At 44.8% G+C, this 144,179-nt stretch overlaps 2 protein-coding genes across 4 annotated transcripts; both read right to left on the bottom strand.

Annotated features, from left to right (window-relative positions):
- Positions 1–35,172: 35,172 nt before the first annotated feature.
- Positions 35,173–75,983, bottom strand: LOC115148504 (neuronal vesicle trafficking-associated protein 2). Of its 2 annotated transcripts, none has more exons than XM_029690443.1 (5): positions 75,746–75,983; positions 75,197–75,363; positions 65,044–65,160; positions 36,883–36,993; positions 35,173–36,507 (listed from the first exon to the last, which is right to left on the bottom strand). In XM_029690443.1, exons 2-5 carry the CDS (start codon positions 75,323–75,325, stop codon positions 36,316–36,318), a joined length of 549 nt encoding a protein of 182 aa, XP_029546303.1. In that variant the 5' UTR covers positions 75,326–75,363; positions 75,746–75,983; the 3' UTR covers positions 35,173–36,315. The 2 variants fall into 2 exon arrangements, with proteins under 2 accessions (XP_029546303.1, XP_029546302.1); XM_029690442.1 differs by having other exon boundaries at positions 75,735–75,978.
- Positions 75,984–83,577: 7,594 nt separating this feature from the next.
- On the bottom strand, positions 83,578–108,798 carry cpeb4b (cytoplasmic polyadenylation element binding protein 4b). Of its 2 annotated transcripts, XM_029690440.1 has the most exons (10): positions 108,339–108,798; positions 106,353–107,507; positions 99,810–99,900; positions 93,718–93,741; positions 90,914–91,084; positions 90,147–90,236; positions 89,766–89,884; positions 89,377–89,491; positions 88,677–88,858; positions 83,578–87,590 (listed from the first exon to the last, which is right to left on the bottom strand). In XM_029690440.1, exons 2-10 carry the CDS (start codon positions 107,460–107,462, stop codon positions 87,363–87,365), a joined length of 2,130 nt encoding a protein of 709 aa, XP_029546300.1. In that variant the 5' UTR covers positions 107,463–107,507; positions 108,339–108,798; the 3' UTR covers positions 83,578–87,362. The 2 variants fall into 2 exon arrangements, with proteins under 2 accessions (XP_029546300.1, XP_029546301.1); XM_029690441.1 differs by lacking the exon at positions 93,718–93,741.
- Positions 108,799–144,179: the final 35,381 nt, after the last annotated feature.

Below are 144,179 nucleotides of genomic sequence, written 5' to 3'. Positions count from 1 at the left end.
AACATTTAGCAGACGCTCTTATCCAGAGCGACTTACAAATTGGTGCATTCACCTTAAGATATCCAGTGGAACAACCACTTTACAATAGTGCATCTAAATATTTCGGGGGGGGGGGGGGGGGGTAGAAGGATTACTTTATCCTATCCCAGGTATTCCTTCTGCCCACACATTTTCTATAGGATTGAGGTCAAGGCATTGTGATGGCCACTCCAATACCTTGACTTTGTTGTCCTTAAGTCATTTTGCAACAACTTTGGAAGTATGCTTGAGGTCATTGTCCATTTGGATGACCCATTTGCGACCAAGATTTAACTTCCTGACTGATGTCTTGAGATGTTGCTTCAATATATCCACATAATTTTCTATCCTCATGATGCCATCTATTTTGTGAAGTTTACCTGTCCCTCCTGCTGCAAAGCTTACTCACAACATGATGCTGCCACCCCCGTGCTTCACGGTTGGGATGGTATTCTTCGGCTTGCAAGCCTCACCCTTTTTCCTCCAAACATAACGATGGGCATTATGGCCAAACAGTTATATTTTTGTTTCATCAGACCAGAGGATATAGGACTCGTTTTACTGTGGATATAGATACTTTTGTACCTGTTTCCTCCAGAATCTTCACAAAGGCTGTTGTTCTGGGATTGATTTTCACTTTTTGCACCCAAGTACGTTCATCTCTAAGAGACAGAACACGTCTCCTTTCTGAGCGGTATGACGGCTGCATGGTCCCATGGTGTTTATACTTGCGTACTATTGTTGTACAGATGAACGTGGTACCTTCAGGCGTTTGGAATATGCTCCCAAGGATGAACTAGACTTATCGAGGTCTACAATTTTTGGCTGATTTCTTTCGATTTTCTCATGATGTCAAGCAAAGAGGCACTGAATTTGAAGTTAGGCCTTGAAATACATCCACAGGTAGACCTCCAATTGACTCAAATGATGTCAATTAACCTATCAGAAGCTTCTAAAGCCAAGACATCATTTTCTGGAATTTTCCAAGCCGTTTAAAGGCACACCCACTGAGATTGTGATACAGTGAATTATAAGTAAAATAATCTGTCTGTGAACAATTTTTGGAAAAATTACTTGTCATGCACAAAGTAGATGTCCTAACCGACTTGCCAAAACTATAGTTTGTTAACAAGAAATTTGTGGAGTGGTTGAAAAATGAGTTTTAATGACTCCAACCTAAGTGTATGTAAACTTGTGACTTCAACTTGTGGTGGATGAATCAGAATTAGTTGGGTAACATAGATAATTAACCTGTTGGGGCTAGGGGGCAGCATTGAGAATTTTGGAAAAAATATGTGTCCATTTTTAACTGCCTCCTACACCAACTCAGAAGCTAGAATATGCTAGAATATGCATATCATTGTTGGTTTGGATAGAAAACACCCTAAAGTTTCTAAAACTGTTTGAATGGTGTCTGTGAGTATAACAGAACTCCTATGGCAGGCAAAAATCTGAGAAGCTTTCATGCAGGAAGTGGCCTGTCTGACAAGGAGTCGTTCTTCTTGCCTCTGTTTATTGAAGAGTAAGGATCTTAGCTGTAACGTGACAATTCCTAGGGCTCCAATAGGCTCTCAGAACCCGGGAAAAACCTGAACGATGACGAGGCAGCCTCAGGCTGAAACATATTATCGCCTTTTCCAAGTGTCCCATTAGGTGACAATAGAACTAGGCGCGTGCGCGATTCGCCCCCGTGGAGTATTTTCATTCGGCTGTTTAGCTTATTGCAGATTCCCGGTCGGAATATTATCGCTTTTCTACGAGATAAATTGCATAAAAATTGATTTTAAACAGCGGTTGACATGCTTCGAAGTACGGTAATGGAATATTTAGAATTTTTTTGTCACGTTCTGCGCCATGCGCGAGACCGTGATTTAGCATTCTGATAGTGTCTAGAACGCAAGAACAAAACGTCGCTGATGGAACATAACGATGGATTATTTGGGACCAAACCTACATTTGTTATTGAAGTAGAAGTCCTGGGAGTGCATTCTGATGAAGAACAGGAAAGGTAAGATCATTTTTCTTATAGGAAATATGATTTTGGTGAAGGCTAATCTTGCCGGGTGTCTAAATAGCTAGCCCGTGATGGCTGGGCTATGTACTTAGAATATTGCAAAATGTGCTTTATCCGAAAAGCTATTTTAAAATCGGACATATCGAGTGCATAGAGGAGTAATGTATCTATAATTCTTAAAATAATTGTTATGCTTTTTGTGAACGTTTATCGTGAGTAATTTAGCAAACTGTTAGTAAATTCCCCGGAAGTTTGCGGGGGGTATGCTTTTTCTGAACGTCACATGCTAATGTAAAAAGCTGGTTTTTGATATAAATATGAACTTGATTGAACAGACATGCATGTATTGTATAACATAATGTCCTAGGTGTGTCATCTGATGAAGATCATAAAAGGTTAGTGCTGCATTTAGCTGTGGTTTGGGTTTTTGTGACATTATATGCTAGCTTGAAAAATGGGTGTCTGATTATTTCTGGCTGGGCACTCTCCTGACATAATCTAATGTTTTGCTTTCGTTGTAAAGCCTTTTTGAAATCGGACAGTGTGGTTAGATTAACGAGAGTCTTGTCTTTAAATAGCTGTAAAATAGTCATATGTTTGAGAAATTGAAGTAATAGTATTTCAAACATTTCAAAAATCGCGCCACTGGATTTCAGTGGCTGTTACGCAGGTGGGACGAATTCGTCCCACCTGCGCCAGAGAGGTTAAGATGTTTTATTTGCATAATATGCTTATGTGAGATACTTGTCATTAGAATGTATCCCTTTGGATAATGAATGTTGGCAGTTGTACTTTTCCCTTAGCTGGGGCTCTGTCACTTAGGGCCCAGAGAGGGGAGAGGTCAGGCTTGTCTTTCACATATCCCTGGTGCTATGTAGAATATCAGAAAGGGACGAGGACAGGATGGAACATTGTCTTCATATGTGAATGTATCTGCTAAACCATGTGAAGGGATGGCGTGATTAATGGGGAACCAATTACTTGTCTCCACAATGTCTGTGCGCAAGTCACTCCCTCCTTTGGCATTGGGGGAAGGTGTATGGCAGTGTCTGGAACCATTGGATGTCCTCTCTGATGTTGCACTTGTCTTGGGATAGTGTATGACCTAGAGACTCACTCCCCTCAGTGAGCTTCTCCAGGAGTGGAGTCAAGAGGGGGTTTACTTGAGATGGGAGTATCTAGAGTTGTCAATTGATTTATGCCATTGGATGAGATGGTGTTTTTGTGCTATGAAGTATCAGGAACGAGATTAGAACCTCGTCTTAGCGACCAAACTGAACGATAATTTATAGCGAATGCTATCTGGCTAAGGGATACTCCTTTCTCAATTATAAAGTCCCTTTGTGAACTGTTCCTAAGATCTGTGGTTCGTCATGTAGGTTGAGAGGGGTGTATCTTGGCTATAAAAGATCTTTGTACTTGTAACGCCCTGGCCATAGAGAGGGGTTTTTCTTGTTTTGTGTGTATAGTGTTCTTACGTTTATTAAAATTCAAAGATGAACACTAACTCCGCTGCACCTTGGTCTACTTCCACAGACAGCCGTTACAGAATCCCCCACCAAAAATGGACCAAGCAGCGGAGGAAGGAGAAGCACCAGGAGAGGGGAAATATGGACTTTGGAGGAGATGGAGAGGTGCGTTCAGGATTCCTGGAGATAGGAGGAATTGCTCGACGGAGGTGGACCGTGGGCTCAGGCTGGAGAGTTTCGCCGCTCGCAGTGGGAGATCGAGGTGGCGATAGCTGAGAGGCGCTGGTACGAAGCGAAGGAGCGCAACAGGCACGAGAGGCAGCCCCCAAAATGTTTTGGGGGGGGCACACGGGGAGTGTGGCGGAGCCAGGAAGGAATTCTGGGCCAACTCCCCGTGCTTACGGCAGGCAGCGCAGTACTGGTCAGGCACCGTGTTATGCGGTAGAGCGCACGGTGCCCCCAGTGCGCGTTGACAGAACGGAGCGCTGCATTCCAGCCCCCCGCAAGTGCCAAGCGAGTGCAGGCATCGAGCCAGGACGGATTGTGCCAGCTCAGCGCATCTGGTCTCCAGTGCGCCTTTTCGGTCCAGGTTATCCTGCACCAGCTCTGCGCACTGTGTCTCCAGGGCACTGGGAGGGTCCAGTTCGCCCAATGCCTGCGCTCCGCCCGTGCCGGGCCAAAGTGGGCATTCAGCCTGGAGTGTGGGTAAAGAGCCTACGTACCAGAACTCCAGTGCTCCCCCACAGCCCGGTTTATCCTGTGCCTCCTCCTCGGACCAGGCCTCCAGTGGGTCTCCCAATCCTGGTCAGTCCTGTGCCTCCTTCACGGACCAGGCCTCCAGTGGGTCTCCCCATCCTGGTCAAGCCTGTGCCTTCTCCACGGACCAGGCCTCCAGTGGGTCTCCCCATCCTGGTCAAGCCTGTGCCTCCTCCACGGACCAGGCCTCCAGTGGGTCTCCCCATCCTGGTCAGTCCGGTGCCGCCAGAGCTGCCCGCCAGTCCGGAGCCATCAGAGCCGCCCGCAGTACGGAGCCGCCAGTCCGGAGCCGCCAGAGCCGCCCGCCAGTCCGGAGCCGCCAGAGCCGCCCGCCTGTCCGGAGTCGCCAGAGCCGCCCGCCTGTCCGGAGCCGCCAGAGCCGCCCGCCTGTCCGGAGCCGCCAGAGCCGCCCGCCTGTCCGGAGCCGCCAGAGCCGCCCGCCAGCCTGGTGAGTCCTGTGCCTGCGCCCAGGGCCAGGCCTCCTTCATGTCTCCCCAGCCTGGTGAATCCTGGGCCAGAGCCGCCAGAGCCGCCCGCCAGCCCGGAGCCGCCGGAGCCGCCAGAGCCGCCCGCCAGCCTGGTGAGTCCTGTGCCTGCGCCCAGGGCCAGGCCTCCTTCATGTCTCCCCAGCCTGGTGAGTCCTGTGCCTGCGCCCAGGGCCAGGCCTCCTTCATGTCTCCCCAGCCTGGTGAATCCTGGGCCAGAACCGCTGGAGCCGCCCGCCAGCCCGGAGCCGCCAGGGTCGCCCGCCAGCCGGGCGCAGCCAGAGACGCCTGCCAGCCGGGCGCAGCCAGAATCGCCCGCCAGGTGGGCGCAGTCAGGGTCGCCCACCAGTCCTCCGGCGCGGCCAGGGGCGCCACCTAAGTGGGCGACGCCGAGGGTGGAGCGGAGGCCACGTCCCACACCTGAGCCGCCGCCATAAGAAGGCCCACCTGGACCCTCCCCTTCAGAGTCAGGTTTTGCGGCCGGAGTCCGCACCTTTGGGGGGGGTACTGTAACGCCCTGGCCATAGAGAGGGGTTTTTGTTCTTTATTTTGGTTAGGCCAGGGTGTTACATTGGGTGGGCGTTCTATGTTCATTTTTCTATGTTTTTGTATTTCTTTGTTTTGGGCCGTGTGTGGCTCCCAATCAGGCACAGCTGTTGTTCGTTGTTGCTGATTTGGAGTCACACATAAGGAGCCTGTTTTTCCTTTGGGTTTTGTGGGGGATTGTTTCTGTTTAGTGTTTTGCACCTGGCAGGACTGTTTGGCTGTCGGTTTTCTTGTTTTGTGTGTATAGTGTTCTTACGTTTATTAAAATTCAAAGATGAACACTAACTCCGCTGCACCTTGGTCTACTTCCACAGACAGCCGTTACAGTACTTTTGTGTTGACACTTTTCAATGGTTCATTAGAGATAGTGCATCATTGAAAGTCAAAGTGCTTTTGCAAAACTCTTATTATTAAAGATGTAGTTTAAGTATAACTCTGACTGGTGTGTGAAGTTTGTAACTCTCATTTGGTAATGCAGAAATTAGCCACCACAAACTGTATGGGGGGTTGGAATGATGCAGACAATTACATTGATGGAATCTACAATCTATCTGCACTGTTAAAACTGATCTACCCCTCAAAAAATAAATAATAATCTAAATAACCCTTTTTTTAAAGAGTGTCCCTCTGGAAGGCAATCAAACAGGCAAAACGTCAGTACAAAGGGAAAGCCAGCTACATTGCGGACACCGACATCTTGATCCCGGACAAGCTAAACACCATCTTCACCTGCTTTGAGGATAACACAGTGCCACCGACGCGGCCCGCACCCAAGGACTGTGGGATCTCATTCTCTGTGGCCGACGTGAGTAAGACATTTAAGCGTGTTAACCCTCGCAGGGCTGCCAGTCTAGACAGCATTCCTAGCCGCATCCTCAGAGCATGCTCAGACCAGCTGGCTGGAGTGTTTACGGACATACTCTCCCTATCCCGTCTGCTGTCCACACTTGCTTCAAGATCTCCACCATTTTTCCTGTACCCACGAAAGCAAAGGTAACTGAACTAAATTACTATTGCCCTGTAGCACTCACTTCTGTCATCATTAACCAGCTAGCAATGAGGAATTGGCCCAGAAGCGGTCCTCTTCCAGGGGGCCGGAACTGATTGAATCGGGTGTCGGACTCAGCCCGGAATCAAAATGAATGACTGCCAAGAATCGGCCCAAGTACATCAGGTCGTTTCCGTCTACCTGGAATTCAGTCGACTTTGCCGGCATCTTACCAGAATCTGCCCAGAAGGGCCTGATATTTTATGCATATAAATTATACCCATCCACCCCCCAAAAAATTGTGTTGGAGGAAACACCGTACATCTAGTGACCGTGTATGGCCTGGCCCGCCACAGTAGTCCCTACAGCGAGATGAACAAGGACATCCCAGCCGGCCAAACCCTCCCCTAACTCGGACAACGCTGGGTAAATTATGGATCGTCTCACGGGTCTCCCGGTCACGACGGGCACAGGTATCGAACCAGCATCTGTAGCAACGTAGTTTGCACTGCAATGTAGTGTCTTAGACCGCTGAGCCATTCGGGAGGCTCCATCCACAAAGTTCGTAATGCTTATCAATTGCCTTGCACAAAGTATCAAAATACAAAAAAACTATTTAAACAGGACTCGTAAAGAATTTATTTAAAATGTTAATTGTATTTTTTGATCATAGAAACAATGAGAAAATACAGAAAAATAAATAAATAATGAAATGGTAATTATATAAAGCAGCCGTGTAATCATCTGCCAGAGAGTAGCCCCAATCGGCCCGAGCCCCAAGTAATATGTTTGGGCCAGATAACTCACACCAGAATCGGCCAGAGACACAAGTAAAACATTTGGGCCAGATAACTCACACTGGAATCGGCCCGAGCTCAATACCCGCATCCTAGCCATACAGTGAGGGAAAAAAGTATTTGATCCCCTGCTGATTTTGTACGTTTGTCCACTGACAAAGAAATGATCAGTCTATAATTTTAATGGTAGGTTTATTTGAACAGTGAGCGACAGAATAACAACAAAAAAATCCTGAAAAACGCATGTCAAAAATGTTAGAAATGTATTTGCATTTTAAAGAGGGAAATAAGTATTTGACCCCCTCTCAATCAGAAAGATTTCTGGCTCCCAGGTGTCTTTTATACAGGTAACGAGCTGAGATTAGGAGCACACTCTTAAAGGGAGTGCTCCTAATCTCAGTTCGTTACCTGTATAAAAGACACCTGTCCACTGAAGCAATCAATCAGATTCCAAACTCTCCACCATGGCCAAGATCAAAGAGCTCTCCAAGGATGTCAGGGACAAGATTGTAGACCTACACAAGGCTGGAATGGGCTACAAGACCATCGCCAAGCAGCTTGGTGAGAAGGTGAGGATCTTGTCAAGGAGGATCTTGTCAAACAGTTGGTGCGATTATTCGCAAATGGAAGAAACACAAAAGAACTGTCAATCTCCCTCGGCCTGGGGCTCCATGCAAGATCTCACTTCGTGGAGTTGCAATGATCATGAGAACGGTGAGGAATCAGCCCAGAACTACACGGGAGGATCTTGTCAAGGATCTCAAGGCAGCTGGGACCATAGTCACCAAGAAAACAATCGCCGTGTTTGGAGGAGGAGGAATGCTGCCTATGACCCCAAGAACACCATCCCCACCGTCAAACATGGAGGTGGAAACATTATGCTTTGGGGGAGTTTTTCTGCTAAGGGGACAGGACAACTTCACCGCATCAAAGGGACGATGGACGGGGCCATGTACCGTCAAATCTTGGGTGAGAACATCCTTCCCTCAGCCAGGGCATTGAAAATGGGTCGTGGATGGGTATTCCAGCATGACAATGACCCAAAACACATGGCCAAGGCAACAAAGGAATGGCTCAAGAAGAAGCACATAAGGTCCTGGAGTGGCCTAGCCAGTCTCCAGACCTTAATCCCATAGAAAATCTGTGGAGGGAGCTGAAGGTTCGAGTTGCCAAACGTCAGCCTCGAAACCTTAATGACTTGGAGAAGATCTGCAAAGAGGAGTGGGACAAAATCCCTCCTGAGATGTGTGCAAACCTGGTGGCCAACTACAAGAAACGTCTGACCTCTGTGATTGCCAACAAGGGTTTTGCCACAAAGTACTAATTCATGTTTTGCAGAGGGGTCAAATACTTATTTCCCTCATTAAAATGCAAATCAATTTATAACATTTTTGACATGTGTTTGTCTGGATTTTTTTGTTGTTATTCTGTCTCTCACTGTTCAAATAAACCTACCATTAAAATTATAGACTGATCATTTCTTTGTCAGTGGGCAAACGTACAAAATCAGCAGGGGATCAAATACTTTTTTCCCTCACTGTAAGTAATACTGCCTAAGGCGGCCACATGACGTCAGCCGAGCGCCCCAACTCTCAGTCGGAATCGGCCTTGATCCACTGTGCTAGCTGGGCTAGTTAAGTTTCATATCACCTGAACCTTACCTGACACCCTAAACCCACCTCAATTTGCATACCACCCCAATAGATCCACAGATGATGCAATCGCCATCGCACTGCACACTGTCCTATCCCATATGGACAAGAGGAATACCTATGTAAGAATGCTATTCATTGACTATAGCTCAGCCTTCAACACCATAGTACATACCCTCCAATGTCCTCATTAAGCTTGGGGCACTGGGTCTGAACCCCGCTCTGTGCAACTGGGTCCTGGACTTCCTGACGGGTTGCCTGCAGGTGGTGAAGGTAGGAAACAACACCTCCACTACGCTGATCCTCGACACAGGGGCACCACAAGGGTGGGTGCTCAGCCCCTTCCTGTCCTCCTTGTTCACCCATGACTGCGTGACCACGCAATCCTCCAACTCACAACCTTTTACATCTTGTCGAGCTATATCACCGCCTGGTACTGCAACTGCACCGCCTGCAACAGCAGGGCTCTCCAGAGGGTGGTACAGTCTGCCCAACGCATCACAGGGGCACAATGCCTGCCCTCCAGGACACCTACAGCACCTGATGTCACAGGAAGGCCAAAAAGATCATCAAGGACATCATCCACCCGAGCCACATCCTGTTCACCCCACTATCATCCAGAAGGCAAGGTCAGTACAGGTGCATCAAAGCTGGGACCGAAAGAATGAAAAACAGCTTCTATCTCAAGGTCATCAGACTGTTAATTAGCCATCACTAGGCAGCTACCACCCGGTTACTCAGCCCTGTACCTTAGAGGCTGCTGCCGTATGTAAATATACATGGAATCACTGGTCACTTTAATAATAGAACACTAGTCACTTTGATAATGTTTACATACTCTTTAAAAAAGAATAGGAGACTCTAGGAGCTCAGGTGCAATAGTTGAATAACCTAATATCCAACATTTCGACAGACCAGCTTGGCAACATAGGCCTACATACATTTACAATGAATACCAAAATCACAATAATCACAAGAATGGCTTCAGATCAAAGTCTACGTTGAGACCAAGGGGAGCAAGGGTCTTTAAATTAAAGATCCAGGCAGCCTCTCATTTTAACAATAAATTGTAGATGGAGGGTGACATGTTTGATGCCGATATAACGTAGGGACGAAGTCAAGTGGTTCGTTTCCAAAAAGTTTGGCGCAACTGGGTATGTCGAGTTCCTGCACCTAATGGTGCTACGATGCTCCAAGATTCACACTTTTAATTTGCGCTTTGTTTTACCCACATAATCTTTATCACAAGGACAAGTTATAAGATAAATAACTGCCTTAGTGGAGCACGTGATAACAACTTTGATTGGGATCTGTTTCCCTGTTTTGGGGGATCTACATTTGTAAATGCCATTGCATTGAGCGCAGCCATTACGCTTGAAGTTTCCATCCGGTAGAGGCGCAAATAAACGTGCAGGGATATTTTGCGGAGGTAAATCAGAGTTTACCAATTGATATCTGATATTTCTACGACCAAGGGAAAACACATTACCGATAGTGTCATCGGATCTTAGAACGTGCCAATGTTTGTGAACGATTGCCTTAATTTGTTCAGAGCACTTTGAATAGCAGGCAGTTAGAATGCAAGAATGGTTCTTTTTGCGAGACTTTCCTTGAAAGAGATCAGGTCTGAGATCCTGTCTCAATTTGTTTAGAATTTCCTCAATGGCAGTATTAATCGGACCCTTTTTGTACCCCCTCTCCTTGAATTTTCTTTGCTTCTCAGACATATTTCTGTTGAAATCTGATTGTTTTTCTGCAAAATCTTTTGATTCGACAGAATTGGCTGAAGGGCAAACTGTTTTTCAAGGGGAGCAGGTGACTATCAGCCCTCAACAAACTGTTACGATTAATAGGTTTCCTGTAAAGATCAGTGTATAGAACATTATCCTCACACAAAATCATACTGTTTTACTCATTTCATATGTGTATACTGTATTCTTCTGTATTTTAGTCAATGCCACTGCAACATTGCTCGTCTTAATACAATGCCTTGCAAAAGTATTCATCCCCCTTGAAGTTTTTCCTATTATGTTGCATTACAACCTGTAATTGAAATTGACTTTTATTTGGATTTCATGTAATGGACATACACAAAATAGTCGAAATTGTATCAAAAAAGTGGTGCGTGCATATGTATTCCCCCCCTTTGCTATGAAGCCCCTAAATAAGATCTGGTGCAACCAATTACCTTCAGAAGTCATTTCATTAGTTAAATAAAGTCCACCTGTGTGCAATCTAAGTGTCACATGATCTCAATATACAGTTGAAGTCGGAAGTTTACGTACACTTAGGTTGGAGTCATTAAATCGTATTTTTCAACCACTCCACAAATTTCTTGTTAACAAACTATAGTTTTGTCAAGTCGGTTAGGACATCTACTTTGTGCATGACAAGTAATTTTTCCAACAATTGTTAACAGAGAGATTATTTCACTTATAATTCACTGTATCACAATTCCAGTTGGTCAGAAGTTTACATACACTAAGTTGACTGTGCCTTTAAACGGCTTTGGCAAATTCCAGAAAATAATGTCATGGCTTTAGAAGCTTTTGATAGGCTAATTGACATCATTTGAGTCAATTGGAGGTGTACCTGTGGATGTATTTCAAGGCCTACCTTCAAACTCAGTGCCTCTTTGCTTGACATCATGGGAAAATCAAAACAAATCAGCCAAGACCTCAGAAATAAAATGATAGACCTCCACAAGTCTGGTTCATCCTTTGGAGTAATTTCCAAATGCCTGAATGTACCACGTTTATCTGTACAAACAATAGTACGCAAGTATAAACACCATGGGACCACGCAGCCGTCATACTGCTCTAGAAGGAGACGCCTACTGTCTCCTAGAGATGAACGTACTTTGGTGCGAAAAGTGAAAATCAATCCCAGAACAACAGCAAAGGACCTTGTGAAGATGCTGGAGGAAAAAGGTACAAAAGTATCTATATCCACAGTAAAAGGAGTCCTATGTTGACATAACCTGAAAAGGCGCTCAGCAAGGAAGAAGTCAATAGCTGGAAGAGTTGCAGAGTTCATTGAAAATAATGCCATTGTTGATTAGATCCTTTTTTTTCATTAATTCTACTATTTTCTCTTGAACCATATGGCCTATCCACTAAAACACATGGACAATATGGACACATACTGCATATACAAAAAATGGATACTTATTTTATACTTTTATTATTTAATTCAAGTAAGCAATTTATTCAAGTATAAATTACCAAAGTTACCATACCATACAGCCATAGATTACCTGTTAATTACCAAAATTACAGAAGATTCCGGTAACTTTGGTAAATTACCGGTAGCTTTGCAACCCTACTTTGGACCCACAACTAGCATCTCTGCGTTGTATGAGTTTAAAAGTACAATTCTTCTGGTATTGATTTCTTCCTGCTACAGTGAGTCCCATGGTCCCATTCGGAGGAGACTGGGCATTTGGTGTCGTGTTAACAGTGTGGGACATTGTCTGCTGACTACTTTCCCCTTGGATGCACCCGTCCACCTCACGCACTGTCAGTCATGGCAGCTTCAAGATGAAGCGCCGGACAATGCGTTCCCTGTGTGTGTGTGTGTGTGTGTGTGTGTGTGTGTGTGTGTGTGTGTGTGTGTGTGTGTGTGTGTGTGTGTGTGTGTGTGTGTGTGTGTGTGTGTGTGTGTGTGTGTGTGTGTGTGTGTGTGTGTGTGTGTGTGTGTGTGTGTGTGTGTGTGTGTGCGCATGTCTATGTGTCTGCATGTGAGTGTGTCTGTGTCCTATCTACCTATCTCTATCTAGCCTACATATTTGTGGCTGTCAGTATATGTCCTGTGGTTGATGAAGCAGTCTAGTTATGCAGTGGGAAACAGATGGACAATTGATGGTGAGCAGGGAGAGAGTCACCCGTCCTTGACTATCTCAATCCATGAGCAAAGCAGCCCAGTCAGTCACTCATCTGACATGTTGGATCATACAGAAAGTGCATTTACTGTAGAATTGCACCAATCCTTCGAACATAGATCCTGTTTACATATGCAGTTCAGCTTATTACTTTACCTTATGCAGCATAAAAATCATGCATTTAATGTATACTCAAGTAATGCAGGATATTTTGCTCAAGAACATATAACAGTGTCCTTTGGGAGATTCGTCCACTCTTTAGTAGTGTTCTTCTCCGCTTTAGGCTAGAGGCTCAAAGGAACCAGTCAGTAAATGAGACAGTACGTTGAACTTGCTGTCAGAGGACTTCTTCTCTTTCAGAGGTTTTCTTGCTATTCAAATAAACCTGGAGCCTTTTTCCCCATTTAATCCTCCCAGAAAGTTATATTATTGCCATCTGGCAGTTAGCCTAGGAGTTACTAAGAGTGTTGGGCCAGTAAAAGAAAGGTTGCTGGTTCAAATTTCGGAGCTGATGAAGTGAACAATCTGTTAATGTGCCCTTGAGCACTCTGGATAAGAACATCTACTAAGAATGTAAAATATCCTCTGCTTTGGTGAGATCTCTCCTCTCCACTGTGATAAAAGCAAAGCAAGGTGAGAGATGGTTTTGTTAATGAGAATTGGCTATGATGGACTCCTGAGTGGCGCAGCGGTCTAAGGCACTGCATTTTAGTGCAAGAGGCATCACTGCAGTTCCTGGTTCGAATCCAGGCTGCATCACATCCAGCCACGATTGGGAGTCCCACAGGGCGGCGCGCAATCGGCCCAGCGTCGTCCGGGTTTGGCCGGGGTAGGCCGTCATTGTAAGTAAGAATGTGTTCTTTACTGACCTGCCTAGTTAAATTAAAAAATAATAATTTAAATGATGGCTACCGTTCATCCGAGAGGGGCCAGGCCTGTGAAGATAGTGGAACAGCCTCTGGGTCTGAGTGTGAAGAGGTTCAGCCTGAGTCAGGAGGACAAAGCTATTCGCCTGGTTAATGTTGCCTCTCCAAATGAGGTTTAATAGCCAGGCAGTGGCATGATCTGGTTGATAGGCCAGTGAATGAGGGCCCAATTAAAGCTTCATTAGTGTGAGGAATTGGAAAGAAGATTCCCCCTGGTAAGGGACAGAAATCTTACCACTAGCTTGACTTTCACTGTTTGCTTAGTCTCTCTGTTATTTGGTGATATAAGGGCAATTCCACGGTAGCAGAGTAATGCTGAGACTCTGATGTTTCACTTTAAAATGTTTGACAAAAGGATGACCTTTAACAATTTCTACAGAAAATTTTACAAAAACACATTTACTTGAAGAATCACTCAAATTTCAATCACGTTTATTTATAAAGTCCTTTTTACATCAGCAGTTGTCACAAAGTGCTTATACAGAAACCCAGCCTAAAACCCCAAAGAGCAAGCAATGCAGATGTAGAAGCACAGTGGCTAGGAAAAGCTCCCTAGAAAGGCAGGAACCTATGAAGAAACCTAGAGAGGAACCAGGCTCTGAGGGGTGGCCATTCCTCTTCTGGCTGTGCTTGTAGAGATTATAAGAGTACATGGCCATTAAGGCTAGATTGTTCAAACAATCATAGATGACCAGCAGGGTCAAATAATAATCACAGTGGTTATAGAGAGTCAGCACCTCAGGATTAAATGTCAGTTGGCTTTTCATAGTTGAGCATTCAGAGGTCGAGACAGCAGGTGTGGTAGAGAGAGATAGAGAGAAAGAGGGAGAGAGGGGGGTCGAAACAGCAGGTCCGGGGATAAGGTAGCAGGTCCGGTGAACAGGTCAGGGTTCAATAGCCGCAGGCAGAACAACAGAAAATGGATCAGCAGCACGACCAGGTGGACTGGAGACGGGGACAAACAAGAGTCACCAGGACAGGTATTCCTGAGGCATGGTCCAAGGGCTCAGGTCCTCCGGGAGGGTAGAGAGAGCGAGAGAGAGAGAGAGAGAGAGAGAGAGAGAGAGAATTAGAGGGAGCATACTTAAAATCACACAGCACACCAGCTAAGACAGGAGAATTACACCAGATAGGACAGACTGGCCCTAGCCCCCCCGGCACATAGACTATTGCAGCATAGATACTGGGGACTGAGACACAGGGGGTCGAGGGACACTGTGGCCCTGTCTAACGATACCCCCGGACAGGGCAAATCAGGCAGGATATAACCCCACCCACTATGCCAAAGCACAGAACCCACCAGAGGGATATCAACAGACCACCAACTTACTACCCTGAGACAAGGCGGAGTATAGCCTACGAAGATCTCCTCCACCACACGAGCCCAGTGCAGATGCAAAGTTTGGTAACAGAATTATGGCACCAACAGCACAAACCATCATTGTGTTACCAAACTTTGCATATGCACTGTTCTTCTTCAAGTAAATGTGTTTTGTAAATTGTTAAAAGTTGTCCTTGTGCATAGGGTTGTATAGTTTGTTTAACTTTTCAATCATTTTTGCTTTGTTTTAGATACAGTACATTTTAAAGTAAAAACTCTGAGTCTCAGCATCACTCTGTTACCATGGGAATTACCCATACATTCGATGGCTATCCTGTGACGGCTGACGTGTCCTGTCATAAGAATACAATTAATCAGAATGCAGTTTCTTAATCCACTGCTAAGTTTTATTTGCTTAGCATACCATTGTATATGATTTAGCCTGTGTTGGATACTCATTATTCAGAAGGCAACACTTAGTGTATTTTGCAGTATGTGTCATCTGCGTCTGCAGTCAGTGTGTCAGCATACTTGGAGTTATTTAATATGATTGACATGACCAGGGGATTATCCCATGACCCAGTTTCACTGTTAGCACTTAGTCTACTCTGTCTGTTTGCAATGAGATACATTGAAGTTGTTTTAACTGAATGTGCACGTACACTAAATGGAAATTAAGCTGGGGAATGAGCCATTCATTCAGTATGACCAAATTATGAATTACCACTATGAATATAGACTATTACTGGTAATTACATAACCCTTAGTTACCAACCTGAAAATAGCTAACTGAAACATTTGCTCCTTTTAATTCTGTTGAAAACAAAAATTTGCATAAAACTCACTTCCAATTAACAATACATTACAAGAAAGGTCCTATATAATGAACCGAGGTGTGTAATTTATATTTAGTTTCTGACAGAAGCAAAAAGTGTTGGCAGGCAGACATAAGCAGACAGGCAGGCAGGCAGACACTAGAGGGAATGGATGGAATCACCATTACAGGTTTGTGTTGCACTCAGGCTCTGCGCTTGGTAAAGTATGTTTCAGCCGTCAAGACAGGGATTTACATGACCTCGCCAGACACATTTTCTAAATAATTAAATGATTCTCCACGCTTTGAATATTGCATGTACCAAACTAAAGGGGGGTCCCCAAAGCACACCAGTGAAGAACTGTACAAAGCCTGCTTTAAATGCCTCAAAAGAAAACTAGGCCAAACCTAAATTACATACAACCCTTAGGCTTCCTCAGGGGACCCAACAAAGTCTCCATTAAGAGAGACCAGAAGACTGAAGGAGGACTCACAGGTCAGAAAACTCTGTGTCCACAATGACAAACAGACTATCATTCTGTTGTCCCATATCCTACTCTAACACCACTAAACGGTCTAAAAGATGGCGGTGTACTGTACTTTTGCCGTTAATCTTTACTTTGTTGGCACGGAATGTATCCACTATCATTTCTTATGATCGGCAAGAACCTTTGAACTTCAGTTCGGCAGTTACTAACCTCAATTACAGCTTCAACTTCGACTTCTACTCATCAGCCCTGGGCTCTTTGTGTACCTCCGACCCAATCTTTGGGCTACCCAAGAGGACATGCCAGCAAAAAAGAGGCAGGAGTATAAAAGAGGCAGGAGCACCGAGGCATGCCTGAGAGCCCCCGCCACCCCAGAGAACTGGGTGATCTTGCTCTCGAGGCTGACATGAGTAAGGCAGACATCTTCAGTAATTTTCAGGAGAGCGAGCATCCTGGTGAGACTAAGGCGAAGGGAAAACTAGCCCCACTTCCCTCCATTCTATGGGCCACTCTATTAGTAACTTGAGAATAAGATAAACAGGGGCAACAGTCCATTACAGATTACAAGGGAAGACCTAGCCGAGATCTTTCCAACAATGCCTCTCTACCAGACGAACTCAATGCATTTAATGCACTATTCTATGAGGAACAATTTTTATCTGGTCAACACTCGCAAGGCCGCTGTGAGACTAAGGCAAAGGGAAAACTGGCCCCACTTCCCTCCATTCTATGGGCAACTGTTAGTCACTTTATCATAAGATGAGTGACCTCTAATTGCGGATTTGCTATCAATGGGACTCTCTTAACTGCAATGTTCCCTGATTTCTGAAACAGGCTTTTGGAAAAGGTACCCCCCATGGCTATCCAACTCGAAGGATATTGGATTCAGGGAAATCCAGAGAGGCAGGAATATGTCTCTTCATCAACAACAAATGGTGTGCAGACTGTAACGCAGTAGAAGTCTCAACCTATTGTTTACCCATCTTGGAATACCTGACGGTCAAATGCGGACCCTTCTACCCTACCGAGAGATTTTTCATCTGTTATCAAGACTGCTGTATATATTCCACCTCAGGACACCAACAACAAGCTGGGATTTAACGAACTGGATGAGGCTATAAATAAGCAGGAAACCATGCATCTGGAGGCTGCTTTTTAAGGGCTCCCAAGTGGCGCAGCATTCTAAGGCACTGCATCTCAGTGCTAGAGGAGAGAATTTGTTCTTAACTGACTTGCCTAGTTAAATAAAGGTTAAATAAATAAAATAACATTTTCTTGTTGCCGGTGATTTTAATTCCGCATCACTAAGGCACGTGATACCCAACTACTATCAACACGTCTCCTTCACCACTTGGGGTGAACAGAAGCTCAAACAGGAAGTTTTGTTAGCCCTGACTGGAATTTGTTCCGGTACTCTGCCAATAGCATCGACGAGCAACCATGTTCGTCACCAGCTTAATGAGGAAATGCATCACTGACATTGTCCCCACAGTGAAGGTTCACTGCTTCCCCAATCAAAAGCCCTGAATTAACACCTACAGTACCAGTCAAAAGTTTGGACACACCTACTCATTCAATATTTTTATTATTTTCTACATTGTAGAATAATAGTGAAGACATCAAAACTAAGAAATAGCACATATGGAATCATGTAGTAACCAAAAAAGTGTTGAACAAATAAACATTCATTTTAGATTTCAGATTCTTCAAAGTAGCCACCCTTGGCCTTGATGACAGTTTTGCACACTCTTGGCATTCTCTCAACCAGCTTCACCTGGAATACTTTTCCAACAGTCTTGAAGGAGTTCCCACATATGCTGAGCATTTGTTGGCTGCTTTTTCTTCACTCTGCGTTCCAACTAATCGCAAACCATCTCAATTGGGTTGAGGTCAGGTGATTGTTGAGGCCAGGTCATCTGATGCAGCACTCCATCACTCTAAATCACCGACATTGTCACCAGCAAAGCACCCCCACACCATCACACCTCCTCCTCCATGATTCACGGTGGGAACCACACATGCAGAAATCATCCGTTCACCTACTATGCATCTAAAAAAGACACGGCAGTTGGAACAAAAAATCTGACATTTGGACTTATCATAACAAAGGACAGATTCCACCAGTCTAATGTCCATTACTTGTGTTTCTTGGCCCAAGCAAGTATCTTCCTCTTATTGGTGTCCTTTAGTAGTGGTTTCTTTGCAGCAATTCGACCATGAAGGCATGATTTCACGCAGTCTCCTCTGAACAGTTGACGTTGAGACGTGTCTGTTACTTGAACTCTGTGGAGCATTTATTTGGGCTGCAATTTCTAATGCACTTATCCTCTGCAGCAGAGGTAACTCTGGGTCTTCCATTCCAGTCCTCATGAGAGCCAGTTTCATCATAGCGCTTGATGATTTTTGCAACTGCACCTGAAGAAACTTTCAAAGTTCTTGAACTGTTCCGTATTGACTGACCTTCATGTCTTAAAGTAATGATGGACTGTCATTTCTCTTTGCTTATTTGAGCTGTTCTTGCCATAATATGGACTTGGTCTTTTACCAAAAAGGGATATCTTCTGTATACCACCGCTACCTTGTCACAACACAACTGATTGGAAAGAAGGAAAGAAATTCAACAAATGAACTTTAAATTAAATGCATTCCAGGTGACTACCTCATGAAGCTGGTTGAGAGAATGCCAAGAGTGTGCAAAACTGTCATCAAGGCAAAGGGTGGCTACTTTGAAGAATCTCAATCTCCAAAATAAAATATATTTTGATTTGTTTATTTGTTCAACACATTCTTGGTTACTACATGATTCCATATGTGTTATTTCATAGTTTTGATGTCTTCACTATTATTCTGCAATGTATAAAATAGTAAAAATAAAGAAAAACCCTTGAATGAGCAGGTGTGTCCAGACTTTTGACTGGTATTGTATGTATTTAAAATCTCTCTACGTATATATATTATATAATTCATGGATTGTTTTAAATGCTCATGAAATATGGTAAATACTTACTTCCTCACGTGGGACAATATGTGCTCTATCAGGTACAAATTGAGCTAATGCCAAAAGCAAAGTAATTCACTTGTAAATAAATAATCATAACAGTCATGGGAGCCTGTGCCAGATGACTACATTCAACAAGAGTCAAAGGACAGAGGGATATACTGGCTAGAACCTTCTCATTGTGGATCTGGTAGGACAAAAAGCATGGCCAATTATATTGTTTCCCCCCGATGTTGTTTATAAGGTTCTACTGTAGGTGAAAGGGCAACATGTTGTGTGGACAAAACAGCATACAACCGAGTGTATCCCAAAGCATGATCAAATGAATATGCCAGCTACAGTAATTCTGAGAAACATTGAGACATTCTTGTAGATTTCTTTGGGTCAAATTAATCAGTTAGCTCTCTACCTTTGATAAGCAGCTAGCTAACTGTAGCTAGCTGGTAACTTGCTAGCTAGTTAGCTCCCATGCCAATTTCAAGTCTTTCTAAGCTAATATCTAATGTCATACATTTTAAGTTAGCTAGCTATCCCCAGTTAGATAATGTGTTTTCACTTATTGCATGTGCATGCTTGTTTCGTTCTCCCTGGTGCACTTGTTCTTTCTTGAGCTGGATGCGCGTTCCAAATAGTTATCTGTTCAAAACAGTGGCAGCATGTGCAGGAGTGGTCATTCAGTTTTTGAAATGCAAAACTGAAATAGGTGTTTTTATGCTGTTGTTCAAATGCACAGATCACTTTATATATATATATTGTCAAAGAAACTACCGGTAGTTCGATAACTTGGCATCATATTTCTGTTATAATGTTTTGTTGACTCCAACCACTCCAACCACCTCACGTCCCAGGTATTCAGCCAATCAGCGGCCGCCGCTGAGCTTTTCAAATTGAATAAGGTACTGGCATTGACCTGTATATACTTGCACTCTCCTGTTTCTTCAACCTGTCACGTACTTCTTGTGTGTTTTTTACTATTCTATTTCCTATGATTATCTACCATGTATTATTGTTATTACTGAATTGTTTCGAAAGGGCTTTCAAGGTAAGAATTTCACTGTACTGTTTTACACCTGTTGTAGCTTGTGCATGTGGCAAAATTCGAAACTTGAAAATAGTAAAAAAAAAAAAAAAAAAGACTTAACCTCTCTGGCGCATGTGGGACGAACTCGTCCCACCTACGTAACAGCCACTGAAATCCAGTGGCGCGATTTTTGAATCGTTAGAAATACTATTACTTCAATTTCTCAAACATATGACTATTTTACAGCTATTTAACCTGTCTGGGCTAGGGGGCAGTATTGAGAATTTTGGAAAAATATGTTCCCATTTTTAACTGCCTCCTACACCAACTCAGAAGCTAGAATATGCATATTATTGTTCAGGTTTGGATAGAAAACACTCTGAATTTTCTAAAACTGTTTGAATGGTGTCTGTGAGTATAACAGAACTCCTATGGCAGGCAAAAACCTGACAAGGTTTCAAGCAGGAAGTACCCTGTCTGACAAGGAGTCGTGCATCTTGCATCTTTTTATTGAAAAGTAAGGATCTTAGCTGTAACGTGACAATTCCCAGGGCTCCAATAGGCTCTCAGAGCCCGCGAAATAACTGAAGGTTTACGAGGGAGCCTCAGGTTGAAACATATTATCGCCTTTTGTAAGTGGATGCTCCGAGGACCTTTGAATGATGCGCGTGCATGAGTCGCTTCTGAGGAGAAATTTTATTAGGCTGTTTAGGCTCAATGCATACTCCCGGTCGGAATATTATCACTTCTCTACGACATAAATGGCATAAAAATTGGTTTTAAACAGCGGTTGACATGCTTCGAAGTACGGTAATGGAATATTTAGACATTTTTGACACGCCAATGCGCCATGCGCAAAACCGGGAAGAAGCATTCTAGAACTCACGAACAAAACGTCGCTGTTTGGATATAACGATGGATTATTTGGGACCAAACCAACATTTGTTATTGAAGTAGAAGTCCTGGCAGTGTATTCTGACGAAGAACAAGCAAGGTAAGAACATTTTTCTTATAGGAAATGTGATTTTGGTGGATGCTGACCTGGGTGGGTATCTAAATAGCTAGCCCTGTAATGCCGGGCTATGTATTTAGATTATTGCAAAATGTGCTTCATCCGAAAAGCTATTTTAAAATCGGACATATCGAGTGCATAGAGGAGTAATGTATCTATAATTCTTAAAATAATTGTTATGCTTTTTGTGAACGTTTATCGTGAGTAATTTAGCAAACTGTTAGTAAATTCAACGGAAGTTTGCCGGGGGTTATGCGTTTTCTGAACGTCACATGCTAATGCAAAAAGCTGTTTTTTGATATAAATATGAACTTGATTGAACAGACATGCATGTATTGTATAACACAATGTCCTAGGTGTGTCATCTGATGAAGATCATCAAAGGTTAGTGCTGCATTTAGCTGTGGTTTGGGTTTATGTGACATGATATGCTAGCTTGAAAAATGGCTGTCTGATTTTTTCTGGCTGGGCACTCTGCTGACATAATCTAATGTTTTGCTTTCGTTGTAAAGCCTTTTTGAAATCGGACAGTGGGGTTAGATTAACGAGATTCTTGTCTTTAAATAGCTGTAAAATAGTCATATGTTTGAGAAATTGAAGTAATAGTATTTCTAACGATTCAAAAATCGCGCCACTGGAATATCAGTAGCTGTTACGTAGGTGGGACGAAATCGTCCCACATACCCCAGACAGGTTAAAGACAAGAATCTCGTTAATCTAACCACACTGTCCGATTTCAAAAAGGCTTTACAACGAAAGCAAAACATTAGATTATGTCAGCAGAGTGCCCAGCCAGAAATAATCAGACACCCATTTTTCAAGCTAGCATATCATGTCACATAAACCCAAACCACAGCTAAATGCAGCACTAACCTTTTATGATCTTCATCAGATGACACACCTAGGACATTGTGTTATACAATACATGCATGTCTGTTCAATCAAGTTCATATTTATATCAAAAAACAGCTTTTTACATTAGCATGTGACGTTCAGAAAAAGCATAACCCCCGCAAACTTCCGGGGAATTTACTAACAGTTTGCTAAATTACTCACGATAAACGTTCACAAAAAGCATAACAATTATTTTAAGAATTATAGATACATTACTCCTCTATGCACTCGATATGTCCGATTTTAAAATAGCTTTTCGGATGAAGCACATTTTGCAATAATCTAAGTACATAGCCCGGCATCACAGGGCTAGCTATTTAGACACCCACCCAGGTCAGCCTCCACCAAAATCACATTTCCTATAAGAAAAATGTTCTTACCTTGCTTGTTCTTCGTCAGAATACACTGCCAGGACTTCTACTTCAATAACAAATGTTGGTTTGGTCCCAAATAATCCATCGTTATATCCAAACAGCGACGTTTTGTTCGTGAGTTCTAGACACTATCAGAATGCTACATCACGGTCTCGCGCATGGCGCGTTGGCGTGACAAAAAATTTCTAAATATTCCATTACCGTACTTCGAAGCATGTCAACCGCTGTTTAAAACCAATTTTTATGCCATTTATCTCGTAGAAAAGCGATAATATTCCGACCGGGAATATGCAATCAGCCTAAACAGCCGAATTAAATTTCTCCTCAGGAGCGAATCGTGCACGCGCCTCATTCAAAGGTCCTCTGATCCGCCACTTACCAAAGGCGATAATGTGTTTCAGCCTGAGGCTGCCTCGTCAACCTTCAGGTATTTCCCGGGTTCTGAGAGCCTATCGGAGCCCTGGGAATTGTCACGTTACAGCTAAGATCCTTACTTTTCAATAAACAGATGCAAGACGCACGACTCCTTGTCAGACAGGGTACTTTCTGCATGAAACCTTGTCAGGTTTTTGCCTGCCATAGGAGTTCTGTTATACTCACAGACACCATTCAAACAGTTTTAGAAAATTCAGAGTGTTTTCTATCCAAACCTGAACAATAATATGCATATTCTAGCTTCTGAGTTGGTGTAGGAGGCAGTTAAAAATGGGCACATATTTTTTCCAAAATTCTCAATACTGCCCCCTAGCCCAAACAGGTTTTAAACAAGAGTCAATGGGAATCCAATTCTTGCTGTTTCAGAGACCAATTGTTCCCTGTTTTCTATTTTTCAGTAGATGGAATGAATTGATTTGTCCCAAATCAGTCCTTAAATAGAACAGAATAGAATCCTTGTTTGTGAATAGATCCCTGGTGACCTTTCCACACATTTGTCAGCTCAACAAATGAGGCTTCAACTTTAACTGCCTCACAGAGGTCAGGACTGTTAAAAGTGTCAAAACATTAGCTCTGTCTGGAGGGTGTGGGGGGGGGTGCGCATGTCTGTGTGTGTGTGTGTGTGTGTGTGTGTGTGTGTGTGTGTGTGTGTGTGTGTGTGTGTGTGTGTGTGTGTGTGTGTGTGTGTGTGTGTGTGTGTGTGTGTGTGTGTTTGTTTGTGCGTGTGTGTGTGTGCATGTCTGTGTTTCTGTGTGTGTGAGTGTGTGCATGTTATGTGTATGTGTTCTGTTTTGACCTTGTTTACTTAATGTCTCCCCTGGTGCTTGTGTCCCCCTGCCTGGGTGTCCAGCTGAGCTGCAGCCTTTCTCTGACAGCACGACAGCAGGTGGAGGAGATGAAGGTGTAGACACACAGTTTGCATCTCAAATGGCACCCTATTCCCTATGTAGTGCACTACTTTTGACCAGCTCCCACTGGTCAAAAGTAGTGTACTTTATAGGGAATAGGGTGAAATTTGGGAGACAACAACACAGATGGCTTACAGTGGGTAAGTCCTACACAACACTCCTCTAGCAATGCCTAAGAGCAGCATCCAATGTACCTGAATCATTGGCATCTCAGGCTGGAGCCACTCTGTCAAACATTGCAGTCTGACAATACACCTTGTTGTGATTACACCACCCACTTTTCATATTCAGCCTGAAATATTGAAATCTGGAAATGGTGCTCTATGCTCTCTAAGAACTCACCAAGAAATCCTGCAACAAGGAAAGTGTCTTTGAAAATGAAGTCTGTTCAATTAAAGATAAAGCAAATAAAAGAGAGAAGGAGGGAGAGGAAGGTGGGGGTACTATCGGCCAGCATTGAAAACAACCAATCAAAGCGTCAGTTTTAACATTGATGTTTTAAACATGGCTGTTTCGGTGAGAAAATAAATGGCTGTTCATTTCCACGTGTCAACAGTAATTCACGAGGGTGTCAGTCAGTGCCAAGGCTGCATAGACCTCTATTATCTCCTGTCCTGCTCTCTTCACAGATAGTAAAGACTGTCCACAAAGACAAAAGGTATGTCTTCTCTAACAGTGACTTGACTAGTGCAGGGTTTATTGGGTTTGATAAACCTGGACAGCCTAACAATTGAGGCTATTTTCAATTATGAAAATCCCCATTTAGGAATCAACCTTTGATAGAGGTAAATATTGGTTCAATATTAACAATCAACCCTCTCTTAATGACATAAGGCTTGCTTTGAGATGATGAATGAGAATCAAAGACCAATACTAATTGCAGTCAGGTAGTATCTACTACACAGTGCCTTCATAAAGTATTCATACCCCTTGACTTATTACACATTTTGTTGTGTTACAGCATTAATGTTACACCCATATTGTCACGTCCTGACCAGTAAAATGGGTTGTTTGTTATTATAGTTTGGTCAGGGCGTGGCAGGGGGTGTTTGTTTAGGGTGTTTTGGGGCTTTTTGGTTAATGTTCTATGTTAGCATATTTCTATGTTCGTTCTAGGTTTTCTATTTCTATGTCTAGTTTATTGGGTTGACCTTCAATTGGAGGCAGCTGTTCCTCGTTGCCTCTATTTGAAGGTTCTATTTAATAGGGGTGTGTTTTCATTGGGATTTGTGGGTAGTTGTTTCTCTGTATAGTCATTTTGTCCTGACGAGACTGTTTTTTCGTCGTTGTTTTGTTTAAGTGTTTTGTATCACGTTTCTTTATAAATAAAGAAGAAGATGAGCACTTACATTCCCGCTGCGTTTTGGTCCACTCCATACGACGAACGTGACACATATACACACATTACCCCATAATGACAAAGGGGAAACATGTTTTTAGCAATTTTTGTTAATTTATTAACAAATTAAATACAAAAATATCTCATTCACATAAGAATTCACACCCCTGAGTCAATACATGTTAGAATCACCTTTAGCAATGATTACAGTGAGTCTTTCTGGGTAAGTGTTTTGCACGCCTCGATTGTACAATATTTGGCCATTATTCCTTTCGAAATTCTTGAAGATCTGTCAAATTGTTTGTTGATCATTGCTAAATAACCATTTTCAAGTCTTGCCATCAATTTTCAAGAAACTGTAACTTGGACACTCAGGAACATTTCATGTCTTCTTGGTAAGCAACTCCAGTGTAGATTTGGCCTTGTGTTTTCGGTTATTGTCCTGCTGAAAGGTGAATTTGTCTCCCAGTGTTTGGTGGAAAGCAGACTGAACCAGGTTTTAATCTAGGATTTTGCCTGTGCTTAGCTCCATTCCATGTATTTTTTATCCTGAAAAACTCCCCAATCCTTATCGAATACAAGCATACCTATAACATGATGCAGCCAACACTATGCTTGAAAATATGGAGTGGTACTCAGTAATGTGTTGTGTTGGATTTGCCCCAATTATAACACATTTTTTGCAGTAATACTTTAGTGCCTTGTTGCAAACAGGATGCATGTTTTGGAATATTTTTTCTTTTGTATAGATTTCCTTCTTGTCAGTCTGTCAATTAGGTTAGTATTGTGGAGTAACTACAATGTTGTTTATCCATCCTGTTTTCTCCTATCACAGCAATTCAACTCTGTAGCTGTTTTAAAGTCACCATTGGCGGTGAAATCCCTGAGCGGTTTCCTTCCTCTCTGTCAACTGAGTTATGAAGGACGCCTGTATCTTTATAGTGACTGGGTGTATTGATTTACCATTCAAAGTGTCATAACTTCACCATGCTCAAAGGGATATTTAATGTCTGCTTGTTTTATTTTTACCCATCTACCAATAGGATCCCTTCTTTGCGAGACATTAGAAAACCTTTTTCTTTGTGGTTGAATCTGTGTTTGAAATCCACTGCTCGACTGAGAGACCTTACATATAATTATATCTGTGGGGTAGAGAGAGGAAGTATTCATTCAAAAATCATGTTAAACACTATTATTGCACACAATGACTCCATGCAACTTACAGTGACTTGTTAAGCAAATGTTTTCTCCTGAACTTATTTAGGCTTGCCATAACAAAAGGGTTGAGTATGTATTTACTCAAGACATTTCAGCTTTTCATTTTTTATTAATTTGTAAACATTTTCAACATTATGGGGTATTGTGTACAGGCCAGTGACAAAAAAACTACATTTAATCCATTTTAAATTCAGACTGTAACACATCAAAATGTGGATAAAGTCAAGGGGTGTGAATACTTTCTGATAGTGTATGTAAAGGAATGTGCTGTATCTTGCTTGTATTGTCCCTGGAGTTATTCAATCATCCTGTTTACTGACATTGTTCAATGTTTATGCAACAAATCTCTCCTGTTTCACGTTGCCTCTGCCCTATGAATATCTAATTGCATGTGTTTTCCCAGCTCCTAGTTGCGTTTTGATCTGAATCTTGACATTCAAGATGTGTCTGAGGTTTCCCGTTGTGAGCATATGGGGAGCAGAGAGCTCAGAGAAGAAGCGCTAATTAGAACAGTAGATATAATAACCCTGTCAGTCACTGACTCTCTGCAGAGACACAACACACTGCCTCCCTGTGAGGCAGCAATAACAAAGAACAGGTAAGGTATTACTGTACTGTATATCTGTACCTATAGTATATCCTTGTGATATGCATGGTATACAGTGGTGGAAACCCCCCCTTGACGCGCAGCTCCAGCTGCGCGCCGACACCGTCCTCGGGGACGACCCGGAGGGCGAGGCGAGGGCGATCCGGACAAAGACGATGGAACTCCTGCAGCATTGAAGGGTCCAACACGTCCTCGACCGGAACCCAGCACCTCTCCTCCGGACCGTACCCCTCCCACTCCACGAGATACTGAAGGCCCCTCACCCGGCGCCTCGAATCCAGTATGGCGCGAACGGAGTACGCCGGGGCCCCCCCGATGTCCAGAGGGGGCGGAGGAACCTCCCGCACCTCAGACTCCTGGAGCGGACCAGCCACCACCGGCCTGAGGAGAGACACATGGAACGAGGGGTTAATACGGTAATCGGGTGGAAGTTGTAACCTATAACAAACCTCGTTCACTCTCCACAGGACTTTAAATGGCCCCATCAACCGCGGACCCAGCTTCCGGCTGGGCAGGCGGGGGGGCAGGTTTCGGGTCGAGAGCCAGACCCGGCCTCACTGCGGTGGCGATCTGCGTTCTCCTTTTTGTGCGTCACGGCCTGCTGAAGGTGAACACAGACAGCCTCCCATGTCTCCTCCGCGCGCCTGTACCAATCGTCCACCGCAGGGACCTCGGTCTGACTCTGATGCCAAGGCACCAGAACCAGCTGGTGCCCCAGTACGCACTGGAAGGGAGAGAGGTTAGTGGAGGAGAGGCGAAGTGAGTTCTGTGCCATCTCAGCCCAAGGCACGAACACCGCCCACTCCCCCGGCCGGTCCTGGCAATAGGACCGCAGAAACCTGCCCACATCCTAGTTTACTCTCTCCACCTGCCCATTACTCTTGGGGTGAAACCCTGAAGTAAGGCTGATCAAGACCCCCAGACATTCCATGAATGCCTTCCAGACCCTAGATGTGAACTGGGGACCTCAATCAGACACTATATCCTCAGGCACCCTGTAGTGCCGGAAGACGTGCGTAAACAAGGCCTCCGCAGTCTGTAGGGCCGTAGGGATACCAGGCAGAGGGAGGAGACGACAGGACTTAGAGAAACAATCCACAACAACCAGGATCACGGTGTTACCCTGTGAGAGTGGAAGATCGGTCAGAAAATCCACCGACAGGTGCGACCAAGGCAGTTGTGGAACGGGTAAGGGGTGTAGCTTACCTCTGGGCAGGTGCCTAGGATCCTTACACTGGGCGCACACCGAGCAGGAGGAAACATAAACCCTCACGTCCTTAGCCAAGGTAGGCCACCAGTACCTCCCGCTCAAACAGCGCACTGTCTGACCAATCCCAGAATGACCAGAGGAGGGTGATGTGTTGGCCCAATAGATCAACCGGTCACGAACAGCAGACGGGATGTACAGACACCCAGCGGGACACTGGACGGGAGTGGGCTATGAACGTAACGCCTGCTCAATGTCAGTGTCCAGCTCCCACACTACCGGCGCCACCAGGCAGGAGGCGGGGAGTATGAGAGTGGGATCCATGGGCCGCTCCTCTGTGTCATACAGCCGGGACAATGCGCCTGCCTTCACGTTCTGGGAGCCTGGTCTGTAGGAAAGGGTAAACACAAAATGGGGGAAAAACATGGCCCACCTTGCCTGGCGAGGGTTCAATCTCCTCGCCGCCCAGATGTACTCCAGATTACGGTGGTCAGTCCAGATGAGAAAAAGGTGTCTAGCCCCCTCAAGCCAATGTCTCCACGCCTTCAAGGCCTTGATGACAGCCAACAGCTCCCGGTCCCCCACGCCATAGTTTCGCTCCGCCAGGCTGAGCTTCTTCGAGAAGAAGGCACAGGGGCGGGGCTTCGGTGGCGTACCCGAGCGCTGAGAGAGCACAGCTCCTATCCCAGCCTCGGACATGTCCACCTCCACTATGAACGCCAAAGAGGGATCCGGATGGGCCAGCACGGGAGCCGAGGTTAACAGAGCTCTCAGGTGACTAAAAGCCCTGTCTGCCTCAGCTGACCACTGCAAGCGTACCGGGCCCCCCTTCAGCAGTGAGGTAATGGGAGCCGCTACCTGACCAAATCCCTGGATAAACCTCCGGAAGTAGTTGGCAAACACTAAGAACCGCTGCACCTCCTTTACCGTGGTGGGAGTCGGCCAATTACGCACGGCTGAAATGCGGTCACTCTCCATCTCCACCCCTGAGGTGGAAATGCGATACCCTAGGAAGGAGACGGACTGCTGGAATAACAGGCATTTCTCAGCCTTGACGTACAGGTCATGCTCAAACAGGCGACCAAGCACCCTACGCACCAGGGACACATGCTCGGAGTATATCAGAATGTCATCAATATACAACACTACACCCTGACCGTGCAGGTCCCTGAAAATCTCGTCTACAAAGGCTTAGAAAACTGATAGCGCATTCATCAACCCGTTCATGATGACGAGGTACTCATAGTGCCCTGAGGTAGTACTGAAAGCCATCTTCCACTCGTCTCCCTCCCGGATACGCACCAGGTTGTAAGCGCTCCTGAGATCTAGTTTAACACTCCAAAATATACCGTAACCCTAAAGATCTTTATTTATTATCAATCACTGTGGCTATGAGCTGTAGCGGGTAACTATACCTCACAGTGATCTGGTTCAGACCCCAATAGTCAATACACAGGTGCAGACCTCCCTCCTTCTTCTTCACAAAAATGAAACTCGAGCCGGGTGAAGTGGAGGACCGAATGTACCCCTGACGCAGGGATTCGGAGACATACGGTGGAGACCTGGTCTGGACTTTCCACCGTAGTAGCACCAACGGAAACCCCTAAATACCTCCCCGAGCACTCTTGCGACCACCCCGTGAGAGCCCTCTGTGGCCAAGAAACAGTGGGGTCATGACAATCTAACCAGGGTAGGCCTAGCACCACGGGAAATGCAGGAGAGTCAATAAGGTAGAGACGAATTCTCTCCTTGTGACCCCCCTGCGTCACCATGCCCAGAGGAGCGGTGGCCTCCCTAATCAACCCTGACCCTAATGGTCGACTATCTAAGGTGTGAACGGGGAAGGGCACAGCCACAGGAACAATGGGGATCCCTAGACTATGGGCGAACAATCTGTCTATAAAATTCCCAGCCGTGCCTGAATCGATGAGTGCCTTATGCTGGGAATGAGGGGAAAATTCAGGAAAAGTGACATACACAAACATATGTGCAACAGAGGGCTCTGGGTGAGAATGGTGCCGGCTCACCTGGGGTGACGCCAGAGCGCCCTGCCTGCTGCCTCGATACCCAGAGAAACCAACCCGACACCGACCGGCAGTGTGACCTCTGCAGCCACAGATGGTGCACGAGCTGGAACCCCCTCCGGTCTCCCTGCACACCACCCCTCCCAGCTCCATGGGTATCGGAGAGGGGGTACGGGGGGATGGAACCAACAGGCCCCGATCTGAACGTCCGCGGGTAGCCAGCAGGTTATCCAGCCGGATGGACAGGTCCACCAGCTGGTCGAACGTGAGGGTGGTGTCTCTGCAGGCCAACTCCCGACGGACGTCCTCGCGCAGACTGCAGCGATAATGGTCGATCAGGGTCCTGCCGTTCCATCCCACGCCGGCAGCCAGGGTCCAAAACTCCAGGGCGAACGCCTGGGCGCTCCTCGTCCCCTGCCTCAGATGGAAGAGGCGTTCACCCGCCGCTCTACCCTCGGGCGGGTGGTCGAAGACTGCCTGGAAGTGGCGGGTGAACTCCTCAAACTGGTCCAATGCCGCATCTCCCTCTCTCCACACTGCGTTGGCCCACTCCAGGGCTTTCCCGGTGAGGCACAAGACGAGGGTGGACACCCTCTCACGGCCCGAAGGAGCCGGGTGGACGGTTGCCAGGTATAAGTCCAGCTGCAACAGGAACCCCTGGCAGTTCGCAGCCGTCCCATCATATTCCTGGGGAAGGGAGAGATGAATCCCACTGGGACCAAAAAAAGGTGGGGCGTGTAGTGGAGACCCGTGTAGTGGAGAACTCCCTGTCTCTCCCAGCGGTCCATTGTCTGGACAATGCGGTCCATGGCGGTGCCAAGATGGTGGAGCATTGCTGCGTGCTCCCGGACGCGCTCCTCCACCCCTGTAGCCGGGGTACCTGCTCCTGCTGACTCCATAAGTTTGGTCGGGAATTCTGTAAGGGGTGCGTACTGGCGGCAGAGACGTCAGGCGCAGGAGAGCAAAAAACTGTGTTTCCAACGGCGCAGTTTAATAATAAAAACCACCGAAAAACAGAACAATCCATAAATGGGTACAAAACACAACGCACACCAGACATAACGTGCACAAGCACTTACAATAAACAATTCTATACAAGGACATGGGGGAACAGAGGGTTGATGCAAAGAGTCAATATTTGCAGTGTTGACCCTTCTTTTTCAAGACCTCTGCAATCCGCCCTGGCATGCTGTCAATTAACTTCTGGGCCACATCCTGACAGATGGCAGCCTATTCTTGCATAATCAATGCTTGGAGTTTGTCAGAATTTGTGGGTTTTTGTTTGTCCACCCGCCTCTTGAGGATTGACAAGAAGTTCTCACTGGGATTCAGGTCTGGGGAGTTTCCTGGCCATTGACTCAAAATATCAATGTTTTGTTCCTCGAGCCACTTAGTTGTAATCACTGTTGCCTTATGGCAAGGTGCTCCATCATGCTGGAAAAGGCTTTGTTCGTCACCAAACTGTTCCTGGATGGTTGGGAGAAGTTGCTATCGGAGGATGTGTTGGTACCATTCTTTATTCATGGCTGTGTTCTTAGGCAAAATTGTGAGTGAGCCCACTCCCTTGGCTGAGAAGCAACCCCACACATGAATGGTCTCAGGATGCTTTACTGTTGGCATGACAGAGGACTGATGGTAGAGCTCACCTTGTCTTCTCCAGACAAGCTTTTTTCCCGGATGCCCCAAACAATCGGAAAGGGGATTCATCAGAGAAAATGACTTTACCCCAGTCCTCAGCAGTCCAATCCCTGTACCTTTTGCAGAATATCAGTCTGTCCCTGATGTTTTTCCTGGAGAGAAGTGGCTTCTTTGCTGCCCTTCCTGACACCAGGCCATCCTCCAAACGTCTTTGCCTCACTGTGCGTGCAGATGCACTCACACCTGCCTGCTGCCATTCCTGAGCAAGCTCTGTACTGTTGGTGCCCCGATCCCGCAGCTGAATCAATTTTAGGAGACAGTCCTGGCTCTTGCTAGACTTTCTTGGGTGCCCTGAAGCCTTCTTCACAACAATTGAACCGCTCTCCTTGAAGTTCTTGATGATCCAATTAACGGTTGAGTTAGGTGCAATCTTACTGGCAGCAATATCCTTGCTTGTGAAGCCCTTTTTGTGCAAAGCAATGATGACGGCACGTGTTTCCTTGCAGGTAACCATGATTGACAGAGGAAGAACAATGATTCCAAGCACCACCCTCGTTTTGAAGCTTCCAGTCTGTTATTCGAACTCAATCAGCATGACAGAGTGATCTCCAGCCTTGTCCTCGTCAACACTCACACCTGTGTTAGCGAGAGAATCACTGACATGATGTCAGCTGGTCCTTTTGTGGCAGGGCTGAAATGCAGTGGAAATGTTTTTGGGGGATTCAGTTCATTTGCATGGCAAAGAGGGACTATGCAATTAATTGAAATTAATCTGATCACTCTTCATAACATTCTGGAGTATATGCAAATTGCCATCATACAAACTGAGGCAGCAGACTTTGTGAAAAAGTATATTTGTGTCATTCTCGAAACTTTTGGCCATGACTGTACAGTCCACATTAGTACTAAAAAGCTGATTTACCATAATTCCATTGTAGTGTTATTTAGTTTTTAGAATTTTGAAGTAAATATAAATTCTGGCATATTTATGTGGTAAAAATTACTGCAATTTAAAGGGGCGGTACACCAAAATTTGAAATATAAGTAATTTTATTGACAAAAAGTGTTTCATCCATTGATCCTGAGAGACAATTACCAAACATATGGCTTAGTTTCTTTATTTACTTACCCCATAGTCAGCATTACCCCACAGTCGCCGCTAGTGACACAATGGGATTGGTAATACCTATGGCAGAATGATTCTACTGGCCAAATTCTCAAAGTCACTTAGGGCCCAATTCTGGGCCGAGTTAAGAGCACATAAATGGAACGTAATTCCCTTTTTATACACTTTTCTCTCTATGCCTATTCTGACCTTGAATTTAAGCAAATAAATGAAAGTGTGGTGGAGGTGTGTCTACAGATAGATTGTATTCTGACCTTGACTTAATTCCAACGCCTTTACGCGGGAGGAAACTATGAAGAAGGTCTAGCGCACGGTTTCCCAAACTCGGTCCTGGGGTTCCTCCTGGGTGCACGTTGTGGTTTTTGCCCTTGCACTACACAGCTGATTCAAATAATCAAAGCTTGATGATGTGTTGGTTATTTGAATCAGCTGTGTGGTGTTAGGGCAAACACCAAAATGTGGACCCAGGCTGGGGCCCCAGGACCGAGTTTGGGAAACCCTGGTCTAGAGAACCTATCGGTTCCAAGTGGAAAAAGCATCTACTTTATTTTTTCAGATATAAATAACACCATTCTCCATGCACTGTAATTTACAACTTGATGAAAGCTATTGATACGAGCTACGTAAATGAATAATCCATTTGGATGAGGGAATTGTAAATATAAAGGACATTTGTTTTAGATATATTTAACCTTATAATCGCTGGAGACAGATGAGAAACCAGACACATGGCAGCAAACTGAAGCATATTATTATATCAAAGGCCTTGGAATGGGCACTCCCTTAATGTCTTAATTATAGGCTACCCGACTTTCTCTGTATCCTATTTCTAACATGTTAAATATTAACCACTGTCAGTATCGACTGTCAGTAGGCCTAATAACAGCACAGATTCAAATGCCAATTTACTGTTCGTTACTTTCAGTTGGTATAGCCCACATGATCATTCCATTTAATTCCATTGTTTTGTTTAAATTCATTTGCTTCCTCTTTAAACACCGTCACGGCCATGTGGTTGTTGCCGAGGATCATTAGTAACAGTTGATAATATTTAAAAAAGACATGTAGGCTAATTAAATTGTTATGGAGTGGAGCGCAGACCAAGGCGTAACAGTTTAAATACGACACATGGTGCAATACTGGGCTGTGTCATCACACAGTTCGATGGTTAGTGCAGGCAATTGACACCCTATTCTCCCTATTATAATTGTACACTTATATATGTACACTAATCTTCCAACATTACCATGGGTTAAAGAACTGAAGTCCATATCGATACAGAAACAAAACACAATTATTCAGATTTATTAAGAGCAAGTTGATTGACAAAGTCATGAATAGTTGGAAGAATTTAATAAACCACTTTTGGGCTATGATTAAAAAAGCTCAGAGTGACCATAGGGTTCTTGGTCACCTCCCTGACCAAGGCCCTTCTCCCCCGATTTCTCAGTTTGGCCGGGAGGCCAGTTCTTGGAAGAGTCTTAGTGGTTCCAAACTTCTTCCATTTCAAAATGATGGAGGCCACTGTGTTCTTGGGGACCTTTTTTGGTACCCTTCCCCAGATCTATGGCTCTCCACAATCCTGTCTCTGAGTTCTATGGACTATTCCTTCGACCTCATGGCTTGGTTTTTGCTCTGACATGCACTGTCAACTGTGGGACCTTATATAGACAGGTATGTGCCTATCCAAATCATGTCCAATCAATTGAATTTACCACAGGTGGACTCCAATCAAGTTGTAGAAACATCTCAAGGATGATCAATGGAAACAGGATGCCCCTTAGCTCTCATAGCAAAGGGTCTGAATACTTATTTAAATGTGATATTTCAGTTTTTTATTTTTTTAACATTTCTAAAAACCTGTTTTTGCTTTGTCATTATGGGGTATTTTGTGTAGATTGATGAGGGAAGAAAAACAATTTAATCTATTTTAGAATACGGCTGTAACGTAACAAAAGGTGGAAAAAGTCAAGGGGTCTGAATACTTTCCGAATCACTTTTGCAAAAATATATAAAAACCTGTTTTTGCTCTCATTATGAGGTATTGTGTGTAGATTGATGAGAGGAAAAAAAAGTGAAACATTGACTTCAATTGAATCACGCTACAACGCTGATCTTCGGGCGCTACAGATTGAATCCAACCACTACTGTACAGATGTGGCCGAGGATAATGAAGAGATTTGAAGTCCGGAACTTTGAAAACAACAGGACAAATACTTTCTGTACAGGTCACAGCTTGCTTTATTTTTCCATTTCAAACCTATGGGATGCACACTGAGAAACTACTCCAGGCTTTGCTACATATCATCTACCAAAATCACAATAGTTCAAAAAGCGTTTTTGACGACATAAAAAAAAAATGGTAACGGAACTAAACCACACAGAGAAGCTTATCTAAAAATGTATCTAAAACATTGCAGAACCAAGAGTTTTAGCAAAGACAGTGATACGCACACTGTTCCCCATCATCTCCACGTCTTGGATATTTATCCCTCGCTAGGCCCACATATTCATGTTGTGTACAGTATCTGGACTGTTTTTCTAAAGCGAAACATAACTGGCAATAAGGCCATTTTTTCCCCCCCCGTTGAATTATTTTTTTAAACGTCATGAAACCTAGCTACAACAATGCACACAAAGAAACTAGCATGAATGCATTGGGCTTTATACAGCTTGCCTCAATGACGGAACTATGACATACAGTACCTTGAAAAGTGTTCAGTTATCAAACCGTCATGATAGAGAATACTTAGCTAGCTTTGCTCAGATAATTCAGGAAATCTATTTTATACTGGTGTTTATGTTCAACTTCCATCGACGTACAAATCGATACTCGCTTGGGAAAACCTTTTTTATAAGAATGTATTCCAGTATGATTATGCACAGAATGACATAGATAAGCCTGGACTTGAATCAGAAACATGTTCCTAGTGTTTATCATTACATGCCTTCCACTACACACAGTCATGACACTACAGGAGGCCAAGCGGATAACAGGCGCACACATCTGAAAAATGAAGTTTGACTCTGTTAGTAGCAGCTCAGAAAAACTGACTCTGAGTGGATTTCAACATTGACTCGTGCCTTTGTACAAACAGTTGTTTGATATCAAATACAAAACAGCAATAACAAGTTTAAAAAAAAATAGTGATGATAAATAATAAATACATTGAGGGATGAGACATGAAAAGAGAACAGAGACAGCCGGGAGAGAAGGGAGATTCGGATACGGGCAGGAAGGCGGGTGTGAGAGTACTCTGAGCCAAGCAAGACACTGGGGAGACAGACACTCCCTGTTAAAAGCTTGGAATGGAGACGGGCAGACGAGGTGGGGTTGGTGGGAGGGTTGGGCAGGCAGACTCAGTGCCCGTCTGTGTTGGGCGGCTTGGCATCGTGCGGGGCAGCGCCAGCAGGGAGCCAGGGAGAGACGGAGCGAGAGGTGGTCTGCTTGGCCATGCTGTAGTGGCTGATCACCGTATAGAAGCGCCCTCGGGAGTTGGCATCCTGAGCAGTGTAGTAGGCCTCCAGAGAGGCAGGGATGCACCGCTTATGCTGCAGGGGGGAGAGAGGGAGAGAGTGGGGAGGGTTCAATATCATACTCTCCTCATTTACACACTGTTGCACAGCACTAAGGGCTTTTTCTGCTAAAGAGTTGGGGTTTTTTCCTCTGGAGAGTGCAGTGGCTGTGTCTAAATGAGATTTACTTCAGCTAACATGCCTGTAGTCCACAGCAAAAACCTCTAAAGGTGACTCTGTACAGACAATTAACCAGTGTATTGTAACGCTCTGTCCCAAATAGCACCCTATTGCTTATGTAGTGCACTACTTTTGACCAGGGCATATATGGCTCTAGTCAAAAGGAATACACTATATAGGGAATAGGGTGCCATTTGTGACACACACTAAGACCCTCCAGGGCCCACTCACCTTGTATATGAATCCGTCTGGGCAGCTGTGGTCGTAGGTAAACGCCTTGTACACCACCAGGAACACTATGCAGGCCAGGAAGGCCAAGGCCAGGACTATGAGGATAGTGACCTGCGAATGAGAGATACACACCGTTCAATTTAATAGCTGCCGGCGAAGTCAGGTTTCCTGTCAAAGCGGAGATCTAAAACATGTTATTTAATAGATTCGATGGAGTTTGACACTATAGTATCGGTATATGTTCAAAAGAGCACGCAAACAACTACTACCATCATTTGTCTGGTGACAAGGTGAGAGAAAACAAGTCAATATGCAGGATATAACTCATCATCATTTGTCTCCAGAAATGCCATCTGAGTAGAGGTAGAACGTGTTCATTGCCTGCCATATTAAGCCCAGTGGAGACAAACAGATTCAATAAACACCTTCACTAATTACATTTTTCACAACCCAGCAGCCAAATTGGTCACAAAATGAAGTTGAGGCAGACAGACGCTGGAAAAAAATAGCTCCGTAACCACATTCCTAAAAAAGACAATCCAATATGTCAGAATACATTACTTTCAATAGAGTGATCCAAATAAGTACATCTATATAACTACTTGATGTAGAAATTTGGTGCTTCAAATGTGTATTTCCCTGGTAGACAAGATGATTTTATAGTGGGAGATTAACATATAACAGGACCGATTTTCTCTCTGTTCCTCCTGAATCTATGATTGGTTAATTAACATTATGCAAATGTAGGTAAAATGATAGCTGAGAGATGTTAGAATGGTTTTGCAATCTGATTACTTTAGAGAGGAGTGAAAGAACGTGTACACACGGCAACGCTCTAACATAATATAAATGTGGTGGCAGCACAGTAAAACTCTGGTTTAGTACAGTGTCAAATCAAGTGACCGAAGGGCTATTTTCATCCTCACTTCCACAATTAATCATAATGCACCATAAAACCATTTCCCTGTTTCCAATGGCCTCCCTCCATATCACCCATCACGCCATCTCGGCAGGGCGCTAGGCTAGGGGATTTACATGTAGCTAGCTGATTTGTAAAAAAGGGGAGCACAGAGGCTAAATGACTATTGACTTGGGTGTTAATGTGAGGACACATGTTTGGTTCTGTCAGAATGTTCATTAAATTACATTTGCTTATAACACACCCTAAACATGTGAAATGGCTGCTTAAAGGGTATTAGGGCTTTAACAGCAATTCTTTGGCAGTTATCCATATGACATATAAACACATTATTCCAGTACGGGAGTGTTTAAGCATTCAATTGATAGCTTTTAACCTAGATTTGAAGAGTATTGGTAATATTGACAGAAGCATGTGGTCTATTAATATTAATTATGAACTTTTTACATTATTCATAAACTCAATGAACCCTAAACCTCACAGGATTTGGTTTAATGCCATGACACTAATTTGACATCCATAGACATTGAATTTTCTTTATCTATCTATATGTCCATATCTACAGTACCAGTCAAAAGTTTGGACACACTTACTCATTCAAGGGTTTTCTTTATTTTTCACATTGCAGAATAATAGTGAAGACATCAAAACTATGAAATAACATATACGGAATTACGTAGTAACCAAAAAAAAGTGTTAAACAAATCAAAATATATTTTAGATTTAAGATTAGCCACCCTTTGCCTTGATGACAGATTCGCACAATCTTTGCATTCTCTCATCCAGCTTAATAAGGTAGTCACCTGGAATGCATGTCAATTAACATGAGGGCTTTGTTAAAAGTTCATTTGTGGAATGTCTTTCCTTCTTAATGCGTTTGAGCCAATCAGTTGTGTTGTGACAAGGTAGGGGTGGTATACAGAAGATAGCCCTATTTGGTAAAATACCAAGTCCATATTATGGCAAGAACAGCTCAAATAAGCAAAGAGAAACAACAGTCCATCATTACTTTAAGACATGAAGATCAGTCAATCCGGAAAAATTCAAGAACTTTCAAAGTTTCTTCAGGTGCAGTCGCAAAAACCATCAAGCACTATGGTGAAACTGGCTCTCATGAGGACCGCCACAGGAAAGGAAGATCCAGAGTTACCTCTTCTGTAGAGGACACGTTCATTAGAATTACCAGCCTCAGAAATGCAGCCTAAATAAATGCTTCACAGAGTTCAAGTTACAGACACATCTCAACATAAACTGTTCAGAGGAGACTTTCACTAAAGGACACCAATAAGAGGAAGAGACTTGCTTGGGCTAAGAAACACGAGCAATGGACATTAGACCGGTGGACATCTGTCCTTTGGTCTGAAGAGTCTAAATTTGAGATTTTTGGTTCCAACTGCCATGTTTGTGAGACGCAGAGTAGGTGAACAGATGATCTCTGCATGTGTGGTTCCCACCGTGAAGCATGGAGGTATGATGGTGTGGGGGTGCTTTGCTGGTGACACTGACGGTGATTTATTTAGAATTCAAGGCACACTTAACCAGCATGTCTACCACAGCATTCTGCAGCGATACGCTATCCCATCTGGTTGCGCATAGTGGGACTATCATCTGTTTTTCAACAGGACAATGACCAATGACTATTTGACCAAGAAGGAGAGTGATGGAGTGCTGCATCAGATGACCTGGCCTCCACAATCACCCAACCTCAACCCAATTGAAATGGTTTGAGATGAATTGGACCACAGACTGAAGGAAAAGCAGCCAACAAGTGTTCAGCATATGTGGGAACTCCTTCAAGACTGTTGGAAAAGCATTCCAGGTGAAGCTGGTTGAGAGAATGCCAAGAGTGTGCAAAGCTGTCATCAAGGCAAAGGGCGGCTACTTTGAATAATCTTAAATATAAAATACATTTTTATTTGTTCAACACTTTTTTGGTTACTACATGATTCCATATGTCTTCACTATTATTCTACAATGCAGAAAATAGTAAAATAAAGAAAAACCCTTGAATGAGTAGGTGTGTCCAAACTTTTGACTGGTACTGTATATGATAATATTTTCTTTACTGGTGACCAGCATTTGTTAAGACTCATCTCACAGCTAGCATCCATTTCGATTTACCGTAATTTCCGGACTATTAAGCGCACCTGAATATAAGCCGCACCCACTGAATTAAAAAAATAAATATATTTTGAACATAAATAAGCCACACATGTCTATAAGCCGAAGGTGCCTACCAGTACATTGAAACAAATGAACTTTACACAGGCTTTAATGAAACATGGCTTGTAACAAAAAAAAAAAAATTAGCAGTAAGCTTTAGTTGTCTTTTTGCACTGAGTCAATTCCTCACGCTGCTGTTTCCAATGTCTTATCATCGACTCATTAAGACCAAGCTCCCGTGCAGCAGCTCTATTTCCTTTTCCAACAGCCAGATCAATCGCCTTCAACTTGAAAGCTGCATCATATGCATTTCTCCGTGTCTTTGCCATGATGAGGGTGACAAAATGACTACCGTAATCAGAATGATGGGAAGTTAGAAAGCGCTCGATTTAATCTAAACAGTAAACAAAAAAGTTGTTTGACCGTAACCCATTCGGCAATTTCATTGGTCTAATGAAAGCTTCATGCCGCCAAAAAACTGAGCACGTCACAGAATGTGTTTTTTTGGAGAAAAAAAAATTGAAAGCGGGAAAAATCCATATATTAGCCGCGTCATTGTTTAAGCCGCGAGGTTCAAAGCCTGGGAAAAAAGTTGCGGCTTATAGTCCGGAATTTACGGTAGTTTGTCTCCCTCGTCAGGTATCGCCAATACAATGGTTGGCTATGTCACTGTGTCCTTCTAGTCAGAACACTACAGTATATTGAGGGAATGGAACCCGACTATTGAACAGGGAAGTCTGAATCACACAATCTAATATATTCCTCCTCTAGGTGAGGATACGTTGGCCAATTTCCACCACATCAAATGTCCTACAACACTACCCACATGGAAAAATACTATAGTATAAATACTATAGTATTCACTGTAGTGTTTTTGAGGACTTTACTATACTATTCACTGTAGTATTTACAGTCAACTATAGTATAAATACTGTAGTAAAATAAAACTGTAGTATATATTACAGTAATTCATGTTCAATAACCTGTAGGTAGGACTGTGGTCTGAATGGATAGTTCAGAGTTCAGCTCTTTTCTATAACCTATAGGGAAGACAATATTTGATCTATACTTTGCATATAGACTTCTTACTTATGGGTGGCACAAATTGGTATATGGAGGATATATGCAAGGTAGGGTTTATGGACAGGGTATGTGCAAATGAAATGTGGTGTTTTTGCAGACTGTTGTGTTTTTGTGGACATTATTGTGCGATTTACTACAGCGTTTTTTATGTGGATAATATTGTAGTATTTACTATAGTATTCTAGAGCAGTGGTTCTCAACTGGTTTTGCCTGGGGACCCAAAATTGACAATGACAATTGAGTCACGACCCAGTATTATGGACTGTTGTATTGCAGCTATATTTTGTAACGTTGCATTGCAGCTGCCTTCTTGGGCAGGCTTCACTTGCAAAATAGACAGTGTCTGCTCACTTAAAAGACACACCCTATCCCCTCAGCCCTCAAATTAAGTGGACACTCTGATGACGTAACATGACGTCTGACGAGTATACACTTGCAGGGCAAGGGGCGAGGGAGGAAGGAACGATTTTTAAATGGACCACCCTTGGGCATAAATTCATCACACGTTCATCCCGCGATGATTGTGTTTTCAGCCACCGGTCGCTTGTGGTTGCTTTATATGCGCTTCAGTCAATTATGACTGCATGTCTACTTATATTAAATATATAATTATTAATATACACCTACTGTGTGATAGCTAGCAAATTAATTAGCTAACTAATGTTAGCCTGCCTAGCTGGAACTTCTGAAGAAGGAAAATGTTTTATTTCTACAATTTCCAAAAGATAACCAAACAAAAACATGTACTTTTTATGGGACATGTTTGTGCCGTCGTGTGCATAAGTAGCACAACTTATTTGCATTTGTTTTTACTTACATGTGTATGTTGACTTCTGCATTGATGTTGTTTTTAAGTTCTCAGACTTTTCTTAGCGGATGTACAATCGTCGCAAATTGAATTATGGGGAGTTTCAGGCCCCGGAGTGAATATAATTGTACACTTGCAAAGCCGACTAAAAACGAGGGCTGAGGGGCCTTACGTTGCAAACTCCCCTTGCTTGTCTAATCATTTGGACCACCTTTCAAGATGGCAACGGTTATTCCCCCAAGGGCATAAGGCGAGGGTAAGTTGAGATAATTTGTACATGTAGGTGAGGGTGAAGTGACTATGCATAGATAATAAACAGCGAGTAGCAGCAGTGTACAAAAGGGGGGGTCAATGTAAATTGTCTGGTGGCGATTGTATTAATTGTTCAGCAGTCTTACAGCTTGTGGGTAGAAACTGTTGAGAAGCCTCTTGGTCCTAGACTTGGTGCTCCGGTACCGCTTGCCGTACAGTAGCAGAGAAAACAGTCTAGAACTTGGGTGACTGGAGTCTCTGACAATTTTATGGGCTTTCCTCTGACACCGCCTATTATATAGGTCCTGGATGGCAGGAAGCTTGGCCCCAGTGATGTACTGGGCCGTTCGCACTACCCTCTGTAGCGCCTTACGGTCAGATGCCGAGCAGTTGCCATACCAGGCGGTGATGCAACCGGTCAGGATGCTCTCGATGGTGCAGCTGTAGAACATTTTGAGGATCTGGGGACCATTGCCAAATCTTTTCAGTCTCCTGAGGGGGAAAGGTTTTGTCGTGCAATCTTCACAACTGTCTTGGTATGTTTGGACCATGACAGTTCGTTGGGGATGTGGACACCAAGGAACTTGAAACTCTCGACCCGCTCCACTACAGCCCCGTCAATGTGAATGGGGTCCTGTTCGGCCCGCCTTTTCCTGTAGTCCACGATCAGCTCCTTAGTCTTGCTCACATTGAGGGAGAGGATGTTGTCCTGGCACTACACTGCCAGTTCTCTGACCTCCTCCCTATAGGCCGTCTCATCGTTGTCGGTGATCAGGCCAACCACTGTTGTGTCATCAGCAAACTTAATGATGGTGTTGGAGTTGTGGTTTGCCACGCAGACATGGATGAACAGGGAGTACAGGAGGGAACTAAGTACACACCCCTCAGGGGCCCCAGTGTTAAGGGTCAGTGTGGCAGACGTGTTGTTGCCTACTCTTACCACCTGGGGGCGGCACTTCAGGAAGTCCAGGATCCAGTTGCAGAGGGAGGTGTTTAGTACCAGGGTCCTTAGGTTAGTGATGAGCTTTGAGGGCACCATGGTGTTAAACGCTGAGCTGTAGTCAATGAATAGCATTCTTACATAGGTGTTCCTTTTGTCCAGGTGTGAAAGGGCAGTGTGGAGTGCAATAGAGATAGGATCATCTGTGGATCTGTTGGGCGGTATGCAAATTGGAGTGGGTCTAGGGTTTCTGGGATAATGGTCTTGATGTGAGCTACGACCAGCCTTTCAAAGCATTTCATGGCTACAGACGTGAGTGCTACGGGTCAGTAATCATTAGTTAGGCAGGTTACCTTAGTGTTCTTGGGCACAGGGACTATGGTGGTCTGCTTGAAACATGTTGGTATTACAGACTCAGACAGGGAGAGGTTGAAAATGTCAGTGAAGACACTTGCCAGTTGGTCAGCGCATGCTCGGAGTACACATCCTGGTAATCCGTCTGGCCCTGCGGCCTTGTGAATGTTGACCTGTTTAAAGGTCTTACTCACATCGGCTGCGAAGAGTGTGATCACACAGTCTTCCGGAACAGCTGGTGCTCTCATGCAAGCCCTACCACATCCGACAAGCGTCAGAGCCGGTGTAGTAAAATTCTATCTTAAATCCTGTATTGACGCTTTGCTTGTTTGATGGTTCGTCTGAGGACATAGCGGGATTTCTTATAAGCGTCCGGATAAGTCTCCCGCTCCTTGAAAGTGCAGCTCTAGCCTTTAGCACGATGCGAATGTTGCCTGTAATCCATGGCTTCTGGTTGGGATATGTACGTACAGTCACTGTGGGGACGACGTCGTCGATGCACTTATTGATGAAGCCGATGACTGAGGTGGTGTACTCTTCAATGCCATTGGATGAATCCCGGAACATATTTCAGTCTGTGCTAGCAAAACAGTCCTGTAGTGTAGCATCCGCGACATCTTAAGTTTGCCTGCATTAAAGACCCCGGCCAGTAAGAGCACTGCTTCTGGGTGAGCAATTTCTTCTTTGCTTATAGAGTTGCAGTCCAAGATGGCGTAGCAGTCAGACATCTTTGTCCTCATCTTTGTCGTGTCCCATGTATATATATTTTTCATCTTTTTTTCTTCACATATCTTTTTATATTTTTTCTAAACCTCAAATTCAAAATACTCTCCTGCAACCCGCCTCACCTAATGTGGTGTGGATCAGCTTTTTTCTAAAGTATTTTCTTTACTCCTGAATCGGAACCCCAACAGAAACTAGCCAGCTGACTAGCTAGTAGTCAGCTAACCACTGCTAGCGGTCATCAGCTAACCTTTAGCTCGGAAAACTCTCGCCAGTTTGCACAACGCGATTCAAACCTGAGCATACCGGACCTATTTTCTCTCCATATCCCCGGACTCCCACCGCAAGCTCTGAACCTTTTCACCTGGATCATCGCAGCTGGCTAGCTGCAATCCGAGTGTCTAATCCTGGCTAACATCTCTGTCTCGAAGCAAGCACCAACTAGCCTGGAGCTAGCCCATGCTAGGCCCATCTCCCGGCTAGCTGAAGAGTTCCATCAGCCACTCCTGGGCTACTATACCTATGTTGCCAATTGGCTTGGACCCATTTTACTGCCGGTCCTTCACGACTGGACTACCGACGTAATCTGCCTGAGGGGGTTATTCAACTGGCCCCTCCGTCGTGACGTCCCCTGATAGCTCATCTGCTAGCCGTGGCCCGCTAGCTGTCTAGAGCATATCGGCTGTTAGCTGAATAGGTCCATCGGACAATTTCTTGGGCCACTATACATATTCTGCCAATTGGACTGGTCCCCTTTACCACACGGAACCCTACTAATCCACCACGACTGGTCTACCGACGTAAACGCACAAGGAGGCTCTGCACGAGGAGGCTATAAACAGACTCCTCCCATCACAACATCCCTCTGAGGCACTTCTGCTATCTTGCTAGCCCCGGCCCGCTAGCTGTCTGAATCGCCGTGTCTCCAACCAGCCTCACTACTCACTGGACCGTTATGATCACTCGGCTACGCATGCTTCTCCTTAATGTCAATATGACTTGTCCATTGCTGTTCTGGTTAGTGATTATTGTCTTATTTCACTGTAGAGCCTCTAGCCCTGCTCAATATACCTTAGCCAACCCTTTAGTTCCACCTCCCACACATGCGATGACATCACCTGGTTTAAATTATGTTTCTAGAGACAATATCTCTCTCATCATCACTCAATGCCTAGGCCTACATCCACTGTATTCACATCCTACCATACCTGTCTGTACATTATGCCATGAATCTATTCTATCGTGCCCAGAAACCTGCTCTTTTACTCTCGGTTCTGGACGTACTTAGACGACCAGCTCTTATAGCCTTTAGTCATCTCTTATCCTACTCCTCCTCTGTTCCTCTGGTGATGTAGAGGTTAACCTGTTAGTGACCCCTTAACACGCGAATCCCGTTAGCGGGATTGATTTGACAACAACCAAATTCAAAACAGCAAAACTCTCATAATTAAAATTTCTCACACATACAAGTATTATACATCATTTTAAAGATAAGATTCTCCTTAATCTAACCACATTGTCCGATTTCAAAAAGGCTTTTCCCGCGAAAGAAAAACATTAGATTATGTTAGGACACCACCTAAACAAGAAAAGCCACACAGCCATTTTCCTAGCAAGGAGAGACGTCACAAAAACCAGAAATACAGCTACAATTAAGCACTAACCTTTGATGATCTTCATCAGATGGCACTCATAAGACTTCATGTTATACAATACATGTATGTTTTGCTCGATAAAGTTCATATTTATAACCAAAAACCCCATTTTACATTGCCGCATGTTCAGAAATGTTTTCCCTCCAACCCTCCGGTGAATGAGCACACATATTACAGAAATACTCATCATAAACTTTGATCAATATACAAGTGTTATGCACAGAAATATAGATACACTTCTCCTAAATGCAACCGCTTTGTCAGATTTCAAAAAAGGTTCACGGCAAAAGCACAATTTGCAATAATCTGAGTACAGCCCAGAAGACACCAACAACAAGCAAACAGAAACACGCCATCTTGGAGTCAATAAAACTAAGAAATGACATTATAAATATTCACTTACCTTTGATTATTTTCATCAGAATGCACTCCCAGAAATCCCAGCTCCACAATAAATGTTCGATAAAGGTGATCTTTATGTCCAAATACATCCATTTTGTTCGCGCGTTAGGTTCACTATCCAAATCCACAACGCGCGTGCTTACTTAGTCCAGACGAAAAGTCAAAAAAGTTATACTACAGTTTGTAGAAACATGTCAAACGATCTTTAGGTTGTTTTTAACATATATCTTCAATAAAATTCCAACCGGACCTATCCGTTCTCTTTAGGAATGAATATGAACTCAGCTCGCTCCCAAGTCTCTGCGCGTGACTGAACCCATGCCGTATAATGGGACACCTACTTCCTTGGGCTGTTATTCCCTTCAAATTCACCATAGAATCCTCAAACAAGGTTCTAAAGACTGTTGACATCTAGTGGAAGCTTTAGGAAGTGCAAAATTAACCCTAAGTCACTGTATACTGGCAATCACTTGAAATCACTTGAAAAAAACTACAACCTCAGATTTCCCACTTCCTGGTTGGATTTTTCTCAGGTTTTTGCCTGCCATATGAGTTCTGTTATACTCACAGACATCATTCAAACAGTTTTAGAAACTTCAGAGTGTTTTCTATCCAAATCTACTAATAATATGCATATCCTACCTCCTGGGCCCGAGTAGCAGGCAGTTTAATTTGGGTACGTTTTTCATCCGGCCGTGAAAATACTGCCCCCTATCCCTAAGAGTTAACACCCCGGCCATCCTACAATCTAAGCTTGATGCCCTCAATCTCACACAAATTATCAATGAACCTACCAGGTACAACCCCAAAGCTGTAAACACAGACACCCTCATAGATATCATCCTAACCAACTTGCCCTCCAAATACACCTCTGCTGTTTTCAGCCAAGATCTCAGCAATCACTGCCTCATTGCCTGCATCCGTAATGGGTCTGCGGTCAAACGACCACCCCTCATCACTGTCAAACGCTCCCTAAAACACTTCAGCGAGCAGGCCTTTCTAATCGACCTGGCCCGGGTATCCTGGAAGGATATTGATGTCACGTCCTGACCAGTAAAGGGGTTATTTGTTATTGTAGTTTGGTCAGGACGTGGCAGGGGGTGTTTGTTTAATGTGTTTCGGGGTTTGTTGGGCAATGTTCCATGTGTAGCTGTTTGTCTCACAGGACTGTTTTCTCGTTGTTGTTTTTGTATTAAGTGTTTATTTTGTTTTTTTCATCTTAATAAAGAAGATGAGTATTCACATTCCCACTGCGCCTTGGTCCCATCTTTACGACGAACGTGACAATTGACCTCATCCCATCAGTAAAGGAAGCCTGGTTATTCTTCAAAACTGCTTTCCTCACCATCTTAAATAAGCATGCCCCATTCAAAAAAAATGAACCAGGAACAGATATAGCCCTTGGTTCTCTCCAGACCTGACTGCCCTTGACCAGCACAAAAACATCCTGTGGCGTTCTGCACTAGCATCGAATAGCCCCCGTGATATGTAACTTTCAGGGGAGTTAGGAACCAATATACACAGGCAGTTAGGAAAGCTAAGGCTAGCTTTTTCAAGCCGAAATTTGCATCCTGTAGCACAAACTCAAAAAAGTTCTGGGACACTGTAAAGTCCATGGAGAACAAGAGCACCTCCTCCCAGCTGCCCACTGCACTGAGGCTAGGAAACACTGTCACCACCAATAAATCCACTATAATTGAGAATTTCAATAAGCATTTTTCTACGGCTGGCCATGCTTTCCACCTGGCTACACCTACCTCGGTCAACAGCCCTGCAACCCCCACAGCAACTAGCTCAAGCCTCCCCCATTTCTCCTTCACCCAAATCCAGATAGCCGATGTTCTGAAAGAGCTGTAAAATTTGGACCCCTACAAATCAGCCGGGATAGACAATCTGGACCCTCTCTTTCTAAAATGATCTGCCGAAATTGTTGCAACCCCTATTACTAGCCTGTTCAACCTCTCTTTCGTATCGTCTGAGATTCCGAAAGATTGGAAAGCAGCCGCGGTCATCCCCCTCTTCAAAGGGGGAGACACTCTAGACCCAAACTGCTACAGATCTATATCTATCCTACCCTGCCTTTCTAAGGTCTTCGAAAGCCAAGTTAACAAACAGATTACCGACCATTTCGAATCCCACCGTACCTTCTCCGCTATGCAATCTGGTTTCAGAGCTGGTCATGGGTGCACCTCAGCCACGCTCAAGGTCCTAAAAGATATCATAACCGCCATCGATAAGAGACAGTACTGTGCAGCCGTATTCATCGACCTGGCCAAGGCTTTCGAATCAGTCAATCACCACATTCTTATCGGCAGACTCAACAGTCTTAGTTTCTCAAATGATTGAACCAGGCGAGGCACCAACTACTTCTCTGATAGAGTTCAGTGTGTCAAATCGGAGGGCCTGTTGTCCGGACCTCTGGCAGTCTCTATGGGGGTGCCACAGGGTTAAATTCTCAGGCCGACTCTCTTCTCTGTATACATCAATGATGTCGCTCTTGCTGCTGGTGATTCTCTGATCCACCTCTACGTTGACGACACCATTCTGTATACCTCTGGCCCTTTTGGACACTGTGTTAACTAACCTCCAGACAAGCTTCAATGCCATTCAACTCTCCTTCTGTGGCCTCCAACTGCTCTTAAATTCAAGTAAAACTAAATGCATGCTCTTCAACCGATCGCTGCCCGCACCTGTCCACCCGTCCAGCATCACTACTCTGGACGGTTCTGACTTAGAATATGTGGACAACTACAAATACCTAGGTGTCTGGTTAGACTGTAAACTCTCCTTCCAACCTCACATTAAGCATCTCCAATCCAAAATTAAATCTAGAATCGGCTTCCTATTTCACAACAAAGCATCCTTCACTCATACTGCCAAACATACCCTCATAAAACTGACCATCCTACCGATCCTTGACTTCGACGATGTCATTTACAAAATAGCCTCCAACACTCTACTCAACAAATTGGATGCAGTCTATCCCAGTGCCATCCGTTTTGTCACCAAAGCCCCATATACTACCCACCACTGCAACTTGTACGCTCTCGTTGGCTGGCTCTCGTATCATACTCATCGCCAAACCCACTGGCTCCAGGTCATCTACAAGTCTTTGCTAGGTAAAGCCCCGCCTTATCTCAGCTCACTGGTCACCATAGCAGCACCCATTCATAGCACGCGCTCCAGCAGGTATATCTCACGGGTCACCCCCAAAGCCAATTCCTCCTTTGACCGCCTTTCTTTCCAGTTCTCTGCTGCCAATGACTGGAACGAACTGCAAAAATCACTGAAGGTGGAGACGCATATCTCCCTCACTAGCTTTAAGCACCAGCTGTCAGAGCAGCTCACAGATCACTGCACCTGTACATAGCCCATCTATAAATAGCCCATCCAACTACCTCATCCCCATACTGTAATTATTTATCTTGCTCCATTGCACCCCAGTATCTCTACATGCACATTTATCTTCTGCACATCTACCATTCCAGTGTTTAATTGCTATATTGTAATTACTTCACCACCATGGCCTAATTATTGCCTTACCTCCCTTATCTTACCTCATTTGCACACACTGTATATAGACTTTTTTCCCCTACTGTATTATTGACTGTATGTTTGTTTATTCCATGTGTAACTCTGTGTTGTTGTATGTGTCGAACTGCTTTGCTTTATCTTGGACAGGTCGCAGTTGTAAATGAGAACTTGTTCTCAACTAGCCTACCTTGATATATATATATATATATATATATATATTTTTTTTTAAATAGAGTTGGTTGAGATAAGTCTTAATGCCAGCTTCGTTCTGTGGTGGTAAATAGACAGCTAGGAATAATATAGATGAGAACTCTTTTTTTTACCCCTTTTTCCCCCCAATTTCGTGGTATCCAATTGGTAGTAGTTACAGTCTTGTCTCATCGCTGCAACTCCCGTACGGACTCAGGAGAGGCGAAGGTTGAGAGCCATGCGTCCTCTGAAACACAACCCAACCTAGCCACACTGCTTCTTGACACAACGCACATCCAACCCGGAAGCCAGCCGCACCAATGTGTCGGAGGAAACAGCGAACAACTGGCAACCTGGTCAGCGTGCACTGTGCCCGGCCCGCCACAGGAGTTGCTAGTGCGCGATGAGACAAGGATGTCCTTGCCGGCCAAACCCTCCCTAACCCGGATGATGCTGAGCCAATTGTGCGTCACCCCATGGACCTCCCGGTCGCGGCCGGCTGCGGCAGAGCCTGGGCTCGAACCCAGAATCTCTGGTGGCACAGCTAGCACTGCGATGCAGCCCGGGAGCCGATAAGAACTCTCTTGGTAGATAGTGTGGTCTACAGCTTATCATAAGGTACTCTACCTCAGGCAAGCAATACCGCGAGACTTCTTTAATATTAGACATTGCGCACCAGCTGTTGACAAATAAACACACACCCCCAACCCCTCATTTTACCAGAGGTAGCGTCTCTGTTCTGCCAGTGCATGGAAAATCCTGCTAGTGTCACGTCCTGACCAGTGAAAAGGGTCATTTGCCATAGTAGAATGGTCAGGGCATGGCAGGGGGGTTGTTTTGTGTGTTTTGGGGTTTGTTTGTTTCTAGGGGAATGTGTACTAGTTTTCATTTTCTATGTTTCGTTTTCCAGGTTTGGCCGAGTATGGTTTCCAATCAGAGGCAGGTGTCTTTCGTTGTCTCTGATTGGAAGCCATACTTAGGCAGCCTGCTTTCCTTTGGGTTTTGTGGGTGGTTGTTTTCCGTATAGTCTGTGTACCTTACGGAACGGTTTGTCATTTGGTTATTTTGTTTAAGTGTTCTCTTAAAATAAATTAAGATGAGCACTATACACGCTGCACCTTGGTCTAATCCTTTCGACGCTTGTGACAGCTAGCTCTATATTGTCCGTATCTTCGTTCAGCCACGTCTCGGGGAAACATAAGATGTTACAGTTTTTAATGTCCCGTTGGTAAGATAATCTTAATCGTAGGTCATACATTTTATTATCCAATGATTGCACGTTAGCAAGAAGAACGGATGACAGTGGGAGTTTACTTGCTCGCCTACGGATCTTCAGAAGGATGACCGATCTGCGGCCCCTTTTCCTGCGTCTTTTCTTCACGCAAAAGGTGGGGAACTGGGCCTGTTCCAGTGAAAGCAGGATATCCTCCTCGTCAGACTCGTTAAAGGAAAAGGTTTCCTCCAGTCCGCGGTGAGTAATTGCTGTTATGATGTCCAGAAGTTACTTTCGATCATAAAAGACGGTAGCAGCAACTTTATGTACACAATAAGTAAAAAAAGAAGTTACACAAAACTAACAAAACAGCACAATTGGTTGGGAGAATGTAAAACGTCAGCCATGTTCTCCGGCGCCAACTTTTGGACCGCAGACTCTGTCTCACACCGTATCCAAACCAGCGGTGTGCGTGCGCCATCGTGCGCAAATTTATTTTGTCCCCCCACACCAAACGCGATCACGACACGCAGGTTAAATATCAAAACAAACTCTGAACCAATTATATTAATTTGGGGACAGGTCAAAAAACATTAAACATTTATGGCAATTTAGCTAGCTAGCTTGCAGTTGCTAGCTAATTTGTCTTATTTAGCTAGCTTACTGTTGCTAGCTAATTTGTCCTGGGATATAAACGTTGAGTTGTTATTTTACCTGAAATGCACAAGGTCCTCTACGCCGACAATTAATCCACATATAAAACGGTCAACCGAATCGTTTCTAGTCATCTCTCCTCCTTCCGGGCTTTTTCTTCTTTGGACTTTATACGGCGATTGTCATCTCAGTTACCACAATGACCGACCAAACTCAGTTCATCTTCCAATCACCCACGTGGGTATAACCAATGAGGAGATGGCACATGGGTATCTGCTTCTATAAACCAATGAGGAGATGGGAGAGGCAGGACTTGCACCGCGATCAGCGTCACAAATAGAACTGACTTCTATTTTCGCCCTTGGCAACGCAGACCCTCGTTGGCGTGCGCGAGCAGTGTGGGTGCAATAATTGAATAACGTGTATGTTTAAATTTGTTTTGCAATGTGAGTGCACGCCGTCAGCATGTCAATGGGCTACTATTAGGGTATTAAAGAAAGTCATTACACAGCCATATTAACTGAAAAAACATTTATTATCAATTCAGGAGAATAAGCCATTTAATTAGGCGACCAGTTCAGGAGTGGGTGTAATAAATGATCAGATTCAGAACATGACATCGAAACCAGTCCAATAATGGTAATGAACAGTAACACATACCAGTGTTTAAAATGGAAGAAAAAAAACTATCATTAGGATTTCGTAATCATAATTACCATATGAATAGCTTCACAACCGTGAAAAGGTGTACATTTTTAACCAGTTCAATAAAATGTAATATGAATGTCAGAATTAATTAACAATAATAATGAACATACTGAACAATAACTAATGTACCTGTTTAGTTATTGCGTGTGTGTGGCCTATCTGTGGGAATACTGGGGGTGTTTCTAAAGTTTGATAAGTTTATTGATGTCTGGGGTGATGGTTGACAGGGCAACTCGGAGGTCATGCTGGCTGTCCAGTTTGTTTCTGCTTTTCGTTTTCAGCACGGCCATAGCAGAGAAGCCACTTTCAGAGATAGGTAGTGCTAAACGGTAACATGATTCTGATTGCATGACAGGCGAGAACAGCATACTCTCCCACTACGCTGCACCAGAACTGTGGCAGTGTCATTTCCGGGAAGTGCATGCTCAGGCCACGTTCAAATGACAGCTCCACCAGCTGATCATCTTGCTTGGCAACGTGACGCTTCCCATCTCCACCCGTAAGGGGTCCTGTATCCAGTCTTCTCCTGTTCTCATCCGGGAAGTATTCACAAAACTTTCCCTTCAGCTTGACAAGATGCTGTTTAACAGTTTTTTAAAGTGTGTCGCTGTGCGCTTTGTTGATCAGATTCTCAATCTCGAAATCAGCATTGGGGAAACATGTCAATCAATCCTCCCGTTAGAAATATGATTTGCCCAAACGGTAAGCTTCCTCTTGAAGGCATCCACGTTGTCCCTCTGTTCAAATCGATTGTGCCCCCGTCCCTTGCTTTGACACATTGAGCGAATTCAGATTATTAAAAAAATCCGCCAGGTAGGCAACCTTCGTGAGCTACTCCTCTCAATCGAAATGTTCAGCCCGAGGTGACATGTTTTCCGAAAGAAACGCAGCAATCTCCGCTTGAAGTGGGTATGTGTGGGGCGAGAACGTTATTGTTTTGGCCAGTGAGTATGTGCTGCGTGAAAACCCTCTGAGTCTGAACGTAGCTAGCCATTTCATCACTGCGGACGTTCTGCACGTGCAAAGTCAGCAACAATAAGCAGTACAGCGCACGGACGCCTGTGTGTAGCAGTAACGTTGTGTAAAGTCAGCAACAATAAGCGGTGCGGCGGTATCCTTTCAAAATAAAATATATTTTTTATATATATATTCTTGCACAAGTCTTGCGACCCCTTCAAATCCTTGACCTCCCCAGTTGAAAATAACTGTTCTACAACATTCTATAGTACGTACTACACATGATCAAGGGATACTACAGTGTGTAGTATACTATACAAGGGGAGGGTCTAATCCTGAATGCTGATGGGTTAAAACCGCATGCCAGTCAGTGTTTATTCCACAAGTTACCACCGGCTAAATCTATGACGTTGAAATGCTTATTTACTCTGTTCCATCTGACTGTGCAATCCACTGTCTCATCAGCCCAGCCAGGCAATTTATGAACTTGATCTCCACTATAAAAAAAATCATCTTTACATTATCTCACATTTCTTTTAGGCTAACTTTTAGTTTTCAACAGCGGAGATTTGTATAAACCTTGCTGTATGTCTCTCTGAAATTTGCAACATTGCTTCAATATTGAAATTTGATCTCCAGCTGTCCCATAGTAATGAACGTGTCGGGAGTCAGGATGAGACCGATAAGCAAGCAGCTTTTCTCAGCCAGTCAAAATCATGAATCAGCATAATTTTTATGGATATACACAAAGAACTATCAATAGAAAACAGGTAAACGAAACAAAGTGCAGCTAGTTTGCAGTTTTTCCAGCTTCAGTTTGAAGTGATTGTGTTAGTTGTGTTGTTGGCTAGCTCCACTGAACAACAGTGTCCCGACGAATGAGCACATTTTCTGCGCCAGGCGAAATCACACATCATTAGCTCATTGTTATGGATGTATCCAAATAAATGTCACTAGAAAACAGCTTAAACAAACGCAAATGCAGCTACTTTGCTGTTAATCTGGCTGCAATGTTTGATGTGACTGTAAATTAGCCGTAGTTGGCTAGCTAGCAAGCAAGGGATAAGAACGTTGCCAGCCAGTATGACAATGGAACATTTAGAACGAAAGACTGGGCCGCGTCACTAGATACAGAACAAAAAGACTGAACGACTGGGTCGCTTCGCTGGCAACCGAACCGATATAACGAACGACCAGTGGAAGGACGAAAAGTATGAATAAATTAATAAAAATAATGTTTTTTATGAAAATATGTTAATCATTATTTGAATATGTTGGTAACCTGTTGTATAAAAAGGTTGACTTCGTCTTGGGCCTAACAACACCCGTGCCAATATATCCTCCAAACACCGGCTTCTCGGGCATTATCACTTAATTATTCTACAGTATACTACACAATTCTGTAGGAAGTACTGTATTATTCTTTAGTAAACTGTAGTATTTTTTCATGTGGTTATTGGCAGATGTGTGCTCCACGCTGGCACTGGGTTAGTTGAGAATAGGATGACCTCTATTTTGCCTGGACTTGCTTGGACTGTAATGGGGATTACATTGGTGTGCAGTGACAGATGACCCTGTGCCATCAAATTGGCCAATTTGAAGTGCTGGCATTATTTCACTGGGATAGTCAGGGGTCTGGTATCTGAACCGCCTTGACACTGTTTGTTTTGATTTGTATTTTGATTCAATACACACGGTTTCATTTTCTAAAGCTTTTTCCGGCTAGTGGCAATGCCAAAGTGTATTTGTCCTTGTGCCGATTGTGGGCCTACATGAACATTCCCTTAGCACTTAACTCTTCAATGAGGTCAGGGAGGGACGTCATCAAATTAGGTCAAATTTGCCCCGAACATTGCAGCTCTAGTCTAGTTAGTGCAGACAGACATAGGCGAGACATTAGACCATCTGCTCGCCTCTCCTATGCCAGTACTGTTTCTCTCCCTGGGTGTTAGTTTATTACTCTGCCCTGCTACTGAGGCTCAAGGTTGATGTTTCTACTGCTGTTGTTGTTGGCGTCATAATCTGACGTCAGCATAATCCATATAGACGGAGGCTCATAATCCCCCGGCAGCAGTGGGATTTATTCCCTGGCTAAACATCCCTGGAGTGCAGCAGGGTGGATGTGTTACGGTGCTACAGTAACAATACAGTCAGAGTGGTACAGTACAGAGGGTGTGTTCTTCAGCCGGCCATGGAGGACGTTGAGGAAACAAAAGACAATCCAAACAGATTAAAGAGTCAGACGTGATTGTGTCACTCTCCCTGAGCTGAGCCCACTGCAGATGTCCATACTGTGGATGGGTGGACATCTCAATGACTCCGTAACCCGCCGACAACAACTGCTTGTTTTCATGTTCTCACTCCCTTCTGTCTATCACCCCTAATCTCCTCTCCCCCACATGTTGTTCAGCAGTTCACTGAAACTTCTGTGGCTTTTTGTGTAATAGGTTGCTGTTCAAATCTTGATTTATTGTAGGTTCCGAATGCAGGGGAAAATGGCAGCATATGGCTGCAATGTTTCTTCAGTACCATTTCTGTCACCATCAGACATATGGTTTTGCTATATAAGTGTCAGTTTTATCTTCCCTTTCCTTCCTAACACTTTCCCAGCCTTGTAATTCCAGTCTCCTTCCTGTATGTTGTTAGAATGCCACCCTCACAGCAAGACCACTTTTCCAGCCATATGTTAGAACGAAAACTCTTACAGTCGCTCCAGGGGGGACAGTGAGAGGCAGAGAGAAAGCTAGAGAGGTAGAGAGAATCTGTTCTTCTTCCTCTAGCGCCAGGTGGTGCTGACAGAACAATGGGAAGATAAGTCATAAGTAAATCAATAGGTCCCTGATTGAGGAATATAGGCCCATTGTCTGTGCGTCATATTCTTATTATGCTGAAGCTGATGCTCAATACAGAGCCAGGCATAGAAAATAAACTGTTTTCTTCTATTGTAAGATAAATAACATGAAGAAAATCATCTTTGTCTGTCATTTTCACGACCAGATAAGTGTATCTCTGAGTCTAAGACTTCTTAAAATGGAGGGATCTTTGTAAGACTGAGGGAACTACAACTGTCTTTTCTTTCTTGGATGTAATCATCTTAGATTTCCTGCTAATGCTCTTAGGAAATGGTTTCAGAGGAGTGAGCAACATGGCAACCTGCAGGGGAATGCCCACTAGGGCATGATACTGTAGTAGCTGAGGAAGGGAAGGGAGGAGTGTCGCACAGGAGACGTGTCACGGGAGAATGGACGTCCCGTGCGGGTTGATTATCCTGTGGAGGTAACAATGTCTAGAACAACCACAAAGTACAAACAGATTCGCTCTTGTTGAGATGTCATCTGCCTGTCGAGACAGCTCTAAAACAGCGACGCGTACATCTTCAATGCAACCAAATCAGATATCGGTACAGTACAATCTGTATGATCATTATGATACCTACAGTCAGGTCTATACATTATTGGCACCCTTGATAAAGATGAGCAAAAAAGGCTGTATACAAAAAATTATACAAATACTGAGCTATAATGTATGTGTCACAACGTCCACAGAAGGTGGCGCCTCTCCCCGGTCGGGCGGCGCTCGGCGGTCGTCGTTGCCGGCCTACTAGCTGCCACCGATCCATGTTTCGGTGTCTTTTGGTTATGTCTGTTTTAGTCTGCACCTGTTCATTGTTTGTCATTAGTGGGGGGTATTTAGTTTGTCTGTTTCGTTTGGGATTCGTGCGGGATTGTTGCTTGTCATGTTTTTGTGGTGGGCAGGATTTTTTCATGTATTGTGTTACGCCGCGTATCTTGTTAGGTATTAGGGTTGCCGGGCTGCGCCCCGTCAGTTTGGATTTTGGAGTTGTCCTCCTGCCTTATTTTGATAGTGCACCCTGCCTTGTTGCGGCATTTGCTCTTTGGATTATTAAACGTCTGTTCAATGGACCTGTCTCCTGCGCTTCACTTTACCCCTTTCCTGCTATCAAAGGATAACGTGACAGAAAGCTCCAAGAAATTATGGAAATTATTATTTTATACTAATACAATTGCTCAGAGAAAGAGATGTTGTTTAACAAGTAAAAAAATCGAAATACTGTAGCACCCTCCCTATGCCAGGATAACGACACTGAGCCTTTTTCTAAATTGTTTTATGAGTTGGAGAACAAATGAGAGGGATCTTAGACTATTCCTCCATACAGAATCTTTCCAGATCCTCGATATCCTTCATCTGCGCTTATGGACTGCCATCTTCAATTCAAACCACAGGTTTTCAGTGGGGTTCAAGTCTGGAGACTGAGATGGTCATTGCAAAATTATCATTTTGTAGATTTGATTAGTGCTTGCGGTTATTGTCTTGCTGGAAGATCCACTTGCGGCCAAGTGTCAGCCTCCTGGCAGAGGCAACCAGGTTTTTGTCTAAAATGTCCGGGTACTTGGTAAAGTTCATGATGCCATTGACCTTAACAAGGGCCCCAGGACGAGTGGAAGCAAAATAGCCCCGTAACATTAAAGATCCACCATAATATTTTACCGTAGGTATGAGTCACTTTTCGGCATGTGCTTCTGTTTTTCAATGCCAAACCCACCACCTGGTGTGCGTGGCCAAAGAGCTCTAATTTCATGTCATCTGACCATAGCACCGCTTCCAATCCAAGGCAGTGCTATGATCAGATGATCAGATGATGTGAAAATAGAGCTCTTTGGCCACACACACCAGTGGTGGGTTTGCCGTTGAAAAAAGAGAAGAATATGCAGAAAAGTACCTCATAACTTGCATCTACTGGTCCAGTTCTCCAATGTCATAAAACATTAGAAGAAAAAAGGCTCAGTGTCGTTATTCTCGCTAGGGGAGGGTGCTAGAGTATTGAAAACGGGTGACAATAACATTTTGACCACCCATCTTTTTTCGATTTTTTTGTATCACTTGTTCAACTAAATCTCTTTCTCTATTCTATGAGTATAAAATCATCTAATTTCCCAATTTTCCGAGCACACAATTTAGCTCAGTTTTTGTATTATTTATTATATACAGTCTTTTTTGGTCATCTTTATCAAGGGTGCCAATAATTATGGACCTGACTGTATGTGTATAATGAGCAACACACAATAACGCTTACACACAAATACCAATAGAATGCCTCTTATCCATTAGAGAAGGGAAGCAGTGTCGTGTTCAGTATGACTTCATGTCTCATTATGTTAATGTTTCCCAATTAGGACAGGTCTCTCAGGAGATAGAACTTCAAGGGTGTGAAAGAACACACTGCCATGTCTAATAAAGACAGTCCCTGGCTCAAGATTATGAACTTAGGGACACAATCGCCATTTTTATTAGGGATAACACTCGGAAGACTTACTGTAGTGGCGTTCTGTGAATACACGCATGCACAGAGAAGAGGACGTGGAGTAAACATCAGAGACCGGCGCTGAGCCCCATCTTCTTTCTGACAGCATGGCACTCACTCAAAGCGAGTGATGTCATTTGTTATTTGCGATTAAATGAGTGGAATCCTGGCCATCTACCTGTTCTGAGTAAACACACCGCTAACGAGGTTCGGAGGTTATGCAAACAAAACAAATTTGATTCGCTAATAAGCAGCATGTCAGAGACATAAAGTTGCTGAGGAGAAAGAGGAGATATTAATGCTGATGTGTTCGGGGCTCGGGAAATCTACCCGACAACACCCCCAAGGCTTGGTAAAGAACAACTAAACAGTCCTCAAACCTCCTCTTTACATCCCGTAGACATTAATATCTTCGGGTCACTCAGTCTCCAGCGTCTCACACACACACCTCTTACGTGCTAGATGTAGGGAGAGGAGGAGCAGCTTGATGAGGAGATGAAGAGAGTTCTACATGGCCCTATGTGGACCCTGCCTGCCTGGCTGTGTGCTACCTAGTGCCTACTCCACTGAGTCACTGTCTGAGAGCATCATCGGAGGCACAACAACAACAAGGCTGGTCCTCCTGGGGAGTGGATCCACCGCCACGGTGCCAAGGGATCCTCAGGCCAGTTGGCCGAAATGTAATGATGTACAGTACAGAGAGAAAGAGAAGAGATAGAGAGAGTAGAGGAGAAAGATGAACAGATATAAACCTAGAGAGATAGAGAGCCCAGCGAGTGTCATAGTGTAATAACTCACAGTGAGAGAATTGGGGGTGCGAGAGAGAGAGAGAAAGAGAGAGAGAGAGAGAGAGAAAAACAAAACCTGTTCTGTATCTGGAGCCACTAATTGATCCCCAAGCTCACCTTGGCAGGCCAGGCCAGGAATGGAGGCCCCCTGAAGGTAGGTGCCCCGGGGCCCCAAATGCCGTATTCTGATGGAGGAGAGAGCTCTGACAGAGCACAGCAGTCAATGAGAGTCCCACTGTTTTCATCATGGCCTCACAACATGCACAGTGCTTATGGAAAGTGTCAGTCACACTAACCAGAAACAAACCACAGCATCCCTGACATGGACTGCTTGGAACACAAATAAGATGCCACTTCCTCAATGTGAGCATCTTTCTATTCCCACATCACGGCAGATCAAATGTTCCAATCACTTCTGTAAGGGAGTGAAAAACAGATTACAGAACGTAAACCTGGTAGAGTTGACGGATAATTGAACTCATCCTGAAACTTTATACAGAATGTGTAATCATTAGGGACAAAGTTCATTGGATTTAATATTACCTCTATATTCAGATGTAATGATTGTGAGGTTTTGGAGGCAGCTGAGAGGTGGGATTAATCAGCGTTAGAACAGAGAAAAAGCCATCTGGCTCTATAAATCATCTCAGGCATTGTTCACACAAAAGCCCTTGTCCCCCATGGCACCTCAAATACGCTGTCCTTTTTGAAATGACAAATCACAAAAAGAAATTGCCCCTTTGGCGCACACACTACTAACCGTCTTTTGTTGTTATTTTTGGTCCAATGGAACAGTGAATAGGAGTCATAAATTAACATATAGTATTTCCCATCTGTAGCCTGTTTGTATATGTGTGAGTGGCAACAATAGGGAAAGCAATTCATTGTAACACTTTCTCCACATGCTCAATCTTAGCTATCAAACAATGCCTCCTATCCACTATCCTCGCCATAACCATTAAAAGTTTAACCTCCCCGTGCAATGCCATGTTGATCCAATCAATGGCCAGCGTTCACCATGAAGGTGTCTCTAATTGGCTACCACTAGGACCTGGCAGTGTTTCCATGGCTCCAGGGTGAGTGGGTCAGAGGGTGAGTGTTTGTATTTACTTGCTGGTCTGCAGCCCTCCTACGGCGCAAGTGACAGACTGACAGAATTGTGGAGGACTGGTGGTTGCTGCTGGCCAGAGGCCACAACACAGCTACTGACTGGAGGACTGACTGTATCAAAGGCTGATCCATACTGGCCATTGACATGCCTCAGTTGTGTGGCAGAGCTGAGGAAAGAAGGTTAAAGTAAATATGCTCATTGGGGATGCTGTGAGCTCGTGCATTAATTATTGTCAGTCTGAAGGGCTGTCTGAATACAGGGAGAATAGCCTCTGTTACGTTCCCCAGTTTCTGTGTTGTTGTGGGTTTGTGTATATGTATGTGCGTATTTCAGGAAATGTCTTCCTGGATTCCAAAGCAGTTGATTGGTCAGCCCATCACTAATTGGAGCTCTGACCTCACCCTCTCGTCAGGGGATACAGCTGTCTGCAATTACCGACTCCTTCTGCAGCTTGAAAAGCCAGTGTTCCTTTGTTAGGAGAGAGAGCTTCTTTGTATGTCCTTTGTTGGTCTGGTACATTTGTTGAAAGTGTTTTGTAGCTGCGCCTGTAGAGGTATACCATAGTACCTAGTGTTTTTGGTTTATTCAAATTGTTCACTAAGTTTGGTGAATTAATTTGTTCCCGGGGAAGGCACCTTGGGAGTGTTTAGGCAAGAGGACTGCTAGCATACATATACCTGTAGTATTTACTATGTCTATGCACACTAGGTAAGACCTGGGCGGACCACCCCCTTTATTTTGGTTAGTGCGCCAAGCAGTGCTAAGAATAGGTAACCAGTGGGTAGGTAGGAGAGGGGGAAGTTTAACTTTTACTTTCTTTGCTTTGGTTCCGTCCAGACCCTTTTCCCCACCTTACCGTGTGAAGGAAGAATAAATTCCCTGTAAACGGTAATATTCACTGTCATCCTTACCCGCACCTACAATCACATACCTTTTTTCCCTCCCCGGGAAGTTGAGTTGTAGCAGGGTGTTGCGTTCCCTCCTCCAAGAGGTGTACGTAACAGCCTCTACATGGAAATTATACGTTTCTTTTGTAACATATTTAGAGTTTCACAGAGAACCCATGTAAATCAATGTGATGCCTCACAATCCAAAACACACACTCACCTGGCCAGTTAATTAGGTCCACCACCACGTTGAGTTACGTGGCCGTGACTTGCTATATAAAGCAGGCAGACAAACATCGAGGCATTCAGTTACTGTTCGACTGAAAGTTAGAATGGACCAAACGAGTGACGTAAGCGACTTTGAGCGTGGTATGATCGTCAGGCGTGCCGGATCCAGTAACTCAGGGTTTTTCACGCACGACAGTGTCTAGGGTTTACCAAGAATGGTGCGACAAACAAAAACATCCAGTCAGCAGCAGTCCTGTGGGCGGAAACAGCTTGTTGATGAAAGACGAGAACGGCAAGAATTGTGCAAGCTGAAAGGCGGGCCACAAACAGACAAATAACAGAGCAGTACAACAGTGGTGTGCAGAACGGCATCTCGGAACGCACAAATCGGCAATCTTTTCATGGATGGGATACTGCAGCAGACGACCACACCGGGTCCCACTCCCATCAGCTAAAAACAAGAAGCAGCTTCAGTGGACAAGCGATCACCAACACTGGACAACTGAGGAGTGGGAAAACATTGCCTGGTCCAACGAATCCCTGTTCCTGTTGCATCATGCGGATGGCAGAGTCAGGATTTGGAGTCAGCAGCATAAGTCCATGGCCCCATTCTGTCAGGTGTCAACATTCCAGGCTGGCGGCGGTGGTGTAATGGTGTGGGGAATGTTTTCCTGACACACGTTAGGTCCCTTGATACCAATTGAGCAACGAACGTTTCCAACCCCTTGTAGAACCCATGCCAAATAATTCAGGCTGTTCTGGAGGCAAAGGAGTGTACGACCCGGTACTAGATGAGTGTACCTAATAAACTGGCCAAGGTGAGTGTACGTTGTCTCTTAATAAAGAGAACACCCACACCTGCACAAACAGTTTGTAAAAATTGCGCTGCTTCGCATTGTATCCCGACTCTACTCCATCTCTCTCTGTGTCCACTGATAAAATGGCAGACAAAAAAGCGTCAGTGGTCTAAACTAGCAGTATTGTTGAATATGTGGAGATTTCTCTGCAAGCCGAGACACCCAGCCGGCGCCTGTCCTTCATTCTCATTCTGCAGCCTGCCTGCTTCTCTAGAGGACAAGTCCCTTGACAGAGAGAGAGGCATCTCAGCTCAGATCTCTGCACTTTCACGTCATTTTCTCTCTCCTCGTGTGCGCATGGGGAGAGCCTAGCTATTGTTACAGATGAACCAGTTTTCCTTTGTGTGTGTGTGTGTATGCGCATGTGTGCGTGCCTAACAAAAATGACTAGCACAAAATAATCACACACTGAACATTCTGTATGGCAGCATTACTCATCCAAATGTGTAGGTCACACTCTGTTTGTAGAACATCCGTGACCTCCAGCCTGTTAGAACACTAACACTTCGGTGGATTGGAGCATTACTTGCGACAGGCCTCTTTATCCTCAGATTTAGATTTCCTCACAAGATAATTATAGGATAATTGCTTTGGATGAGTCTCTCTGGTTGTATGGTGTGGGCAGGACTCTGGATGTGGCTGCTGCTGCTGTGTGCTCTACTTGGCAGGTTGTGTGTGTGTGTCAAACATCCTGCCTGGAAAGAAAAGAGAGAGCCATAACCTGCCCTCCGAGCCCCAGCAGCCAGCTTAAACCCCGTCCACCCACCCACTCATCCATCCATCCCTCAATCCGCCTCCCCACTTTAATTGAGTCCTTCTAATTCCCCCTTTTATTTCGACATGATATGTTAATATGTTCCGCTTTGCTGCATCAGATACCAAGAGACCTTCGTCTTCCTTTGTTTTGTGTGTTTAATGAGGGAGAACGTTCCTCCCCTGTTTCCCGGATAAAGTAACTATGGGGAATTTGGCCGCCCTCAACAGGGAGCAATCGCACGGAGAACTTCATCCATCAACACAATGTGCACCGCTTTGGAGAGGGGATGTGCGAGCTTTCTACACAGATCCGTCTCTCTCTCCTCAGTCAGCGCTGGGCAGGGTCCATCAGTCACGCAAGGCAGGAAGCCCCCCCAAAAGTCCCTAAAGCGCACAAATCAGGCTGAGTTATAAAAAAAAATAAAGTCTCTAATTTGAATTCCCTTCCACCCAACAGAAGTTGATAGCTCACTGCGCCTTGCAGTCTGCAAGTCTTGTTTCCGGGTCATACGTCTCCGTCTCATCTGCCGGTGTGGGAGGGAAGGCCAGGCATGGTCGATCAAGCCTCTCCACTCCGCCACGTAGGGAGCAAGGCAGAAGATATCCGCCTCTCAGTCAGTCACAACCCCACTCAGACAAGCTTCACAGCCTATGTTTGTGTTGAATATCTAATTCTCTCTCCTCTCTGCTGGCTCCTCAAATGACCTTTAACGGGCAAAGCCAAACTTCCCCTCTCTCTGCTCTCCTTCCTCACTGCCAGACTCCATCTCACATTAATTATAGTCAGACACTCTGCAGAACCCTCTCTTCCATCAAAATGTAACAGTACCAAATGGTTATGGCCCTCACTCTCATCGACTGTATAAGGAATTGCAGCTCTTTGATTTGAGGTGTGGAGGGGACAATGACCAATGCTATTGACACTCATCAAAGCAGAGGGTGTGTTAATTATGGATGAGGTCAATCCATTTCACTCTATGCTCTGGGTCTCCGCTCACTGTTCGAGACAGAGCTGCTCTGGGTAAGATAGTAGTGCATCTTGGTTTGAATATCATCCTGGATATCTAATTTGTATGTAAATAACGTGATAATTCTGTCTGTATCGTCGGAAGTTTACTCAGGTGCTGTGGATCGCACACTGTAATATTCATACAGGCGTTCAGTACAAGCTTGCTAGCTCAAGTATTAGAGATTCTCATGAGTTTATGCATGAGTTCTGGCTACCATGACAACCAAATTACCATTCTGTTTCCCGTAGAGCACCTAAGAAATTAAACTAACATCCGGATCCAATGAAGTTGATGCTTTCCCAAAGATAACTCCTCATCAGGAACGATGGTTATGTGCTTAGGACCAGAATTATAATACTGAAAACGCTAGCCGCAACCAGGGGGGGCTGGTGGGAGGAGATATAGGAGGATGGGCTCATTGTAACGGCTGGAATGGAATTCATGGAACTGAGTCAAACGTGGTTTCCATGTGGTTGATGTGTTGGATGCCGTTCCATGAATTCCATTCCAGACCTTACAATGAGCTCATCCTCCTATAGCTCCTCCCACCAGCTTCCTCCGGCAGCAACGTAGCTGTTTAGCACATCTTGGCGCTGAGGGAATAGTTGGTATGTCTCAGTGAATTAAGAAATAAACTTTCCTAATACCTTGATTCTCTCTGATACTCCATCAGTGAAGCTGATGGTGAACTCCTCCACCTTGGGCACCTTCAGCTTGGTTTTCTTCTGGTCCGTTTGGTACTCAGTCCGTGTCTTCACCACCACCTGCAGGGAGAGGACAAACAATACACAGTCAGTCGGTTACAGTGACACAGCACATTATCACTAATGGGTTAGCTGGACTTCAGTTAGACAGAGCCATAAGCCATCATACCACAAAAGTCTTACTGTTACGTCATCACTGTGTTATATATAAAAGGGCAAAGGCAGAGGGAAAAACTAAAACCTCTGCCAAGCAACTGTCAGGGGGTGGCTATTTTAGGCACTGTCCCGTATGATGCCCGCCAATCAGAACCAATCAACTCTCTTTTAACATGATGTAGAAGAACAGAGAGCTGGGTAAGCAGGGGTCTGTCCTAGTAACGTCACTCTGCTATTCTTCACTGAAATTGGCTCAGAATTGCAGTCAAAATACAGAGGGGGGGAGAGAGAGATACAAATGTGCAAGTGTGAGCCTCATTTAGCTGCTTGTATGAATGTCACACCCAAGGTGTCGGCAGAAAGTACTATGCGGTAAATGACAGATGAATTCAGCAGTTTGTACTGCTGGTTCCTTATCACTTCTACAGGCCACTGTACTGTTTCTCTCAGCTATTAGACACTATTCACCTGAACCTCTCTAACTTGACAAATCACATGAACTGAATGACGCTAGCACTTCCAGTAATGATGGATCAAGGAATACATTTCCAAAATAATTACACCTTCCAGAAACCCCTGGTACCTCCTCTCTCCACCTCACAATCTGGAATAAATGGCATTATATTATCCTGAAGTCTCCAAGAAGAGACTCGGCTACTGCAATTACAGCCTCTCTGACTCCCTCCCGATCACTTTGACATTTAATTTTCCCCCTGAATTACCAGGCTGTCTGCACCCATTTTTCTCCCCATGCTCTCCTTTATTATTTGAGAGACCCTGTTATCATTACCACTGTCATTTCATTTCTCATTCATAGATAAAAGCAATGTGTAGGCTACCCTTGGGTGAGGACCTGCAGTTTCCCAGGTAGGTAATTCTAGTCAATGGAAGTACTAGGAGCTTCTCCTGAGTCATATAATCAAAGGGACTGTATTTGCATTATGATTTATACACGGATCCAAATGGCTAATAATAAAGGATGGGCACGGTTATTCAAATATTCAAACGGACGTTAGTATTTGAATACTTGCAAGAGTATCCGTTTACATTTTTTTTTTTTTTAATCATAGGCCTATTTTAACAATGAAAAGGCTTTGTCTCAATTAAAGAAAATGTTCTATGTCACATTGCTACACACAATAAAACAACAAACTTTTGAATATAGTTCTTATGACGTGGGCCCCATAAAAAGACAAGAGCTGTGTTCGAATACCCATACTAACACATGGTATACTACATACATAATGAATATAAACTACCTTCTATATACTATTAGTTAATTTTAGTATACTGTAAACGAAAGGTATCCCTTTCAGTTGAGCATACTAGCTCTTCGCCTGTCTACCGGAAGTTGATGCTGATGCTATTCTACAATGTATAAAATAGTAAAAAATAAAGAAAAACCCTTGTATGAGTAGGTGTTCTAAAACTTTTGACCAGTAGTGTATAAATATTTTTTTGGGGGGGCTTGCCTGTTTTGCATGTTATTTTGGCATTAATGTCTGTCACATATCAGTTTGCAAACAATGTAAAATAAGTATATACAGTTGAAGTCGGAAGTTTACATACACCTTAGCCCAAATACATTTAAACTCAGTTCTTCACAATTCCTGACATTTAATCCTGGTAAAAATTCCCTGTTTTAGGTCAGTTAGGATCACCACTTTATATTAAGAATGTGAAATGTCAGAATAATAGTAGAGAGAATGATTTATTTCAGCTTGTATTTCTTTCATTTCTTTCTTTCAGGCCTCCTTACTCACACATGCTTTTTCAGTTCTGCCCATAAATGTTCTATAGGATTGAGGTCAGGGCTTTGTGATGGCCACTCCAATACCTTGACTTTGTTGTCCTTAAGCCATTTTGCCACAACTTTGGAAGTATGCTTGGGGTCATTGTCCATTTGGAAGACCCATTTGCGACTAAGCTTTAACTTCCTGACTGATGCCTTGAAATGTTGCTCCAATATATCCACATAATTTTCCTCCCTCATGGTGCCATCTATTTTGTGAAGTGCACCAGTCCCTCCTGCAGCAAAGCACCACCACAACATGATACTGCCAAGGTAAGCCTTGAAATACATCCACAAATACACCTCCAATTGACTCAAAATATGTAATTTAGCCTATCAGAAGCTTATAAAGCTATGACATCATTTTCTGGAATTTTCCAAGCTGTTTAAAGGCACAGTCAACTTAGCGTATGGAAACTTCTGACCCAATGGAATTGTGATACAGTGAATTATAAGTGAAATAATCTGTCTGTAAACAGTTGTTGGAAAAATTACTTGTGGAGTGGTTGAAAAACGAGTTAACTCAACTGTATCATTGAGTTAACAAAGCCGCATTCAAACATGGTCTCTTTTTTGTTTTCTTTAGTAAGGCAGCTCCAAAATGCAGGTGTTTCAGCCTAGATCAGTGCTTTCTGTGGTGGTGGGGCAAGCCAGCAGAAAATACGGAGTGTTGCGCAGTGATTGGCTCAGTGTTCTGTCACTCATAGGGATATTACGTCACCGCAAATCTAAGGGGAGACATTGAAAATTCGCGCCCCTTGGGTGCTGCCATAGATTTACATTATAAGTGCCAATCCAAGAAGGCTCAGGGTCATCGGCCACAGATAAAATGACGTTAAATCACGTTATATGTACAGTAGCTTTGATTGGACTGATCATGTCAACATCATACTTTCAAAATCTTAGCTAGCAGTCATCATCATGAATCAAGTCGACAATCTACTGGCAAATCCTTTTTAATCCTTGTCATATGAAGAGAAATGATGAACAGAAATTATAGATAAAACGTATCGGTGCTCATCGGCCATTGGACATAAACATTACACAACGAGTTGGAAATCGCAAATTCAACAATGAGTGATTTGGAAGGAATCAGTGACAGTGGCTGCGTGGTCCCAAATCTGGGATTAAGGGGCTCTTTTTCAAGTTTAAAATGATTAACATTCAACATTGGCCATGCTGTCAATGAAGCATGATTTGTGCCGCGCTCAAAACAACTTTTAACTCGGAACTGCGAAAACTTGACTTCAGTGAGTTCAAGACAACTGGGAAGTCGGAAATAAACAAGCTCCGACCCGGAAAATAAGTTTTGAACGGTCATCCAACTCAGAATTGTAAATCCGGCCTCTTTCTAGAGCTACGGCCTGAAGATCAATGACATCATTATTCAACCTTGTTTTTTTCAGAGTTCCCAGTTGTTTTGAAAGCACCATCAATCCAGAGAATGCCAGACTTTGATGACAAAATTTGTCCACGAAGGTCCGCTGCACCACCTTCCTGTTCAAGTGAGCACACACAGCACAAGGGGAGTTAAAAAATGTATTGTATGCTGCTGCATAAATTATGTAATATGCCAGGGAGATATGTATACTGTAGCTATGAAAGTAATACTAAGTTTATGTTGTGTAGTAAGATGTTAGTAGCCCATGTGCCTCACCCTAATAATTTGGTCTATTTACCCCCTTAATTTCGCCTACTGTTCTGACTTGGTGGTGCATGTAGCCTATAACCTGTTTTAGAGAAATGTAATTATCAAAGATTTTAAGACCTTTCATTGTCTGCTTATATGCGCCCTTTATTTATCCTACGGTTCTGACTTGGTGTACATTTGGTGTACAGGGTGAACACTGTAAGAACGGCCCATGTTCTGAATTCTGTCGCTGTACATTTCAAAACTGCTAAACAAATAGTTATATTGACTACGTCCATCCGAGCTCGCTCATTAATGTCTTAATTGAAATTACAGATTGCCTCTTATCCGCTTGTCGTCCCCTTATGCTAAAGTTTGTACATCTCAATTGTCATTAGAAACCACATTTGCTTAAGCAAGTCAGCCATGGTTTTTTTTAAAGGCAGTATATGAGGCTGAATTAACTGTTTCACTGCCAGACAAGGCTCTGCTGATAGCCAGATGTAGCAGTGGTAAGATGTTGGGACTGCTGTTGGGACAGTTTTATGTAGGCCCTAACAGTTTGTGGGCACCGTTTGTCACCGTTATAGTGCAATTAATGCATTGTTTAGTGTTGTGTTGTGTAGTAGCTTTGCTGTTATGCATCCCACTTTTATTTTTAAACATTTGCCCCACCAATATTTACATGTTAAAATCACCACTGGTTACAGCCCTATTCTAAATCTACACACAACAGCCCATAATGACAAAGCAAAAAACTGGTTCAGAGCTTTTTTCCCCCATTGTTTTATTAATAAAGAAATAGCTTATTTACATAAGTATTCAGACCTTTTGCGATGAGACTCAAAATTGAGCTCAGGTGCATCCTGTTTCCATTGATCATCCTTGAGATGTACAACAATTGATTGGACGTGATTTGGAAAGGCACACACTTGTCTATATACGGTCTCACAGTTGACAGTGCATGTCAGAACAAAAACCAAGCCATGAGGGCGAAGGAATTGTCCATAGAGCTCCGAGACAGGATTGTGTTGAGGCACAGATCTGGGGAAGGGTACCAAAAAATGTCTGCAGCATTGAAGGTCCCCAAGAACACAGTGGCCTTCATCATTCTTAAATAGAAGAAGTTTGGAACCACCAAGACTCTTCCTAGAGCTGGCGCCCAGCCAAACTGAGTATTCGGGGGAGATCACTCTGACAGAGATTCAGAGTTCCTCTGTGGAGATGTGATAACCTTCCAGAAGGACAACCATCTCTGCAGCACTCCACCAAGCAGGCATTTATGGTAGAGTGGCCAGACAGAAGCCACTCCTCAGTAAAAGGCACATGACAGCCCGCTTGGAGTTTGCCAAAAGGCACCTAAAGGACTCTCAGACCATGAGAAACCATGATTGAACTCTTTGGCCTTAATGCCAAGCTTCACGTTTGGGGGAAACCTGGCACCATCCCTACGGTGAAGCATGGTGGTGGCAGCATCATGCTGTGTGGATGTCTTTCAGAGGGAGGGACTGGGAGACTAGTCAGGATTGAGGCAAAGACTAACAGAGTGAAGCACAGAGAGATCCTTGATGAAAACCTGCTCCGGAGCGCTCAGGACCTCAGACTGGGGTGAAGGTTCACTTTCCAACAGGACAACGACCCTAAGCACACAGCCAAGACAACGCAGGAGTGGCCTCGGGACAAGTCTCTGAATGTCCTTGAGTGGCCCAACCAGAGTCCGGACTTGAACCCGATCAAACATCTCTGGAGAGACCTGAAAATAGCTATGCAGCAATGTTCCCCATCCAACCTCGCAGAGCTTGAGAGAATCTGTAGAGAAGACACATGTCTGAAAATGTGGCCACAATCATAATGTGGACAAGTTCAGGACACAGGACACAGGACACATTAGAAATACAGGTGTGCCAAGCTTGTACAGTACCGTCATACCCAAGAAGTCTCAAGGCTGTAATCGATGCCAAAGGTGCTTCAACAAAGAACTGAATAAAGGGTCTGAATGCTTATGTAAATGTATTTTCTGTTTTTCTTTTCTTTTTAATACATTGCTTTGCCATAATGGGGTATTGTGTGTAGATTGGTGAGGGGAAAAAAACAACTTAATCAATTTTAGAATAAGGCTGTAACCTAACAAAATGTGGAAAACGTCAAGGGGTCTGATTACTTCCAGAAGACACTGTAGGTAGGGATAAAGTGACAAGGCAACAGGATAGATAATAAACAGTAGCAGAAGCGTATGTGATGTGTCAAAAAAGTTAGTGCAAAAAAGGTCAATGCAGATAGTTAACCAATAGCTGCCCGGACTATGTAACAAACTATTAAGCAGTCTTATGGCTTGGGGGTAGAAGCTGATCAGGGTCCTGTTGGTTCCAGACTTGGTGCAACGGTACCGCTTGCCATGCGGTAGCAGAAAGAACAGTCTATGACTTGGGTGGCTGGGTCATCCCCTGACACCGCCTGGTATAGAGGTCCTGGATGGCAGGGAGCTCGGCCCCAGTGATGTCCAGACACAATGCCTGCCTGACTACCTCCGGAGGTGGGCAGGAAGATCTGATCACAATCAGATCCCAATGTATCTTTTGATTGTCTACACTTGTCTAAAAATGTTGGCACAATCAGAATGTGGATAAGATCAGGACAAAGGTAGCATGTTAGAACCAGGTATAAAAGGAGCTAGTGAGGTCTACTCTTCATATATTCAAAGATGACAAACCAAGTAGCCTATTCAAACCATCTGATTTCCTTGTGTTTCTTGAACCATGTAATTTGCCCTGTTCAGCAAACACAGGACCACTGTAAAACACGTCATGAAATGAGCCTTAACTGTACTGTTTCAAATGTCAATAATTCCGTATTAAAAAACAAACTCTTTGGTATTTTCCAAGGCTGTATGCCCAACAGTCTTTACATTTTTTCTATTTATTCAACCACCTTGGGGAAATCTACTGGCATGGCACCTAGTCCACATCAACAACTCCATCTCCAAACAACCACAAAATATGTACTTATCTGACCCCCTGCATGGTATATCTTTAAAAAAACATTTAGAGGCGTGTATCAACCCGTTGATGGGATGAGTCAAAAAAGTTAGTGCAAAAAAGGTCAATGCAGATAGTTAACCAGTAGCTGCCCGGACTATGTAACAAACTATTTAGCAGTCTTATGGCTTGGGGGTAGAAGCTGTTCAGGGTCCTGATGGTTCCAGACTTGGTGCAACGGTACCGCTTGCCATGCGGTAGCAGAGAGAATAGTCTATGACTTGGGTAGCTGGGTCATCCCCTGATACCGCCTGGTATAGAGGTCCTGGATGGCAGGGAGCTCGGCCCTAGTGATGTACTGGGCCGTATGCACTACCCTCTAGCGCCTTGCAGTCAGATGCCAAGCAATTGCCATACCAAACGATGATGCAGCCAGTCAAGATGCTCTCAATGGTGCAATACTTTTAGGGATACGGCTTGGTCAAAGTAGTGCACCAAATAAGGAATAGCCTGCCATTTTGGACCTATCCCATGAATTCCTGTCTGAATAATGCACATGAATCACTGCATCACTGCTACCAGGAGTAATGAGGTGAAATGGAAATTCCAAGGGAAGAATACCAAGATACAAAGCACCCAAATATGCTCTTTACATATGCCATATTCTTTTTGATGTTTTGATGTGTTCACTTTGCTAAAAAGCACTGCAGTTATATATTGACAAATGTATACTGTACAGAGTAACAACATAGCAGCCCTCATCCAACAGGCTCTCAGATCTCTGGGCCAAGTGATAAGTCATCCAGTTCACTTTGGCAAACAGCAGCTTGTTCTTGAAAGAAGTGCAATAAAATGCCCGGCCTGGAGCCTGAATTCTTAAGAAAATGATTTATTCAAAGTGCTGCATGTACCACTCTCCACTACACTCCGCAGGTCAACTATTTCTAGTCAAGCTCTGCTAGTTTCCCTGAAATCAGTGTCCATCTAATCCAGATATCGGTGCCCCTTTAGGCGCATCCCCGGCCGTCCAGATGGGATCAAGGCTAATTCCTCCCCAATCCCTCAGCACTGGCCTACTGAGGATTGTGTTTATCAGGCACGTTTGTCTCACTGCTGCCCTGTAGCCCTGTGTAGCCCTGGTCCCACAGTGGTTAGAAGGATAAAAACATCTGTAGCTCACTGACAACTCCTCCCACACAGGATGACAGAATAGACTTAAACCCACAGTGTTATTTCTGAAGGTACAATGTATAAATACCCTCTATACCAGGCCTCTCTCTCTAATATTCGGAAGGGGAGTAATGGTTAACTTTCCTTCTCATCTATTTCAAACATCTTCATACATTCATCTGAGAAGCGTTTAAAGGTAACACAGAGCCATTATTTTCATACAGCCAAGAACCTCTGAGAAAACATGGTACCGTAGCATCACCTCGGGCTTGGGAGGCTTTTTACATGAGGGTTGCAAATAGAATCTGCGTAAAGCAGAATGTGAACTGTTCCCACAGCCGTATCTGTAGCCCAACGTAACCACACTGTGCCCACTCCACTCACACCACTGCCCCCAGAGCTCTGAGAGCCTGCATGGACCACCTCTCAATCTCTGACAGGGATGAACTTGGATACAAGAACGACCGTTCTTTGAGTGGAATCTGGAGACTGTAGCCTAATTTATACCTGGTTCTAATGTGTCCTGATCTTGTTCACATTATGATTGTGGCCACATTATCAGACACGCGTCTAAACATTGTATGTTTGCCATCTTATCCGCTCCACTGTGTCCACATCCCTCCCTGTATGCAAGTTATTTGACATTCCTTCATCATATTTATTTTGACACATATTGATGCCATAAGTCGATGGGTCCCACCTGTCAATGATTTTAGAGGGTGGAATAATGATGATTAAAATGGTTTTACTGTCCAGATCCATCTACATTTGTAAGATATCCAGAGACAATGCCTGCCTGACTACCTCCGGAGGTGGGCAGGAAGATCTGATCACAATCAGATCACAATGTATCTTTTGATTGTCTACACCTGTCAAAAAATTTGGGGCAGCAGGTAGCCTAGTGGTTAGAGCGTTGGACGTCTAACCGAAAGGTTGCAAGATCGAATCCCGAACTGACAAGGTAAAAATCTGTCGTTCTGCCCCTGAACAAGGCAGTTAACCCACTGTTCCTAGGCTGTCATTGTAAAATAAGAATTTGTTCTTAACTGACTTGCCTAGTTAAATAAAGGTAAATAAAAAATTATTATAAAAAATGTTGGCACAATCAGAATGTGGATAAGATCAGGACAAAGGTAGCATGTTAGAACCAGGTATAAAAGGAGCTAGTGAGGTCTACTCTTCATATATTCAAAGATGACAAACCAAGTAGCCTATTCAAACCATCTGATTTCCTTGTGTTTCTTGAGCCATGTAATTTGCCCTGTTCAGCAAACACAGGACCACTGTAAAACACGTCATGAAATGAGCCTTAACTGTACTGTTTCAAATGTCAATAATTCCGCATAAAAAACAAAATCTTTGGTATTTTCCAAGGCTGTATGCCCAATAGTCTTTACATTTTTTTTCTATTTATCCAACCACCTTGGGGAAACCTACTGGCATGGCACCTAGTCCACATCAACAACTCCATCTCCAAACAACCACAAAATATGTACTGCATGGTATATCTTTTTAAAAAAAACATTTAGAGGCGTGTATCAACCATGTGAAAATCCTGAATGGTGCTCCAATTCCTCCTCGGGCGGGCATGGTTAAGACAGCAGAATCCAAGACGAGGGCTGAAGCACCACTCTGCAAAAGTGTCAGGGTTCTTCCCCTAATGCTTACTACAGAGTGACGGGTTCAGCCCGCATGGGGCCATGGGTTCTTCTGTGCTGCTGATCAAATACGCCTTATGATAAGCTGGGAGCTGACAAATAAATCACAGAGGAGCATCATTTCAGCATATCAGCAGTCACTCCTGAAGTAAAACATGCATGAAATGACTTCAGCAGGTACTGTAGGCCTTGTGATAACACAACAAAGGAGCTGTCCTTCACTCCTATGGAAATTCTTTAAAAAAAACCTACTTTGATCATATGGAGCTGTTTTGATTGAAAATCACTTCAAAGTAAGATTAAATGATGTGCATTATTAAACAATTACAAATATCATCACTCATATCAATCATATTAACACATTCAGTTCAGTGAGGCAGCACGGGAACTGTACTAATAGAAACTGTTATATGGCTTTAGTCAATTCATTAATCATTCTGTGTAATAAGATGCAGCAGTCTGGTTCAGAAATAAAACCGCTTGTCAAAGTAAATTAGAGATGACACGTTTGCTGGTTTCCCAGAATGGATGATGTACATCCCAGTTCTAAACCAAAAACGGCTTCTTTAATCTGCGCTTTAAACAAAGGAGGCAACAAGGCAATTGAGATGACAAGGAGATGGGTTTGCTGTTTTATTCGGTTATGGCTTTGGCCATCAATCAAGGAGTGTGTGTGCATCAGAGGAAATCTCAGCAGACAGACAGTCCATTTTACCTTGTCTGGGGCTCCATACTGGAGATTACCGACATCCAGAGGGGTGATGAGCGGCACGTTTTGGAAGCCATCCTCCACGCTGACCGGTTTAGCGCCTTTGTCTTGTAGATTACTCCCCAGTTTAACCATCTTTACCAATAGAAAATAGTGCTCTTCTCAAGCAGATGCTGTAAATATGACAGACACTGTTAGTTCATTGTACATGTCTCATTTATCAAACAACAAAACATCTCCTGAGCAGAGGGTTCTTTCTTTAAACATTAAATGACATACATTGGATTTAAACTTTAACTTCATAATAATACTTTTTCACAGTCTAATAAAACGCTCTGAAACCCCGTTTTAATTTCCTAAATATTGGATCAATTAAATATTGTGGGTAAAAAAAAAAGCCATAGAGCAGGCGTCTAAATAAATCCCATGTTCGTTCATAGGCTAACTGTGCATAGGGATGCATCTGCAGTAGCCTAGCTTAGACTACTTCGCCATTCTTATCGGCCAAAAGCAAAAGATCTCAAACAAAAAAACATCTACTTACGATGGACGCACTTGTATAAGTCCTTTTCGGTTTCTTCGTCTGCTGTTTTGTTATATCAAAGACGGGATGCAAGGAGCAGACGCATGCAGGCAGACCGGGCGGTGTTGCAATCAAAGCTCAGCGATGCTGATGCAGGAAACTAGACAGCCCGATCGCTGCAGAGACTAGCGGGCTCCGTAGGCAACCCAGAACCCAATTCCAAACACTGCCTCCTCACCTTATGCGTGCATCTGGCGCCGCTAGGGGGATTTTTTGAATGAAATCGCACATTTATTATGCCTGACTTGAAGAAGAAAAAAAAACACAAACCGCATTCAGATGTATTTTTTTAGTCTTTATCGCCATCTAGAGACGTAAAGTTAGAACTGTGACGTGCCTGTACCTCTCCCTCTGCATGATAGTCTATCTAGTGGAGGCTATATAGGCTAGGGTAAAGAAGGACTGAAGTGCAAGAACGTAAAAAGGGACATTTATTGCACTTCAAAGTCCACATTTGACAGATGTTTTGAGACATCAAAAGTAATTTAATGTCAAGATAGGTCCACGTCCCAAGCCATCTGTTTTGTATATCCAGCTATAGCCCCTATGCCACAATTAATGGAAAAGATAATCCGATGAGAAAGGCAATGATCTGTCCATCATCAAAAATAAATCTAGTGCATTGAAAGTGTTAGCTTATGTTAGCTTATATCTGTCTGTATGTACGTTATATTAAAGGGCTGTATTGTCCACCTGTTTAATCTGGCCATCAATACCAAAATCTGTTTCACTAAACACCACAAGAGGGCGCAAATATACAGGAAAACATGCATCCATCCCATCAATCCACTGTATGAACAAGTAAAAAATGTGGAATTGGGAGGTGGGGTGGGGGAGACCTATGGGCGGGTTAGGGTTAGAGTTAGGGTTAGTGTTAGGTTTGTGCTTAGCATTACAGCTGTAGGGCCATTGCAATACCCTTTCAGGGTTAGGGTTTTCTGTTATTATTACAGCTGTAATGCTAACCTCAAACATAACCCTAACCCTAGCTCCATTTGTCCCTTACCTTGAGAAACAAACTTTTGCCCTCAGAATAGCCTCAATTCGTCAGGGCATGGACTCTACAAGGTGTCCAAAGCATTCCACAGGGATGCTGGCCCATGTTGACTCCAACACTTCCCACAGTTGTGTCAAGTTGTCTGGATGTCCTTTGGGTGGTGGACCATTCTTGATACATTCAGAAAGCTGTTGAGTGTGAAAAACCCAGCAGCGTTGCAGTTCTTGACACAAACCGGTGCACCTGGCTCCTACTACCATACCCCGTTCACAGGCACTTATATACATTTTTTGACTTGCCCGTTCACCCTCTGAATGGCACACATACACAATCCATGTCTCAATTGTCTCAAGGCTTAAAAATCATTTTTTAACCTGTCTCTTCCCCTTCACCTACTCTGATTGAAGTGGATTTAACTAGTGACATCAATAAGGGATTATAGCTTTCACCTGGATTAATCTAGTCAGTTTATGTCATGGAAACAGCAGGTGTTCTCAATGTTTTGTACACTCAGTGTACTTGTTGTACTGTAGATAAAAATAGTGGCTGCATCCAAGAACCATACATGTGCCTTTTGAAAATAATTAAATAGACTTCATGAATCATTATAAAAAGTGAAAAATATGTATGAAAACAAGTACAATTGAAAACAAGTACAATTAAAAGAGAGAAGGTTTATTTTAATAATGACACTTGATGTGGTGTACAAATCCCCCCCCCAATTTATTTTTTGACAATGTCATATTTTTTCTAAACGCACATACATGGTTCCCCTCCAGTCAGTCAACTTCGGTACAAGTTGAGTAGCACTTCGCTTGGAGGATCTACAATCGAGCCTGAGAAGGCCAATAAAATCCACGCCTCGCTGGGAACCTGCCTTCCACAGGTGATAAGCGTGAGGCTCGGTTTAATTCCTTCAATTATTCCTCTCTTCACCTCGGTGTGAACAGGAACGATTCACGCTACTAAAACAAAGAATTGGAAAATGAGACTGTCTAAACTGTTGCATAGTGTTAGAGCCTGCTCACCCGCTGGACGTTTTGTGCTGAAGTTTGTACTTGTTCTCATTCGTTTCCTAATCACAAACAATTTGCTAGCGCAATGAGTAAGATGTCTAAGAAAGCAACCGAAACGACGGTGGCTACGCCGGGTTTGTGGTGGAGATCATGACCCCAGTCATGCGGTTATAGTATTTCTCTGAAAGATACTCACGATTTATGTGTAGTTTGTCTTGGCTTGGAACACGCTCAGGCGGCCCTCGCTCGAACCAGTCAGTGTGCGCATTGCCACGTACTGCGGACAACCTCCCTGGAAAGACGTGTAGCATTCTTGAGAAAGCTTGGAGTTACCGATGGTGACTTTCCTTTCCTGGATGCAGGTACCTCGGCTTGGTGCCGGAAGTGGAGAGAGACTTGGGGCTGTGGTTGGAACATATGGAACTAGCATCCCAACAGGGGGATAGTGAGACGGTTGGTTACATACAAAGCTCATGTTCGGATGACGACTTGGTGCCTGTGGGAGTTTCTCGGTTTGAGGAAGAGGACTTGGTTCTGGGACGGCCACCTCCTCATGCTAGGGGAGTAGCAGGGGAAAACATAGTTTACAACGCATCGTTCATAGAACTGCGCTGCAGGGTAGCTATGCGTTTGGAGGTGACCAAAGTCAAACACCACCTACCCCAGTTTCCGGATTTCATTGAAGAATTGACAACAACCTGGTCCGACCTACATTCAGCTAAGCTGTTGCTGCATGGGTGTGCCCCCTTCTGGAAAGGATGAAGGGGACAGGGCTGGTACACACACCAGGGCATTGCTAATGCGAATCCTACTCTCCCTAAGCAGCAGTTGCTTTTCGGCTGCTCAGCTGGAGAAGGTGTATAGTGTAGAGGGGGTGGCTGCCCGGTCCCTGTTGTCTGTCACTATGCTTCAGGTCTACCAGACCGAGTTGCTGTAGGAGCTCGGCATGGCTTTGGCCACAGGAGAGCCCCACGCAGAGCTCCTGGATGAGATCCGCGTTACGGCCGACTTCATTCTACGCATGTCCTGGTGCACCATTCTGGCGCTTGGGAAAAGCATGGCAACTACTGTGGTGGCACAGCATCATCTTTTGTGATGCTTTCGCAGGTGCCATAGAGGAACAGACTGATGTATATCGATGAGCCAATATCTCCCACGGGGTCGTTAAGCTTGGCCGTGGAGGCTATGCTGGCACAGTTTGAGGCCAAAAAGAAGCAGGAAGAGGCGTTGCACGCTTTTCTTCCTCGGAGGTGCTTTGGGGATGCCGGGGGGGCAGCTTCCGGAAGGCCGGATAGGGGTTTACGCCCCATTCTAGACATACATGCCCTGAACAAACATCTCAGAGTTTACTAATTCAAGATGCTCACAAATCAGTGGCTGTTACAGTCCGTGCGTTGGGTCACCACCATTGACCTAAATGATACAAACGTTCATGTACCCATGTACCCAAGTCACAGAAAGTTCCTGAGATTCCATAAAGAGGCAAGCCTTCGAGCTTCTTGTCTCCATCTTTTCAAAGGTGGTGGAGGCAGCTCTGGCACCCACGAGGAGCCAGGGGCTGAGGGTATAGGCCTATCTGGACGATTGGCTGATCGCAACGGAGTCAAGGGAAGGTGTCCGGGTTCCAGCTCTGCTTGGCCCAATTTCGGTTTGGGGCTCACAGTACGTTTTTGCCAGTTACTGCGCCTACTGGGGATTGTAGCTTCTATGATAGTGGTCATTCCCCTGGGACTATTATTGATGCGGCCATTCCAGCAGTGGGTACTAGCAACGAGCTTGGATGCATCTTGCCACCTAAACTGGTCGATTCAGGTGTCCCCGACATTCCTTCGGGTACTGGCCCAGTGGAGGGATCCCCGGCTGCTGTCACAAGGGGCTCCTATGGGCCAGGTGAGGTCTCGCAAGGTGGTCACGACAGATGAGTCCCCCCAATGGTGCGGCACGCTGTGCGATGGTTACTCAATTTGGGCAGTATGGACAGTGTCACAGAGCGCCTGGCATATCAATTACCTTGAACTTTTGACGGTGTACTTAGCTTTTAGGCGCATAGTCCCGCGTTTGCTGGGCCGTGATGTGCAGGTCAGATCCGACAACATGACGACGGTGGCATACATCAACAGGCAGGGGGAACTCGGTCCCTCCCCCTCCTCACCTTGGCTTCCTGTTGCTGTGGAGCAGAGCACATTTACTCTCACTTCGGGCAGTGCATGGTGTTCTCTAAGCAGCGTCTCTCTCACTGACGGGTTGCATCACTGCCTGGTGTGGCAACTGCTCGGCCTCCGACCGCAAGGCACTACAGAGGGTAGTGCGTACGGCCCAGTACATCACAGGGGCCAAGCTTCCTGCCATCCAGGACCTCTATACCAGGCGGTGTCAGAGGAAGGCACTAAAAATTGTCAGACTCCATCCACCCTACTCATAGATTGTTCTCTCTGCTACCGCACGGCAAGCGGTACCGGAGCGCCAAGTATAGGTCCAAGAGGCTTCTAAACAACTTCTAACCCCCCAAGCCATAAAACTCCTGAAATTCTAATCAAATGGCTACCCAGACTATTTGCATTGCCCCACTCCCCTCTTATACGCTCCTGCTACTCTCTATTATCTATGCATAGTCACTTTAATAACTCTACCTACATGTACATATTAAATCAATTACCTCAACTAACCGGTACCCCCGGTATATAGCCTCGCTATTGTTATTTTACTGCTGCTCTTTAATTATTTGTTACTTTTATTTGTTACTTTTTTTTAGGTATTTTCTTAAAACTGCATTGTTGGTTAAGGACTTGTACGTAAGCCTTTCACTGTAAGGTGAAATACCTGTTGTATTTGGTGCATGTGACAAATACAATTTGATTTGATTTTGATATGATTTTATATGATTGTGGCATATTTCCCTGGCATATAGCAGCAAGGAGCAGGGGTTACCTAGACGAGTAAGCGCCCACTCCACCGGCATCTTGGGTGTTGTTTATAGGGTTGACTATAGGAGATATTTGTGCTGCGGCGAGTCGGGCATCACCACACACTTTTACTTTACGGCAAGGACAGGGGAAAGTCACTAGGCAGCGCACCGTGTGCTCAATACCCAGACTGTCACATCTGGTGGTGTCAGGTCTGGGTTGCCTGCCATTGCCCATTGGGGCGTGATTATATTTTACCAAAGTTGACTGACTTAAAGGAACGTAACGTTATGACTAGAACTACTGTTCCCTGAAGGAGGGAAAGAAGATACAACACCTGTTTGGCCCCGCACCGCCCGTTCCTGGGCTTGGTGAAGAGCATTATTAAATTGAAGGAATGAATCCAAGCCTCACGCTTTTCACCTGTGGAAGGCGGGGCTTCCATCGAGGCACAGATTTCATTGGCTTTGTCAGGCGTGACTGTAGATCCTTCAACCGAAGTCGCGAGAGTGCGACTCCCCATAGTATGATGTACCTCGTTTCCCTTCTTCATGAAACAGTAGTCACAACGTTACATTCTTTGTTTCAAGGGTTCAGTGCACTACTTTTGACCATGGCACATAGGACCAAAAGGCACATAGGACCAAAACAGTGTTCAATAACAATAATCTAAGGAGATTTCAAATTACTGTCCTAGAGAACTCATTCTTATAAATGTAATATCTAAGGGACAACATGTCCAGGGCAGATGCTTTGCCTTGCTTTGAGTCTTACCAGACACCACAGCCTAGCTGTGCTTAATAATGAGGGGTCCATGTCTCTGTGACCTGGTTGCTGGCTGCTACAGAAGCAGAGAGAGAAAGAGAGAGTGGCAGACATCCGGTCGCAGAATGGATTGGCTCAGCAGAACCTTTGTCTCCACTGTCAGAGAGACAGGCGTGATGTCATCTGGATCTTTCATCCAAGTTTTTTGTCACTATTATTCTATACTGAACAAAAATATAAATGCAACATGCAACAATTTCAAAGATTTGACTGAGCTACAGTTCATATAAGGAAATCAGTAAATTGAACAAAAATTCATTAGGCCCTAATCTATGAATTTCACGACTGTGCAGGGGTGCAGCCTTGGGTGGGCCTGGGAGGGCATAGGCCCACCCACTTGGGAGCCAGGCCCAGCCAATCAGAATTAGTTTTTCCCCACAAAAGGGCTTTATTACAGACAGAAATAGTTCTCAGTTTCGTCAGCTGTCCAGGTGGCTGGTCTAAGACGATCCCGCAGGTGAAGAAGCCGGATGTAGAGGTCCTGGGCTGGCATGGTTACACGTGGTCTGTGGTTGTGAGGCCGGTTGGACGTCTTGCAAAATTCTCTAAATTGACATTGGAGGCGGCTTATGGTAAAGAAATGACATTCAATTCTCTGGCAACAGCTCTGGTGGACAGTCCTGCAGTCAGCGTGCCAATTGCACATTCCCTCAAATCTGTGGCATTGTGTTGTGTGACAAAACTGCACATTTCAGATTGGCCTTTTATTGTCCCTAGCACAAGGTGCACCTGGTTAATGATTATGCTGTTTAATCAGCTTCTTGATATGCCACACATGTCAGGTGGATGGATTATCTTGGCAAAGGAGAAATGCTTGCTTGCAGGGACTTAAACAAATGTGTGCCCAAAATTGGAGAGAAATAAGCTTATTGTGCATATGGAACATTTCTGGGATCTTTTATTTCAGCTCATGAAACATGTGACCAACACTTTACATGTTTTGTTTATATTTTTGTTCAGTATATGTACACTTCCTGCAGCGGTATATCCATGCAATGCCATCCGAGAACAGGGTTTGGGTCCAGATTGACTGGAGCCCAACTACTGTTTTTGATGCAGCCTCATGAGGAAAGATTTTCCCAAATGCACTTTTTCTCTTGCATTACCTATTTTGATGATAGCAAGGTAAATTAATGTTTTTGCCTACATTGAAGGAAAATTGTATGGCTTTACACTTACTCAGGCAATAAGAGTGCTGCTACCTACGGTACATAAGGTCCCAAGGTAGTAAGCTAATGGTTTTCTTTCAGGTTTGACACATTATTAGAAGACTACAGTGCATTAGAGTGAATTCTGAACGGTGCTTTATATTGGTAATGTACCAGTCAGCAGCCAGGTGGAGCTGCTGAGTCTGATATGATCACTTACAGTATGTTTGTAGACTGACAATCACATTCTTTATCCCAGGACATTTCTGCAGGATTATCAATACCCTGGCATGTGTGATGATACATCTATTTTGAATGACTGGCTTCATCAGCTACAGTTTGTATAAAGCAGGGGTGTCAAACTCATTCCATGGAGGGCCTCGTGTGCTGGTTTTAGTTTTTTCCTTTCAATTATGACCTAGACAACCAGGTAAGGGGAGTTCCTTACTAATCAATGACCTTAATTCATCAATCGAGTCCTTGGGAGGAACAAAAACCTGCAGACACCCGGCCCTCCATGGAACGAGTAGCATCATAGTGACCTTCTTTGAAAGGATCCAGTAACGACTGGCATACAAACACACTGACTTCTTAGACTGGAAAAGGAAATAATGGTTGCAAAATAACTGCTCATAAAATATTAATGGTTAATCTGATACCGACATTTGCGAAAGCTGCTGGTGGTCGCCATTTTAACACCCTCTCCCGCTCACACACAGCATAACGTACATAACTCATTGCGACCTTATTTTCTTGTATGTAGTAAAGATATCTGAATTCATTCAGAGGTTTTATCAGCCAGGGCCCAGCAATGGCTGCTGCCTAGCTTTATGAAAGCAGCAACCAACGAACATCTACAGAAAACGCAATACACTTTTAACTGTCCACACATAAATAAAAACACAGTGGGCCTTATTGTCACAGTTAAGTTTTATTCATTCAACATTTCACATTACAAATATTTAAAAGTTATGCATACTGTTATAAATAGTTGGCTGCAAACAATTAAATAACAGATTTCTCATTTCACTAGCACTTCTACAGACCAACTCCTAGAAATATGGACAATTTGTATTACATAACTTAATTTGAAAGGAAAATACAAAAATAGTAACTTATAAAGTGAAATGACAATAAAAATTAAGGTGATATCTTAAGTAAAAAAAAAAATATTAATAAATACAACCTTCCCATACACAGTTAAAAACTATTGACATTTTGCCATTAAGTAACATCATTAACAGACCAATATTTAAATATTTATTTCCTTCAGAAAATGTGAACCATATATTGTGGAGCACAATATAGCAATTAGTAAAAACTAGACACTAACATATTAAAAGCTTCACCTCAAAAATATAACAAAAATCTGATCAAAATTATAAAAAATTATACATTCCAATTAAAAATATACCAATAAACAGCTAAATACATTATTGACCTAATAATTACAATGCAATCAATCACAGTAGCTTGAAATAAACAAATTAAGCAAATGAGCACAAAACCTTTAATGTTTTAAAAAATAACTTCAATTATTTATATTAGTACAAATAGTTTGATTTCTTTTTCTTTTCTTTTTTACAAACACCAGCATGAAAAGGATTACAATAACAGTAGAAAATGACTGTGAAAAACATATTAACATCTTCTTTAAATGTCTGCAATTAAAAACGGCATTAAAGAATTACATTGCAAAGTCTTTATCTGGAAAAAAGTTCAAAAAAAGTATTGCACATAACAACTCGAAGTTAACTTGCAACATTTACCACATTCAAGTCTTAATGTTCCCCTTCCTCCAACTAGGTTGATTTGCCTCAACAGACAGTGGAGATGAGTTATCAAGTCTTTTCAACAGGGTCCTAAAAGATGCTCAAGTCTTGCACTGCTAAAATATATTTTAGAGTTTTTTTTTTTCTTATTTTCTTGTATATTTTTCTGTGCATCCTGCAGAGGTCTGAGTATGGGGAAGGCAAAGAGATGAACACATGGGAGGGGAGTGAGGTGTGGGGGTGTCCTTAACAAATTAAAAGTTGTGAAACATCTGGTGCACTACAACAATTAATTTCAATAGCTAATTCATGTACTTATCTTTTTTCTTTTTTTTATCATGCATGCTAAGGATTATAATAGGAGCTAGTTGGCAAGTTCAGGAATATACATTTTCAAATGTTAAAATATCTAAACACCAAACATCCATTCTTGTGATACGAGATTCAGCCTAATTATGAACCATCATTTGCATTCTCCTTATAAAATTGTTACATTCCAGCTATGGAGAGAGGAAACCAAAATAATAGAAGTTATCGTTTTCCAACTAGGATAGCCATTTTTTTTAAAACATTACATTTTAAACTGACAACTTTTTCTCACCATGCTGTTAAGATCTGATTTTTGTGAAACATTTAGTGTATGAGATCTAATACCTTAAGCAATACACTTTTCGTCATTCCTCTGCAGTTTTGAAGTCGCATCAACACAAGTGTGCACTTAGTTGTAAAGATTCCTCAGCACTGAAATGTATAAAAAGCATAATTGAAAATAATATATTGAAATCACTCAACTTTTTTCTTTAAATTAAAATTTCCATATATGCAGATCTCTCAGTAACAAAAGTACAAAAGCTACCTTTCACAATGTGAAAAAATTGAGGTATTGCAAAAAGGAGTTTTCCCATTTGTGAAAAAATGTGCCTAAAATGACTGTTGAAAAAAATGTTTAGAAAAGTAGTGCATAATAAAATGTTTATATGTGCATGACAAAATAATTTAGCTAGAAAACACTGTACCAAAAATCAGCAGGCCATGTATAAAATAATCTTTTTCTCATTAACAGCAAATTCTTCAAAAAGGGTTTTTAAATTCTAAAATGTTCACCCACCACACCCAAGCTAAATTCATGGTGCAGAACTGGTGCATTAGCACACCATCAAGCCAACACAAGGATACGTATTTCACTAGTGTATTAAGTTATATTTCAGCACTTACTCCCTGACATATTTAACGCTAGTAGATTCAGATACTGTATGACTATATTAACCAGACCAACTGAGTGTTTGTTTAGCTTTCTGTGTTACATTTCCAAACCTTTTGCAGATCTATCCAAGTTACACAACTGCCTAGCAAGAAGCTTCTCCATTTTGACCTTTGGAAATGAGCGGATTGACTGGTGAAAAGGCCTGGGTGCTTGTAAGCTCAATAAATCCAGTTGTTTTCACTAATGTTTTCCTGGATTTTGACTGCACTGTTTGCTATTCAAGGCCAATCTTTGGTTTACTGGTGTCCATCTGGTCTTCGTAAGGAAAGGGTAGAAATGATATAAAAACGAGAATGAAAACTCTTAAAAGAAAAGAAAAAAAGAAATGAGCTAGTATTACTCACTACTGCACAGCCGTCTTTGCTTCCCTAAAGTGTCTAGGAATAAACTCCTTATTGCAGTCTTGAGTGAATGAACTGCGTGTGGGACGCACATAATAGAGCACATTACATGGAGTATCTTCATTTATGCTTAAAACACTGGCTGAGTTAGCTCGGCTGGCACAGGAAAAGAGGTCTGCTGTTCTAGCTATATCAACTCCTCTAGGCGTAAGTGTGTGTTGATGACAACCCCCGACTTTTCTAATTCATTTCTCTCTTTTTTTTAAGGGGGGTTAAAAACAAAATAGGATTGTGGATAAAGGCTTGGGAGATTTGCACACCTGCATTAATAATAATAAATGAAAAAAAAACTAAAAGAAAAAAACAGGGCTTTCTGCTCACATGCAGCCCTGATGAGAACTAGACCCTAGCCCCTCCTCCTCTCCGAGCTAGCAAGACCACAGACACAGAGAGGGGGGGTTCACTTATTATCATCCCGACACCGGCCAGCACTCAGGGCCTCTGGGACCTCCAACGCCATACATTCCTCAATAAGATGCTCTGTTCATTCTTACTACAACCCTGGTTGGATTACAAAAATAAGGAAGTGACAAAGCAGTGTCTAGAAAAGTGTGCCTTTTCGCTGATGCCGTTTCCCTTTGATTGTGGTCCTAAGGGAAAGGTGGAGACCAGCTTCTTTTCTTTAACTTATTCGGCACATTAGCAGCTAAGCTTGAGGTATTAGTTTTTGCATGTCAAAATGGAGATCAAACTCAAACGCCTGTTGTGAAATCGATCTTGTCAAGTAACATCAAATATTAGCATGGTCTTAAAACATTATTTCAAACATTTGATCTGTAGTCGTTTCTTTTTCAAACCAATTGAGATTAAGCTTTGGTTAAACTACTGGGATTTTATACTGAATCATCTGCACTCTAAAGTAAATAAATAAGTGCACTCTTCTTTAGCGACACCTTTTATATTCACATTTGCTCTGAATTACAACTGAACATACTGCTTTGAAATTCATGGTCAATGACACGCCAAATTGGATATCAGAGTGACAATTGAAAGCCCATTTTTTCCCCCCCAAATGTCTATATGCACTAATAAAATATAAAATCAACTGGAGAAAGTAAAGAATGGGATTTAAACATTTTCTTTTCCTTCCTTGACATATCTGGATATAATTCCAGTCTCTCATCTTTAAAATAAATATGAATTTAAAATTAAACTTTTTTTTCAAATTAGAGCTAAAAAGTAACCAGCAACTGAAAAGTGCATTTATTTGTACAATGATTTGCGACTCCTACTCCCCCCTCTGCCTCTTTCTCTGTGTGTCAGTCAGTTCCAGCGGAAGGAGATGTGCCTAGGCCGGTCCCCTCCTTCCTTTACCAGTGGCTTGTGGAACTCCCGGCCGGCGCGTGAGTGAATGGCCGCCCAGCAGTATTCACAGTAATACTGAAGACAGGTGACGTTGGCGCAGAAGAAGGGGGCAAACTTGCCCCCACACCGGGTTCCCTGACACTCATCACACAACTGGTCGTCCAGGACGTATGGCTTCACTTCCACCTGTAGAGAGAACCATCTGTCAGACACCCACTAGAGAATAAAGCTAGGATTCATTTACATTAATGAACACTACATCACCCATTAGTGAGGTCAGGCACTGATGTTGGGCGATTAGGACTGGCTCTCAGTCGGCGTTCCAACTCATCCACAACGATCTCAACAACCAATTTCTGTATGGACCTCCCAAAACTGTTGCCACAAAGTTGGAAGCACAGAATCGACTAGAATGTAATTGTATGCAGTTGCGTTACGATTCCCTTCACTGGAACTAAGGAGCCTAGACCGAACCATGAAAACAGCCCCAGACAATTATTCCTCCTCCACCAAACATTACAGTTGGCACAATGCATACGAGCAGGTAGCGTTCTCCTGGCATCCGCCAAATCCAGATTCGTCCGTTGGGACTGCCAGATGGTGAAGCGTGATTCATCACTCCAGAGAACGCATTTCCACTGCTCCAGAGTCCAAAGTTGAAAGTCACTGAGGTCTTCAGTACTGGCCATTCTACTGACAATGTTTGTCTATGGAGATTGCATGGCTGTGTGCTCGATTTTATACACCTGTCAGCAATGGCTGTGGCTGAAATAGCCGAATCCACTAATTTGAAGGGTGTCCACATATTTTTGTATATAGATATATAGTGCATCTTCAAAGACTCAACACACAACACATAATTGTACTGACAATTACGCACGTCATCCTTTTCACGAAAACATTTTATCTACAAAAATTCTCAAGTCACTACAAAAATAGAGACATGTTTGATTGGCACATACTAATTTGTGAACAATTATTCCAGTTTGACCGAGTGAAATAGCCAAATTCTTCTGCAGGTGGCAGCTGGTTAAAGGTACAAGGCATTTGTTTTCTGTCCTCGTATGCCCCAGTCAAAATGACAACAAATATTTTGCTTTAATCTTTTAAAACCAGAACAATAAAGAACAATTTGTCCTTTTACAAGACAGGAGACAAGAGCCTATCATCTGTTTTGTACAACATTTCTGTCCGTCTGCATATTTGTGTGTGTAATGCTGCATTTTCCTGTGAGAGAAAGAGGGAAAAAAAACATAAAAAGTCTTCACTAACCCGTTTATCGATTTCTCCATGCTGCAGTTGGACAAAACGAGCGCTGATAGCAGCAATGTAGCTCTGCTGATTAGAGAAGGCGACCCGCCCTGCTCCCTTGGGGTACTTGAGCTCCGGGTCTGTGTCGATACCGGCGTAGCACACCCCTCCATACAGCCTGTCCATGATCATTGCTAGCTCCACTGTGAAAAGAGGGAAACACAGGTTACAGATGGGTTCAAATGCAGCACAGTTCCAGGATCTAGCCTCATAGATTTAATGTGACATTCCGAACTTGGCCATAATATTCCAAATAGCTGTACCAAAGTCCTTCCTTCTCCCCCCATTACACACATGCTGATGTGATGAAATGTCCCGTGTGGCTCAGTTGGTAGAGCATGGTGTTTGCATGGTGTTTGCAACGCCAGGGTTGTGGGTTCGATTCCCACGGGGGCCAGTGCGGAAAAAAAATGTATGAAATGTATGCATTCACTACTGTAAGTCGCTCTGGATAAGAGCGTCTGCTAAATGACTAAAATGTAAAATGTAATGAAATGCAACGCTCATCTAACCGGTTTTAATATACCATAGAGGAGCTAGGGCAGCATCCCAAATTCCCTATGGGCCCCCTAGTCAAAAGTAGTGCACTATATGGTGCCATTTGGAACACAGCCCAGGACTAAAGTGCCAATGGGAGTGTGGACTAGGGTCAATAGGTTACCTGCACGGAGAGGGCGTGGCACCCCACCCACAAATATGGTCTTCCTGGGGTCCAGAGGCTGGGAGCCGTCCATCACAAAGTCACTGTCGTTCAGGTTCCAGGGGCGGATCTGGACCTGTTGCACACATACACAGAGAGACGTACGTATCACAACATGTTACGTCTTAACGTCTACCATGTTACGCTTGTAATGACGGAAAGCCAATTCTACAAAGAAAAGTGGCTGCTTGGTTATTCCCTTGGTCAGCCACTAATCGAACGGGCTCACTAAATAATAAATGAAGCAGTAAAACGCTGCTGTGGTGCTGCATCTTGATACCTTTCACAATAGTATGAGAGAAGGGGAGAGAAGATAATATCAGATGGGTGATCAAAGACAATCCGCTCACCGGCTTGTCTTTGATGGTGGGGCTGGACACACACAGGTAGAGCTTGCCGTCCTCTTCAATACAGGCCTCGATCAGGGCCTGCACAGAGCTCTCATCCTGGAACAGCAGGAAGGCATAACCTACAGAGCAAACAGAGGACAAGATCACCTACATGGAACAATGTCACAGAGATTACTAGAGGACTTACCCCTACCGTTTCATTCTCTGTCTGCTTGCTGGAAATGACTGTCAACGGTAAGACCGCTCTGCTCATGAGTTTGTTTTAATATTTCAGACTATTTAGGCCTCAATAGTCAATTCTGATAGTACATTTTATTGGCAATGCTGTATGTGGCTGACGATACGGGCAGTAGCAGTAGGTCGACTTAAAACGCGACTCACCTTTCGGGGGAAAGTAAGATTTGCTCTCTGCCTTGTGAGGCCAGTCCACAAAGAGGTGTCCAAAGCGACGGAAACTAGCCGTTATCTCATCTAAAAGGCGAAAAAGAAAAAAAAGAACATTCAACTATTGCTTCACAGTGGTTATACTGTGTGCAACATCAGATGCCTGTTCTTAGCGGGGTAGACTACAGGGATATGCGAGTCCCTGTTACGTTGGGTGTAGATTGTAACGGTAAACAAGGAGAATAAAGCAGAGCAGATGGTAGCATCAAGAAAACAAGCAGGGCCTCAGCTGTTCTCTAGTCCCCTGCCAGCAACACCAATCTGACACGAGATGTCCTCCACTCCTTACTCTAAAAAAAAAAAACACAATGTACTACAACTATGCCTACTTAAGAGCCAAACCCTCAGAAAGCAATAAGAACCGGGCAGAAACTGAACCAAGTAACACGACATGTTGTGTTATGCAGTGAGAAAAATGACAAGAGGCTTTAAACCATGCAGCGCCGCTCTTACGGCAGAAATTGGTCACAGAGGGAGACATCTTCAACAGCCGTCATGTAACCCTAGACTACAGCCCCATGAAGACATGCACATTCTAGACCTCCACCCCATCAACCAGGTGTCCAGTCCAGTATCATCCTTGTGTTCACAGTTCATTGCCTCCACCTACGTAAATGTCGTCAGCAGTGGTGTTCAGTGAAGCTGTTTTTATATTAAAAATTTGTTTTTAAAAAGATTAATAATAAAAAATAAAAAAAGGTTACCTTCATCGATATCAGGGGGGAGACCGCCAACGAAGACCTTGCGTGAGTAGCGCTCCACTCGCTCCCCGTTCTGGTGGGGGAAGCAGTGGGGCGAGCCTAGGCCAGGCAGGCTCTGCTCGCCGCGCTCGTCGTCAGGGAAACCATCCTCCATGGGGAACAGGGAAGAATGGACTGAGGAGAGGATCGCAGACAACGCAGTCAGCCAATAACAGAGGATAGCATGACTAAACACAACTGATACAACAACAAAAAGATAAATACTCATTGGGTTTATTTCCTAGGTGTATCATCAACATGAGTTGAGTGGGGGGGGGGGGTATCATTGCATGGTTAGGTATGGTCTAGCAATTTTAGCTACATCAACGTGCCCATTTTCCAGTAGTTCATCTGACATGAATCTTTGAGTGCCAGAAACTATGCTACAGTAAGGCCCTGCTGAGCTGCATTAAGAGGGACTGAGCCAGGTATACTAATCAATCAACCGCTCTCCGCATCCGTCCCCCAGCACAGAACTACACCAGCCACCCCCCGTTTCAGCTCAAAAACACACACAGTCCACACACCCACCCACATGAGCGCCTGCAGCCAAGCCCATGGCAGCAGCAGAGGCCGGGCAGGCCTAAAATAACCGTTCCGGCCGGGTGTCCTGGAGCCACCCCAGCCTTATTCCTAACCAAGTGACGGAAACCAGAGCTGAGCAGCTTTATGTGAGAGAGTTAGCCCTGAGTCTGTACACTGTGTGTATTGTGTCAAAATCTAATCAAATTTTATTGGTCACATACACATATTTAGCAGATGTTATTGCGGGTGTAGCGAAATGCTTGTGTTCCTAGCGCTGACAGTGAAGTAGTATCTAACAATTCACACAAAACTAAAAGTAAAATAATGTAACATAAAAATACAAAGTCTGGACACACCTACTCATTCAAGGGTTTCTTTATTTTAACTATTTTCTACATTGTAGAATAGTGAACACATCAAAACTATGAAATAACATATGGAATCATGTAGTAACCAAAAATGCATACTCTTGGCATTCTCTCAACCGGCTTCGTGAGGTAGTCACCTGGAATGCATTTCAATTAACAGTTGTGCCTTGTTAAAAGTTAAATTCCTTCTTAATGCGTTTGAGTCCATCAGTTGTGTTGTGACAAGGTAGAGGTGGTATACAGAAGATGGACTTTTACCAAATAGGGTAAAAGCACATATGGCAAGAACAGCACAAATAAGCAAAGAGAAACAACAGTCCATCATTACTTTAAGACATGAAGGTCAGTCAACGCTGAACATTTCAAGAACTTTGAAAGTTTATTCAAGTGCAGTTGCAAAAAACCATCAAGCGCTATGATGAAACTGGCTCTCATGAGGACCGCCACAGAAAGGAAGATCCAGAGTTGCCTCTTCTGCAGAGGACACGTTCATTAGAATTACCAGCCTCAGAAATGCAGCCTAAATAAGTGCTTCACAGAGTTCAAGTAAAAGACACGTCTCAACTGTTCAGAGGAGAATGTGTGAATCAGGCCTTCATGGTCAAATATCTGCAAAGAAAACACTACTAAATGACACCAATAAGAAGACACTTGCTTGAGCCAAGAAATACGAGCAATGGACATTAGACCGGTCCAAATTTGAGATTTTTGGTTCCGACCGTGTCTTTGTGAGACGCAGAGTAGGTGAACGGATGATCTCCGCCTGTGTGGTTCCCACCGTGAAGCATGGAGGAGGTGGTGTGACGGTGCTTTGCTGGTGACACTGTCAGTGATTTATTTAGAATTCAAGGCACACTTAACCAGCATGGCTACCACAGCATTCTGCAGCGATACTCTATCCCTTCTGGTTTGCGCTTAGTGGGACTATCATCTGTTTTTCAACAGGACAATGACCCAACACACTTCCAGGCTGTGCAAGGGCTATTTGACCAAGGAGAGTGATGGAGTGCTGCATCAGATGACCTGGCCTCCACAATCACCTGATCTCAACCCAATTGAAATGGTTTGGGATGAGTTAGACCACAGAGTGAGGGAAAAGCAGCCAACAAGTGCTCAACAGATGTGGGAAATCATTCAAGACTGTTGGAAAAGCATTCTAGGTGAAGCTGGTTGAGAGAATGCCAAGAGTGTGCAAGCTGTCAAGGCAAAGGGTGGCTACTTTGAACACTTTTTTGGTTACATGATTCCATAGGTGTTCGTTCACAGTTTGGATGTCTTCACTATTATTCTACAAAGTAAATTTATTTTTAAAATAAAAACCCTTGAATGAGTAGGTTTGTCCAAACTTGACTGGTACTGTATATGTGATGGGATGTATAGACAATATGGACACTATATGGATAGAATATGTAGTATACCTGAATAATAGTACACGTGCAGCAACAGTTAAATAGGATAGGCCTTGACTAGAATACAGTATACACATATGAAGTGGGTAAAACAATATGTAAACATTATTCAAGTGACCAGTGTTCCATAAGGCAGCAGCCTCTAAGGTGCATGGTAAAGTAACTGGGTGGTAGCCGTCTAGTGACAGTGACTAAAGTACAGGGCACGCTACTGGGCGGGGGCCGGCTAGTGGTCACTGCTTGACGTGTGTATCTGTGAGTCTCGCTCTGTACACAAACAAATGTAATGCTGACAACCACAACACCACAGACCAACAATGAAGCACAACATCTACATGCAAACACATACAGTCCCCCTTCATAAACACTGGACATGGATGCAAAAGACAGGGTCTTTCTATGCACGTTTTGAATGTAAAAGCAAACAAACATTATCCACTTGAATAACCCAAAATAATTAATTTACCTCGTCTCCTCCCATAATTCCTTGCTGCATGTAAAAACAAGACAGGTGAACAAAGGGATGCATAGAACATCAACAGTTTCATTGAAATGCTCATTCTTTCAGTCACAACAGATGCCCTTCTCCTTTGCAGTCAAATCCTACACGTGATTAGTGCTGTATTGCCTCCTCAGTGCCCAGCAGTACATGGCAGACAGAGCCAGAGGATGCCCTTGTGTCATGAGGATCCCGCACCCACTCCCTTCCATGGATCAGATGGCGAGCAGCTCTTCAGGAAGTCAGTGGAGGGTGGTTTTACATTTTAGTCATTTAGCAGACGCTCTTATCCAGAGCGACTTACAGTAGGGTGCATACATTTTATTACATTTTTAAATACTGGCCCCCCATGGGAATCGAACCCACAACCCTGGCGTTGCAAGCGCCATGCTCTACCAACTGAGCTGGTGTGACGCCCTCTGATATGTGTGTGCATTCCACAGAGTAACTACCAGCTGGTGTGACTGCCTCTCTAAGACTAGTACTCTCTGAATGGTATCTATGCAGGACCACCATCTGTACAGTTTGATCAGTATCTGACCATATGACCGAGCAATATAGGCTAACACTATGAGACTCAGGGAGAGAGTCCATGTTGGATCACTGGGCTCTCAGTTGCACGTCGGCTTACGCATATCAAAATTCAGTTGAGGAAGCTGTATGTTATTGTTTTTTTTAAATGAACCATCTCTAGGCAATAGGTTTCATTCTCAAGTAAGGACACAAATGGGGAGCTTAGTTCTTTCATTGCATAGCTAGGCAAATTAGAGGTCTGGCTAAATGCAAATAGCATAGCCTCTGAACCTCATCACATGTAAAATATATAAAATAATATCTTGATTATGCGATGAAAGAACTAAGCTCCCCATTTGTGTCCTTACTTGAGAATGAAACCCATTGCCTAGAGATGGTGACATGTTCATTTAAACAAAATATAACATACAGCTTCCTCAACTGTATTTTGATATGCATAAGCCGACATGCAACTGAGAGCCCTGTGACCCAACATGGAGTCTCTCCCTGAGTCTCATAGTGTTAGAACATGATTTAAAAATTGAAATTAGAATAGCAAAGCTGTAAAACATTATCCTAAATATAAACCATCAACTTAGTGAATTCCACTGCTGTTTAATATGAGGGATTCAGCATGAAATGTCCTTCATTACTAATGTTTAACACCCTTATTTTTATTTTACTACATCAATATGTCTTTGTTGTAAATGTGTTGGCTCCAAACTTGTGGCAGTTGTGAAAAAAAGTCAATAGTTGGAAGAGTTGCAGAGTTAATAGAAAATGCCATTGTTGATTAGATGCTCTCTCATTGATTAGGCTATTCTCTCTTGAACCATATGGTCTATCTACAAAAAACATTTTTTACAATTTTTGTCATTTAGCAGACGCTCTTATCCTGAGCGACTTACAGTAGGGAATGCATACATTTCATTTCATGCATTTTTTTTTTTGTACTGGCCCCCCGTGGGAATCGAACCCACAACCCTGGCGTTGCGCACACACCATCCTGGCGTTGCAAACACCATGCTCTACCAACTGAGCCACAGGGAAGACCGTGGACAACATGGTATAATATAAAAAATGAATACTATGACATTTTTGTTGTTGTACTACTTTACCCCTTTTTCTCCCCAATTTCGTGATATTCAATTGGTAGTTACAGTCGTGTCTGATCGCTGCAACTCCCATACGGACTGCCGAGAGGCAAAGGTCGAGAGCCGAAGGTCGAGATCCTGCCAAACCGCACCACTTCTTGACACACTGCTCACTTAACCCGGAAGCCAGCCGCACCAATGTGTCGGAGGAAACACCGTCCAACTGGCGACCGTGTCAGCGTGCATTCACCCGGCCCACCACAGGTGTCGCTAGAGCGGGATAGGACAAGGACATCTCGGCCGGCCAAACCCTCCTCTAACCCGGACCAAATTGTGTGCCGCCTTATGGTTCTCCAGGTCAGGCCGGGTGGCTGCGGCACAGCCCGGGATAGAACCCGGATCTGTTGTGACGCCTCAAGCACTGCAGTGCCTTAGACCGCTGCACCACTCGGGAGGCTTAAAACTAGATTTTTTTTAAAGTTATTCTAGTAAAAATTACTTAGGTTACAATAAATGATCTGTTAATTACCAAAAAGATCCAAGATTGCAGTAGATTTGGTAAATTAGTCTACCGTAGCTTTCCAATCCTTTCCAAGTCTACCGTAGCTTTCCTATCACTATCCAACTAATCTGACATCTAGAGCAAAAAAATAACACATTCAGTTCTGGGGGAGACGTGTTAGAACAGATACTAGAATGAGGAGCGGTAGGGGAACGAGGAGCTCCACCCGCTCTTTTTTTGGGAGTTACAGGCAAGTCTATGGGCCAAATGTCCCCATCCCATCCGAAATTCAAATGACGCTTACACCTGTGAAATTGTGATTTGTTGTAATTACCAGTGCTGGAAAAAAATCGGCGCACCTGGTTGCAATCCATACAGTCTGTTGACAGATGCTACAACACAAGTAATTCTACGTGCATCTGTCCACAATAGATTACTATTCAATAAATCCACATCAATCATTAAAGAACTAATGGCATAAAAATCGTCCACAGAGCAGCAAACCCACACTGGTGCCTCAAGAGCACGCTATAAGCACAAACACGGTGCTGCTAATCTTGTTGACAACGTTAACATACGGCTTGTTTCACCCACCCTCCAACCATCCATCCATTCGTTCGTTCGCTAGCATGGGTTAAGCCATCAGATCACTAGTGCTATTTACATATCATTTATGGGCAAAGGACTATCTCCCCCTGGATGTGTGAATCCTAGGCGACCTAGTGAGAAGAAACAGAGTATAAATCATTAAGAGATTCAGTTACAAGCATACGCTGTAATACACAAACTGAGTCGTGGTTACATTAGCCCACGTAGTCCAATCGCCCAGCCGCCTGCTCGCTGGCACCTCATACAATTTACACTGAGCCATTTGCGCGCCCTGTTCCTCCCATGACCTCCTGCCAAATGTACTTGAGTGTTGAACTGTGCCATGCTGGGATGCCTTGGTGAAGGGGATAATGAGAGGAAAAACTCGTAATAGCAAACCCATTGTGACTAGTGTGGACCAGAGCCATGTATTTAGAGAGTTGGGCCATTGAGGTTTCAGCGTTGTTGCATTTACATGACACTTCAACATTCTATGGCAGCCATGTCAACGCCCCATAAGCATTACATGGGGAATATTTAATGTCTAGAATTGGAACAATATTTTGCTTTGTTTGTTTGTCCGACCAACTCTCTATATACATGGCTCCTGTGTGGACTAGATGAGAGTGCCGTGATTGGTGAATTCCGTTCCGTCACACAAATTCTCTAAGCCCCTCCCCTCCCTCCACCTATTCAATCAAAGAGAGAGAACAGGCTGGTGGACAGGCTCAGCAGTCAATGGTGACACAGAGCCAACACACCATTTTGTAACTTCTCAGAGAACAGAGTGCTCTTTTTAGTCGCAGAGGACAATGCTGGAATCGATTCAAAGCCACTTCTACAGTCCATTTTTTTCCCCCTCTTTCCTTTTAATCTGTTCTACAGAGGTCCACGTTTGACGGTCAGATCATTCTTTTCAATTAGGGATAGGGGGGCCGGGGCGTTGCTTTGGTACCCTTGGACCTCACCCAAAGCGACCCAGTAAGGTCAGGACACAGCCGGAGTAGGGCCTGCATCTGTGTGGATCTTTCTAATGTAGAAACACATTGCCCTGGAAACAGTGGCAAGAAACTGCTGCTGCTCACAAGGCGAATGATGCATCATAATGATGTTTTTCTCTGCCCTCTGTAGCTGACACGCAGCACTGGGAGCGTCATTCCAATAATCAGCAGAGGCACAAACTAGATTGGAGAACATCTGAGAGGCAGAGAGCCTGAAGTGATGAGCTGTTGTGTGTGACAAAGTTGTTGACTTTCACTTTGTGGTTTAACAGCTCAATACGGAGGTGTAAAAATGAATACACATGCTACGGAAGAGATAAACATTAGAAACCCATGCCTAAGCTACTCCCTCTAACCAGTCGTGACCCAGTCTGTCCTTACCCAAACAAACCAAAGAGTAGGCTAGGTCGTCCTCACTGACTGACAACAGGAACATTCCGGTTTGCAATGTTTGCGTCACAAACAAGACGGACAACCTATAGAGACCGTCGCAAGCGTTGCATTTACATGTCCCATAAAATCATTTTTTTTTTAAACTCTGCGAAATCATCAACAAACCCTTCACTAGCTGCAGCTATGAAAATACCTCCCACACAACCAGCACCTAACCCCAAACATGACCTCTAAACACCTCACTTTACATCACTATAAACTGATTCAAAATCCAGACAGTTTAATTAGTGACGGAGTTCCTTCCTCCACGTCACAACGTCTCCACCCTCCACATCCTGGATCTGCCTGACTAATCCTGAGGAAGCCTTGCATCACTAGCACCACGGGGATGGCCTGTCAGCACACCCAGCACAAGTGCTCCTTTCCAGGCATGGCTGGGCCAGGGAAAGAGGCTCCCGTGGAGGCATGCTCCAGAGGTGCTGGCGTTTATAGGTCAGTGTAGCTGCTGCTGACACCAATCTGCTGCGCCACGGCATTGTACGTGTGCAGCCGCACAGCTCTAATGGACCTAAGTTGGGCAGCTGCTCAAAATCCATCCGCAACGACCTCAAAATGGGGAACTACGGGCAACTATGAACGAGAAGGAAGAGTTGGGAAGGAAAACTTGATTATCTCTGAATGTCTGTTCCATTTGACTTCACACCTGAAATGGGACTTTCGTACCTTATGCAATGCAAAGTTGAGAGGTCTAGTGGGGACCGTGGCATTGCAACATAACGGTTTAATTAGAGGAAGGAATCGATGCAAACACATTCGTTTTCCATTGTAAATTAGCATCTGCTGCTGATGGAGCTTATGAGCCTCTGAGCTGGATCTGTGTGTCAATGGCTATGTAGGCACCTGAGCAGAGCTGTGAGAGAAACTACCACCCCCACTATCAGCTCGGGGGGGGGGGGGTTGCATATATAAGCCCCGATTAGGTTTATTTATTTTAAAACTTTGTGGTAGCTTAGGCTACTTTTATTCCAGTAAAACAACATTTTCAACAGCGCATTTGATAAAAAATAACCTAGGAAATTGCAGTGGCTCTCACTCAACGAATAAAGCCTAATATTGCAAAAGCCATTTTACAAACATTTGAATGCTGAAAGTGACACGCAGATGTGCCAGATCAGAAATAGACCTCCATTTGCACCCTCTGTAGAATAGCCTAGCCTAGAATTTTGACGTGCGCATTGGCTCTAGTTGTATTAAAAAGACGCACTACGCAGAAGTCGCACTAGCATTTCCTGGTTGCTAAAATATTAATAGGTTGCCTAATTTCAGTTTGTGACAAAACAGTCATTCTGTAGAGAATCATTGTACCATCTAAACCACTGTGAAATATATTTTCCATAACCCAAAATAATGTATATTCAGCTGTTAAACTGGTGTACAAAACCGAAAGTAAAAGAAATATATCAGAAAAGGAAGCACAGAAATAGCACAGTTCCTTTCAACAGGAATGAAAGATCTATAACTCAAATTTATATGTGAATCTGGTCAGGTGTAGCTGTAATGGAATAGCCTACAATGAGGTTTTTTTCAGCTCAGATTTACTCAAGTGGCAATGGCATACAACCCGGCATAGCTTATAGGCCTAGGGGTTTTATTTATTTATTTATATAATTATTATGTATTTACCGGACCGAGGTCCCCGTACAAGAATGTGTACCATTACACCCCTACTGCACAATCATAAGTCCATTTTGCAATCTCCGTAGAATAGCCTACATAAGCCTCCACACCTTACTTCCTAGTCTACTCTAGGGCCACTGAAATAAAAACTCAAAATCAGCAGTTGTCTGACATGGCTGTCCTCGATGACCTTGCAGCAGATTTGGGAGAACAAAGGCTGTAAGATACGGCCGTTAACAGCAATTTTGTGACCGGACATGCGATCCTGGTGTTGTGCGATTGTCATCTTACCTTTCAGGGTATCTTGCTCAGCCCTCATGATGTCAATGAGAGAGTTCTCCAGGGAGTGCATGTTGAAGCCATCAAAGGATCTGGTGCGCTCCTATGTAAAAGATAGATGAGAGTTCTGCTTTAGAGGGATGGAGCCGCCGCTGGTTAAATGTTACATTTGCTGGCCTATATTCGGAGTCCGATGCCATGAAATTTCCATTAGGCTTTCATCACACACACACTTCATGCATTGAATACGGAATAATGTGAATAAAGTAAATGCAATCGTGACCGTTACTTTTTGCTGCAGTGTTATAATTATTTTATAGCTTTATCTTTTCAGAAGTAAATCTGTATCTACACATTTTCGTTGCAAGTATGATTCAGTACAGAACGCAGGTCTTCAGCTCAAAAACACACTCACTGTGCACGCAGAGGAAGCTCAGGCAAGCAATGACTGAGATGAACTTTAAACACAAGGCCATGAAAAAGGGCTGACACTGCGACCAAACTGGAAATGTTAAATTCTTTGTCAGTCGGGCACGACGTGGCAGTGCGATAAGAGAGCGCTCATAACCTAAACCAAACACGTTCTTAAACCAGCAGTTCAACTTGTATACAAAAACAATATTGAGGCCTACTACTAAAACAAGGCAGCCTCTCACTCGCTGTCCTTGACTTGAAGGTTTTCAATGAACACTCAACACTTCCCATGACAATGGTAGTCACGACTCATTTCTAAGAATTACTTTGAGCAGCAAGCAGGTTAAACCCCTCTACTGAATGGCATACCAGGAATAACACAAGACAAGTCCGACCTGATGATAATGTGAGGCTTGTTGCGCAAGAGCTGGAAATGATTCACAGTATCCTTCAACCCAGGCCAGACAAGATCTGGCTGTCATATGACAGGAGAAGCAGTAGTATGAAGGCTCATGTGGTGTTCAGGACATGGTCACGTCTCACATGTTATGGAATCATATACCATGATTTCTACACAGGCCCCATTTCAGGAATTTCAACTGTTTACTGAAAAATCCATGCTTTGAATAAAACTTATGCGACATCCTATCACCTTCAGGTAAAATACACATCATGCTAGGCGGTGGGAATTGAAGCAGGCGTTTAATGCTCCATGGCCACCATATAAAGTGATAACATTAACAACCACGCCCTTGACAGGGACAACCAAACTATTACCAGCAGGCTGGTGCTCCAGTAGACTATGGTTTATTTTCTACAATGCTGAGACATGAACTACGAGATGCCATAAAGGTGTGACATTGTGCAAGATCCTGATAAACCCTTCCGCCACCACGACGACGCACCAGCATGGCTGCTGTTGTTGTTGTTGCTAAGCATCTGAGTGGATTGGCAACCGTAGCGATTAACTATCTGTTCTGCCCGCCTTTCTCACGCACCTCCTCCCCTCTGACGAACAGGCAGCAACACTCATCCCTGGAAGCTTAGAGAGCCCAGGCTTCGTACTTAGGCACACACAAACAGCCCTTAAGAGCACACATGGCATGGGCCAGCTGAACCTGCCTGGCCCTCAGTGTCTCAGCCTCAGAAGTATGGTTAATCTCCAAGGTACACAGATAGAAAGGTGCGCGGGTCAGATAAGGCACTTCCTTACCAAGCTCAGCAATAACCTTTGAAAAAATAAATAAATGTATAAAATAAAAAGTCAGGTTTTAGGTGTCCGCATGCTTCTTAGCCGAAACAGTTTCAGAAGAGTTTTTTTGCATATATTATGGCGACATTGTGACATTTGTTTGTTTTTTCGGCTGTTTGGGCAAACAAAATGTTTTCCTCGAAGCCAGCAGAAGTTCAGGAGCCAAAGTCCACACCACTTTGTCTGTAATTGGGCAACTGTAGGGATTATTCAATAAAGTCTGTTGTCATTCAACGAGAGACGACTCGTATTCATGCACATTTTCTCATTGAGAAATACTGCAGCAAACATCTTAGAAAACGAGTCGTTTTACATCCTAAGATCCCCTCTGCAAAAACTTTAAATAAATGACAGATTAGATTAATTCTGACTATTTTGAGGTAGTGTGTACTGGCAATGGCATCTCAAAATAACCAAAAGGTACTATTGCCATTTTTTCCCCCCAAAAGGTCTTAAGGGAGTATGCCAGCACACACTTTCAGTTCGCCTAACGAACTTCGGCTAGGCACCAGCCGAACTGAAGCATGACGACGCCTTTAGTCCACATAATAGGCGAGTTACACATATACAGGAATGTAATCAAAGAATTCCCCCGAACCCAACTATGAGGGAAAAAAAGTTGCACCTTACAGAGACAAAAGAATCAAGGGAAACAGTCAGGGAGAGACCAAACCGGTGTAACAAAGGAAACTGAAGGAGACCAAACCAGTGTAACCCATTTGTATTATAATATCTTTCTCCAGGCAGAGAGCCTGTGTCTGGGAGCTTGAAGCTAGGGCCAAACTATCCAACGTGAAGAACACTGCTAAAATAGGCCTTGATGAAACACCCTGAGCAGAATGATTAAGTATGGCATGCTAAGGGTGTTTCTGCTACAACATTAATCTACAATGTCACGGCTATACTAATGAAAAAGGGAATGGAATGGGGGGGGGGGGGGGGGGGGGTTAGGTATAAGGGGCCCAGCATTGACACTGTTGATTTTTGTGTTGCTGGTCAAAGTACTTCAAAGCCTTGCACATTAAAACACCCTCAAGCCCATTAATCCAGCCTCAGAGCCTGGTTAGGGAGGCAGGGGGTGCAGACGGGTCCCACGGGGGACCCAGATCTACTTTGGTGATAAAGTAATTAATGAACAGCAATAGAGCCTAATCAGAGAAGGGGTGTTAAATGCCTGTGACACTTCTGACATTTCTTTTCTCTCTCATTTCTTTTATCTCTCTCATTACAACACACAAGATGCTTCCTGTTTCAAAACGACATTCAAGGGTAGGAGAAGGGCGAATAGAACACAACACAGTTATGCGCTAGTCACTGATGGTTATTTCATTATTCCAGGGACATTTGCCGCATTTAACGCCATAGGATCATTCCATAATTGTCTGATGTCCTCAAAATGTTAATAGCTGGAAGTTTGTTCTGGCCATAAACGAGGTGTTGAATGACAATTAATGAATGAGGCTCGTTACTACAGCAGTAGAACAAAAGATTCTATCTGGAACTGACCTCAGAACAGCAGTCAGTCACACAGTGTAGTCCACACGATCAAAAACATATTCCCATTAGTACACTGTCAACTGATACAACAGTGATGTGAACAACAAAACATCCTGCCACATTGTGACCCAATGGGTAGACTAATTTGAATGTTCGTAATGCCTTATAGATTGTAACAAAAACAAAGCAGCAAGGTCTACTATAAACTAATGACTTACAGGTATTTCAGTCATACCTACTCAATCAGGATTTATGAATCTCTTTAAAATGAGAAAATATTAAATTAATTCCAGATTCTAAACGCTCAGCCTTGTATACAAGGACAATGCGATCACCATCCAGTAAGGTCCTTGTGCACAGCCCAATGTCCCCATAATTCTATTAGGGCATCAATATATATTGCATGGTTCAATGAAAAAAAAAAATGTATATGATAACCTCAATTCTGATTTGGAGCTGTTATACATTCAAGCAAATGTATGTCCTTCATTTAAACTAGCTAACCAGAACACCATAACCTACCTCTAACAACTTCCCACGTAGATTGCTAATGTGGCCCTTTGGGTGCCTGCCCAGCCTAAAAATCCAAAAGGCATGTTACTGGGCAGCAGGCCCTGTTCCTCCCAGTCACGGAAGGTTGTAGAGCAGCTTACACAGGGCTAAGAGGAAGTTTGGGTTTTAGAAAGTGAAAGACCTGCTTTGCCTCAGTGCAGAGAGGTCTAATAACATAGCTCTAGTACCATACCCAAAGGCAGTATAGTAGGGACCAGGGCCCTTCACACAAACTGTCTCCTATGTACAATCTTTGAAATAACATCATGAGAGATGATACTGGTGTGTCTGTATGTGTGTGTTCGTCCACATTGTATAATATTATCATAACATCCCTCTCTGGGAGGCACAGTCACTAATCCCTGAAAGATGACACTGGACCTAGGCAACAGATGACTATTTGTCACGGGCACCTGCACCCAATGACAAAAGCTGCTCTAATACAGAAACAAACAGAGAGTACAGTGGCCTAGCCAGCAAAACAAACAGCCTTCCTACAGTAGTCTAGGTCTCCCAGTACAGAACTGATCTGTGATCAGCAGCACAGCACAAGGCCATCACAGGATGCACGTCACATCTAAATAAAAAGGAGGGGCCTTTTGTTTTTAGCACCATTGTCTCTTGACAAACCTTTTGTTGCCCGTTTTTGTCTCCCCTGAGTGGGAGCAGCATCTCCCTTCTCTTATTTTCTCCCTAAGCCGGTGGTTAGCCTAATCATGAACGCCTCACCTGTGTCAGCTTGCATGGAACCCGTGCTCTCCTACCCCACCAGACAGCCTCTGCCTTCACACCAAACATGAGATATTCTAGGCTGAGACACAGGAGGCCTATGGAAACTTACAGCGCCATTAAGCTTTGACTAAGAGATGGGTATCACATCACTTGTATCAATGTAACTAGTTAAGTCCCTAAGGCATATACCTAAATTACTGAAGCCTCCTTTAAATAGCCTACAAACAGACATCCAGTGTTGATGAACATAACCAAGGGTTTCTATGAAAATGTGCTGCTACAGTATGGGATCAAGGTAATTTTACATAATGTTACTTGAGCAATGTAGCCTAAATGTGGTGTAAGCTCGATGGCTGAAGGCTACGCTAAAAAAGGAAATTATTGACCGCTTATAGGCTGCTGCAATCTATTATTTTAAAACAGGTGAGTGGTTAAGAATGAATAGGGAGTGAACAAACGGCAGACTCCAAAGGGACACCACAATCACCCACATGTTGCCTCTGTGATAAAATGGAAACTATGTGGAGCCATTTGGAAATGCCTGGCAGTCACAAGAGAAAGGCATGTGATCCATGGAAATGGGCTTGTGTTCACAATCGCTGTCCACTTTAAGCTGAAAACATTGCTTGGTCAGGGACAGGAAACAGGAAACCTAGTTATTATGAAGTAATGCCCTTACTACAAAAATCTGTGTTTCCCCTAAATTTATTTAGTGGCGGTGACCGACCGCTGCTACATTGTTACCAACGCCGCAAAAAAAGTGTAATATATATATATATATATAGCCGTTATGCGCTTTTAATTGGATAGTCGTTGGCTCAATAGTCTATGGGAACAGCTAGCATGCCACTAACGCTAGTAGCAATGCACTCACCCCCACCAACATTGCCACCACTGCTGAAAAAAAATCCTAGGGGAAACACTCAAAATAGAATACAACCATGAGAGTTAGCCTAGTGTGACTAAACATGATTGTACAGTAGAGATGGAATAAATCAACAGCACTTTCAAACAGCTAACCTTAGCCTACTATACTGCATTTTGATACAAAACAGATCCCTCGGTCCAGTCACACAAAAGTAGCCTGTCCTTTCTCTACTCAACCGTTGAATATAGAGACCGTTGCAGAGGATTCAACCTCATTTCCAATGGATTTTATGACCACAACTAAATTCTGACAGTCTCTATTCAACGCTCTGCATCCTGAACTGCCGATCAGGCCAAACTAACCTGACGTGTGAGAATATTCAGCCTCTGGAAAAGACAAATTGAAGTATTACAGCCTGCATCAGGAAGCTAAAACCACCAATCTAGCCCTCTACCCCCAATGCATTTAGAAGGCAGAGTGTCATAATCGAGCTAGCCTGAGCAACACAGGGTGATTCTAAACCAACAAGGGCACAGCACTGCTGTGTGATATAGTAACGTAGTAGCTAGGCTGTTAGCAATATGTAACATGGTCGGTATGGCGTCATGGCTGATGCGGCACTTCTGGGGGGAAGGAGATCCTCAAAGCCTTCAATCAGGCCTTTCAGCACATATTTATACCAGCCCAACCCCCGCACCCACCTTCACCCCACAGACACCCCTGTGCTTGATAAATAAAATAACCTCCATGCCCTTTCCATCAATCCTATCAGTGTTTTCTGCACATAAGACTGTTATCTAAGTCATCTTAATTGTGTGCTATCAAATTGCATTAAAAATGAGACTGCATTATAAAGACGGCGTAGACCGGTAGTCTTGGGTTATTATTAGCCCTGTAATCTTAAAATCACTATTTCACGGGAAGATGGGTAATTGATGCTCCATCCATTTCTCTACCGCGTGTTCTCTGGATGAAGAAAAATATCTGATTCGTTCTAGGCTATGTCATAGCTTCTCCATCTCATATACGTGGCACCCATCACTGCAGTGGCAGAGCTATGTTAGTCATAAGGGGCCTCTGGCAATTAAAACATAGGACTAACATTAATATTGTGACAAATTCATCATATAACGGAGAGTAGGGCCTTTGGGTACATAAAATACAATTACATCTCGCTGAGTGGCTCTAAGTATGATTACAGAATTAAGAGGTATAAAAGCGGTAGGAATTATTCACTGACCTGGAAGGGGAAGATGTTCTCGCTCCTGCTCACACTCTCGTCCATCCAGGACTTGGGGTTGAAGCCGGGGCTGGTGCGGGAGTACTTCTGCGACGGCACGTGGTTGTTGGGGAAGGTCTTCTTCAGTGGGGAGATTGAGTTCAGGGGAGTCATGCCTCCGTTGAGGCCCCGACGGTACTCACGCCCCTGGGAGCCTCCCCAGCCACCATAGCCCCCACCGGGGCTCCAGGAGGTGGAGGAGGGGGAGGGAGAAGGGCTTTGGTAGCTACCCCAAGGTGACGGGGGCTTATTCAGGTTATTGGACAAATGCGGCAACTGGCTAAAGGCAGCATTCCTATGGGGGAAGGGAGGAGGGTGGGGGCTGGCCGGGGACCTTCGGTGCTGTTGGTGCTGGTTGTGGGGATGCTGAAAGTGGGGGTGTGGGGGATGGTGCTGGGAGATGGGTCCAATCTGGGGAGAGAAGTTTCCCCCGAAGCCTGGGCTGACATGGTGGGAGAAATTCTGGAACAGGAGGGGCCCGTTGTTAGCAGAGGCAGCTGGGTTAAAGAAGCTGACATCCTCGTTGATGATGGTGGAGGGGGTCTGGGAAATAGCAGCTGACCAGTTGTTGAAGCCAGTCAGGGACGAGGAGGTACTGGACTGGCACGGAGTCCCAAGACCTGATGTCTCTTGGTAGTCGAAGCCTGTCAGTACTGGGGACTCGAGGCGCAGCTTCTCTTTTCCATTGCTACCCTCAGAGGGGCCGCCCTCCACCTTGTTCTCCTCTGACCTCGCCTTCTCTAACTCAGATACGATTCCAGACTCCGGGTGGCCAGGGGATAGTAGCTGTTTTTCTTGCGTTTCTTGCATTTCCTGTTGCTGGGCTTTGGGCTTTTCTGACCCAAGAATTTCATCTTGCATGCTGCTGTGGGCAGTTGTGGCTGAAAACAGCCAAGGTGACCCATTGTTACTGCCATTACCAGCTGTGGTACTGTTTATAAAAGCACCAGGGTTTTGAGACGCATTCTGATGATGGTGTGGAGGTTGCAGATGTGGATGAATTCTAACTGGGAAAGCAGACTTGTTGCCAGTGTTATTTTGCACTAAGACTCCAAACCCGTAATCCCCCATTTGTTTTCCCACACACAATATCTGCTATCCCTTGATCTTTAGGTCCTAAAGAGAGGGGGGAAAACAAAATACAGCCGTTATTATTTCAATGTTTGTAAATGAGAATCAGGCTGATAGAGAAATCAGACAGGACATTGATAGCACTCTAGCTTTCTCATTTTCTGCTGCTAACCATCTTGCTAGTCGAATAACAGTTAGCTAGCTATACTCAGCTAACGTCTGTCGAGAATAGCTGTCAATATAACAACCTTACTAACGAGATATGTTTCTCTGCCACATCAGTTCCCTGTCGTTAACTATTTCGTTTGCATGCTAGCTGTTTAGCTAGCAACATATTTAAACTACAGGCTCGTGACGTTGCCACAGTCAGAATATGCTACGCGCTAGCAGCTAGCCAATTTGCTAGCAACTCGGATAGCTAGCCTGCCTAGCTAGTAAACGTTAGCCTGCTATTTCGGACAGTCGACAGTTGATCCAACATTTCTAAGGCCAACTAACTTAATAGCTAGCATTTTGTCGTTAACAGGCGTAATTAGTGTTCTAGTTGCAATAGTATTATTCAAGAGTATTTGGAAAATGTATCTAGCTAGGTAAATTTAGAACGAAAACATGACAGACATGCGACCTTGCGTGACAGCTGTCAAAGCCTATTCCCTGTGTGGGTGCTATTTGGACTCGACCCTTTAATTACATAAAACTTATGACGTAGCTAGCTAACGCGTTAGCTATCTCTTTATACATATAGTTTCTGGTTGTTTTAGGCAAAATATGAAACGGATATTATCAAGTCGATAGTCGTAGATGCTAGCTAGCTAACTTCTGAATAATCTGGCTAAAGCGACGCTGCAAACATCGATCATAAAATCCCTTTTTCACCTTTTGGTCGCTACCCTTGATCCAAGCGATGACTCGATCCGTCCTGTAGTTAACCTGCAACCTCGATGTGTCTGATAAAATAATGAAAATAAAGTTTATGACTCAAGCGATATGGTCCGTCTATGCCTTTCGCTCATACAGTAGCTATGGCTAAACAGCTTTTCTCTCTCCTGACGTGTCCTGCCTGATCAATGACACAGCCCTCTCTGGAAAGCGCTAACCTTGACTGTATAAAACAAAATTACGTCATGAATTAAATATATACAACTAATTCAATACTTGTTAAGTGTAGTGGCTTATTCGGTCGGTTTCATTGTTTAAATTATTTCAAATGTTTCTCTAGTCAACTGACTTGTTCCTGTGTTTCTTCGCCGTAGCTCTACCTCTCCTCAGAACCGACCGTGGCCAAATGACAAGGTTCTCATCCACAAGACACTTCCGGTTAGAGCTCTGCCCCCTCCTTAAAGCCCTCCCACGGATGGCTGAGAGCCTCGCCTCAATTCGTGACACCACCCACACCTCGTGAGAGAGCGTCGTGTAATTGGTCATACAAAAAGTAGCCTCACCCATTTTTTCCAAATAAGGCGCACATGCGAAAGATGTGTCCGCCTTTTAAGGTCTTTAACGTGATATGCATATTCTCTTCAAGCAACGTCTCCACCTAGTAGGGTTGAATCGTGAGCGATGAGATCCAGCTGAAATTGCATTCCATGCACGGTATCTTATGCAACCCTGTCATGAGCCTGGTATGGTATGGATCCTGAGCAGAATTAAAGCATTGACCAGGCTGTAGTTATGATGATATAGTGACAGTCCTACCTTACTCTTAGATGCATATACACAGGGTACAAAACATTAGGAACACCTGCTCTTTCCATGACACTGACCAGGTGAATCCAGATGAAAGTGATGATGCCTTATTGATGTCACCAGTTAAAACCACTTCAATCAGTGTAGATGAATGGGAGGAGACAGGTTAAAGAAGCCTTGAGTCATGGATTGTGTATGTATGCCATTCAGAGGGTGAATGGGCAAGACAAAATATTTAAGTGCTTTTGAACAGGGTATGGTGGTAGGTGCCAGGCGCTCCGGTTTGAGTGTCAAGAACTGCAACGCTGCTGGGTTTTTCACGCTCAACAGTTTCTCGTGTGTATCAAGAATGGTCTACCACCCAAAGGACATCCAGACAACTTGACACAACTGTGGGAAGCATTGGAGTCAACATGGGCCAGCATCCCTGTGGAATGCTTCGACACCTTGTTGTCCAGTGGTCATCAGCCGGTCAATCTTCAAGGCATCCCCAATAGATCTTCAAACTTTTCTGTAGAAAAGCCAACGATAAAGCCCTGTACACTGGGTAGGCAAAGTGTTCCTATTTTGGGACCATTTCATTTGTCTGAAAAGACAAACTCTGCCTACCTGGCGGACCGGGAGATCTGTGGCCAAATCGAGTGTGCCTACTGTGCTGACCAATCAGACAGCTTAAATCACCGTGCCTACAGCTTCTACGACCCCTGCCACAGCAAAGTTTGATACTAGCCTACTTGACATTTCATAATTTTTAAACCATGACCAGAGAGGAACTGTCAAAGAATACAGCAAAGAGCTGCTGTTATCAGTTAGTTCATGTTTAGGTTTTTATCCAACACTGTCAACACTGTTTTATTCATCACTATTACAAAAGATAAAAAGCGTGTCTCTCTATGTCCACATGCAAAAGAATATTTCACTTTCTCTGGTCATAGGAACAAAATTAATTTGTGCATGATGCGGTGCGACTACAGTTTCACCATCAGGTCTCTGGTCAGTCTCAGCAGAAGAAAGGAAGGAGAGCGCAGGGACCATGAGAGGCTGACCCTCTGCTGCTCTCTCCCGCCCTCTGAGATGAATGTCGTGTTAAAAACAACTGGGAACTCTGAAAAAAACAAGAAAAATCGTTTTGAACGGTCATCCAACTCGGAATTCCAAGTCGGAAACTCTGGCATCTATCTAGGGGTGCGTTCGTAAATTCAATTTGGCTATCTACTCCGATTTTAGAGCACTGTCGTCTGTGTGCCAGAACGCAGAATAACTGAGGAACTTATGAACGCTCAACACCAGTTGAATATGGCCGGTGTCAGTAAACGTCGGCAAAAAAAGCATAGTTAAATTGTTGCCAGCAGTACAGTTAGTCACCAGCGCTCTGGATAACATGAAAACAGCCTAACCAGATCTGCTAGGGCGAGTAAAATGGTCAGGGTGAGGTGTTCTCTCATTTGTGTCTGGAAGTAGCTAGCCAACGTTAGCCAATTAGCTTGGGCGCTTGACTGCCGTTGTGATGTCAGAACGCTCGGATCAACCCTACTCCTCGGCCAGAGCGTCCGGTGCGCTCTGAACGCTTCCAGAGCGAAACTCTCTGGCACTCAAGATTGAATTTATGAACACACCCTAGATCTCCGACCTGAAGATCACTGACGTCATGATTTGACCTCGTTTTTTTCCCCGAGTTCCCAGTTGTCTTGAATGCACCATGACCAACAAAATTGTTATCAAATTATTTCAATGTATCCTGAGCTGTGCCTCGCAAGAGCTACACCAACTGATCTATTTTGTTATCAAAGCTCAAGTTTTGAAATATAAGATATGGTCTGAGAAGAACAATACTGGCAGGCCAGGCATATAGCCAATGTGCTGTGATAATGTATTAGGTCTACTGCACAAACCTCATTCCTACAGAATTGTCAAATTGAAGTTGTATAAAAAAAAATTTAGTGGTAGATCTCGGCTTGAATTTTGACTGGGAAAGTAATCTTGACCCAGAAAAGGCAATGCCCCGACGAATTGAGGCTGTTCTGAGCAATATTCAACATGGAAAAGAAAGCTTGTTCTTCTGATCTTAGATATATTCACCATCAAACACTCACAGACAACCAGGATCATGCGATGTGCCTTAAATGAGCATGCAGCCCTTTAACTGCAGGCCATTGGCATGGAAGCTTGGGATGCAAATATCTTCTTTGACTTTCTGAAATTCTTCCTATCTCTGTGGTTTTGAAAGGGAAGTTGGTGGTGATGGGGCAGATTGTGACAGCGAGGGAAAGGCCTGCTGCCTGTGGCAGTGGTGGTGGCACCTGCTTGCTCTCTTCTCTCCATTTTTGGGCAAGCAGGATCAATCTCATTACCAGTGGGCTGTGAAATGATGGGTCAGGGAGCACCGAGAGAGAGCCTCCGCTCTGAACAGCTGTGTCACCGACAGAGATCTAATTAAACCAAGCTGCTACCTAGTCTTCTATTCTCTCACCCACTAATCAAGCTCTTCCTGCCTGATCATTTTCCTGGGCTACTCGGGTCACAACTCACTGAAATTCTCTCATTTGCCTTTTCATGAAACAAATCAAAAACAAATGCCCCATTTTATTTTTTTGAAGTGTGAGTGTGGTGTACTGGGGGTTCCACAGAGTGTGTAACCGCATGCTGGTGGTGGTCATGGCTACTAGAGCATGAGAGCCCATTTTAGAATGTTCCGTCTCATTTCTATTTAACCTCATACTTCACTCAGTGAGACATGTCCCTTCACCTGCTGATAACAGCTTTGACTGAATTGAATTCAAATGTGTGTGTTATTATCTGCCTGTGCTGTCATTGCTGTGTTTGACAAGCCAACGGAATTCAAATACAATGAGGCGTTTGTTTGCAATGGATTCCATTACTCCGCATTATAAAGCAGCATCAGGCGCCATTTAAAGATGTGTTATAAAGGTTTTGTATAATTGCAGCCAGTAGTTTTGAATGTAATGCTCACGAGCCAAAACGGGTCCCTGAAAATTGTGTACAACGTCATTGTTCTTTATCCTCTATAGAATGTGCCCCCCAAAAAGACAACCTATGTGGGGTGTGTATGTTGGGCTCACCCCGCAACCTCATTGGACAATACTTTGCTGATCTGATCACACTTTAATCTTGCAACCTCTTTGGACATCATTCCACCTGCCAATCAACATTGTACATCAAGTTTGGTTGACAGCCGAATCAATCAACAGCTGAGGTGGTGCCCACATTGGATTACCCCACAACGTGGAATTTGTGTGTGAAAGTTTAGAAAGACAAAAGGTGGATACATGGAATTATTTAATTTTGATGGATGGTTGACACAAAATAAAGGTAGGCTGATAGTATCTGAAATCAAATCAACGTTTATTTGTCACGTGCGCCGAATACAACAGGTGTAGACCTTACAGTGAAATGCTTACTTACAAGCTCTAACCAACAGTGAAATGTCTAAAAGGTATTAGGTGAACAATAGGTCAGTAAAGAAATAAAAACAACAGTAAAAAGACAGTGAAAAATAACAGGAGCGAGGCTATATACAGTAGCGAGGCTATAACAGTAGCGTGGCTATATACAGGCACTGGTTAGTCGGGCTGATTGAGGTAGTATGTACATGTAGATATGGTTAAAGTGACTATGCATATATGATAAACAGAGAGTAGCAGTAGTGTAAAAGAGGGGTTGGCGGGTGATGGGTGGCAGGACACAATGTAGATAGCCCGGTTAGCCAATGTGCGGGGGCACTGATTGTTCGGGCTAATTGAGGTAGTATGTACATGAATGTATAGTTAAAGTGACTATGCATATATGATGAACAGAGAGTAGCAGCAGCGTAAACAAGAGTTTTGGGAGGGGGGGGGGGGGGGCACACAATGCAAATAGTCCAGGTAGCCATTTGATTACCTGTTCAGGAGTCTTATGACTTGGGGGGTAAAAACTGTTGAGAAGCCTTTTTGTCCTAGACTTGGCACTCCGGTGCCGCTTGCCATGCGGTGGTAGAGAGAACAGTCTATGATTGGGGTGGCTGTGGTCTTTGACAATTTTCAGGGCCTTCCTCTGACACCGCCTGGTGTAGAGGTCATGGATGGCAGGCAGCTTAGCCCCAGTGATGTACTGGGCCGTACACACTACCCTCTGTAGTGCCATGCGGTCGGAGGCTGAGAAGTTGCCGTACCAGGCAGTGATTCCATACCAGGCATTTTCTGGTTTGCAGAGAAATGCATTGACGGAAATGAAACTACCACAAGGTCGTTCTTTCAAATATTTTATATTTTCAATAATACTGTCACCAACAACAACAACATACCACACGTGCACATAATAAATAGAGGTTTTCTAAAAGCACAAATGTTACAATAAGCAAATAAGCATAAAAATAATACTGAGGTCTTGTAGATCAAACTTCACATTTTTGATGTTTTTTGTAACTTATGATGCATGGATTTGATCATTTTATTCAATGTATTTCTGCTGTTATCAAAACAGCTAACGGTAAGCCACGCAGCCGCTTGAAAACTTGCTTCAGAGTGCGCGTTCACTACATGACAGGAACAAGCCCGGTGTGTCTTGACGGCAGGTTAGAATGTAAGGATGGTCTTTTTCCACTGGGAAAAGACTGTCGATCATTTATTTTTCACGTACGAGCCATACATTTATACGTCGGGTCCAAAACGGGAGGTCGTTAAAAATACTGAGGTTGTTTTCAATCTTCAGGAACATCTCTTTTAACAGTTCAAGATCCAATCATTCTGCCATGGCATTACATTTGTCATGTCCCTTTAAATGGGGTTCGTTCGCTTCAGCCAACATGTCAGGATTTCTGTAAAGGAGTAAAAGGGAACCCCTCTGTTTCCCTGGGTGCTGCTGTTCTCAGAACTCTGGAGGAGCAGCTTTTTTTACACTGAGTAAATGCTTATTTATGGCCCATAGTTTTTCCAGTTCAGAGACAGATAGCAGCCTAATGCTTACACGGTAATAATTACATAGAGTCAGTTAATGTAGACCAGTGTTTCCCAAACTTGGTCCTCGGGGCTCCAAGGGGTGCACGTTTTGGTCTATCAAAGCTTGATGATTCCTTTATTATTTGAATCAGCTGTGTAGTGCCAGGGCAAAAATCTGAACAGGCACCCCTTGGGGTCCTGAGGACCGAGTTTGGGAAACTCTGATGTAGACAGTAGATACCTTCATAGCTCTCTGTCCTATAGCCGTTGTTTTCCCATTTTCTCTCCAATTCATCAAACATGGTCCTAGGGATATTTTATCATTCACCTTGACAATAGTGGGAAGAGCCAGAGGAAGGGACCATTTGATATACTGTACATATTTTTCTCGCACAGTGGGGTGGAGACGTTGAAGTGTAGGCAAATAGAATACAGATGAATAGAAGAACTGGTCTTACTGGCCTTGTTCAGAAAGAAACCCCCCCCCCCCCCCCCAACTCATCTTCCTTCCCATGCAACCCAGGGAAATAACATCCATATTTATAAGAGAGAGCAGCTTGGCGGATGATAATAGCTTTAAAACTATGTAACCTACTGTATTTCCTATCAGGATGTGCGTTCGTTTGTCCACCGTCGCATGTAAACCAATCGCAGACCCAGCCATGTTTTGTGTCTGTTTTTCCCTGTGTATATATCGCAATAGTGCCGCGGAGGCGATGAATAAAACATTGAATCCATTAAAAAATTAATCACCCCTACCTAAGGCATAATTATGGTGCGATTTCTCCTAGAGGGCTGAGAATAGACTGTAACAAAGCCACATTATGTTGCGTAATACCATTGTATCACGCCCCAAAAAATATTCAAGCCGCGTACATACACCAAACAAAACAATCTGGGAAAGCTACTGGGTGCCTGGCCTTGTGTTCACAGCAGTCGTCTGTCCTCATGAGGGCAAGGCAGGAGGATCAACAAAGGCATAATTTATGTTTGACGTGTTGTGTATATACTATAAACATAGTGTTTATTTCAGCAACATGTGCTTAACACCACTGCTATGTAAGTGCCAGACGCCCAACCTAAATTTACACTAGCGTGTCCCACTATATTTCTAGACTGCCTCCTTATATTTGACACTTAATCCATTCCTTATCACCGTAGATTGTTTGAAAGGAATGGAATATAGTCATGAGCTATGTTCCAGTACAGCAGGCCATGGGGCTTTTCATATTGTTCTCTGTGTATTTGTCCTAGTGCATTTTTCCCCAGGGATGAAATACTAATTAAGCCAAAGAGGTCTGGCCAGTGGAATATATCAGTGTTTGAGGGAGGAATGTTGGATGGTGGATGTCAGAAAGGTCTTACTGATTTCATTAGTCCTTTGGGTACTGTAAGGAATAAATTACAATGGACCAGCTGTGTGCGTGTGTGTGTGTGTGTGTGTGTGTGTGTGTGTGTGTGTGTAACAATTGAGATCCTCCCTCTACCAGCACTGTGTCCACTTTCCTTTTGGGGCAGCTCTCCGCTGTTGATGAGCTTGGCCTGTTGACAGGGAACATCTGACAGTGGCCAGAGCTAGTGGCATAGCTTACTGCGACGGTGAATGATCAAAATGGCTACCTTAGCATCATCTCACTCACACTACCGGTCCACCTAGAACGACCTCTCTTTCCTCTCACCCCTCTCTCTCTCGCCTCACTCCCCTCTCTCCACCTACAGGTATCTCTCTCTTCTCTCTCACGTAATGCTGACGCGGCCTAAATAATGGAGCTTTGGAAGCAGAAGTGCTGAGTAAGACCGACCTGAGCCATCCTTCACCCCGGCAGAGATGCATAGTGGGGCCTCATCAATAATGTAAAGTCCTCCGCCAGGCTGTATCTGAGGGGACATAGCCTACAGTTTATGGTTCCACCTCTACTCAGCTGACGGATGGAGTTTCAACATGAACCTCATCAGTTGATGCCTTGTCAGCCCATGGACAGTGTAATGTCTATGTATCAGCCACACGTGATACAGTGGCATCCCATGTGAAAGAACCTGACTCTTTTTCAACAGAATCTAAACAGTGTTTTACATTTGAAGGAGAGTGAAAGAGAGTTGCGCCAGTCACTAAACTGTTATCTACTTGTCCCAGGAGTGCTTGAGACCATCATCATCATAAAAACTTGAAAGCCTGAGGAGGGAAGATACTTATGTTTTTGACTCCCTCTCTCGCTCTCTTTCCGAGCTTATATTCGTCTGTCTTAATTACTGCTCCAGATGTTCGTTTCTTGGTGTCCCCATAAACTTCCTGTGTTTTAGCACCAGACAAAAGAGAACTGAGATGGATTCCCTGAGGCTTGGCATAGCCCCATTCTTTTCTTCACTGCTTTCAGTATACAGTAGCCTACCTGGGTCTGGGCAACTGGCTTGGCTATGCATGAGGTAAACTGTATCTGTATCTAGTCCAGGTTGGGTTTCAGCCTACCAGGTCATACATGATCATAAGTGTACCGTAGCTTTAATGTATGATTCAATCCAATATTCCAAAGTGCTTACAGAATAAATAATCGAAGACGGAGTTAATACAAATGGAAGAGCATTGATCCTAGAGTCATATAGTTCAGTCTTATTTTCTGTTTCCTGGGAACATTATGATTAGCACCACAGTGTTTTTATGATGTGAAGAGGACTGTTGACCTTTTAATCAGGACCAGAGCGAGGCTGGGCTTTAGTAAAGAGATTGATTTCCCCTCAGGGCCCCTGAGGCACTGTTATGTTTATTGACCTCAGTTTGCAGAGTTCACAATCTGGCGGATTGATAGTTGGTCCCATTGATTGAAGTATAACACATAGATTATTAATCAGTTTAAATCTCTCTCTCTGACTCTCCTGCCTGCCTGGGATGCTCCCAGCCTCCCAGCACAACGGGACTGCTGCCTAGGTAACAACGATGGAACCAAAGGAGAGGCCCTGCAGTGTGCACTGTGCATGAAAAAGAGCTGTCCCCGGCCCCACCTATACACTGCACCACCATACAGGATCAATACCATACAAAATCCATGAGGAAACCATTTAACATATCCTTTGATCATCACTTATGACGCCCCCTAATAACCTCTTGATATTACGGTTTCATGGGCAGGGGAAGGGAACGCCTATGACTACATCTTTCTCCTTCTCTTTCTCCTTTTCTCCATCTCTCCGTTCAGAACGCAGGCCTAGGCAGGTGACAGATGGCATGATGCAACATATCAGACCAGCAATCTGCAATCCCACAAAACATTTACACCACCACTCCACCCCCCTCCAGGGCTAGCATGACAGACCCAGCCCGGGGCTGCGTGCCTGGGACATCACGCCCTGCTAGTCTCCTGTTACCAGTTACCTTCGCAGAAACACTACGTACAGGACATCCCTGCATGTGTCGACTCCCATACTGTCTGTCCTCTTAGAGACGCCACGGAGCAACATGATGGCGTTGGAGGAAAGGAATGGAGCGAATAGGTACTTGTGTGAGAGAAAAGGCTTCAATGCCTTGGTTTATATATGTGCTCTATTTTGGATGAGTTTGATGCATCTGTTTATGTGTGCCTCTAACCTTAGAAGCCATAGACATATACATGCACACGTTTACCGGTCACCAATACTCTGAGACCATTCTAAACCTTTATGAATTCAGATGAAACCTGCGTAGCTAGCTCTGATCAATACTACCCTCCATTGAACTTCTCTTTCATCTGCATTCATTGAGCTCCTCCTTTTCATGGGGATGGGAGAGCTGCTTGGGGGGGGGGGGGGGGTTGGGTGAAGGGATGTGGCACAGTTTTTTGGGAAACATGTTCTTTCAGTTTCCACTCGTCCAGTTCTGGCTGGGTCACTGGCAGGCCATTCTGCTACAGGCCAACATGGGAGCTGATTAGATTGATTCCTGTCATTCGCTGTCTATAAATCTTTATTGACACATAAACAATTGCTATGCAATGTATAGCACTTTCAGGCTCTAACCTTCACAGTAACTCACAGGCATTATCGAACAACCGTCACACAAACATTGCAACAACACAAACATTAGCGTTTGTCCAATGAATTATGACAGTCTCTGGCATGGACCAATCTTTGTCGTGTATTATTAAGCTTTTTTTCCGTAAATATTTATTATGGTACTGTATTTTATAGCTTAAACAATTAAGAGCAAATCTAAGAAAACATAATTTTATGGAAAAGGTAAGACATTTTCTAAGGAATCCTGGTTAAGCACAGTATTTATTTTTCCATTACCTGATTTTGATTCAGCCAGGCATTGAGAAGGGGTCCTCTGTCCTTGTGCTCATGGCAACGGCTGAGCCCGAGTGTGTTGCATCTTGCAGTGTGTGAGCAGTGAAAGGTGTGGACCACAGCACACATCACTGTCACACCAGGCTCTCCTCCGGGCCATCTGTGCAAGGCCACGGCCCATTCCCCATAGCAAGGCCAGCGCAGCAGCACACACAGAGATAAAGCTGTATTGCACGTGCACGTGACTAATCAACCTTGATTTGATTTGATAGGGGATATCAGCTAATATACTACACAAAGACAGACATAGACGCTGTATACCAGAGGCATGCTAGTCTAGATGGCACTAGTAAGTCATCTCTCAAGCGCAACTTTTATGTATGTCTTTTTATGTAAACGACAACTCTCTGTGCCGGTTGCCAAGTCAACCATTGCCCTATAAGTTATCTTCTTCCTTCTCATCACATCCAATTGGAGTGCTGCAACATCTCTCAATACAAAGTCCACTTGAATCTCTGTCCGGTTCTATTTCAAGCCAAAACATTACCATTGATCATGGTTTAAGCCAGCTCACCCTTCCTTAGGCGAGGCCAGGTCAGTGCACCTTAAGACTCTTTACCTGCCTACCTAGTGGGGGAGAGAATTCAGATAACTGTCGGAATATATGGAGTGTTTTTCTAGGCGACCGGCCCACTGTCATGCTAACCTTTGTGAGAGGTACCCATATTGCTGCTGTAAAACATTTGCACTTTATGTGGACTGCAAATTATGGATGGCATGGTATTGTATGAAGGTCCTGCTTGATACGGGGAATACATGTATTGCCTTTGGGCACCATATTACAGAGCAATTACATAAGAATGAATTGTTAAAACGTGTTGTTTTACGTATGATAAAAAGACTGCATTCCAAGCAAAAATGTATCGTACTGGATCACTTGCAGTGGAGGATGATGCTATGCAAGCTGTCGTTGTCCCTGTCCCCATAGGTTGAGTTGTCATAGACCAGTCCAGAGCAGTGTTTTTTTTGTTGTTGTTAATCTCATGGAGCGGATGCCCGGCAAATGCACTGTAATCAAATTCCTGCTGGAAGGTCATTTGTTCAGCTTCCCACAGAAGCGAGGAGGCAGGAGGCACTCTGCCAGTGGGGATAATGTAACAGCCAGGACATCACATTGGGGTGGCGGGTAGCCTAGGGGTTAGAGCTTTGGGTCAGTAACCGAAAGGTTGCTGGATCGAATCCCCGAGCTGACAAGGTAAAAATCTCTCGTTCTGCCCCTGAACATTGTTCCCTGGTAGGCTGTCATTGTAAATAAGAATTTGTTCTTAAGTGAATTGCCTAGTTAAATAAACACACACTCCCAAGCCCTGCCCCATCCTCCTACAGTACACTCTGTCTACCAGCCCCATCCTCCTACAGTACACTCTGTCCACCAGCCCCATCCTCCTACAGTACACTCTGTCCACCAGCCCCATCCTCCTACAGTACACTCTGTCCACCAGCCCCATCCTCCTACAGTACACTCTGTCCACCAGCCCCATCCTCCTACAGTACACTCTATCCACCAGCCCCATCCTCCTACAGTACACTCTGTCCACCAGCCCCATCCTCCTACAGAACAGTACACTCTGACGGCACAGACATAAAGACTACTATTTAAACACCTCCAAGTGTCCCAATCTCATTTCCAGCAGCACCACTACAATACATTGAAATGCATGGCATGGTCCGGTATTTTTAAATCAGTCAGACTGACACGGAATAAGCAATCAGAGTATTTTACGATACAGTTGCAGCTCAAGTTGGTGTTTGAAGGCCCAATGATTTCTCTGTCAAGGATTTCCAGTTAGTTCATCCCACCCCTTGTGAGAGGAGTTACTCTTCCACATTAGTAACTTGCCCCCCTCATACTCCCCCACCCCCGGGGTAGGTCTGCCAAAGGGTTTAAGAGCACAAAGGTCAGACCAGAGCAGGGTGAAAAGGGCTGGTGCATAACGGACCTACTCAGCCTTGAACAAGCACCACTACCGCTCCTAGAGCAGCTACTTTTTGTTTTTTTTTCAAAGGCAGAAAAAGAAAGAACACAAACTGTTTTGGCATGTGCACCCTACAGGATTCTCTGAGGTTGCTCTAGTGTGCAATTAAATCACAAAGCTAATCTGCTCTTTGGCTCAGCAGCACTGGCATGGAGGAGGAGGAGTAGAGAGACAAGAAAACTCCTCTTTTAGCTGCTTGCTCTTTTTTTCATCTGGCGATGCGGTTTACTCTGTAAGATTTACCAGACCAGATATTTATTTATATATCTTTTTATATTTAACTAGGCAAGTCAGTTAAGAACAAATTCTTATTTACAATGACGGCCTAGGAACAGTGGGTTACCTGCCTTGTTCAGGGGCAGAACAATAGATTTTTACCCTGTCAGCTCAGAGATTCGATCTAGCAACCTTTCGGTTACTGGCCCAAAGCTCTAGCCACTAGGCTACCTGCTGCCCCATATAGCTGATACAGATAAGGAGTCTGATTCAGATGCTGTAATTGGCGCCAGGAATCATCATTATAAAGACAGCCTTCTCCCTTGCCTGCCTGCCACCAACGTGCAATTATCTTTTATGGGTAGGGGGTGCCATGGCACCCCAAGACGCTGTGACCCCGCCGTTCCGCTCTACTTCGGTCGCCGCTGCACCCCTCGTCTCAGTGGGGGTGGGATACCCCCTCTACCTGAATCCTCCACAGCACGCAGCCCCAGATAGCCACCCAACAGGAACGTGTCATAGCCATGGTGATGACACAAGACACTATGCACTCCCATCTGTCATTTTGATTTTATTTCACCTTTATTTAACCAGGGAGGCTAGTTGAGAACAAGTTCTCATTTACAACTGCGACCTGGCCAAGATAAAGCAAAGCAGTGCGACACAAACAAGAACACAGAGTTACACATGGAGTAAACAAGCGTACAGTCAATAACACAATAGAAAAAAAGAAAGTATATATACAGTGTGTGCAAATGGCATGAGGAGGTAAGCAATAAATAGGCCATAATAGCAATGTAATTACAATTTAGCAAATTAACACTGGAGTGATAGATGTGCAGATGATGATGTGCGAGTAGAAATACTGGTGTGCAAAAGAGCAGAAAAGTAAATAAAAACAATATGGGGATGAGGTAGGTAGATTGGATGGGCTATTTACAGATGGGCTATGTACAGCTGCAGCGATCAGTTAGCTGCTCAGATAGCTGATGTTTAAAGTTAGTGAGGGAAATATAAGTCTCCAGCTTCAGCGATTTTTGCAATTCGTTCCAGTCATTGGCAGCAGAGAACTGGAAGGAAAGGTGGCCAAAGGAGGTGTTGGCTTTGGGGATGACCAGTGAGATATACCTGCTGGAGCGCGTATTACAGGTGGGTGTTGTTATCGTGACCAGTGAGCTGAGATAAGGCGGGGCTTTACCTAGCAAAGACTTATAGATGACCTGGAGCCAGTGGGTCTGGCGACGAATATGTAGCGAGGGCCAGCCGACGAGAGCATACAGGTCGCGGTGGTGGGTGGTGTATGGGGCTTTGGTGACAAAATGGATGGCACTGTGATAGACTGCATCCAGTTTGCAGAGTAGAGTGTTGGAGGCTAATTTGTAGATGACATCGCCGAAGTCGAGGACCGGTAGGATAGTCAGTTTTACAAGGGTATGTTTGGCGGCGTGAGTGAAGGAGGCTTTGTCGCGAAATAGGAAGCCGATTCTAGATTTAATTTTGGATTGGAGATGTTTAATATGAGTCTGGAAGGAGACTTTACAGTCTAGCCAGACACCTAGGTATGTGTAGTTGTCCACTTATTCTAAGTTGGAACCGTCCAGAGTAGTGATGCTAGATGGGCAGGCGGTGTAACGGTCGTCAGAAGGTGAAGAAGTGGACCGTCGCCGGAGACTCCGGACTGCGGACCGTCGCCGGAGATTCCGGACTGCGGACCGTCGCCGGAGGCTCCGGACTGCGGACCGTCGCCGGAGGCTCCGGACTGGGGACCGTCGCCGGAGGCTCCGGACTGGGGACCGTCGCCGGAGGCTCCGGACTGGGGACCGTCGCCGGAGGCTCCGGACTGGGGACCGTCGCCGGAGGCTCCGGACTGGGGACCGTCGCCGGAGGCTCCGGACTGGGGACAGTCGCCGGAGGCTCCGGACTGGGGACCGTCGCCGGAGGCTCCGGACTGGGGACAGTCGCCGGAGGCTCCGGACTGGGGACAGTCGCCGGAGGCTCCGGACTAGGGACAGTCGCTGGAGGCTCCGGACTGGGGACCGTCTCTGGAGGTTCCGGACTGGAGACCGTCGCTGCAGGCTCCGTGCCATGGATCATGCCTGGAGGCTCCGTGTCATGGATCATCACTGGAGGCTCCGGGCCATGAATCATCACTGGAGGCTTCGTGCCATGGATTATCACTGGAGGCTTCGGACCATGGATCATCACTGGAGGCTTTGTGCCATGGATCATCACTACAGGCTCTGGGCCATGGATCATCACTGGAGGCTTCGTGCCATGGATCATCACTGGAGGCTTCGGACCATGGATCATCACTGGAGGCTTCGTCCGTGGAGCCGGAACAGGTCTCACCGGACTGGGGAGACGCACTGGAGACCGGGTGCACGGAGCTAGCACAGGATACACTGGGCCGTGGAGGCGCATTGGAGGTCTGGAGAGTAGGGCTGGCACAATTCGTCCTGGCTGGATGCTTACTTTAGCCCGGCAAGTGCGGGGTGCTGGCACAGGACGAACTGGGCTGTGAAGGCACACTGGTGACACAGTGCTTAGAGCTGGCGCAGGATATCCTGGACCGAGGAGATGCACCGGAGACCAGGAGCGCTGAGCCGGCACAATCCGTCCTGGCTGAATGCTCACTTTAGCCCGGCAAATGCGGGGAGCCGGCAACAAAGGTGAAGAAGTGGACCAAAGCGCAGCGTGGTAAGTGCTCATGATTATTTACTTTCAAGAAACATTCAAACAAAATAACAAAAGGGAAAAACGAAAACGCGCAGATCCGTCAGGCACATACGCTAAACAGAAAATAACCTCCCACAAAACTCAGGTGGAAAACAGGCTGCCTAAGTATGATTCCCAATCAGAGACAACGATAGACAGCTGCCTCTGATTGGGAACCACACTTGGCGCAAAAACAAAGAAATAGAAAAACATAGATATTCCCACCCGAGTCACACCCTGACCAAACCAAACATAGAGAATAAATAAGATCTCTAAGGTCAGGGCGTGACAGGCAGGTGCAGGCAGCAAATGGTTGAAAAGCATGCATTTAGTTTTACTAGCATTTTAGAGCAGTCGGAGGCCAAGGAGTGGAGTGTTGTATGGCATTGAAGCTCGTCTGGAGGTTTGTTAACACAGTGTCCAAAGAAGGGTCAGATGTATACAGAATGGTATCGTCTGTGTGAAGGTGGATCAGGGAATCACCTGCAGCAAGAGCAACATCGTTAAGAGAAAAGAGTCGGCCCAAGAATTGAACCCTGTGGTACCCCCATAGAGACTGCCAGAGGTCCGGACAACAGGCCCTCCGATTTGACACACTGAACTCTGTCTGAGAAGTAGTTGGTGAACCAGGCGAGGCAGTCATTTGAGAAACCAAGGCTGTTGAGTCTGCCGATAAGAATACGGTGACTGACAGAGTCGAAAGCCTTGGCCAGGTTGATGAAGACGACTGAACAGTACTGTCTTTTATTGATGGCGGTTATGATATCGTTTAGTACCTTGAGCATGGCTGAGGTGCACGCGTGACCAGCTCGGAAACCGGATTGCACAGCGGAGAAGGTACGGTGGGATTCGAAATGGTCAGTGATCTGTTTATTGACTTGGCTTTCGAAGACTTTAGAAAGGCAGGGTAGGATGGATATAGGTCTGTAACAGTTTAGGTCTAGAGTGTCACCCCCTTTGAAGAGGGGGATGACCGCGGCAGCTTTCCAATCTTTAGGGATCTCGGACAATACAAAAGAGAGGTTGAACAGGCTAGTAATAGGGGTTGCAAAAATGGCGGCGGATAATTTTAGAAAGAGAGGGTCCAGATTGTCTAGCCCAACTGATTTGTACGGGTCCAGGTTTTGCAGCTCTTTCAGAACATCTGCTATCTGGATTTGGGTGAAGGAGAAGCTGGGGAGGCTTGGGCAAGTAGCTGCGGGGGTGCGGAGCTGTTGGCCGGGGTTGGGGTAGCCAGGAGGAAAGCATGGCCAGCTGTAGAGAAATGCTTATTGAAATTCTCGATTATCATGGATTTATCGATTTATCGGTAACACTGTCACGTGTTACCTAGCCTCAGCCTCTTAACGATTAACTTTGTTACATTCAGGTCCAGGTTCCCATCTCACGCTCAGGTGTCAATTATCATCCGCAAATGAGGAAATATATTTTGTGTGTCATAGAGTGCCGTGCTCCGGTTCTCTCTCTTTCCTTTAGTCTGTTACTCTACTCTTTCTAGAAGTAGAGAGGAGGATAAGGGCTACTTGAGCTGGGGATGTTTACCCTTCAGCTCTGCCCTGACAAGGGTCCCAGTCTGCTCCTCCAGCCCCCGACTGAGCAACCTGGACTCTGGGGTAGACATAACATAATAAAGTTAATTGATATGATATGTTACATTTTGTGTGGTATGTATAAAATTTGTCCATCATCCATTTCATGTGATATGTTATGAATTGCAATTTTGCAAAAAGTATTATAATGTATGTTACAAATTCCAATTTGATGTGGCAAACGTTAGGTGGCTAATGTTAATGTTAGCTAGGTGGATAACATTAGCTACGCTAGGGGTTAAGGTTAGGGTTAAGTTTAGGGTTAGGAGTTAGGTTAAAGGGTTAGCTAACATGCTAAGTAGTTGCAAAGTAGCAAATCATTTGTAAGTAGTTGCTAATTAGCTAAAATGCTAAAGTTGTCCGTGATGAGATTCAAACACACAACCTTTGGGTTTCTAGATGTTCACGTTATGGGCCCGCCCACCCATTAACCTCAACTAAGCACCCTAATTTCGTTATTGCCTTAAGTAACCTTCTGTCTTATGTAACCACACCAAACATAACATATTATACTATTTTGAGTGTCCCGGATGTTACGTCTAGTGTATGAGACCAGGCTGGACAGAGCTGCTTAGCCCGGCACAGACCAGCCCTCTGTCCTGGCATGGAGTGGGGCTCCTGTCTCACACCCTGACCACTGTTAACCTCACGGGCCCGGTTTCAGGGCAACGCCTCATAGACCACACTGTTGAGAAGAAACTGCACAGTCACTCTCAACAACGGGGCCATTTTGTTTCAGGTGCCGTGGCCTGCCGGTTTAGTTTATCAAGCCCAGAACTGAATTACCCATACAGGAAGAAGTCTGGCTTTTTCCCAGGGCTGGATTCAGCTGACAGTCTAAAAGCTTTTTTCCCTTCTTTTCTCTCTCAGTCAATGCATCAGCACAAGGTCAAACTTAAAAGGAAGGTTGAATGCAGCAGGGTTCTGTGGTGTGGTGTGCTGCCTGACATGCAGCAGATTTAGCTGAGTGCATATAGGCTACAGTACAGTTCGCTCTGTAAAGCTGATTTACGGATAGAGAAATCACTGATGCCACTGAAGCGCTCAAAACTGTCCGTCCCTATACCCAGAGTCCTCTCTTGCTGTCCCTCGCCGTGCCACATAAACAATGCATTATGGCTCTGTGGGTGACGAAGAAAACACTAATTACCATGACAACATGATGGAGCAGCGTGGCAGTGCAGTGTTCTGTGCACGGCTTCTCATGGTGACTCATTGCAGAATCATAGTCAGGCAGCGTGCTGCTCCTTCGCCAAGCTATTCCTCACGAGGTCATGCAAGCGTGTGTCCATGTATACCCAAAAGCCACCTCTCCACCGCCAATGGTGCCTGTACTCCCTCTCCATGGCAACAGCGATGATTGCATTAAAGCCTACACGTGAAGGCTGCGGGGTAGAAGCAATGGAGAGCACATTCAAACAGAGGGAAGACAGGCATCTCCATGCGCTAGTGGGAGTGAGGGACACCATCTTGTGCTGTGGAAAGGATTGGGAACACAGCTGGCAAGGCGAGGTGAGTGGGTTATCTACATGAAGGCACCAAACATTAGTCTCTACAACATGCAAGAATATATTGGTGGTTTAATCAGATTAATGATTCCTTATTCTTTAATATTACAATGAGTGATCGACATTTAGACTCAAAAACAGCTCCCCAAAATCGCCCAAGAGACTGCAACACAGACACGATCGAGATGGAGAAAAAGCATATGATATAAATCCTATGCATCTCATGCAGTGGATAGTCTAAAATGGTTGCCTAGCACTCTCGTTCCTTTAGAGACTACAGCATCCATTTGGCGTGACAGTGTGTATAAGTGTGAGTGGGTCTGTTTGTGTGTGAGTGTGAGTGTGTGTGTGTGTGTGTGTGTGTGTGTGTGTCAGAGGTATCCTGGACCCTGTCATAGAAATGGCACTACTGGTGCTCTGAGATGCGTTAGACAGATGGAGCTTGTGATAGGTCACATCTGGCGGTGGGGGAGGAGAGGAGAGAGTCTTTCTAGTCATTTACAAGGTAAGAGTACTCAAGTAGAGAATCTAGGTTAAAAACTGGGATATAAAAAAGATTAGATAGGAAAGTATGAATACTTTCTATTTTATTCACACGCATTATACACCGAGTATACAAAACATTAGGAACACATCATGACAGACTGACCAGGTGAATCCAGGTGAAAAGAGAAGAAAAACAGGTTAAATAAGGATTTTTAAGCCTTGAGACAATTGAGACATTTAGGGTGAGTGGGCAGACAAAATATTTGAGTGTCTTTGAACAGGGTATGGTGGTACACGCTTAGAAAAAAAGGTGTTATCTAGAACCTAAAAGAGTTCTTTGGCTGTCCCCATAGGAGAACCCTTTGAAGAACCAGTTTTGGATCCAGATAGAACCCTTTCACCTCCAGGTAGAACCCTTTACACAGAGAGTTCTACATGGAACTCAAAAGAGGTCTACCTGGAACCAAAAAGGGTTCTAGCTGGACCCAAAATGGGTTTTCCTATGAGAACAGCCGAAGAACCCTTTTGGAACCCTTTTTTCTAAGAGTGCAGGTGCCAGGCACACTGATTTAAGTGTGTTAAGAAAAAAACTGGCGCTGGAGGGGATGGATGCCATTTTATTGGCTCTTAACCAACCTTACTATTTTGTTCGTTTTTTCACAGTGTTTGTAACTTATTTTGTATACAATGTTGCTGCTATCGTCTCTTATGACCGGAAAGAGCTTCTGGACATCGATTACTCGCTTCGAATTGGACAAATAATTTTTTTTTAATGAGTCATATGGGAAGGATATACTCCAAACTCCCGAACAGTCCCTCATCCCCGTCATTCGCTTGAGAAAGAAACTGAGATTTCGCGGAAAGAGATCGGGGTGCCTTGTGAGGATCAGACGACGAGTGGCTAATCTGCCTTTGCCATCCGTACTGCTAGCTAATGTTCAATCGCTAGAAAATAAATGGGACGAACTGAAAGCACGTATATCCTACCAACGGGACATTAAAAACTGTAATGTCTTACGTTTCACCGAGTCGTGGCTGAACGACGACATTAATAACATACAGCTGGCGAGTTATACACTCTATCGGCAGAATAGAACAGCAGCCTCTGGTAAGACATGGGGTGGGGGCCTATGCATATTTGTAAACAACAGCTGGTGCACGATATCTAAGGAAGTCTCAAGGTTTTGCTCGCCTGAGGTAGAGTATCTCATGATAAGCTGTAGACCACACTAACTACCTAGATTGTTTTCATCTATATTTTTCGTAGCTGTCTACATACCACCACAAACCGATGCTGACACTAAAACCACACTCAACGAGCTGTATAAGGCCATAAGCAAACAGGAAAACGCTCATACAGAGGCAGCACTCCTAGTGGCCGGGGACTTTAATGCAGGCAAACAAATCAGTTTTACCTCATTTCTATCAACCAGAGGGGGAAAAAACTCTAGACCACATTTTCTCCACACACAGAGACGCGTGCAAAGCTTTCCCTCGTCCTTCATTTTGCAAATCTGACCATAATTCTATCCTCCTGATTCCTGCTTACAAGCAAAAATTAAAGCAAGAAGCACCAGTGACTCGGTCTATAAAAAAGTGGTCAGATGAACCAGATGCTAAACTACAGGACTGTTTTACTAGCAAAAAATTGAATATGTTCTGGGATTCTTCCGATGGCATTGAAGAGTACACCACATCAGTCACTGGCTTCATCAATAAGTTCATCGATGACGTCGTCCCCACAGTGACTGTACGTACATACCCCAACCAGAAGCCATGGATTACAGGCAACATTTGCCCTGAGCTAAAGGGTAGAGCTGCCGCTTTCAAGGAGCGGGAACATAACCCAGAAGCTTATAAGAAATCCCGCTATGGCCTCCGACCAACCATCAAACAGGCAAAGCATCAATGCAGGACTAAGATCAAATCGTACTACACCGGCTCCAACACTCGTCGGATGTGGCAGAGCTTGCAAACTATTACAGACTACAAAGGGAAGCACAGCTGAGAGCTGCCCAGTGACAAGAGCCAACTACTACTTCTATGCTTGCATCGAGGCAAGTAATACTGAAACATGCATGAGAGCATCAGCTGTTCCGGACGACTGTGTGATCCCACTCTCTGCACCCGATGTGAGTAAGACCTTTAAGCAGGTCAACATTCACAAGGCCGCAGGGCCAGACGGATTACCAGGACGTGTACTCCGAGCATGTGCTGACCAACTGGCAAGTGTCTTCACTGACATTTTCAACCTCTCCCTGTCTGAGTCTGTAATACCAGCATGTTTCAAGCAGACCACCATAGTCCCTGTGCCCAAGAACACTAAGGTAACCTGCCTAACTAATGACTGCCGACCCGTAGCACTCACATCTGTAGCCATTAAATGCTTTGAAAGGCTGGTCATGGCTCACATCAACACCATTATCCCAGAAACCCTAGACCCACTCCAATTTGCATACCACCCCAACAGATCCACAGTTGATACTATCTCTATTGCACTCCACACTGCCCTTTCACACCTGGACAAAAGGAACACCTATGTAAGAATGCTATTCATTGACTACAGCTCAGCGTTCAACACCATGGTGCCCTCAAAGCTCATCACTAAGCTAAGGACCCTGGGACTAAACACCTCCCTCTGCAACTGGATTCTGGACTTCCTGACGGGCCGCCTCCAGGTGGTAAGGGTAGGTAACAACACATCTGCCATGCTGATCCTCAACACTGGGGCCCCTTAGGGGTGTGTGCTCAGTCCCCTCCCATTCACTCATGACTGCACGGCCAGGCACGACTCCAACACCATCATTAAGTTTGCCGATGACACAACAGTGGTGGGCCTGATCATCAACAACGATGAGACACCCTATAGGGAGGAGGTCAGAGACCTGACCGTGTGGTGCAAGGACAACAATCTCTCCCTCAACGTGATCAAGACAAAGGAGATGATTGTGGACCACAGGAAAAGGAGGACCAAGCACACCCCCATTCTCATCGCAGGGCTGTAGTGGAACAGGTTGAGAGCTTCAAGTTCCTTGGCGTCCACATCACCAACAAACTAACATGGTCCAAACACACCAAGACTGTCATGAAGAGGGCACAACAAAACCTATTCCCCCTCAGGAGACTGAAAAGATTTGGCATGGGTCCTCAGATCCTCAAAAGGTTTTACAGTCGCATCCTCAAAAGGTTTTACAGTCGCACCATCAAGAGCATCATGACGGGTTGCATCACTGCCTGGTATGGCAACTGCTCGGCCTCCGACTGCAAGGCACTACAGAGGGTAGTGCGTACGGCCCAGTACATCACCAGGGCCAAGCTTCCTGCCATCCAGGACCTCTATACCAGGCGGTGTCAGAGGAGGGCCCTAAAAATTGTCAAAGACTCCAGCCACCCTAGTCATAGACTGTTCTCTTTGCTACCGCACGGGAAGCGGTACCGGAGCGCTAAGTCTAGGTCCAAGAGGCTTCTAAACAGCTTCTACCCCCAAGCCATAAGACCACTGAACATCTAATCAAATGGCTACCCAGACTATTTGCATTAACCCCCCCCCCTTCTACGCTGCTGCTACTCTCTGTTATTATCTATGCATAGTCACTTTAATAACTCTACCTACATGTACATATTACCTAAATTACCTCGCCATCGGTGCCCCGCACATTGACTCTGTACCGGTACCCCCAGTGTATAACTCCGCTATTGTTATTTACTGCTGCTCTTTTATTATTTGTTATTCTTAACTCATACTTTTTATTAGGTATTTTCTTAAAACTGCATTGTTGGTTAAGGGCTTGTAAGTAAGCACTTCACTGTAAGGTCTACCTACACATGTGTTCGGCGCATGTGACACATTTGATTTGATTTGAAGAGCTGCTACGCTGCTGGGTTTTTCACGCTCAACAGTTTCCCGTGTGTATCAAAAAGGGTCCACTCCTCACTCAAAGGACATCCAGCCAACTTGACACAACCGTGGGAGGCATTGGGGTCAACATGGGCCAGCATCCCTGTGGAAAGCTTGACACCTCGGAGAGTCCATACCCTGACGAATTGAGGCTGTTCTGAGGGCAAACGGGGGGAATGCAACACAATATTAGAAAGGTGTTCCTATTGTTTGGTATACTCAGTGTAATTGTTTGTGTTGCCACGTGTGTGTGTGTGTGTGTGTGTGTGTGTGTGTGTGTGTGTGTGTGTGTGTGTGTGTGTGTGTGTGTGTGTGTGCGCGGGTGACAACCAACAACCCTGTGGATCTGTGCGGCGGTGGATCTGTGTTGGTTGGTATCTGTAGGAGTATGTAGCTGTTGCATGTGATCTGGCTTCTCTCATGACTGGATTAGGAACAATGAGCTCCACACAGAGGCTGGAGAGGCAGCACAGCCCCAGGAATGGGTGCTCCAGCACCTCCACCATCCACTGCCCAGCCTGCCCTGCGTTATCGCCAGGGCCCTCGCACCTCTTGCACCACACCACATGACCTATCCCATCTCAATGCCAACCCCTCCATGTCCCCCCACACCCTACACCATCCCTCTGTGCCCCTTTCCACCCCTCCATGTCCCCCTACACACTATACCATCCCTCTGTGCCCCTTTCCACCCCTCCATGTCCCCCTACACACTACACCATCCCTCTGTGCCCCTTTCCCACCCTCCATGTCCCCCCACACCCTACACCATCCCTCTGTGCCCCTTTCCACCCCTCCATGTCCCCCTACACACTATACCATCCCTCTGTGCCCCTTTCCACCCCTCCATGTCCCCCTACACACTACACCATCCCTCTGTGCCCCTTTCCACCCCTCCATGTCCCCCTACACACTACACCATCCCTCTGTGCCCCTTCCCACCCTCCATGTCCCCCTACACACTACACTATCCCTCTGTGCCCCCTTCCCACCCTCCATGTCCCCCTACACACTACCACATTCCTCAGTGGACACGTCCCCCCTCCTCCATCTCACTCTCACTCCTTTCACTACCCTACCCCAATCAAATGCCCACATCAACCCTTATATGCCCCACCTCTGAACTCATCCAACCCCTCCATGTCCCCCGCATCATCATGCCCCACTTTTCTATACCCACATCATACCCTCCTTCCCTCCACCCCTCCACCCCAGGCTCCTGTTTGAAGCTGGCTTGATTGAGATGAGCCTCCTCTCCATATCCAGGCCAGTGTCTGTTTACTCCCCACAATAGTAGCTACAGTTGTAGGATCTTCATTTGAGCAGGTTTGCTACAGCAGATAAATAATCCTGCAGCAACAGGAAATGTGAATTATGTGGATTATAATTAATGGAATATTTTTGTAGGGGTTGATACATTTTACGTTAGGGCAAATCAAGTCTGACATTTTCAAGTGGAAATTACAAACTTTAGAAGCCTTTTTAAACATCAAATACACTACATGTTTGCGTTTCCTGCTGTGCCGAAAAATTCTCAGCAACAAAAGAATGATCAAATAATGATCCAAATAAAGATCCTACATCTGTAGCTGCCATGATCACAATGAATAATAGGATGTTTGGATTCTAAAGAACAATATCTACTTAACCCTGTTGAAATCTAAGACAGCAATGTTTTGTCTTGAACACATCTCTCCCTTTACTTTACTCTGAGCTGGCCATACAATGGCGCTGAGTGACCTCGGCCCTGTGTGACTGGAGAGAGAGACAGGAGACCTGGCTGGTCTCCAGTTACCGTTATCGTGGAGACAACAGGGATCTCAAGGTTAAGCCATGACCTGCTCCTTGTCATCGAATGCCGTACCTAGCTAATCCTACTGCTGCCCAACTGACCCCTCATCCTCCTCCTCTAACACCCCCCCCCCCTCTCCTCCTCCACCTGTGTAGGTTAGTTGTCTGTTTAGGAGGTAGGTGTGTCATGTTTAGCTATGGGATATAGGGGGTGGCTTTGCTGGGGTGGTCTACCTTCATGCCACTCTATCCGTGTGGCGTACCTCACAGAAATATGGGGACAGCAGTGTGTCTGTCTGTGTGGCGTACCTCACAGAACTATGGGGACAGCGGTGTGTCTGTCTGTGTGGCGTACCTCACAGAACTATGGGGACAGCGGTGTGTCACTCTGTGTGGCGTACCTCACAGAACTATGGGGACAGCACTGTGTCACTCTGTGTGGCGTACCTCACAGAACTATGGGGACAGCGCTGTGTCACTCTGTGTGGCGTACCTCACAGAACTATGGGGACAGCGCTGTGTCACTCTGTGTGGCGTACCTCACAGAACTATGGGGACAGCACTGTGTCACTCTGTGTGGTGTACCTCACAGAACTATGGGGACAGCACTGTGTCACTCTGTGTGGCGTACCTCACAGAACTATGGGGACAGCACTGTGTCACTCTGTGTGGCGTACTTCACAGAACTATGGGGACAGCGGTGTGTCACTCTGTGTGGCGTACCTCACAGAACTATGGGGACAGCGCTGTGTCACTCTGTGTGGCGTACCTCACAGAACTATGGGGACAGCGCTGTGTCACTCTGTGTGGCGTACCTCACAGAACTATGGGGACAGCACTGTGTCACTCTGTGTGGCGTACCTCACAGAACTATGGGGACAGCACTGTGTCACTCTGTGTGGCGTACCTCACAGAACTATGGGGACAGCGGTGTGTCACTCTGTGTGGCGTACCTCACAGAACTATGGGGACAGCGGTGTGTCTGTCTGTGTGGCGTACCTCACAGAACTATGGGGACAGCACTGTGTCTGTCTGTGTGGCGTACCTCACAGAACTATGGGGACAGCACTGTGTCACTCGGTGTGGCGTACCTCACAGAACTATGGGGACAGCACTGTGTCACTCTGTGTGGCGTACCTCACAGAACTATGGGGACAGCGGTGTGTCTGTCTGTGTGGCATACCTCACAGAACTATGGGGACAGTGGTGTGTGTCTGTGTGGCGTACCTCACAGAACTATGGGGACAGCAGTGTGTCTGTCTGTGTGGCATACCTCACAGAACTATGGGGACAGTGGTGTGTGTCTGTGTGGCGTACCTCACAGAACTATGGGGACAGCAGTGTGTCTGTCTGTGTGGCGTACCTCACAGAACTATGGGGACAGCGGTGTGTCTGTCTGTGTGGCGTACCTCACAGAACTATGGGGACAGCGGTGTGTCTGTCTGTGTGGCGTACCTCACAGAACTATGGGGACAGCGGTGTGTCTGTCTGTGTGGCGTACCTCACAGAACTATGGGGACAGCACTGTGTCACTCGGTGTGGCGTACCTCACAGAACTATGGGGACAGCGGTGTGTCTGTCTGTGTGGCGTACCTCAGAGAACTATGGGGACAGCAGTGTGTCTGTCTGTGTGGTGTACCTTCACAGAGCTGTCCGTGTGGCCGTAGGGACAGCTGCTGTTTATGATGCTCCAGTGGTTTGTTTTCTTCAGACTCCATTAGGTACCCAGACACACTAGAGCAGCGGGGGAGAGCCAGCATGCAGTGCTCAGGAATTAGACGGTGACTGATGCTGAACCTTGTCTCCATCCCCATCCTACCGCCTCTCTCTTTCCCACTGTCTCTATCTCCCTCTGTCTCTGTATTGCTCTCTCTGTCTCCCTCTCCCTACAGTCTCTCAGGCCCTGGTGGGTACACAGGAACATAAACAGATGCACAGAGAGACACAGACAAACACAAGTACAGACACAACGACACACTCACACAGACACACACAGACATGCACACATTCAACGACACAAGCACAAAGGCTCTCACTCAGACACAGAGAGAGAGAGCGAGAGAGAGCGAGAGCGAGAGAGAGAGAGAGAGAGAGAGAGAAAGAGAGAGAGCGACACACAAACAGGGGATTGTTGTGTGGAGCCGAGAGGCTGAGCTCCAGTGCAGCCGACCCAGTCCACCCGACACAGAGCAGCTGCACATGGTGAGCCCATGTGACTTACTTTTGGCCATGTGAGTCTCTCTCCCTCTCTCCCTCTCTCCCTCTCTCTCAGAAGCCTGCAGTGTGACAAGCCGGCGCTCATGGAAATCCACAGTGTTGGGGCTTGTGGGATTCCTTCCTGCTGGATTATGTCACTTCATCCACAGTATGTCTGTCTATGTTTCACCAGCTCTACAATACAGATTTTTCTATGACATTAATTATGTTTCCATCCACAGTTTTAATGCGAGTAAAGTCATGCCGTATAAAAAATAAAAAATAAACACGGCAAGTGTGATGGAAACACAAAGTGTCAGTACAAATTCATACCGTAAATGTAGATTTTTTTTGTGTCGGTAAAATTAATTATGCCACAGTTGCGGTGGAAACTCAATGACATGCTAAATTGTACTACCACTACGACCTTGGAAAGCATCAAGAGTTTATAGGCAGATTAAATAATAATTTATGATGGCCTTCATGGTGGTTAAGTGATGGACGGTGATGAGTTTGACGCAAATTTCCAATAAATATCGAGGGTACCATATCTCATGGTATAACCTACCCTGTCCACCTGATCAGCGAACCGTTGTTTAGACAGCGTGCACCAAAACCAGATTGAGAAAGTTTGCTATTTCTCCCAACCCATTGGACTTCTGCTTTTTATTCGGTACATGGAAACGTCAGTGCAAAAGTGTTACTTAAGTACACTATGTCATCGCGCACAGCATGTTATCCTCAACAAGTCAGTTTGAAGGCATCCCACCTCTGGCGTACAGATGTTAGAATATTTGCGTGAAAACCTGTCAACTGGATGGAAACCTAGCTATTTATTTGGCCCTGTCTGTTTCTCCTATAACCTTGGTGCATTGTCAACCATTATCTTGTTACATGGCGAATTGACCACATAGTTACCCTCATTTCATTGGTGAATACACCGCAGTTCTATGATTATGTAGGCATGTGTATAAAGGGTTACATTACTGCAGATGGAGAAACACTGTTCTCTGGGGGCTGGTGACCTCCGGGAGGAACTCCACGCGCTGATTACGGCACTCTTCACTCAATGGAAATTTGGGGATTGTGTAAGAGAAACACGTACTACCCAGCTGCGCCAGTCTTTCATCCCTCCGTGGCTTATAAAAGACATGTTTATCGGTTTACTTCTCATGTAATTCTATGTTATCCACCCCCTACTGTGTGGACTGCTAGCTAGCACTGTTCTGAATTTTCACTCACTTAGTTAGCTACCCTTCCCCCAGCGCTCACTGACACCCACACACACACAACCACACACACACACACACACACACACACACACACACACACACACACACACTGTAAACACATGCGCAATAACACACACACTGTAAACACATGCGCAATAACACACACACACAAATACACATGCGCAATAAAATACACACCAACACACACACACTCACAGCTGATTACAGGCACATCGTCACAAGCTGATTATACCATACTTTACACTCACCCACACAAACGTACTAGCTTCTTGCTAACACAAACACACGTGGTAGCCAGTTAAGAGAAATTTGGACATCTCTGCACAAATCTTGCTCTGTAATTCATTCAGCAAAACAGAAGAGTTTGGGTCAGGTGACAATGTGACACACAGCCATGCCTAACCTCTCACCAGACATATGACCTTGGAGGGATCTGGAGCGCCTGAATAACTAGACTGCATCATTGTCACACTTCGTCTCGTCTATGAGTCTTTATAAATCTACATGAATGTACAGTATGCCTACATGAATGTACAGTATGCCTACATGAATGTACAGTATGCCTACATGAATGTACAGTATGCCTACATGAGTGTACAGTATGTCTATATTAGTCTCATGAGTGTATGTCTATGAGAGTAAGTCAAACTCTTTATCAAAATCATTCGTTCAGCCAGATAAACAACAATACTGTACATCATATACCATATGACTAAGGCAACCTTAGTCATAAAAGCGTCCACTCTAACAGTATATAAAGCAAAGAAATTCCATAATGATTTACACACACAATTTAGTCATGCTCATAGACAATTAGAGGACGTGCCATCCTGTTTCATCTAAAGAGCCTGGAAAAGTCCATTAAATGTGATAAGGAACATCACAGCCTCTGTCACATCCGCATGTCAAACACAGCTAGGGGACGGCCCGGCAGCAGGCACCGTATGGCAGCTTTGTTCACAAGCCGGCTCAGAATCCCTCACTTCTTAGTTTGGGAGGACTAAATAGATCATTAGTGGCCTATTTAGCCACCCAGAGACACCCAGCCCTGCACATACAGTACTTCACCATGCTGACTGCCCAAACAGAGCGCAGAGCAGAGATACAACACAAGGACAGAGGGCTAGTGCAGTGTGCAGAGGAGAGATAGTCATGTGAGAGCTAACACAAGGCGAGGGGGGGGGGGGGTGGAATGGGTGAGGGGTGAGCCTATAGCTCTGCTGTGTGAGTGTCAGTCATAGTCCACTGTTAATCTAATCTGCAGGCCTGTTTTCCTTCATTCTCACAGTTAACAAATGCAGCTCTTACTCTGTTCTGTTCCAGCGTTTACATAACCAACCCATGCTAAGCCCTTGGCCAAACAGAACAACAACACATGTGACCTGGTCATGTACAGTACAGTGTGGTAGGAACCACTAGAAATGTGACCAATCGTTGGTCTTGATAGTAATAGATACATTTTGCTAGTCAAACTTCCGTGAAATTTCTGAACGTTCTTCAGCTTTCCCCGGTTAGATCCATTAATCACGCACATTGATCAGAGAGGGAGGTAACTAGCAACAGCGGACCTTTCCCTCTGGTAGGAAGGACGAGCCAGCGTGTTTCAAAGGTTGAAGGGGCTAGACATTCACCTCAGCGGAGTGTCTTTCCTGCATGACAGCAGCGGGGCTGATAAGGCAGACTGATAAAGGCCTCACACACTTCTGTGGAATCAGAAGGGAGGGCACACCCTTATCTATAACCCCCCCCCTGCCATAACCAGAGACCTTCTCCACATGAGCTCTTTCAATGTGTTTTTAACCAACTTCTCTGATCTTGTGGTGAAAGTCCATAGCTATCATTTTATAGCACTGTCTGCAATACTGTTAGGGAGAATCTGAATGTACTGAAAATATACAGTCCCCATGCATTTATAATGTGCATTTTCAGAGGATATTCTTAAGTTCCGCACTGTTTTTTGCACGTTGTTCTTGGGCACGTGTCTTGCTTTCAGTCTGTTAGTGTGTGTAGGTCATAGGAGCCTGTGTGTTTGTACATCCCCCCGTCAATCAGTCTGTGTGTGCAGCCAGTTACAGTATGTACACAGCACTGTTTGTCTTAGTAGGAGTAGGAGTGAGTGGGTTGTATCTGTTTAACAGAGTCTGAGGGCATAGCCTATGTGTTTGCCTGACTGCCTCTACCCTGTAAGGCAGGGAAACAGGTTCTGTGCTGTGCGACTGATAGGAATCCCCTCCCTCCCTATTGCTGTTGGGATTGGTCAGAGCTGCAGTGGGAGGAGGTCACACGGCTCTCCCTGTAAGACCTAATTGATTGAGACCGATAACTTCCAGTAATTCAGCTGATTAAACCTTTCACTCTCAAGGCTGGCAAGAGATGAACAACCTAGCGGGGCGGGAGGTCATTGGCCAGCCAGGAACAGCCTGAGGGGTGGAGATGCCTACTGTTTTGTTTGGGACTTTTTTTCCCCCCTAGAGCCGATAGTGCTGATACTTGCTTTTCACATTCCATCGTAGAGCACATGGTTCAGTGGAGCCATGAAACTATGTGGCAGTTCAGTTCCACCCAACCCTCCAGCTGCTAGCTGCCATGCTTAAGGGTTCTGTTCAATCTACCCATGTTTCCTTTGATGAAAGTTGTTTCCCATAAGTAGTTAAGAGTCCATTAATAACTCATTTCATCCCAGCAGTCACAGCCTCTAGAGAACTTCAATTTGTACATAATTAACAAATAAGTCCCATATTTTGCATTGTTAAGGTGTCTAGTATGATTCAGGGAAAGTTTCATATGATTTCTCAGAATGGTCAAGACCACAAGCCTAAATCTCCGAGGTGTACTTTTACAGACGATTTGACCCCAGAAGTCTGTATTCAACAACTTTAAAAAAAACGTATTGTTGAAATGTTGAAATATTTTCTTTGGAAATATATTAAAAGGTCTACTTTACGTATGTGCCTTCATTTTCAATACATTGAATCCATGATGCCTGTTGTATATGAAAATATCTTAGCGATGGGAAAATGCAGTGAGTCTAATTTATTATATACAGTATATTTAATCATAGCAGATTATTTCTTTTTTCAGTAGATTGAAGTTTAGTCGGGATATGAATATACTTGATTCAAGATGATCTTTCAGATGATTTTACCATTATCCATTAGCCTTTAAATATGTTTAAAACAGAGGTATTGTAAAATGTAACTTTGTTATTTGAAGGGGAGAATTGGCCATGAATTTGTGTAATAACTTAACAAATATTGAATGTCAATAAGTTTGTTTAGTGTCTCTTACACAATGGTATAACTGGTTTATGTGAGTTGCTGAATAGTCACTCGGGTAGACCTGGTTTTTCAGAGAATTTGGACATAACCACAGGTGTAAACCTGGTTCGTTTTAGTATTTGGGCTGAGATATGCAGATGTAGATCTGGTTTATATTAGTATTGGGACTCAGTCAAAGGTGTAGACCTGGTTGGTAGGAGTACTGGAGCTGAGGTGCAGGGATAGACCTGGTATACACTTTATGAGTATTCAGGCTTTGACACATTAAGACCTGGCTAAGTTGACTAATTGGGTTCAAGCACAGGCGCAGACTATGTAGGTAAGTAACTTGGAGCTGAAATACAGGTGTAGACCTGACTTGTATGAATATTGGGGCTGAAATGCAGGAGTACTCCTATTTTTATGACAATTGGTGCTGACAGACCTGTAGCAGTAGACCTGTTTTGTTTTAATCAATATTGAGTTTGACGTGCAGGTGTACACCTGGTCTGTAAGAATATTGGGGCTAAAGTACAAGTGTCGACCTGGTTTGTATGAATGTTGAAGCTAGACCTGGATTCAACTGGCTGTTGAGTAGGTGGGACGCAAGCGACGCAAGCGTCCCACCTAGCCCAGAGAGGTTAAGGGCCTCCTGGACAGCCCTCCAGGTCTCCTTGGAGCGCTGCACCCAATCCTCCACCGCAGGAGCCTCGGTCTGGCTCTGATGCCACGGTGCCAGGACCGGCTGGTAGCCCAACACACACTGAAATGGTGAAATGTTAGTGGAGGAGTGGCGGAGTGAGTTTTGGGCCAGTTCGGCCCAAGGTATGTACCTGGACCACTCCCCTGGCCGGTCCTGGCAGTATGACCGCAAAAACCTACCCAGCTCCTGGTTAACTCTCTCCACCTGCCCATTGCTCTCGGGTGATAACCGGAGGTCAAGCTGACCGAGACCCCCAGGCGCTCCATAAATGCCCTCCATACACGGGACGTGAACTGGGGACCCCGATCAGAAACGATGTCCTCCGGCACCCCGTAGTGCCGGAAAACATGGGTGAATAGAGCTTCCGCAGTCTGTAGGGCCGTAGGGAGACTGGGCAACGGGAGGAGACGACAGGACTTAGAAAACCGATCCACAACTACCAAGACCGTGGTATTCCCCTGAGACGGGGGAAGATCGTGAGAAAGTCCACCGACAGGTGGGACCACGGCCTCTGTGGAACGGGGAGGGGTTGTAACTTCCCTCTAGGGAGGTGCCTAGGAGCCTTACTCTGGGCGCACACCGAACAGGAAGAGACATAAAACCTCACATCCTTAGCCAAGGTGGGCCACCAGTACTTCCCCATAAGGCCTAGCACTGTCCTCGCCACCCCAGGATGACCCGACGAGGGTAACGTATGAGCCCATCGAATCAATTGATCACGGACACCAAGCGGCACGTACTTACACCCTGCTGGACAGTTGGAAGGCGCAGGCTCCAGCTGTAGCGCCCGCTCGATGTCCGCGTCCACCTCCCATACCACCGGTGCGACCAGCTTAGAGGCTGGAAGGATGGGAGTAGGATCGATGGGCCGATCCTCAGTATCATAAAGACGGGACAGTGCATCGGCCTTCGTGTTCATGGAACCTGGTCGATATGAAATAGTGAACTGGAACCGGGTGAAGAACATGGCCCACCGTGCCTGACACGGGTTCAGTCTCCTAGCTGCCCGGATATACTCCAGGTTCCGGTGGTCAGTCCAGATGAGAAAAGGGTGTCTAGCCCCCTCAAGCCAGTGTCTCCACACGGTCAAAGCCTTGACCACAGCCAACAGCTCCCGGTCCCCCACATCATAGTTACGCTCCGCCGGACTGAGCTTCCTAGAAAAGAAAGCACAGGGGCGGAGTTTCGGTGGCGTACCCGAGCGCTGAGATAGCACGGCACCCACCCCAGCCTCGGACGCGTCCACCTCCACTATGAATGGTAAAGAAGGGTCCGGGTGCGCCAACACAGGTGCATCAGTGAACAGTGCCTTCAACTGGGTGAAAGCCCTGTCCGCCTCTGTCGACCAACGCAAACGCACCGGTCCCCCCTTCAGCAGTGAGGTAATGGGAGCCGCTACCTGGCCAAAACCCCGGATAAACCTCCGGTAGTAATTGGCAAAACCCAAAAACCGCTGCACTTCCTTCACCGTGGCTGGAGTCGGCCAATTACGCACGGCCTTAACGCGGTCACACTCTATCACCACCCCCGAGGTGGAAATGCGATAACCCAGGAAGGAGATGGCTCGTTTGGAGAACTCACACTTCTCAGCCTTGACATATAGGTCATGCTCCAGCAACCTCCCAAGCACCCTGCGCACCAGGGACACATGCTCGGCGCGGGTGGTGGAGTAAATCAGGATGTCATCGATATACACTATCACGCCCTGCCCATGCAGGTCCCTGAGAATCTCGTCTACAAAGGATTGAAAGACGGCTGGAGCATTCTTTAACCCATACGGCATGACGAGGTACTCATAGTGGTCCGATGTGGTACTAAATGCGGTTTTCCACTCGTCTCCCTCCCGAATACGCACCAGATTATACGCGCTCCTGAGATCCAGTTTCGTGAAAAAACGCGCTCCGTGAAATGATTCCACCGCCGTAGCGATGAGAGGTAGTGGGTAACTAAACCCCACTGTGATGGAATTGAGACCTCTATAATCAATGCACGGACGCAGACCTCCCCCCTTTTTCTTCACGAAAAAGAAACTCGAGGAGACGGGTGAGATGGAGGGCCGAATGAACCCGTCTCAGAGATTCCGTGACATAGCCAACGTCTCCTCCTGAGACAAGGGGTACACGTGACTCTTGGGAAGCGCAGCGTTTGCCAGGAGGTTTATCACACAATCCCCCTGTTGATGGGGTGGTAATTCAGTCGCCTTCTGAGAGCCAAATCGGCATACTCAGGGGGAATGCGCACAGTGGAAACCTGGTCTGGACTCTCCACCGACGTGGCACCGATGGAAACTCCCAGACACCTACCCGAACACTCCTCTGACCACCCCTGGAGAACCCCCTGTTTCCACAAAATCTTGGGATTATGACTGGCCAGCCAGGGCACTCCCAGCACCACTGGAAATGCAGGCGAATCGATAAGGAAAAAACTAATTCACTCCTTATGATTCCCCTGCGTTACCATGTCCAGCGGCAACGTAGTCTCCCTGACCAGCCCTGACCCTAATGGCCGGCTATCTAGGGAGTGCACGGGAAAGGGGGAATCTAACGGTACTAACGGAACTCCCAGCTTAAGGGCGAGTCCACGATCCATAAAGTTCCCCGCTGCGCCTGAATCGACTAGCGCCCTATGCTGGGAACAAGGGGGAAAAACAATCTAGAAAAAAAATGAAAACAAACATATGACCAACAGAGGGTTCTGGGTGAGTTTGGTGCTGACTCACCTGGGGTGAACGAGGAGTGTTCTGCCTGCCTTCTCGACTCCCAGAGGGACCCCCCCAGCACCGGTCGACCGTGTGTCCTCGGCGACCACAATTGGTGCAGGAGGAGCGCCCTCCTCCGGTTCCCTTTGATTCAGCCACTCCCAGCTCCATGGGAATGGGCGCCGGAGGGCTAGGAGGTGGATCTGACAGGACCCCTTCTGAACGCCCGCGGGCAGCCAGCAGATTGTCCAGTCGGATTGACATGTCAATCAGTTCATCCAGGGAGAGTGTATTGTCCCGACACGCTAGCTCCCTGCGGACGTCCTCCCGGAGACTGCACCGGAAATGATCCATTAGGGCCCTGTTGTTCCACCCGGCCCCCGCAGCTAAGGTCCGGAACTCCAGAGCGAAGTCTTGTGCGCTCCTCGTCTCCTGCTTGAGATGGAACAGTCGCTCACCTGCCGCCCGGCCTTCTGGAGGGTGATTGAATACGGCCCGGAAACGGCGGGTGAACTCAGGGTAATTCTCCCTCGCTGAGTTGGGGCTGTTCCAGACCGCGTTGGCCCATTCCAACGCTCGCCCCGTTAGGCAGGAGACGAGGAGGCTGACACTCTCCTCTCCCGAGGGAGTCGGTCTCACTGTAGCCAGGTATAAATCAATCTGCAGCAGAAACCCCTGACATCCCGCTGCTCCTCCGTCATACTCCCTCGGGAGCGCAAGACGCAATGCTCCAGAACCTGACGTAGGAGGGAGCGGAATAGGTAGACTACTCTGGTAGACCACTCCTCTCCCATCGATCCATCCTCTCCATCATTTGGTCCATCGCAGACCCGATTCGATGGAGCACGGTGGTGTGGTGGAGGACCCGTTCCTCCATAGACGGGAGAGGGGTGGTGGCTGCTCCTGCTGACTCCATACTTGTATGGTGCGGGCTTCTGTAATGATTGCAGTAGTGGGTGTGGAGTCAGGCGCAGGAAACAGGAGTAGTTGCTAACGGGTTTTTAATGAATAGCACCGTAAAAGAAAAGTACACCCACGAAAACACAACTGGGTTTGATCCAATAAACACAAGGATCCAATAACACGTACCACTGCATCAACAACAGACGACAACAGAAAGTAAGCCCGCACACAGAACAGGTGGGGAAACGGGCTTAAATACTAAATTAAACACTAATCGTACACAGGTGCAAACAATGAAGACAAAACCAACAGAAAAGGGAAAAAGGGATCGGTGGCAGCTAGTAGGCCGGTGACGACGACCGCCGAGCGCCACCCGAACAGGGAGAGGAGTCACCCTCGGCAGGAGTCGTGACACTCTCTCTCTCTCTCTCTCTCTCTCTCTCTCTCTCTCTCTCTCTCTCTCTCTCTCTCTCTCTCTCACACACTCTCTCCCCCCTCCCCCTCTCTACCGCACCTGCTGTCTCGACCTCTGAATACTCGGCTATGAAAAGCCAACTGACATTTACTCCTGAGGTGCTGACTTGTTGC

Source organism: Salmo trutta, chromosome 15 (genome assembly GCF_901001165.1).
Source record: "Salmo trutta chromosome 15, fSalTru1.1, whole genome shotgun sequence".
Lineage (NCBI taxonomy): Eukaryota > Metazoa > Chordata > Actinopteri > Salmoniformes > Salmonidae > Salmo > Salmo trutta.
The sequence above is the reverse complement of the archived record's forward strand: the minus strand, read 5'-3'. Positions and strand labels throughout refer to the sequence as shown.

Coding starts and splice junctions, on each gene's coding strand:
- LOC115148504 (XM_029690443.1), bottom strand. CDS start 75,325: ATGGTTAAACTGGGGAGTAATCTACAAGACAAAGGCGCTAAACCGGTC. Junction 65,161..75,196: donor AGTATGGAGCCCCAGACAAG/GTAAAATGGACT, acceptor CTCTCCCTGCAG/GTGGTGGTGAAGACACGGAC. Junction 36,508..36,882: donor CAGACGGATTCATATACAAG/GTGAGTGGGCCC, acceptor TCCCCCCTGCAG/CATAAGCGGTGCATCCCTGC.
- cpeb4b (XM_029690440.1), bottom strand. CDS start 107,462: ATGGGGGATTACGGGTTTGGAGTCTTAGTGCAAAATAACACTGGCAAC. Junction 99,901..106,352: donor AGAACATCTTCCCCTTCCAG/GTCAGTGAATAA, acceptor TCTTTTACATAG/GAGCGCACCAGATCCTTTGA. Junction 87,591..88,676: donor ATGGAGAAATCGATAAACGG/GTTAGTGAAGAC, acceptor TTCTCTCTACAG/GTGGAAGTGAAGCCATACGT.